This window comes from Stegodyphus dumicola, chromosome 6 (genome assembly GCF_044657685.1).
Source record: "Stegodyphus dumicola isolate Sdum_Otavi_A_Nest chromosome 6, ASM4465768v1".
In the NCBI taxonomy this organism is placed as follows: domain Eukaryota; kingdom Metazoa; phylum Arthropoda; class Arachnida; order Araneae; family Eresidae; genus Stegodyphus; species Stegodyphus dumicola.
This window is the reverse complement of record NC_140773.1, coordinates 152,535,955-152,680,133: the sequence shown is the minus strand read 5'-3', so window position 1 is coordinate 152,680,133 and position 144,179 is coordinate 152,535,955. Positions and strand designations below refer to the sequence as shown.

Genomic DNA, 144,179 nt, shown 5'->3' with positions numbered 1-144,179 from the left:
ACTCCTGTCCTTACGTATTGGGGATTTTACGGTATTAAATGTGTTGATTTGGAAAGCTTTTGTACAAAGTTATATTGAAAAAACCATCTTGTCCTTAATTTTTGCACATCAGTGTATATCAATCATGCTTGTCTTTGACATATGTGTTGCATAGTAAAAATTTATAATTATTTTGCTTTTACTAAAACAAAAGCTTTTCTCTACTGTAACTTCACATTTTCAAAATAGAGCATATATTTTTGCTACATATCACAAGCAAGTTTCCATGCACAAATTTTGAAGTTTAAGACTTTTTTTCATTACTTGAATATCAAGAATGTATGAGTCATCGATCACATATTCTTGATTACTTACAGAATCTTACAACCTAATGAACCATTTGTATTTTCTCCCTCCTTCCAGCATGCCTTTGTGGTGTAACAGTTAGCACAGTCGGTGCATTGAAAAGTCCAGATTCGAGTCCCCGGTGAGAGCAGTGCTTATTTCTCACGTCTCCTGCTTGAAAATATCCTAATGACTCTACATTAAGACTGTACGATGATAGATAGAACTGAAAATTTCTAGATCAATAGTTCCCCCCCCCAAAAAAAAGAGCATATGATTGATAACACTTTTCGCAGGCGTTGTAGAGACATTAGGATTTTGTTTGGAAGCAGGCAAGATGAAAAATGAGCAAACGCCTTAGCCGGGAATCGAACCGCGGACCTCTGGAATACCGGGCCAGCGTGCAGAACCACGAAGGCGGGAGAAATACCTTATATACTCCCCCCCCTTTTAAAGGGCGACTGGGGTTTTTAGCGGACAATCGTCAAATCCTGGGTATGGAGAGTCATCATCCACAACCCTTTTAGTTTGGGCACCACTGTAAAGACAGACATTGGGATTTTTTTTGGAGGCTGGAGAAATGAAAAAGTAGCAACCACCTTCGCCGGGAATCGAACTGCGGACCTCTGGAATACCGGCCCAGCGTGAAGAAACACTACACCACGAAGGCACGCTAGGAAGGCAGAAGAAATACCTTATAGTGTAACTTAATTTTGAGATTCTACATATATGACGTGCTAGGAAGCAAGGACGGCGGGAGAAATACCTTATAGTGTAACTTAATTTTGAGATTCTACATATATGACGTGTAGAACTCTCTAAAAACATTTCTTTGAGAAAAGCAGAGATATGCCTATTTTAGGCAAGAAAATCATCAATGAGTAAACGTTTTTACCTTTTTTATCTTGGAGATAGAAGCTTGAACAATATAAGTCATCCTGTGTTGTGCTGGGAATCATTTGATACAATAAGAAATTCACAGTGAATGAGCTATGAACAGCAGTTGACACCCACCAATGGCTGGATGGATAGGACCACTGAATACCAGTAGTTTGACCTGGTTTGGATGTTTATAATTTTCGTGTTTTCCCATGTCTCACCAGAATCCCTTTTAAAGTCCTCTACAAAGTTAAATCTTTTGGAGAAATAGCCTCTTGTGCTTTGTCTTAATCAATTTGTAGAGACATTAGGTATTTTCTGGAGGCCAGAGAGATGAAAAATTAGCAACCGTCTCCGCCTAGAATCGAACCACGGACCTCTGGAATACCAGCCCAGCGTGCAGAACCACTACACCACGAAGGCACGCTAGGAAAGCGGGAGAAATACCTTATAAATTTAACAATGATAACAGCTGAACAGCACCCTCAGAGCTTGTTGTGAGTCTGGCAATCCCGAAGTATCCTAATCCTTCAGAAGATCACCCTCTTGGTGAAATGGGATTCGTGATCATGGAGCCCTAGTGATCTTTCTTCCTTTCTTTTTCGTCTCTGCTTTTCTGTTCTATTTTCGTTTCTTGCACCTTAGTGGGTTTCCTTTTCGGTTGTTGGGACTGAATGTGTGATTCTGTTACATTACTTTCTTTCCAGTTTCTCATGAACAGGAAACCGCTTACGCGTTTGCCGTGCCTTGTCACCCATAAAGCTGGAAAGGAGGATCCTGGTAGTTGAGGGGTGGGGTACTGTCCCCAACACACTGCTTTGCCCTCTGCTTCAGATTAAAACAGGAGGCTCTTAGCTGTGCCCTGTAGTGTCAGTCGGTTGGTTACTAGTCCTTGGTATCAGTGGTTTCGGGTGTTTCCGCTTTTTGGAAAGCTTACTGTGGGGCTTCAGATTGCGTATAAAGTCAGTTCACCCTGTCGCAGGAATTTGCATCCCTATGTTGGACTCTGTGGTGGGCTGGGCTGCTGCCGGGGCTGAATCTTTTATTTCACTAAATATGGCTTCTAATACACAAACAAATGAACAAAATGAAAATTGTCCTATTTCTATAAAAGTTAAGACAAATGCAAATTCTGACAAGAATAAAAAATAAACTGCAGTTTCTGATAATTAGTAATCCATCAGGAAATCTTCAGAAAGTGACACCGTTTTTAATGTGTGTGTGTGTGTGTGTAAGAAGCCAACAACCTGATAGGCAGATCATCGCCTGCGTACCTGAGACAGACAAGGATAGACACTATGCGAAGGTGGAGGCTATCGACTTCCGATTTTGTTCTGATTCCGTGAGGGCAAGAAGTGACTGTATAAAAAAATGAAAAATTTCCTTGTGTTTATCTAGCGCGAGGAACCGCTAAACAACTTTGATAGAAAAATATTCAGTGCTTGATGTGAATAACCGTGCCCCGAGCAGAATGACGTGATATCCTACCGTGAGATGGTCCAGAAATTCGGCTCATAGAAACTTTTACGATTATGATAACAGAAACACGAACGAGTTAGCTTACAAATAGCTTTTCTATGAACAAGGAACGAACTCTATTTAGTCTGTTAACTTTTATTCGTAATTAAATAAATGCTCTGTGACGTGGAAAACATTCCAATTTTCACTCAAAATTTTTTTAAGGCTAGAAGTTTTCAAGTTAGAATTGGCTCTGTTTTTTTTTTTTTTTTTTTTTTTGTATAACTTTGAACAAGACGAGGTTTGCTCATGGGTGTGTTTTGAGTGTTATCTTAATCACGCTAAAAATAAACCGTATCTTAAAGGAACTTCCTCTTACTGTTTCAGGATAATTGTACATTGACAATCTTCAAGTTACCAAGGGGCAGATATGAGATATGTGGAGAGGCAATTACGGATCACTATTAATAAGATCCAGATATAGTCAAAGAAAAATGGATTTGCGTCTTCAAAACGGAAGGCTGTCACAAGCACTTTTGCAGAAAGGGAAATCTGCATCCTGAGATTTAACTTGAAGGGTCATTAATTCCAACTACGCCCGAAGGGAAATTCCTAGGAGTGATTGTTCAATCGGAAACTTACTTTCCTTCCACGAATGATGTACCTGAGGAAGAAACGTTTCAGAACTTTTACCTTCTCAAAGGTCCTGGCGAACACCTTTTGGGGTGCAGAGGATGGGATCATTGTCCCGCATATATAGGCCATTCATCCGCTCTAGACTGGACTCCCGATAAAACGTGATTAGGTCTTTGTTTGTACCTTACTTCAACCCATATTATTACTCTCAACATATTTTATTATTCTAGTGTTAGCGCATTTATATACTATGCATATAATTTTCAATCCTCATCGCTAGAATACAGTGTCTTAATCTAGATACTAATCTAAGTCCCGCAAAAGCGTTTATCCTTCTATTTCTAGCCAAAGGCCTCAGAGCACAACGCCAACTAGAGGTCAAAACTCCTAGTGGTTGATGCCTCAAGAGCCACCAGCGATGTCTAGACTGGCTCAGAAGTTAATGATTCGGTAGAGACTTCTGTATTATTGAAACTTGATTCGATTCCTCATTGAGCTCTGCGGATTTGCCCTAGAGCCTTTAGAATATCTCCTGTATAAAAACAGTACATTTATTGCTTAGAATCATCGTTTAAATTAAAACGTGAACAATTGACCCTTCATCACTAGTTTCGTATAATGTCGCAACCTAAACATCCTTGTCTGAGTACTCTTGATGACTGCTATAGCTTATTATTTGCAGCACGGCCTCTCTGCATTCCTACGTTCCCTGCAAGAGCTGAGCCTTTGATAGAAAAATATTCAGTGCTTGATGTGAATAACCGTGCCCCGAGCAGAATGACGTGATATCCTACCGTGAGATGGTCCAGAAATTCGGCTCATAGAAACTTTTACGATTATGATAACAGAAACACGAACGAGTTAGCTTACAAATAGCTTTTCTATGAACAAGGAACGAACACTGCAATTACATTCCAATATACATTAATGGCTCAAAAACAGCAGGTCATGTGGAAGCATCATTTGCGTTTCGACGTCACGTAGAGAAAAGAAGGCTGCAATGTGCTTGCTGACTATTTAAAGCTGAAGTAACTTGAATGTATCGGTATTACAATACATTCAAGTTACTTCGTATATTTACTTTGATACTTACGTATCGGTATTACGAACTTAAATAATTCGGTGTATGACGCTGTTAAATATTCATCTAAGCCAAAAAAAGTTTATAAAGTTATTTCTCTGGCCTTTCTATCATTCCTTGGTTTGAGTCCCGGCTAGAGCATTGCTCATTTTTCTTGTCTCTTGCTTCGAAATAACCTAATGTCTGTACAACTTACACCGATTTGTTAAGTGCACAAAAAGCTTTTCAAAGTTTCTCTAGACCCAGAAACCGATGGTGACAGAAGTGTTATTGACTACCTTAAAACTTAATAAGCCGTGAGTACGAGATCCTTTACTGCTGGGTTCTTGGACACATACAGATAACGGGTAACGAACTGGCAGATATCACAGCAAAATCTGCCGTGGGACTGTTTAAATCAGCTTGTTACTTTGAGAAATAATTAAGTGATTATCAAGGGTAAAATCCTGAGTCTATGGCAAGGACCTGCAAGTGAATAATAAAATTAGAAGCATAATGCCTAGAATTAAATATTGGGAATCAGAGTAGGAGGAAGTCATTTGAACCTGTCTGACAAACGGTCACTTCCAAATTACGCACAATTATCTCTTAAAAGCGGATAGTGAACCAGTATATTCCAGTTGTAATATTAATCTGTCCTATATGACTGGCGGGTGGCGATTGGCCTCCCGAGGACAAATGTCCAAAACCGGCTGGAAACCACTGTAGGCGGTGTGAACCGTGCGCTTGAGATCGTCGTAGGCAGTGGCGGAAGGCAGGAGACCTGGCGTTTGATCAATGGGCGGGGACTGTGGGAATGGCTTTAGGCTTGCCTGCTTGCGTCTCCCACAGCTTAGCGTCAGCCTCCTCGTGGTCCCGCTGGAAACTATGCTGTGCCTTGGTCCAAGCCTTTGCTCGTATAGGCTAATGACGCTAAACAACCAATCCCAGGGGATCGACTGGTGGGAATTTCCGGAACCGACCATTTATGGGAGGAGACCCGGGGTTCTCCCAGACCACTGGCTGGACTTGTGTCCTGCCAGCTTCGATTTGTTGGGTAAATAATCAGACTTCACAGGACTAGAACCACAGGTCCATCCTATGGTAGGCGCGGGCTTGGCAGGGACCGTACTGGTACTGTCGTATCCGTTGCCTTTGCTGTGAGGGCGCTCTCATGTAGATTTTGAGTGCTGTGCCGAGGGGGGGGATGGCTCCCCGCGTAGCCCTCATTGTGATGGATTATGGCGATGAACATGAGAAGTCCCTGCGGGCTGTTCGGTGGGTTGGCGCCCCGCCAGCGCAGTCAACTGAGGAAGGCCTCTGTATCATGTTAAGGCGCTCTAGAAGCAGCCAGGTAATGTTGCCCGAATCGGAGTTAATGTTCTGTATGACAGATTTTGTTAGAAATGCTCACGTTTTGATAGACTTCAGGAAATACTATTTCACTTTTTCAGGTACTTCTCTCGACTTTTAATTGGAAAACCAATCGGGTCTCACGAAAATTTCCTGCCACCGCAAATATCGTTTGAGCAAATAGTTCGCGTTGACGTGTTGAATCATATTTTGTCAAACAATTTTTGGCGTTTGAAAGGAAGAGACTTGCTTTAGAACACTATATTGTGAAATTTGTAAAAAAAAAATATCATTATTATTATGTACAAGATGTCTGAAATGGAACTATCACGCTACGAGATTTAAACTATCATTTACTTCCAGTTTTATTGCAAAAAGTCAGCTACAGAATGTCACCAAATCGTGTGTATAGCTTTAGGTGTGTGTGTGACTATGGCAAAGCCTCGAGGGCTATCTGCCTAAGGGGAGGAATGCCTTCGTGGAGGACTTTCTAAGGGAAATTGTCTCGTAAACATGTTACACATGGGGAAAACCACGAAAACACCCATGCAGCCAGCCCATTCACGGGATTCGAACCTCGTATAGCTTTATGTACTACTAATGTTTGACATTGTTAAGGTCAGTGCCGGATTTATGTATAAGGTGAACATAGCTTAGGGCCCTCCGAAATATTGTAGCATATCCCATATAAAAAAAATTGACTGATATCCCTCATAAAGGGCCCCATATTTCAAATAGCTTAGGCTCTCGTCAAATCTAAATCTGGTGCTGGTGAAGGTTTGGTATCGAAATTTCAAAAACAAGCATTACGACATTCAAGAGGCAGAGCATTCGAGTCGGCCTACTGATGTTGACGAGGTCCGCCTGCGAGAAAATGTGGAAGAAGTGCAGTATGCAACCAATTGAGAGCTTGTTAATGAGTTAGTGCCATGTCCATTGGTCGCAGTATGCATCTCATACACTTGACGTTAAAGTTGAATCGCTGGGTGATACATGAGATGATTAAAGCAGATAAGGACGGACGTGTTTGGGCCTGCACTAATCTGCTCGAATATCAACGCAAGGATAAAATTCTGTACCGGATCATCATTTGTCATGAAAAGTGGACTTCAACAACACAGGCCAAAAAGAGGGGTTGGTCTGCACCCGACGAGCCCATCGGCAGCATCGCAAAGGCCAATTTGGCTAACAAAAAGATAATGTTTTGTATCTGATGGGATTGCCGGGGTATTATCTGCAATATGTATCTGGAAAAAGATAAAGAGCGAGATGCTAGTCTGTGTTGACGCTGCTATTAAGGGCAAACGTTGAATTGAGTTCCGGAAGAAAGAGGTAATGTTCCATCAAGATAATACAAGACCACATGTGTTTGCTTTCACTGACTGGACTCTGTAAGGACTCGAATGGAATCTTTTGTCACACCCCCTCCCCATATAGCCCTGACATTGCTGTTTCGGATTTCTACCTTTTTTCACATCTGCAGTTACATCTTGCTGGTGCTATCTTCCATTCGGCACAGGACGTCTGAAATGAGGGTGATGTTTTTTGGATTCTTGGCCAACAAGTTTCTATGCCGAAAAACTACCAAAACTTTGGCAGAAAATCATAGATTTGGGAAGTGATTACTGCCCGCACTAAAGGTACTGGTTTCATGTTTTCTCCCTAACTTTAATGAAAACATTAACCAGATATTAATCCATTTAAGTTTTTAAGGGAAACTGGGTTTTATTCCTTAATCTGAAGTGGTTGTAAAGCGTTTTAACGTACTTTAATAATTAGAGATTTTACTTGGCTTTATATTTTATTTGATCTTGTGAATTTTATGCATCCCTTCACATCACGGTTTTACTACGAGGCGTTTCATTATTTTGTTGCTTTTATGTTGTTTTGCATTTTTCTCATTACATAATGCATTTTCAACATGTGTTAGCTGATTTTTATAATTTCATACCATTTCTAAAGGAGAGAATAGATTATCATGCTTTTGACCCATTATAGTCATGCGCCAAAATATCCACCAACTAACCAACAGTATATAGTCATAAACAGACCTAAAATTGTATAAGCTTGGTTTTTTGAGATGAATCATAATTCTAGATGGAGCGCACCGGAGTCCTAAATAAGAACGCTCCGGCACTTCTATGTAACTGAACAATAATTTCAGTAGAAATATGGTCTCGAAAATTTTATTTTTAGCAATAAAATTATATTAAAAATTGCTTATTAAATTTTAATTCATCTCTGTACATTTCAGTGCTGGTTTAAGCTCATTTCCGGCGCTGTGCGCAGAGGATCTAGGGGGCCCCTTGGCACTGGCAGATCCAAGGAGGAGCGATAACAAATGAAACAAAATTTTAATTTTTATTGTAAAAATATATATAAAAATAAACAGTATTCTTAAAAAAAAAAAAAAATAATTATACCAGCATTTGCTATGACTACACATAAAGCACAAGGACAATCATTCAAAAAAGTGTAGGTATACACTTAGCTGAACCTTTTGTCACATTAAGTAGAGTAAGAAATAGATACAATTTAAAAATCGCATTGCCCGTAGATTCAAAAGAACATATTACAAATGTAGTTTACAAGGAGTTATTGTAACCAGATTAAAAGAAGCAATACTTTTATGAAATATATATACTTAAAAAAAACTTTTAAAGATGAATACTATAAAATCCATTCTCAGAACGGGTAGCTCTGCTAGTACTACTACTAATAATTTACCTTATTCACTACTATCTGCTATCTTGCAAACCAGTACAGTAATCTATCGTTTTGTTTTTCTGGCAGTCCACACTCCATTATTTATTTATAATGTTTGTGTCGTGTTACATATTTGGTAAGGTACTGTCTGTAGTCTAATTCATCTGCCTGCTTCCTGATGTAAGACTCATTATAGTTGTCATCCCACTCTTACCACCCGGAGCCGCAAATTTGATATAGACAAATAATATGGACATGGATGTGCAGGTGAGAGGCGTAGATTATTTCCACAAAACTATTTATAGTTTTTCTATCGAAATTTATAACCAAAAATTCTGGTTGGGTCCAGCTTATCCGGGCTATTTTATATTATTATTATAACTACTTAGGTTTTTAAATTATTAAAGTTTCTCATAGCCATTTTATTTATTTATTTACTTTTGTTCCTCTTTCCTGATGGTCTTGCATAGGGCTTCGGCATTTTAGAAACTAAACCCTGGTCATAAAAGACAAAAAACAAAAACATAGCACCAAAATGTATCAGATTTTGCAGATGAATTAAGGCTGTTTTCCCCAATATTTCAATAAATTATCAGCAGCTATCTAACTATACTACATTACAAATATGAAAATAATTTGGGAAACTTTTCCTCCGGTGCGTATCAGTGCATCCCAATATATAAAGCCTCAGAAGAATGCAGTTTTGTGAAGCCAATAAAAAAATATTCACGATTTTCAACAAATGATGGAAAACTAACAGTTCTTTCAAAAAATAATAGCATAGGAAAATGAGTAGTTAGTTAAGGCATTTTCTGCTCTAAAAACAAGAAAATTAATTAATTTAGGAGGAAAATTATTCAAAGAGAAAGGAAAGAAATAAAAGGAAAAATTATGTAGCATTTGTGAATGAACAAGACAGATTTTAATGCAAATTGATCAAAAGCATGTATTGTGATTTGCTAGATTATACAGAAAGTATGCCAGACATTTTGAGATTTATTAATTCCTACAAATATTTTCCATTAGATGCTATTTCACTACCTTGTTGTAGAACAGCAATTTGCAACTGGAAAGCAGGGAAATGTGATTAGTTGCAGCTTTTCAGCCACATACCAGCAAGCCATCATTGTACCTTTTACATGAATTAGATGACTGGCTATTAATATCATATTGATCACCAATACGACAGTTGCAACAGGATTCACTTTTTCTTCATAACTAGACTCTGACATTGCGACTCTTGTTTAGTACAACAAAAATTATTCCTTACTTAATAATGTCCTGAGCCATTCATTTCATTACACCAAGAATCTTAGCACCTTCACATCAATCCAATCTCTCTTGTCAGAACAGCTGTTACCAAAGGGTTTTCAAAGATCTACAGCAAATCACATCCAAGCAATCTTAAAAAAACTGTCTTCACTTAAAATTGAATATCTGCAATTCCTTGTCAGAATGTCAAAAAAAAAAAAAAAAAAAAAAAAGCATTATGTAATTTTCAAAACATATTATAATTATGAAATAAATCTTACCATTTCTTTTATGTCTTGAAATGCAGTGTTTCCCTTGTGCTACTTTAATTGAAAGTAGTGATTACACATTTCCATTTTTTGTTTTCACCCCATGCAAAAACTAACATATTTTTTTGTCTATCATTTGTTAAAATCAATTCCTTCAAAAATTTCAGTACTGTTCTGTTATCAGGATCAGATTCAGAAATGTATGTGTTCATGTACGCATATATATATATATATGTACACATGAATGTATGTACATTTCTGAATCCAGTCCCGGTAACAAAACAGTACCAAAATTTCGTTATAAAACACAGTTGTTACTAATAAATGCACATGTGTAACTGATGTTTGACAAATATCATTATATTAAAGAAATATTTTTATTTCATATAATAATCAACAGATGATAAAATAACAATCAAGAAAAACTATAATAAAGCAAAACTGAGCATAGGTGAACTTGCTATCCTAAGGAGGGTCCAGACACCAGACATAGAACTAAGATGTCCTAATTTTCACAAAAGGGAAATCTGAAAATATCCTAAAAGCACTCATTTTTTGAAAGCTATCCAAATGTACTACATAGACAATCATAAAAACAAGTGCCATTGGGATTTCATGAAATATGGTCAAAACTATATTGAAATCTACGTAAATTAATTTACATTTATATCTTTAAACAGACACAAAAACATCATGTAAGCTCTTATTTCAATATTAACAATAAAAAAATGTCAGCAGAGATTTTAATGGCTAACAGAGAAAAAGAAATTGATTATAAAAAAAATCCCTCCTGAAACAAAAATTTAAACTAGTTTTAGGAGACTATTTAAAATTATTAACATTAGAAATAGTCCCAACACTGACAGACATCAAGGCCTAAATATGAAATCGAAACAAGATTCATCACAGCAATTTAATTATTAAATTTCAATATATAAAATTTTGAATGTATCAAATTGTATGGTTTTTCTTAATTTGCACAACATATTTATTTTAAGTTTTCCTGTTCTCAACTTCTCAAATTTCCCTTCACATTCTCTCCAGGACATAAATTTAAAATTAAGTGAAGTGCTATTTAAATGTGTGATTATATCAGTTTATTCAGAGCGTGTTTCGCTAGCCTAGCACACGTTTCGTAATTTCGCGGTCACTCGAGTAAGCCTTTTGGCCTCATCCGTTTAGTATCACACCGATTAGAATTCTGCGATTTATAATAACAAAATTATCGAAAAAAAAGCAGATTTAAAGTTGTAATGTAAAGCTTTATTATTGCTGTAAGTTCATCTCAAAATCTAATTGTATTGAATCTCATTCTAATCGTCTAATGGTAATAAATATTATTATTATTATTTCATTAAATTAGTCATTACCATTATTTTGTTAATGAAAATATGTTATTAAAAATCACATTCCAGCCTGCAGACTTACAAAGCTAGTTTGTATTTATTATGTTTTGTTAAATTTTTCTCTTGTTTTCTTATTTCTAATACGAAAATACGCGAATATAAATGAAGAGTGAAAACAAAGTTAAAAAATTCACAAATTATTTACGAGATTGATCAGAAATAGTGAGTGAAATATAAACATTACATACATTTTGTTCTAAATAAATAGTGCACTAGATATGCATCTAGTACTGCATATTTATTCAGAACTTCATTTAAATGAAAGCAAAATAAATATTGAAAAAATCACAAATCTAGCAACTCATCTACTATGGGACAGCGTCTGACAAACATGTAAATTTTACTGTATCCATGGGGGGGGACTAACGACTTTTCTCATTAGGAAATTTCAAAGAGGAGGCAAAACTGTTTTGGATTACGCCGGTCTGAAGGCTATATTATGAGAATTTCGGCCCAGTTTTAGAAGGTGAATAAAGGGTTATTTTGCACGCCTATACTGTGCTGGTATTTATTTCACACCTGTGACAATTTGCCAGGTTCATTGTAGGATCTAAGTCAGTGTATGTAGAAAAGTAGATAGATCTTACAAAATTTAATATTTAGAAATAGCATAGCATAAAAATACACAGGTTTCCATGCCACCCAGGAGGTACTGTGTCAGCTCGTTACCATAATGGTTCCCCAAAACTTGCATTTTTACATTCAGTTCTACATAATTACTATAATTTAGGTTTTAAAAGTAAAGTTTGTAGCTAGCCAAAGTAAAAATGTTTGTTAAAGGCCTATAATAAACTAACTTCATGAGAAATGAAAGTTTCAGAAAAAAAATTAAGCTGTTTAAATTTTTTAAAAAGTGTTTACTTATATGATATAAAATACTAATAAAAAAAATAAGTTTAGGACATATTAATTATTTTGAATATGAAAAACAGGATAAAATACATCACTTACATAAATTTAATACTACAAGAGAATTAAAATTTTTAAAAAACAAATATACTAAATATATCATTCAAAACCAGACTAGTTAAAACTTTAGCTCTCATTATCTCAGACACATCCATTTACTTGAGTTTTCAATCTTTAAATTTTTTTTTTTTATCATTTCCAATGGCTTGGCAAAAAATTACAAAAAATTAAAATTTTATAAACAAAGGTTACAAACAATAGAACTATGTGGTTAAACAGATTCATGGTTTTTTTATACAGACACAGTATTTTTATACAAATAAAGCAAAAATAAATTTTCTTAAAACAAACTTTATTACATGAATATTAAATTGTACTAAAAAAAATCATTAAACATTTTAAATCATGACCTGCAGAAGATTTTGGCAAGCTTCAGAAAGCCACTGTTATTTCAACATAATGAAGGTATTAAAAAATGAAACAGATTAAAACTGTGTAAGATGAAACCATATAACCTGACTAATGTACTTTGGTGTAGGAATAAAAACTCAAAAATCTTGGTCTTCTGTTTCTTATCATTAAAACATGCAAAATTATTTCCTGAACTTACTTTCCTTCATTTATCTTCCCACCTAAACTAGTATAAATAAACTTTCTGAAATCATATGTATTAAAAGGCTGATATCCAAATGTCGGCTAAGTTGATGCACAAAATAGCATATAAATACACCACAACTCATACCATCATTTTGAACAGTGTGACTTGGAAATGAAACACACCAACTATCACTAATGTTTAAAATACTATTTATGACTTTTTGCCACAGCTGAATTAATGAAGATACTGAATTTTGAACCGAGTTAAAACCAAGCGGATCATAAAATTGAAACATTTTATCTTTAATTCTTGCTACTAGTAAAACCCAATGATTATTTTTTACAAGAACTGGAATAAAAAAGAAATCAACAGAAGCTAAATCCTCTTTTTGCCATACAGTTTGATCTTTACTACCTGATTGAAAGAAAGGTGTATGATAACACTTGGCTGCTACTGAAGAAGAACCACAAAGACTAATAAAAAGGAAAGCATCAATAACATTGTCACTGAGCCAACCAGGCTGAAAATTTAAAGATGCAGATTTTAATGTTTGAATTTCCTCACATGGAATGTATGGATCCAGAGATTTTACATCCAAAAATGTTAGCGGTGTTTCTCCAACATATAAAATGCATTTCGAAATATCCTCATCAATAAGCTTGGGAGTAAAAGTACTTTTATTAATTGTGCACGCTAAATTAATGCCTAATAAATCTTCTTTAACGGTTTTTTTATTCTGAATATTCAGGTAAGTTGAAATTTTACGCTTTGCACTTTTTGAAGCAGTTGTATGAAACAAAGTCTGACGGGCTAATTTTAAATTTGGGGGAACACTGACAAATGGCATTTTGTCAGGAAATTCTTTCAGATAGTTCGACTCTATTACACCTTTACAATTAGAAACAATTTCTTTCAAATTTTTTGTTATAGTAGGCAACAATATTTTTTTAACTGTTGGATTAGGCAGCATAACCTGTAATTCAGATATTAAAGTCTTACAATTATCAATTTTATGTTCTAAGTTACATGCTACTGCATTCGAAATAACAGACTTTGTACCTGTTTGTATGGCTGATGAACAGCTTTCGCTTTTATAAGTATCTGTTAAGAAGAAGGATGGATCTCTTTGTCTGACTGAATGTACTTTATGAATGTGTTTACATAATGGACTGAAATCTGGACAATTACAATTATATAAATGACTACACAAATTAAGGCAAGATAAGCTAATACATTTAGAGTAACAGTGATCAGTTTGAGGACATAACTCATATAAGCATTTAACTGTATACTGAATATTAGAAGTCTGTGATTTTACAATCCACAACAAAAAACCAGCCCCTGTTACATCACTATCTAAAATTTTTATTCCCGAATCATGTCGCTTATTATATGTTGGTGGACAAGTACTCTGCTTGTAATTAGTTTTAATTTTATAGCTGTGAGCCATGTATGTATCCTCTTCAATTTTTAAAAGTACTTCAATTAATTTATCTAAACGCCTGTTAAATTTTCGTCTAAAATATGTAGTTTTTAATTTATTATGAAACGATTCACAATACATATTGGTATCTGTAAACGCATGAGGGAAGTTTCTATGGGCCATTGACCAAAGAATAGCACGGTTATAGTAATGTTCTTCAAAATATTGTATAAAAGATGGTGCAATAGTTCGAAACTTCTGAAGGAAATTATCCATCATCACTATGAATCGAGCAGAATTGCTTTCTTCAAGTAATACTACCATATTAAAATAGATTTCATCTTTAAGTTTTTGATTAGAAACCATTCGGCACAAATTATGTTGCCAAGCACGATGCACATGCCATTTACATAACAAATGTGTAATACCAGGACCAAATACTTTATCAAATGCAGGATGGGTAGTCTTATCATCATCTGTCATAAGACAATTGACATAAAGTTCCAGTATTACACATTTGATACTAAGGAATAAATTATACATTGTATCCTGGTCTAACTGATTTGTAATGAAATGCGCTACAGGATAACCACTACCAAACTCATCAGGAACGATTAAATTTAATAAATAAAAATCATATTGATTTGTTTTGTGAGTAGAATCAATACATAAAATCCTGGAGCAACCTTTAATCATCATATCTTTCTGCTGTTTAGTCTGCAATCCTAATGCAAAAGACTCATTTGTAGAAGAAAGTTCATCAAGCCCTTTTGGACCGTACAATGTTGGCTTTCCTTGTGGTTTATAAATAAGTACTGGATCATATGATTCTTGCCTGAGTTTTTCAACTATTGTGGCAACTGAAAGTGAATCATCACCAGGAAAGGAACATACTAACCGCTTTTTGTAAGTGTTTATCACTCTTCGTGTTAAAAATACATCTTTATCATATATGCCCTCCCTATTATCCCGCAGTCCACTTCCATCTCTGATAAATTCTTGAATTTGATCCGTGGATACACCTAACTGTGCATAAGCTTTAATTTTGTTACGGAAACTCTGACTAAGTTGGTGGAACCTGCTATTTTCAAAAGACAATTCATGATTATGATTCGAATAAAATATGGCTGTGACAAGGTGCGATTCTTCACAAACTAAAATTTTTGACGGACACTTAAAGTTGGAAGGTAAAGTATCTTTTAGATTTTTTCTACTGGAAACAGGAACTTTCTTTTTATGCATTACATTAAATTGACAACAGTAATAATGAAAAGTTTTATCATTCCTACATCTACTTCCAGCAGACTTTTTATAAGAACTGAATGTCTGCTTACTATGCGATTCTAACCAGAATTGAAATTCTCCTATTGATGAAAATGTAAGTTCTTGCATAGCCATCTCATAATCATGATATTCAGCCAAATGTTTATTACATTCATTATCAGAACAAAATATTTCCTTACAATCAGGAATAACACATGGCTTAGAATTATTAGATGTAGGATTTTTAATACTACGGATCTTTTTATGATGAAAAAGGTTACTGCGGCTTTTACAATCTCTCTCACACCGGTCACAAATATATGCCTTTGGAATACATTCAGCTGATGATGCTTTGCAACATTTTTTATGATTGGAAAATGATTGTCTAGTGGAGTACGACTTCATGCAAACTTCACACACTCTGGGATATTTCATTTCTACAGTACCTTTACAGTTACGTTTATGATTAGATAAGGACTGTTTAGAAGAAAAAGGTTTCTTACATTTAGGGCAAATCTTTTTCCATTAGAAGCACAATTTTCTTTATCATAATTACTCACGAGTTCAATTTTATTGTTATTTTCAGATTTATTTGGACTCTTAGCACCCCCAAACTTAAAGTTTGAACATTCATTATCATCTTCAAAAAGTGAAATCGATGAAATGGTTGAAAAACAGCCGAGAGATCGAAGATCAACAACTGTAAGATCTGATGAGATGAAAGAAGCCGAGTCTGAAACAGGAGAACTAGAATAGGTGAGAACCTGAAAAGCAGAAGATTCAGAATTGAGCACAGAAGCAACAGAAAACTGAGGAACAGATGCAATGGCATCAACATTATTTGGACCAATGTTAACAGCACTTTCAAGAAATGGAAAATCTGATAAAGCAGATGAAATGGAATTAATTGCAAGCTCAGAAGCAACTGTAACAGGATACAAAGAACCAGAAAGCTGAGAAACAGATACACTTGGATCAGCAGAAAAATGAGAAACAGATGGAGTACTGGAATTCTGAGAAACTGGTGCAGTGATGTCAAGAATACTCGAAGCAGTGTCGGCTATAGGCTCAAGAACTGGAAAATCCGATAACAAGAAACCACTGGGATGATTATCCAAAGACGTGTTGGTAGAACCATATTTTAAAACATCTGAATAAAGAGGTTTAGAAAGAACATCAGGAGAATCCAACAATACTGAAATACTGGGATGGTTATCCAAATCAGTCAAAACACCAGGTAATGCTAAAGCATTAGGGCGACTATCCAATGTAGTACAGACATGCGAAAGTTTCAAAACACTTGAATAAAGTGGTTTCGAAGGAACACTTGAAGGAGCACACAAAACTGAAACACTAGAATCTGATAAGCCTAAAGTATCAGGATGACTATCCAAAGTGCTGCAAACAGAAGAAACCTGTTTCAAAACACTTGAATAAAGAGGTTTAGAGTGAGTACTTGAAGTATCTGAAATGACAGAAGCACGAGGATAATTATCCAAAATCGTGATAGGTACAGAAGGATGTTTTCCTGAAACAGTGGATAAAGCTGGAAACTCAATAGCAGATACAGAGGAAAAAGATGTAGCACTTACCTTTGGAAGGGATTTCACACTCAAAACGCTCTTTATGTCCTTCACAAAAATTCTCCCAAGCTGTGCATTACCCTTACGGTTCAGATGCAATCCGTCTCTTGACAGACAAGTACTCCAATAGTACTCACCAGATCTGCAAAAAGAAAAAGCTTCTCGGCCTTTGAATGCTTCGAAAAGATTAGTGTTTATCCGAGCTAATTTTCTGTTCAGCTTCTTTAAACTGTACGGGTTGAAACCATTCTCGAATAAATTTCGTTCACGCGGGAGGACACCTGAAAAGAGAATGATCTTCGGGTTTAAACGCTCAATAACCTTATACAGACAATCATATTTATGATGAATATCATCCAAAGTGTCACAAGAGTTATTGGTACCAACGTGAACCAAAACTAACTCAAATTGATTGTCTATCAAGGTTATCTTGCGTGTCAACCTTTCAATCGTAGCACCCGGAAAACAATGAAAATGAACTTCATAATCCAGTAAATTCAGCAATAAATATTCTTTTAAATATTTTATCATCGAATCTCCGATTATAAGTATTTTCATTTTTCCTGTTTGCTTAGACAAAGACATAATAAAAATATATAATAAAAAAGGGTCACAACTGAAAAGAAGTCCCGTTTTAGACTAATCAGTTTCCTGACGCCAACCCATTTTTTTGCCTGTTTTGTTTCTCAGCTGAATGATGTTTCTGTGGGAATTTTTCTATATTTTTCTTTTTTTTGAGCTGAATGGAAAACACGCTAAAATGTTTCAAATGACTATTAGAGGAAGAGAATCAAATATCCCACATTATTATTATCTCTATGTATCTCCTGTTTTGTTTCTGAGTTATGTTTTTTGATAGAATTTTTCCATATTACATATTTCAGATCAACAAAAAATCAACTTTTAAAACATTGAGGAAAAGCATGTACTAAAATGTTTCAAAATGAAAATTTGGGATAAATAAATTTATAAATTAGTTTTTTCTAGGAGTGTAGTTCTTATATATAGTATATAAAGAAATTTAGAAACAACTTTTCACAAAGACTAAAAAATTGAAGTTCAAATGATCTTCATAAAATCCTATAAATGTGGAACAAGAATAATTTAAAATGTAAAAATTAACATGTTGACTGCCGCATGCATTTTACGTGATTTGCGCATGACGCCAACTTGAAATTTTTATTATGCGATATATATTATGTTGAAATATTACCTACAAAACATAATGTTATATAATTGTGCTTCATGCTGGGGGTCGCCAGCGACCTCCAAACATCTGTAGACCATTTTTGTGATTTATAATTTAAATTTTTACGATTTATTATTCTTCAAACCATTATAGTAACAATGGTACTATTTAAAAATTTATCAGTATCAATATTTATTTTAATTATGTATTTTACTATTGATCGCGTTGCCAGTGGCACCCACGGCGCTGTAGCCAAGTCGAGTGCAGGTCACCGGTGACCCCCACGGCAGTCAACATGTTAAAATAAACCATCACAAGAAAAACCAAAAAGTAGTATAAAAGAACAAGAAAGGTAAGGAATCCAAACAACTTTAACATAATATCGTCAAGAGGAGGTATGTCGAATTTAATTACATTTCCCCTTCTAAAACAAAATCCTTGCTTTTCTGTATCCAGAATCAGCTGATGAACCATTTCAATATATTTTTTATCTTAATAGTTCACCAAAAAATTTTATTCCTCCTCAAAGCGTAAGAAAATCATTGAAAATATCTTTCGATTTAAAAATATTTTTCTAGTCTAAAAAGAATCGAAAAAGAAAGAAAGAAAGAAAACATGCCCTTAAAAATGTAGAAAAAATTAAAAATCCTGCAGTGGAAAATCTTTGAAAGTTCAAAATAATTTTAACACAAAATTTCACTAGAACCTCTTAACAGCAGTAGCAAAGGAAAATGGGAGGGGGAGTAAAATCATTAAAAATATCTTCCAATTTAAAAAGATTTTACTAGTCTAAACAGGATTTTATCAAGTTAATTTGAATTTCAATTTTTATTCTTTCTGAAAAATTGGTTCTAAATTTTTTTCTTTATATATTTACTGATCAATTTTTAGCAGCATAATGCACAAAAATTTTTGGAAGGATTATAAATTTTCCTTTTAAAGCATTATTTGTATATACATAGTCCAAACACATCTGTATACAGTGGAATACGTTTAACGTGAAAACGCTTAAGGCGAAATATCGGTTAACATGAAATAATGCAACGGTCCCAACAAACTACTATGTATTTTCATGCAATGTCTTTCTCTTAACACGAAACAAAAATCGCTTAACATGAAAAGATATTCTTTCTGGAAATGAACAAAATACAGAAAACACTGGCATCGTTGGCGAGATTTAAGCAGCGTGTGAAATGAAAGAGAGGTGGTTTCACATGTTTCGTAGAAAAGAGGCTAATTTGGCTTTGAAATACCCTCGGAATAGCCTGTGACACGAGCCAGTTTTGTTTATCTACGGTACTTTTGCCTTCCACGTCTACAAACGCCACACAAACATCTCATCTCTCATCAGTTAGCTTTGGAATTCAGTGATGAATACATGGCAGTGTGAGTAAAAATTAGTGAGTTTGGCTCATATGTTGCACTGCATAGAATTCAGCGACTCCAAGGATGAATGAAAATTATTTTCATTACACACAATTCTCAAAAGTATCAGATTCTTCGGCGCCGAAAGAAATGGAGAAGTAGGATATTGAAACTGAGCTGACACTTAATGAAATGTTTGAGAAAGTTTATTAATGAACAGTCTACTGTACTATCGGAAGAATTCTTTGCAGTAGTTCATGATAATGTGTGTACAGCCTCAATTATGGCAGACAAAGTTATTTTGGAGTTTGTTCAAAGCTAAAAAATTATCATTGATGCAGATTCTGATGACGAAAATAAAATGAATAATGCAGTTCCTGTTCCCACCTCATCCGAAATGAGGAACATCATAAAAAGTATGGACAGTTATTCAGACGCACATTCCAATGGTGAAATGAATAACAAAATGTTTGACATTGAACAATTTGATGCTAAAAAAGACAATGCAAAGAAAAATATCAGATTATTTTCCCAAAACTCTATAAATGTTTTGTTTTTCAAAAACTTGAAAATTTTGTATTAAATTCCATTAAGTTCTTGTGGATGTTTTAGTTTCATTGGTTTTTATTAAATACATGCATATATACATATCTATGTAAATAAAATGTACTCTAATAACCTTAATTAAAATATGCCTTTTTTTATTTTATTTTCAATATTCTTTAACACGAAAAAATATTTCAGTCCCCTCAGTTTTATGTTAAATGATTTTCACTGTATATCTGTTGCACATAAATCCCTTTCTTACATAAAATATAAATGTATGTATAGAATAACTAAATAAATTGTAAAGGAAGTTTAATTAGCAACTATGAAATCTTAAGTACATAGTATGAAATTTATAATGGCAAACATTAAAAATAGATGAAAGTAAATAAAATTTAAATTATAGAATGCACTTTATAAAATTAATAATAAGTGGTTAAAAATATATTTTTTAATTACTTCAAACATGGAAGTTATTTGGCAGAGATTGTTGGATATAAAATTACTACTTCAAATTTTCAGATTACTATTATTCATATTTAAAGTCTCAACTTGCAGTCTTAATCCACATAAGAACCATTGTAAAAATCACCCGTTATCATATTCCAAAGATCAGCAGCATACATTCTTTTCAAAATCGTGCATAATATTAAATATTGGCTTTTGATAGTCAAGTTGATACAAATAAGATGAATTGTTTTTATGATTTTAGACTAGTAGTTTATTCTTCCATTCACTTATTACAATATTTCATTTTTTATATGCTCGGCTATCCAAAACTTCAAGAGCTTTCCGGATATTTTTTTTTGGTTGAGTTTTTACTATACATACATTTCAGCATTTACATCGTCACAAATGCACAGACACATACTTGAAGTGAATTTACTTTTACAGCTAAACACAGGAACTGGAAAACAAAAAAGTACTTATTCGGAGATTGTATTTCTTTTTCGTTCATGAAAATCAAAGTTCAGTACACAAACATGCATTCACACTGCACAAGCATGTATGGAAATTCTTAATACATTTAGTAATCCTGATAATTGATTACGCATTTAGTAAATAAATCAGAAAATATTTTAATGTATAACAAATGAATAAAGTAGTTAAGCTTTTATAAAACAGAGCATAATACCACAGTTACGAAGATATTTAATGTTATAAAGTTAGGTAATTTAGTAAATTTCATTTGTTCACCAAAGCAATGAATTATGAAGTTCCTTGTATATCTTTATAAATGAACTTTATTGCTGTTTTAAACAATTAAACAACTGTTCAAGTTATTTTAATAATTTTGAAATATATACACTAAAAGAAACAATAAAATGTATTAATCTATTTGTCAACCTTGATTTTGGCACGAAAGTCTGCAGAATGCTTCATAGTTTTTAAGCACATAGAGGCACTGCAATTCTTTCCTATTCCTTGATCTGAAATTTTCTGCAATTTTTTTTTAGTCCAAAGGGATTTGAATCCCGAAGGACTATTAGTTTCGTTTTGGCATTTTGCGTCGGACTCATAAATGTCGGTTCACTTTTCAAACTGTTGCCACAAAATGTTAGAGTCCTGCATTATATTTGAAGAAATTAAATAATGAAAAATCTGCATAAATGTATGTATATTTCTCGTATTGTGATAAAACAACGGTACATAGAGTCATCGAATTTTGAATAACGTAATCCTCCAACGAATATGAGCATGTGGAAGACCAAATTTGAAATTTGTTTTATGATCGATTTCCTATTTTTTAAAACTTTGACGAATTTTCGATTAACAAACTCAAGGATTTCAAAGCGTAAGTTTAATAATAAGTGGTTAAAAATATATTTTTTAATTACTTCAAACATGGAAGTTATTTGGCAGAGATTGTTGGATATAAAATTACTACTTCAAATTTTCAGATTACTATTATTCATATTTAAAGTCTCAACTTGCAGTCTTAATTCACATAAGAACCATTGTAAAAATCACCCGTTATCATATTCCAAAGATCAGCAGCATACATTCTTTTCAAAATCGTGCATAATATTAAATATTGGCTTTTGATAGTCAAGTTGATACAAATAAGATGAATTGTTTTTATGATTTTAGACTAGTAGTTTATTCTTCCATTCACTTATTACAATATTTCATTTTTTATATGCTCGGCTATCCAAAACTTCAAGAGCTTTCCGGATATTTTTTTTTGTTGAGTTTTTACTATACATACATTTCAGCATTTACATCGTCACAAATGCACAGACACATACTTGAAGTGAATTTACTTTTACAGCTAAACACAGGAACTGGAAAACAAAAAAGTACTTATTCGGAGATTGTATTTCTTTTTCGTTCATGAAAATCAAAGTTCAGTACACAAACATGCATTCACACTGCACAAGCATGTATGGAAATTCTTAATACATTTAGTAATCCTGATAATTGATTACGCATTTAGTAAATAAATCAGAAAATATTTTAATGTATAACAAATGAATAAAGTAGTTAAGCTTTTATAAAACAGAGCATAATACCACAGTTACGAAGATATTTAATGTTATAAAGTTAGGTAATTTAGTAAATTTCATTTGTTCACCAAAGCAATGAATTATGAAGTTCCTTGTATATCTTTATAAATGAACTTTATTGCTGTTTTAAACAATTAAACAACTGTTCAAGTTATTTTAATAATTTTGAAATATATACACTAAAAGAAACAATAAAATGTATTAATCTATTTGTCAACCTTGATTTTGGCACGAAAATCTGCAGAATGCTTCATAGTTTTTAAGCACATAGAGGCACTGCAATTCTTTCCTATTCCTTGATCTGAAATTTTCTGCAATTTTTTTTTAGTCCAAAGGGATTTGAATCCCGAAGGACTATTAGTTTCGTTTTGGCATTTTGCGTCGGACTCATAAATGTCGGTTCACTTTTCAAACTGTTGCCACAAAATGTTAGAGTCCTGCATTATATTTGAAGAAATTAAATAATGAAAAATCTGCATAAATGTATGTATATTTCTCGTATTGTGATAAAACAACGGTACATAGAGTCATCGAATTTTGAATAACGTAATCCTCCAACGAATATGAGCATGTGGAAGACCAAATTTGAAATTTGAAATTTGTTTTATGATCGATTTCCTATTTTTTAAAACTTTGACGAATTTTCGATTAACAAACTCAAGGATTTCGAAGCGAGCAATGGCAACGTTTTGGAGAAAAAACATTTTTATCTCCAGCGCGTGAGTCTCTGTATCGGAAATTCTGAAGATATGCTCGTTTTAAAACTATTTTGCGATATTGCTGTTGCACTGGATCTTATGGTTTAAGTGCGAGGAAGATGATATTTAATAAAGAAAGGTAACACACAAAATGTTAAAAAACGCCCCTTTGGACGTAATTTAAAATCTGAAACATTTCAGTTTTTTTTTTTTTTTTTTTTTTTTTTTTTTTTTTTTTTTTTTTAATTGCTGTATTGGAACACTTACAATTTTGGAACAGCTTTAGTATTGGTCCTTTTGGCAATTTTTTGATTTGGCGACAAACGTCGGTCGCCAAGGTAGACCCGGCTTTGAAGATCGGAAAAAAATGGCGGATTGTCAACAAAACCCAATCTAGACTAAATAACAATCCTAAGAAATAAGCTCTGAATCAGAATAAACAGTCTTTCTCTAATTTTCAACATTTCTAGAACTGCTATGATAAATTCTTGAAACACTACTGTAAATGAATTTATAGCAATTATTATGTTATGAATAATGAAATTTACAAAAAGTTAATATTTTAAATTACAGAATATAATATTAATGTATTAAACATTAATATTTTAAGTAGTTAGTTAATATTTATATTTTATTATATTAGTACTTAGCTAATATTTTAAATTTACAAAAGGTTAATTTTTATGTTTATGAGTAATGAAATTTACAAAAGGTTAATAAATGCATTTCAAACTAATGTTACTTTAGTTTCTTAGATTCTGTTATTAAAAGAAAATAAAAAAAATATTTCAAAATGAAGGAAATCAAATTAAATTATAATGGGCAAGTTTTGTACCAGTGTTAGAAATATTTTTTTTATGATTAAATTTTGTAAATGGTAAAAATATTAAGAAGTGTGCATTTTTTAACCCCTCAATTTATTAGAAGTAATTTATGATTATAATTTAAAAGCTAAAATTAAATTATCATAATGAGTACATTTTGTACCAATGGTAATAATACAACAATCATCATAAATGATGATGATTTCTGTGAAAAATTCGAACAGTCATTGGAATCCACTAGTGGTGGAGTGATAGCCACTGAACAGTGGTAGTTCAGGCTGGCTATGGGAGTTTTTGTAGTTTTCCGTACATGTAATGTGAATCTGAGCCAGTTTCTCTTAAAAAGTACTTTATGAAGGTATCCTTCTTATACTAGCCAGCACATGTAATTATTTTCTATTCATGATCCTCTCTTATTTTCTTATTTCTTAATTCTAAATCTTACTTCTGAAGTGAAGAAGTGTTGCATCTATAGGTCGAAAAATATGGTCAATATGTTTGAAAAAAACCTGTTCAGTTTTGGAAAGCATTTAAATAAAATAAATAATTTGTATATGATGCAAACAAAAATGCATTACACTATTTCATGTAGTGAATAATTAATCAGGGAACAAAGTATATTGTAGCGTTCCTTTATTTTGTAACCAGAGTTATTTTATGCTTGGGATCTTTACTGTCAATTTCCTCCATCCGTTTTCTCACCAGAATCTAAATGAAGTTTTTAGTTTGTAAAACAAACCATGTTTTGCCTTTTGATCTCCTTAGCAAAGGAAACACCAAGAGTTTACCTCATGCTACTGAAAATGTGTTTTTTTTTTCCTTGGGGGGGGTGGAGTTTATAATAATATGCAGAGTTGACATATGAAAAAATGTCAAGACTCATGCGATGTAATATTAAAAGCACCAGTTTTAACTATTAAAATTTTGGCTTTTTAAAAAATATTTTAAATATTCTAACACAAAAGTAAAAGAAAAACATGCAATTTATCCCTCCTGCCATCAAAGCTCCGATACCTACCAAATTCGTTAAATATGCGTGGACAGAAATGGCATGTTTTAAGCTCAGTATTTAGGGTTACCAAGGTTATCATAATTTTTCATTTATCGCTCTAAAATGTCGCCAAACAAATTTCTCGCCAAAAAGGACTAATACTAAAGCTGTGCCATTGTATAGTGGCTTCAGATGTGGATAAGTTTTTCGAACACTTTCGTTTGTTTTACTGGCGTCGCTGAATTTTGCGATGAAATGCAGCACATTTATTGCCGAGTGTCACCTTCCAGATTTTTCATACTGTTAATGTATACATCAGCAGTGAATTATTCTCCTCTTTCCTCAAATACACTACGGCGATAAACAATAACCATTCACTAAAGATTTTGCGTAAATTCCCACTCATAATAATTTAAATTGCAAAAATCTCACAATTAGCACCTAAACACACTATTCAGCAGCACAATTCTTTCGAAAGCGCACCGTAGTAGTCAAAGGTGGGGTAGGCATCTTGCCAGGTGAAACTAGTCGATATTTCCATGACGTCAAAAATTCGAAAAGTGGAGTAGGGTTTGGAAATACGCCGTTACAACGTAGGGGCGCCTTTCGAACGTATCGCCTTTGACATCTTAGGACCTCTGCCACGAACTGCTGATGGCAACAAATACATACTCGTTGTCATTGATTACTTCACCAAGTGGCCTGAAGCGTACCCTGTTCCTGATCAAGAGGCTGTCACAGTAGCTGAGGTAATGATACAGCACTGGATTTCCAGGTTCGGAGTGCCTCTTCAGTTACATTCCGATCAGAGAAGGAATTTTACCTCGGTAGTAATCAAAGAACTATGCAAACTACTCGGCATTGACAAAACTCAAACGACGCCATTGCATCCCCAGTCGGACGGCATGGTAGAGAGGTTCAATCGAACCATCCTTAATAACTTCTCATTAGTGGTTTCCAGAACCAACAGGACTGGGACAAGAAATTACCACTCTTTTTACTGGCTTACCGCAGTGCTGTCCACGAGACTACCGGCTATTCTCCATCACAAATGCTCTTCGGTCGTGATCTTCGTCTGCCTTGTGATCTATTGTTTGGCCGCCCTCCGGATGCTCCTTCATCGTCTGAGGAATATATTCAAGATCTCCAGGCCCGGTTTGAAGTGATGCACAACTTTGCACGAGAACGAGTCAACTTGGCGACGGAGAAGATGAAGACCCGATACGACACAAGAGCTACTGAACATCAATTCCACGAAGGAGACAAGGTGTGGTTGTAGAATCCGACTCGACGGAAAGGACTCTGCCCGAAATTACAGTCACCTTGGGATGGCCCGTACACAGTCCTAAACAGGCTGAATGACGTCGTGGTTCGGATATTCGTAAGTCTTCGAACTCTAAACCTAAAGTCGTTCATTACGACAGATTAGCACATTACTATGGCCATAGTACGTAATGTAAATAATTGTAAATAGTGTAAGACCATGGTCCTTTTTGCTTCTAACTGCTCTTGTTGATTGTAGCGAATTCGCGGATTAGCGTTCTTTAGCTGTTTTGAATTACGTTCTATTGGACATTTGAGTAGTTAGAAGATAACTACTGTGAGATATTGTAATACTGCATGATAATTTGAGAAAATTTAAGCATTTTTGTTGTGATAATAATAAATTTTTGTTCATTTTACATCGGACTTGTGCATTCATTTCATAACGAACCCGTACGCACGCAACAATATAAGTGCAAACAACAAATCAAATTATTACACTGTAACTCTTTACTACTAATTATGCACTTCAAGGTTGTACAGCAATTGTACTGGTCTCTTTAGATTACCTGTTTGAGTTTTAATGAGACAAGAACGAACCTGACCATCTCTGCCAGAATAAGTTTCTATTATCTTACCTAGTGTCCACAAATTCCTAGGTAAACGGTCATCATGTACAAGGACTATGTTTCAGCCACCAGAGCTCTCTGCCTGTCTGTGAGATATTATTTCGCAATGCGCAGATTGTATGCGTAGTTCGCATTTTGTTCTTGCATTCTTAAAACCGCTAATTGTAACTCTGTCGTTTTACTTTGTGCTGTGTTGTGTTCGAAAGTTCAAACCGCGAATAAAGGTTAAATTTACAGTCCACTCGCAGTGATGTATTCTTAGGTTTATTAATTTAAAGTTAAGATACCGCTTCGCTACATTATTTGGTCGTCATACGCCGGAGCTTCGAGAAAAACCTGCGCTTGTGAATAAGAATTCTACGTGTCCGTAATGGAGTTGATAATGCAATTTCGGTTTAGAATTCTCAAGACTTACGGAATGCATACAATGTTCGAGGTGAGTGAAATAGCTAACGCATTTTAATTGCATTTGAGATTTCCTTATTTCTACTATTGTTGTGTTTAAAGTATTAGTAAAATCGAGAATTTAGAATATTTTCAAAATGTCAGATATAGAAAAAAAACGAAAGAAAATTTTGAAAACACAGTTAACTAAATTCATTGAGAGAATAGATTATGATAACTTAGATAATGCTGAAGCTGAATTAATCTTAGAAAAATGTAAAATCTTTAAGGAAGATTTTAAATCTCTATTTAGAGAAATTTATACAAATTGTGATGATGAAAAAATAGACACTTTCGTTGACGAAGAACAGTCGATTTTAGAGAAAATTGAGGAGGTTCACTTAAAAATTATTCGTAAGTTAAAGATTTACAAGGTCGTAAATGCAAATGGCGACAAACCTGTCGTACCTGAATCAATCTCTGAAAGTTTAAAGTTACCAAAATTATCTTTACCCACATTTAGCGGAAATTTAACTGAATGGATAACATTTAAAGATTTATTTAACGCTAGTGTTCGCAACAATTCAAATCTTTCTGGAGCTCAAAAATTACAATATTTAAAGAGTTCTTTGAAAAATGATGCTTATCGCATTATTCAGTCAATTCCCATAGCTGATCAAAATTTCAGTATTGCTTGGAATTTACTAGAAGAGAGATTTTCTAACAAGAGAGAACAGATATTTGCTTTTATTAAAAGAATTCTTAACGTTTCACAATTACAAACGGAATCTGCATCCTCGATATTAAGTTTAGTAGATAACGTAAACGAAATAACTCGCTCATTGGAAATATTAGATCAAAGGATAGATAATTTTAGTGATACTTTGTTGTTGTATATTATTTTGCAAAAACTTGACGTTTCGACAAAGTTGTGGTGGGAGCGTCAATTAAAAAAAGACGAAATACCAAAGTTGAATGACTTGATAGAATTTTTGAAGAATTACGCTAGAACATTACAGAACAGTAAACCTTTAGTTAGTAAAACGCATAAATCAGATAAACCAGTGTATAATAGGGTTACTTCTCTGATTTCTAATTCTACCTGCTTATTTTGTAAAGAAGATCATTTTTTATACAGGTGTTCTAATTTTTTAAATTTACCAGTGCGAAAACGAATAGAGTTTGTTAAGGCTAATAAACTTTGTTTTAATTGCTTGTCTAATGTCCATAAAGTTAAAATGTGTAAGAGTGCAAACACCTGCAAGCATTGTTTTAAGCATCATCATAGCATTTTGCATTTAGAAAATAATTTCAAACCAAAAAATGCATCTAGATTCCCTTCACCGGAAGCACAAGTGTTTGTTCCGAAATCGCAAATTAAACCAGAAAACAACTTGAGTGAGGGTTCTCCAACTGTTTGTGCAAACAACTATGAAAATAAACATTTTGGAGCTCATGCTAATGGTAAACGTAGTCATGTACTTTTGTGTACTGCTTTAATTAAGGTTCAAAACTCAAACCAGGAATTCATAAATTGTAGATGTTTACTAGATTCAGGTAGTGAAAAATCATTCATTCGTCGGAAAACAGCTATCAATTTAGGATTGAGCATAAAGGATTCGAAGATATCAGTGTCATGCTTAGGTACTTTCAATACAACTACTACTGGAGAAGTTGACTTGTTGTTTACACCTCATTTTAATACTAATTACAGAATTTCAACATCCGCTTACATAATAGAGAAATTACAGGAAACATTCCAAGTGTAACTTTACCTTTGAATTTATATGAAAATTTCCAGGATTTAACTTTAGCAGATCCTACATTTCATGAATCGGGAGAAATTGATATTTTACTTGGAGTTAATGTATTCCTTACTTTAATAAATGGCAAGGTAATTAAAAGGGGCAAAAATCTTCCATTTGCATGTTGTTCTAAGTTAGGATGGATAATTGCTGGAACTACACATTTTGAATTCCCAAACCGTAAGCAGGTTTCAGTCAATACGCTAAACGTAAACACGGAGGAATTAGTTAAATCATTTTGGGATTTGGAACAAATTCCCACATCGAAACCTTTAACTAAAGAGGAAAGATTGTGTGAAAATCATTTCGTGGAAAATCACGTGCGTAGTGAAAAGGGTCGTTACTCAGTAAAACTGCCATTCAAGCCTAAAAGAAATGAGTTGGGTAATTCCAGACCATCAGCCTTTCGCAACTTTCTTAGTCTGGAACAAAAATTAATAAAAACTCCTGGAGTATATCAACAGTATAAAGACTTCATGTCCGAATATTTATCACTTGGACACATGGAAGAATTATCCGATGATAGTCCAGATAAAGTAAATTTTCATTATTATATACTTCATCATCACGTGCTAAAAGAATCCAGTCTTACCACAAAATTACGCGTCGTTTTCAATGCTAGTGCCAAAACTACATCAGGGATATCGCTTAATGACACTCTAATGAATGGTCCCAAGGTGCAAGACGACTTATTTACTATTCTTTTGAGGTTTAGATGCTATCCCATAGCCATTACTAGCGACTTATTGAAAATGTATCGACAAGTTCAAATTCATGATGAAGATCGCGATTACCAAAAAATATTTTGGAGAGATGATCCATCGAAGCCGATTAAAACTTACAGGTTGTGCACAGTTACGTACGGCACTACTTCCGCTTCATACCTGGCTACTCGCGTACTCAAACAACTAACAATTGAGGAAGGAACTAAATTCCCAAAGGCAGCTGAAATAATATTACACAATTGTTATATTGATGATGTCCTATTTGGTTCAGACACAGTAGAAGACGCAGTAGAGTTAATTTCACAACTGAGTGAACTTTTACAAAAAGGTGGCTTTCAATTGCATAAATGGTGTACTAATGATCGCTCGATTTTGGAAACTGCTTTGAGTGCTCGGAACTCAAATTCTTCATGTACAGTAGTTGATACTAAATCAATAAAATTATTGGGTTTGGAGTGGTATCCAACGTAAGACGAGTTTACTTGCCACTTTGGAAATCTCGAAAACAGAGAGTGTTCTACTAAAAGAATAATTTTATCTTCTGTTTCGAAAATCTTTGATCCACTTGGTTGGTTAGCACCTTTTATAGTTGCAGCAAAAATCTTGCTTCAAGACATATGGAAATTACAAATCTCGTGGGATGATCCCTTGCCAGATGAAATCAATCAAAGATGGAAAATCTATTGTGAAGATATCGCAAATCTTGAATGCATTCATATTCCTAGGAGAGTATTATTGCCCAAATCTACAAATGTAGAACTTCATTGTTTCTGTGACGCATCAGAGAAAGCTTACGCCGCAGTGATTTATTTAAAGTCTTCAAATCATTCTTCAATTTCGGTGCAGCTACTAACATCAAAAACTCGCGTAGCTTCCCTGAAAGTAATCTCTATTCCTCGTTTAGAACTCTGCTCTGCAGTTCTATTAGTGCATTTGGTTCAAGCTGTGCAGAATTCATTGCAAATTCATGTTGACAGTATTTACGCATGGAGTGATTCAATGATAGTTTTGTCCTGGATACAATCAGAACCAACACGCTGGCAAACATTTGTAGCCAACCGCGTTTCAGAAATTCAATCAGTCTTACCTTCATCGCATTGGAATCACATAAAAGGAAAGGAGAATCCAACTGATTGCGCATCAAGAGGTCTTTTGCCTTCAGAGCTTTCTACTCATGACTTGTTGTGGACAGGTCCTCAGTGGCTTAATTCAAATAATATTCCGTTCTCTATCAACTTACCATTTTCAGAAGAGTCTTTAAGGGAACAACGGAAAAATATTTCTTGTTCAATTGGAACAGTCGCTTCGCAAATTCCAGTCCTTAATGAAGTTTCATCATTTTTGAAACTTAAAAGAATCATCGCATGGTGTTTTCGGTTTGCGAATAATTCAGCTAAATCTACCGCAACAAGACTTAAGGGTTACCTTAAAACCGAAGAATTGCAATACGCTAGAAATGCGTTAGAGTAGTTCAAATAGATGAGTATTTTAATGAATATAATCTTCTGAAAAAGAATCAACCGTTAAACTCAAATACTAAGATCCTTTCTTTGAACCCGTTTATCGATAAGAATGGACTTATACGCGTTGGAGGAAGATTAAGACAATCCAACATCGCGCAGGACAGAAAATATCCTATTATGTTGCCCAAGAAACATCACATAACACAGATTATAGTGAATCATTTTCATGAATCCCATCTTCATGCTAGCCCCCTGCTATTGCTATCAGTAATTAGAAGAGAATATTGGATAATCCACGCTAGGTCAGTTGTAAGACAACAGATTTGGAAATGCGTGAAATGTCATCGTGTACGAGCTAAAACATCTACCCAGATAATGTCTGATTTACCATCGTCTAGAGTCGTTCCGTCAAACGTTTTCTCCAAAGTTGGAATTGACTACGCCGGGCCATTTCAAGTGAAGCCCAGGCAAGGTCGAGGAGTAAAACCAATGAAATGCTACATTTGTGTATTCGTGTGTTTTACTACAAGAGCTATACATATTGAATTAGTAGGTAATCTTACATCAGAATCATTTATTGCCGCTTTAAAGCGCTTTGTGTCTCGAAGAGGAAAACCAGGAACTTTTTCCTAGCTCAGATAATATTGTGCGTATCGTGAAGATCAAAACCGCTAACGGAGTTTTCAAAAGGCCAGTTCACAAACTTAGTGTTTTGCCTATCAATGATTAAGTTTTTTTCCTAAAGCATTATAACTTTGTACTTTGCTTTAGCTATATAAGTTCCTGAATTGTATCAAGGCTTCTGTGCATCTGTTTTGAGAATAATTTAGTTTCATTGCATAATTCCATATTATGTTTTCTTGTGAATATTTTGATGATACATTTTTGCATAATTTAATATTGTTATGATAATTTCATTTTGTAAAAGCTATTTATTTTGAAACGATGTTTCAACGCCGGGCGGAATGTTTCAGCCACCAGAGCTCTCTGCCTGTCTGTGAGATATTATTTCGCAATGCGCAGATTGTATGCGTAGTTCGCATTTTGTTCTTGCATTCTTAAAACCGCTAATTGTAACTCTGTCGTTTTACTTTGTGCTGTGTTGTGTTCGAAAGTTCAAACCGCGAATAAAGGTTAAATTTACAGTCCACTCGCAGTGATGTATTCTTAGGTTTATTAATTTAAAGTTAAGATACCGCTTCGCTACAGACTACATCATTAACATTAAAGTGACCAGACACTTTAGTAGGTGGACATAAATTCACAGATCTTAAAGCAAGTAATCCTTCCTCCACCTATTCCAAAAGTCAAGGTTTGTTGATGTTTATACCTTTTGATCAAGGAATGTCTATACCCAATCAAGTCTTCTCTGCACACTCTTGTAACTGGAAGAGAAAGTAAACGTTTACCAATTAAAAAATGAGCAGGAGTTAGCGATGAGGGTACTGAAGGGTCATTGTACACATACGTTATGGGTCTTGAATTAATTGTGGCTTCGATTTCTACGAAGACTGTTTCTAGCTCATTCAAACAGAGACTAGAACGTCCAACTATTTTCCTTAAACAAGTTTTAATCGTTCTAAAATGCCTTTCCCAGAACCCTCCCCACCATGCTCCTTTTTCCACAATAAACTTCCATGTTATACCGTGGGAAGAAAACAAATTTTGTACAGATGGATGTTGAATACACTTCCAAATTTTTCGCAACTCGAGATCAGCACATTTGAATGTCTTGGCATTGTCCGAATATATCGTTGAGCACAATCCACGACGAGAAATAAACCTGCGAAACGCAAGCATGAAATTCTCCACGCTCATAGAAGGGACAAGTTCTAGATGTAAAGCTCGAGTTGTAGCACATGTAAACAAAAGCAGATAATGTTTATTCTTGCTGTCCTTTGTAAAGAAGGGACCAGCATAATCCAGCCCTGTTACAGAAAATGGAGATGATTGAAGAACACGATCAGGTGGTAAAGGAGCGGTTTCCTGTGTACCGGCACGCACCTTGTATCGTTTACACAAAAAGCACTTACTCAACGTGGACTTGACGAATTGGCGTCCTTTTATGATCCAAAACTTTTCTCTAATATCGGCTAAGGTAGCTTCGATTCCAGCATGAAACAATTTGTTATGAGACTGAAAAATTACTAGTTCACTGTATCTATCTTAATAAGGTAACAGCCATGGGTGTTTTTCTTCGAAAGCAAAGTCTGAGGATTGAAGTCTGCCCTTTAAACGCAGAAGATCATGGGTATCCAATTCTGGGTTAAGTGAATAAATCGATGTCTTTTCTAAGCATTTTCCACTTGATAGATCTAGAATCTCTTTCCCAAAGTATTTTCGCTGTGTAACTTTTACCCAATAGAGCTCAGCTCGCGAAATCTCAACAGAGCTTCATGGACCTTTGACTTTCACTGAATTTCGTTTTATATTGTTGGTAAACCGCATAACATAAGCCGTAATTCGATTCACCTTCAGCCGCCTGCTGAATCGCGTTAACTGTAGTAATGCCGAAGATTCTACGTCTTGAACAGAAACATGAAGAGATGTTTGCATCCTTGCTTCGTTCTGAACGCTCTCCTTGTCGATGTTGGTCTGTTGATTTACTGGCCAAACACTTTCAGGTTGAGACAGCCAGCTAGGTCCCTGTAACCAAAGGGAACTTCTTACAAGGTTAAAGGCATTTTCTCCTCGAGATAAAAGGTCAGCAGGGTTTTCACTCCCACTGCAGTGAAACCAGCATTCAGGATCCGTGAGTGACTGAATATCAGAAACTCTGTTTGATACAAAGGGTTTCCAGTTTCTTGCACATCCCTTTATCCAGTAGATAGTTATTTGGCTATCACTCCAAAGAAACTTTTGATGACACAGTTTGTAAGGATCTTAAGTTTTACTAACGTTTATTTTATTTTAAATCTTTACTATCACTTCTTATTTTCTACTTCCGGCCAGAATTATAAGCGTGAAGGATTTTATGCAAAGTTTGTCTGGCGAACGCCAAGTATTTAAGTGTGGCCTTTTTGCCAAGAGAGAGAGAGGAAGCAGTGAGTTCGAAGCAGGCCGCTTACCTTAGAAGTTACGCAGTTGCTATTTGCCTTCCAGGCCAGAGGTATTAATCCTCTTGATAAATTAAACGTATTGTAGTGTTCACAGTCTCTGTGCTACATACGCTTCCTGTTATTATAAGGCCAATCTTCCACGTGTATTATTCTAAAGTTAAATTAGAGTTTAGTTTTATTTTGATATCTTTTACGTTAGACCCCGAGTGGAGGGTCATTGTATTCCGAAGTACGGAAATCATTGTATATAAAGAAAAATAAAGGGTCTTGTATACCCTTCGTCTGTATCCTGTCTACTTACTACAATTAGTGAACATAGCTTTAGTAAGCTCTCTGTTCCTAGTCAGGTCATTGTATGTTTCCGAAGAAGGTTAGAAGAAACATTGAACCTGATAGTGGCGCCCGACGAAGAATAACCATGGCCGAATTTCAAGAAGAACCTGTGCTGCCTGCAGAAACGGCTCAGAATCCAGAAATGCCAGCTGCCGCTCTGGAAGGATTTGGGTACATCGTCCAGACCATGCGCGCTTCGATGAAACCAGAAGCAACGTTTAATGGAAACTCACAGGTAACCAGTTTTTTGGGAAAATTGGATGACCACTTCATGCTCTACCCCGTGCACGAGTTTCAAAATGTTACCTTAGCTACCAGCGCTTTGAGGGGCCAAGCGCTTAACTGGTTCAAATGTATCGGCAGAAGTCTCTTGGGTCAAGCAGGAAGTCCCACCTATACTTACGAAAATTTCAAGACTGCCCTACTAAAAGCCTTCCCTGTTGTAAGGGATCGTGCGAAATTAGAAACAGAACTTTTCAGTATATATCAACAAAGAATGGAAAACCTCTCGAGCTTTATTTTAAGAAAAATTCACGTTTTCAAGCTCTTGTATGGAAACCGTCCGGATCCTGAAATAATTCAAGTGATTTTGCCGAGGTTACTACCCCAAGTGCAAGACTTTATTGAATTACGAAATCCGACTACACTGGAAAAGTTATTTGAGCTAGCAATGCAGTTTGAAAGTAGAAGAACGGCGGACGTCGAAAGAAGACGCCAATATCAACAGCGAAACCAGTTTGGTACGCCAAGACTACAGCAAACTCAAGCACATGGCTACGGAGAAAAAGCGAATCAGTGGGCAAGGAAACCCGAGCATTCAAAAACAGCCGGCGAACGTCGACAGTTCAATAGCAACCCAGGTGTATTTGGTGTATTTAATTATGGCAAAGCACACTAGGGCTATCTGCCTAAGGGGAGGGATGCCTTTCGTGGAGGACTTTTTAAGGGAAACTGGCTCGTATACACGTTACACATGGGGAAAACCACGAAAACACCCATGCAGCCAGCCCGTTCGCGGGATTCGAACCTCTAATAGCAACCCAGGAAAAAAGTCTCAAGGCCAGTGGAGAAAGAAGGAAAGCACCGAAAGGAAAAATAATTTAAACTAAAACGGATTTCTGCTGACGAGAGGGTGCGGAAATCTGAAGGCCACGAAAACCCCTCTTCCTACAAGTTAAATACAGTAATGGTGAAAAATTTAACTCTTCCGAAGATTGAAGTCTTGGTAAATAATATCCCGGCCACCGCACTCCTGGATACCGGCGCGCAGTGTTCCTGTGTGGCAGAAGTCTTTTTTAGAAAGTATTTTCGCAAATACCGCATATATAATGCGGATAATACAACAGTATTAGCGGCGCAAGGAGAACAATGTAAGTGCGTAGGTAAAGTACCTTTGTACATCCGTATCAAGGACGAACAAGTAAAGGTGATGTTTTTTATAGTAAAGAATTTGCAAGCAAATTTAATCTTAGGAATAGACTTTCTTTCAGACGCACAAGCTACACTGGATTTTAATGAAGCGTCCCTTAAGCTGACAATGAAACCAGTGCGTGTAGAAAAGGTTGAACCGCCAAGGTTAAATCTTGACCACCTGCCTAAGGACGAGCAAGATAGAATCCGACAAGTGGTAAGTGAATTTGCTTCCTTATTTAGTGATATTCCAGGATTTACTCAGGTTACTAAGCATAGTATTGACACCGGAGATGCATTGCCGGTTCGTCAAAAACCATACCGGTATGATAAGAATAAGGAAAAAATTATAGAATGGCATATTACCGATATGCTACGTAAAAAGATCATAACGCCTATCTCAAGTAGTTATGCTAGTCCGGTGGTTTTATGTAAGAAAAATAATGATTATCCTTTGGAGCATCCAAAAAGATGGAGATTCGCTATTGATTACCGTAAATTAAATTCCATAACGAAATATCCGGTATATCCGTTGCCGATCATAGAAGAAATTTTAAGGAACATAAAATCAACCAAATTTATGACGACTTTAGACTTAACGAATGGTTATTTTCAAATAGGGGTCAGGCCTGAGGACGTGCCTAAGACTGCTTTTATAACCAAGTCTGGCACTTATGCATTTTTGCGTATGCCGTTTGGCCTTTCAGGGGCCCCAGCAACATTTCAGCGATGCATGGACATTGTGTTAAGACCTGTTCTTGGAAAGTCCACATTTATCTATTTAGACGATATCATTATTACTAGTGATAATCTAGACCAACATGTACAGGATTTAAGACAGGTGTTTTCTTTATTAAATGAGGCCGGTCTAAAAGTTAATGTCGAAAAGTGCAAATTTGCAGCCCCTGAATTAAAATATTTAGGTTACAAAATATCGCAAAAAGGGATCGAGACAGATGAATCAAAAATAATCGCTGTACAAAAGTATCCGACTCCAAACACGGCAAAGAAGCTCTCTTCTTTTCTAGGACTTTGTTCATATTATAGGTCCTTTATAAAAGATTTTGCGGCTATCGCTGAGCCATTGTTAAAATTAAAAAGGAAAAAGGCAAGATTCTCGTGGACGGCCGAAGCCAATAGTGCTTTCGAAAAATTAAAACAAGCATTAACGCAAGCCCCTGTGTTGAAATTTCCTGAAAAGGATGAAAATTTAGAAATTTCAGCGGATGCTTCGGATTATGCGGTAGGAGCGGTACTTTCGCAAAATCAGCAGCCCGTGGCATTTTTTAGCCGAACTTTAAATCAAACACAAAGAAACTATTCCGCGACCGAGAGAGAGGCACTTGCAGTTCTGTTAGCAGTGCAAAAGTTCCGAGTTTGGAAAGGCGCCGATAACAGTATATTCTGATCATGCGGCGGTAACTAGATTGTACTCAGGGAAAAATTTATCCCCAAGGTTAATAAGATGGGCACTCAAGCTGCAAGAATATAATCTGGTAATCAAGCATACCCCCGGAAAGGAAAATATCGTAGCAGATGCCCTATCACGAATTAAATTAGACGAACAGGGTAATACCGTAAAAGTTGCAATGCTGACAGCGTGTACAATAAATTCCCGAGAAACTGTAATAACCGAACTGGGTAAGGATCCTGAGTTTGGAAGTATTTATGAGTATTTGAAGGATCCTGAAAATTTTAGCCACCAAGATATTGCGGCGATAAGAAATAGGGCGGCCCATTACGAACTAATAGATGGTCTATTATTCTACACAAAAACTACGAATTCCAACAACGAATTTCGACCTGTTATCCCAGCTAGTCTTAGATTAAATATCCTGCAAGAGCTCCATGACAGCCCTTTAGCTTCTCATGCTGGTATTCGAAAAACTATCCAACGCGTACGCGAGGCAGTCTACTTTCCTGAACTGCAAAAGTTAACAAGGGCGTATGTCCAGTCCTGCCCAACATGTCAAGCCGTTAATTATATTAATTTCCGCCCGGCCGGGTTTCTAAATAGTATTAAATCCGAATTTTCAAATGAAATAATCGGCATCGATTTATTGGGCCCTTTCCCAAAAAGTCAGTTAAACAAAAGTCGCTATCTCCTTGTTATGGTTGATCATTTTAGTAAATGGACCGAAATTGTCCCTTAAAACGAGCCTCTGCGAAATTAGTTACTGATTTTATTTTAAATAAATATATTTTAAAATACGGGGCGCCCCTAAAAGTTATATCGGATAATGGTCCTCAATTTGTAAGTAATATATTTGAAGACATGTGCCAAAAACTGGGCATACGTCATTTAAAAATGGTCCCGTATCGGCCGCAATCAAATATAGCGGAACGGGTCAACAGAAATATAGTGAAAATTATCCGTAGTTATGTTAAAAATTTTCATAAAAGCTGTGATAACTATGTCAATGAATTTGCTTTCGCCCTTAGGACCGCAAAACATGATACAACGGGAAAAACTCCTGCTGAGTTATTTCTAGGCAGAAAGATTATAACACCGTTAGATAAATTATTTTATGTGCAACAAAGAGCCCCAGAATTTAAAATGGGTGATATAGAAAAACTAATTAAGGAGGCAGAGAAGAATACTGAAGTAGCACAGAGAAAACAAAAATTGTATTATGACTTGAAACGACGGGGAGTAACTTATAAAGTAGGGGATGAAGTACTAAAAATTAAGCATTCACTTTCTTCAGCACCAGAAGATAAAACTGCCAAATTTTTTCCACGATTTGAAGGACCATATGTTATAGAAAAAATAACTCACGCTGTTGTAGTGTTAAAGGCCAGAAATGGTGAAATCTGTTCCGCAAATATTGATCAAATTAAGCCCTACTTCGATCGTAATAAAATGAAAATCTTTTCAGATCTTTTGCAGGATCCGGTACGGCAGACACCGCAGGTACAAGTTCCAGAGCTGGGAAAACGACAAGTACAAGGGCAAGCCAATGAGAGACAGAAGCAAGTGAAAAGAAAATTGCCCCGCGGAAAAATTGAATGTAACAAGAAAAAGAAGCCGTTCCACCGTCCAGAAAACAGAGTTCACGAACACCCCCAGAATGAAGAAGGGAGAAGGACGACGTATGTGAAGAGGACCAGGAGAAATGACGGCAACTATAACCCGGCTTTAAAACGGAAGATGGACTCATCCGACAGAACTCTCCGCAGCAAAAGTCGCCGAACTGCGGAAGGGCCATCAGCGGCGGAGGAAAAAGTACAAGAAAAATTTGAACGGCCAACAACGAGGTCCAAGCAGGATCACGACAGAAGTTTCCCGGTTCCACCAAGACCAGCTGCCTTCAAACGGCCAAGACCACAAGCAGAGCACAAAAGGAAGGTGTTCAAGGGTGGCCGTACTGGTGAAAAACGGAAGCTTCCAGAGGAAAGCACTGAAGGGCGAGCCCGTACAAGAAGGAGGATCAACCAAGCTACTATCAGCTATACCTTTAAAGACTGGGCCCAGAAAAGGATGTCTGAATATTACAAAGATAAGTAAAATTTTATGTTACTTTACAAACTTAAGTTAATCTTTCATTCTTACTGCAAGTGGCAGATTTCAAGAAGTTTTACCTCATGCGAGGTCTACCTTTATCGCCAAAAGGGCGAGAAATGAGTTGTGACCGATTTTCTTATTATGTTTTTCAATTACTCGCGCGTAAAACTAAAGTTGATGTATAATAGCGTTGTGTAAGACTTAAATATTGTAAAAAGTTATTGTATAAATTTTATTTAAAACATTCTAGCAAGAAAGAAGTTTTAGTCTGAAAGACTTTTTGAAATGTAGTATTATTTCAATGTAGAAAGAATTGGCACTTGCTTTGAAAAGAATAGAAGTTAACAATGTACTACTAATGTATGTTTTCAAATGTGTAAAATTAACGGCATGTTGATATGTTCTTATATACATGTGAACTGTTATTTTAAATGTTAAGAAATACCGTGATATGGTAAAAGTGAAAGTAATGTTAAAAATTTGTTATTCGTGTGACTGTAAAGATTAAATCATGACGAATATATGTTAAAGGTTGAATGATGTAGTTAGGCTCTCTGACGCTACACTTTAGAGTTAGCCACTTTTAGAATAGTACCTCAGGGTTTAGAGTTGAAAAGTAGGGTGTGTTAAGAGGTCTCGTATGTTGAATTTTAACACGTTAGTGTTTTGATTGTAGGAGGAAGTGTGGCACACGTAGACAGAAACACATTCGTGTTTGGTGTTTTTACAACACATGTCAGAGAGCACGGGGAGAGATAATTAAAATAGTCATGAATGAAATAAGAATGTTAAGAGAAGTATATTCTATATGTTATTTGCAATGTCATTCTGTAACATTTCATTAAACTAGTTTTCCTTCCAGATCTCTGGAAGGAACCAGAATTGAATAAAGCTCCTGTTTAGATGCAGTACAGATGAAAAAAAAAAAAAAAAGAGATTGTTGTATATCCCGGGAGCTGCTATTGTAACAAATTTCTTTCTTTTAAATTTTCTAGTTTCTAGCTAAGTTATGATTGTAAAAGGTTGGCCTCGCGTTAGTTTCTAGAGCTAAAAGTTTTCAACAGGGTCGTTTTAGACCTCAGTTTCAAACTAATTAACTCTGGCGGGAAGTATGTAAGGATCTTAAGTTTTACTAACGTTTATTTTATTTTAAATCTTTACTATCACTTCTTATTTTCTACTTCCGGCCAGAATTATAAGCGTGAAGGAGTTTATGCAAAGTTGTCTGGCGAACGCCAAGTATTTAAGTGTGGCCTTTTTGCCAAGAGAGAGAGAGGAAGCAGTGAGTTCGAAGCAGGCCGCTTACCTTAGAAGTTACGCAGTTGCTATTTGCCTTCCAGGCCAGAGGTTTTAATCCTCTTGATAAATTAAACGTATTGTAGTGTTCACAGTCTCTGTGCTACATACGCTTCCTGTTATTATAAGGCCAATCTTATTCTAAAGTTAAATTAGAGTTTAGTTTTATTTTTATACCTTTTACGTTAGACCCCGAGTGGAGGGTCATTGTATTCCGAAGTACGGAAGTCATTGTATATAAAGAAAAATAAAGGGTCTTGTATACCCTTCGTCTGTATCCTGTCTACTTACTACAATTAGTGAACATAGCTTTAGTAAGCTCTCTGTTCCTAGTCAGGTCATTGTATGTTTCCGAAGAAGGTTAGAAGAAACATTGAACCTGATAAGTTCAGGAAACAGCTTTGTCAAATACATAGACAATTTGGTGGCTACTAAAGCAGCCATCAACTCCAAACGAGGTAAAGTCATAGACTTGAGTGGAGCTACGCAACCCTTTGCGGTAATGAAACTGGTGCAAATAATGTTTTCTGAATCAAGGTATCTAAAGTATGCTACTGCGCCGTACGCTTTAGGGCTAGCGTCAGCAAATACATGAAGACTATCATTAGATTTTTCACTACTACCAAAATATTTTCTCGGAAGAGAAAACTCCTCCAACATTTTTAATTCAGCTTGCCAGCGACTCCAGTCCTTAATTATTTCTAATGGAAGGGTGTGTGTTGTCTCTCTTCATGAGTCATAAATTCAAAGATCGTTTCGTTTCAGGAGTCACGGTTGGGAGAGCATTAGAATTTCAAATCAAAATTTCAAGAGTTCACGGAACATAGAAATAACATTTATTAACGATAAACTTATATTATTTCCGCTTATAGCGGCTATGAAACATAATCAAGCATCAAATAAATATGACTTGCGTCATTCTTCATGTTCAAGCGTCAAGTGCAATATTTTTCATCGGCGCGCATCAAGAGCGCCACCTATCTACCAAAAAGACGGAATATACTCCGCCCCGATGAACATTGGTTCATTACAACATTATTATAAAGATCTTCAATTTTAGATTCAAACAAGTTTTCCAAAGTTCAACAGTATATCATATAAAATAAAAATGCATAATGACAAATTTAAATTGAATAACAACATTAAATTTAGCACAAAATTTTACAAATAAAACATACTTACAATCTCTAGAAGGAAAACAAAATAATGAAACTGCTAAATTACCATATTCCACAATTGTGGTCCATTCTCTGAATCTGAAACATAATTGAATTAATAATAATAATAAAGACACAAATTATGAATATACAATTAATGTTTTTTTTAGAGTCTTATTCACTCAATGGTAAGCGGGAAAGTTTATGTATAGGACGCTTCATTTCGCCCAATAAAGTTTTTAGTTTCACAACATGAACTTTTCCATCAGCACCAGGATATAGTTCAATTACTCGTCCAAGTCGCCACATCCCAGAATTGCACAAACTCGGCATTGCGCACCACATTGGCTTTTCCCATGTGCACATCGATCTATTTTCACTTAAAAAAACATCCCAGAGTTGCACAAACTCGGCATTGCGCACCACATTGGATTTGCCCATGTGCACATCGACCTATTTTCACTTAAAAAACATCCCAGAATTGCACAAACTCGGCATTGCGCACCACATTGGCTTTGCCCATGTGCACATCGATCTATTTTCACTTAAAAAAACATCCCAGAGTTGCACAAACTCGGCATAGCGCACCACATTGGCTTTGCCCATGTGCACATCAACCTATTTTCACTTAAAAAAACATCCCAGAATTGCACAAACTCGGCATTGCGCACCACATTTCTGGATCTTTAAAACTCAAGCTATGATTGACTTTCAGGTGCGCATACCCTTCGAACTCGAGACAGTCATACGCTTTCCAACAATCGGATATAATAATCGATCCTGGTAGAACATTCTCTTTAATGATTTCCAGCAATGTTTCGGCACCTCTGTTTTCAACAACTCTAAAGACGCATTTATCTGTTCCTCTCTCAACCAAACCAAAAACCCATTTTCCTTCGACTCTTTTCCCTCTATGATACTTTTGCTTGCCAAACTTGCTTTCGTCGATTTCGACAATGACACCTTCCCCACCCAACTTAACATTCTCCTTCAAACATAACTCCATGCATACTTTTCCAATCTGTCACCAACTACAAACACTTTTCCAATCTGTCACCGTATTTTTAGCAATACGTAATTCCGTTCGTATAAAATCATTCCCGCACTTACCCAACCACATATAGGTAACTCGCAAAACATCACACATGCTCAATTTACTCTTCGCAAACCAGGAGTTCTTTCGAATTGATCTTGAAATTCGATGCCTACATTCGCCTCCAGTAACTCTGCACATCCACTCAAAACCGTCTATACGGTTTTTTCGCTCTACTAGTTTCATATTTGTTCCACAAATCGGGCACTTATACGATATTGCAATCAAACCTTTCTCCATACACCACTCAATAACACATTTTTTATCTCTTCGCTCCAACTGATAAAAGAAATCCAGATTCAAATACTCATCCAGTCTGCAGTAAGCACCGAATTAAACACACTCATGAATAATCAAAACATTCTTTAAGCAAAAGAATTCTTTTCTGTATTTTCAGAAGTTACGGTTATAATTTTTAATTCACGCATTCAATATTTTCAATCGTTTGCTAATGATCGTTTTCAATCGTTTGGTATCTTAATAATACATTTGTGAGAGATAATTCGTTGCGCTAAATGCTAACAATACCACACAACACACAAAAGTAGATTTACAATTTAAAAAATCTCGCACAGAACATTATAAACCTACTATTTCAACTCAGTTAAAATATAATATAAGTTTTCTTTAAATACGAAGCTATAGCATACTTATAACTTGTTTTGAAGAAGAGGCGTAACCTATATTACGTCATAAAAAGGCGTGTCCAAGCATAAGAGAAGTAAACACAGCATCGACTGATGCAGCCTATTCTGCGATTTAGCCGAAACTTTAGTTCCTCTTGGTAAAGATACAGTATGTGTCAAAACAACTATTGGTAGTAAAATCCAAAGAATTTACCTTAAAGATGTTTGGTATGTCCCTGAGATAAACAGAAAAACAGAAATTTATTTTCTTTACTTGCTGCTCAAGATAGAAATCTGAATAGTAAATTTATTTCAACAGTTACAGAATGCTGGTTAAAGGTTAATGGTCAAGTAGTGCTTTTTGGAACTCGCAAAGTATATGGTACTTTATAAGGCAGCTATCGAACCTATTATGCCTGATAAAATTATAGAAGTTCATGCTGCTGAAGCAGACAATTCCTTGTTAGAGTTATATCATCAAAGATGGGGACATCAAGATAAACGTCACATTAAGAACATGCTTGAGAAAGAATTAGGAATTAAAATCCTACTTGAAAGAAAATTGTGTGAACCATGCATTTTTGGCAAAGCACACCGTTTACCATTTGGCATAAGAAAGCCAGCCAGCAAGCCTGGTGAATTAATTTCAGCTGATGTCTGTGGACCTTTTGATGAATCTTTCCAGAAGAAAAGATACTTAGTTGTGTTTAAAGATAGCTACACAAAGTTTTGTTATGGGTATTTTATCAAGGAAAAATCTGCTGTTGTAAATATGTTACAGCACATGTTTGCACACGCTAAAATTTTAGGACATTCAGTCAAAGAATTTCTCAGCGATAATGGAGGCGAGTTTGACAATGACAAAGTGCGTGCTATTTTGCATTCTGAAGGTATAACTCAAAGACTAACAGCACCTTATTCTCCTGAACAAAATGGCTCTAGTGAAAGAGACATACGTACAATAATCGAAATGGCAAGAACATTTAAGTACTCAAATTCTGAAGCTCATTTTCTTGCAGCAATGTGGGCTGAACTAGTCAACACTGCCATATATGTACTAAACAGAACTGGCAAATCATCAGTAGAAGGCATGAGTCCTTATGAGCTATGGTTTAAAAAGAAACCTCGAATTAAGCATCTTCGTATAGTAGGATTTGTGTGTTATGCCCATATTCCTAAACAAAGAGGAAGGAAAATGGATAATAAGGCTACAAAAGCTTATTTAATTGGTTATTATGGAAACGAAAGATACCGATTATGGATCAAAGAAACCAATAGTGTGATCTGTTCACGGGATGTTATATTTAACGAAAAGCTCACAAATTGTGAAGAAAGGGTGCAGTTACCTATTCAAGATCAAGATAGCCTAATTTCTGGCTCTGAACATCAATAAAATTTAGAAAAAGATAAGTCAGAAAAGTTTCTTTGTGAAGAAGATAATTCAGAAAAAGAATACAACAAAGAAATATCTGGAAATATATCAGAAGAACATTTTGAAAGACAAGAATGTGAAGATATTAATTTGCAAAATAATGCACAGTCAAGATACCTAAGAGATAGAGCTGACTTGAGAAAGCCAAAGCGTTTTGAAGATTATATAATGATAAGTGAAGCTTTTATTATTGATTCTGAAGAGCCCGAATCTTATGAACAAGCGATCAACTGTAAGCAAAGTGTTAATTGGAAAGAAGCTATGGATTCAGAGATGAAATCATTGATAGAGAATGAAACATGCAGTTTAGAAAAATTACCAAAAGATGTTAAAGCTATACCATGCAAGTGGGTTTATAAGATCAAAAGGAATCCTGATGGATCTATTGATAAATTCAAGGCTAGACTTGTTGCCAAAGGATCTACTCAACATTTTGGAGTTGATTATGATCAAACGTTTAGTCCAGTAACAAAGTTAGGAACTATTCGTTCAGTTTTGAGCATCGCAGCCAATGAGAAAATGCATCTTTCTCAGTTTGATGTCGGTTCAGCATTCTTATATGGAAAACTTGAATCTATATACATGCAGCAACCAGAAGGATATAGTGACGGTTCGAAGAAAGTCTGTAAGTTGAAACGCAGTTTGTATGGACTTAAACAATCATCACGCTGCTGGAATAAATAATTTGGAGATTTTGTGTCACAGCTGGGCTTCAAGACAAGTGAAGCTGATCCATGCTTATATATAAGAAACAATAACGGCAAGAAGCTAATCGTATGTTTATATGTAGATGATGGTTTAGTAGCATCAACAGATCTACAAGAATCTGAAAAATTTCTCAGAGAATTGAAGTCGAGATTCAGAATCACAACTAAACCAGCAGTATACTTTCATGGACTTGAAATTAAACATCTTGAAGATGGTATTAAAATTAGTCAGCAAGCTTATGCAAGAAAAATTCTTCAAAAATTTGGGATGGAAGATTGCAAGCCAGTGTCAACTCCTATCCTGAAGGAAGGTCTAACTGAAAAAAAAAAAAAAAAAAAAAAAAAAAAAAAAAAAAAAAAAAGGAAGATAAATCAAACAGAGAAATTTTTTCCTTATAGAGAAGCTGTAGGAGCTTTAATGTATCTTATGTTAGGCACAAGACCAGATTTAGCTTACTGTGTTGGCATTCTATCACGTTACCTAGAAAATCCTTCGAAAGATGATTGGAAAAAAGTGAAACGTGTATTCAGATACATAGCAGGTTCTCTAACTAAAGGTGTTACATACAAGAATAAATACAAACCAGGAATTCTAGAATGCTATAGTGATGCAGATTTTGGAGGCTGTCAAGAAACAGGAAAATCAACGAGTGGAGTAGTGATATTATATAGTGGTGGAGCTATATCATGGATTAGCCAAAGGCAATCAGTTGTTGCAACTTCGACGACTGAAGCAGAAGTAATTGCAGCTAGTGAATGTTCTAGAGAAGTAATTTGGTTAAAGCGACTATTTAGTGATGTAACCAAGTTACGTGAAACTCCAGTAATTCAAGTAGACAACGCCGCTGCAGTGAGACTATCACAAAACCCGGAGTTTCATCGACGCACAAAACACATTGATATCAAGCACTTTTTCATACGAGAGAAAGTTCTAGAAAAGGAAATCATTGTGCAGCAGGTACCTAGAGAGGCGCAAGTTGCTGACATAATGACTAAACCTTTATTTAAACCGAGACTGTTAATTCTTTGTGATAAGATGGGACTCAAGAAGATGTGACTTTTTTCTTTAATTTATTATTATTTTTTTTTTTACAAGGGCAAGAATTAAAGTATGTTAATAAAAATAATAATAATATAATATATAGTTTAGATAAGTTCTGGCAACAGTGAGTGTTGTCGTCATCAGGAGATCGTGCTTCGCGATACTGTCGTTCAAAAAAAAGCTATAGTTTGTAATTCCAATAAAAGCATCGTATTTTTGCTCTGCTATTCGTTTTTCTCTTTATTTATAGAAATACCTTTTTAGGTTATATATTTTTAAGAAATAATTTTTCATTAATAACTGACCAAATGAACCTTTCGTAACTCCTTGCGCTTCCAAATTCCGAACTGCAATTTCGATTTCATCATATAACCTACGTAAAGCTTTAATATTATTTGAATTTCTTACTGGTTCTAAATTTAACAGTTTGTTCATGAATTGACTAATTATTATTTCTTTTTTCCCGAATCTATCCTTTAAAGTTTTTATACTCTCATCGTAATTTTTTGCATTTAATTCTAATGAAGATACTACATTACTCGCGGAACTTGTAAGTAATGTTTTTAAGTATGCGAATTTTTCTATCTTACTAAGACTTTCGTTTTTGTCTATAGTGCTTTCGTAACTGTTCCAAAACTCCGTAAATTTTTCAGGATCACCTGAATATTTCTCTAAAACTAGTTTTGGAAGTTTTTCCGTACTTTGTACATTTTGCAGTCTAACCAAGTTTTGTTCACGATCTTTAATACTTATTTTATCCTCTTCCAACATTCGATTAATTCGTTTAATAGCTCGAGAACATTTTTCCTGATATTCCTCAGAACTAACTACATCCGTTTCTAGAGAATCTATCTCAATTACGGAATGAATTGCCTCGTCTAATTCTTTCAAATTACTTTCTTTTCTATTAATAATTCATGCACTTCGCATAATTCATCTGTATCTTTCTTTACTAAGCTATCCTCCACTTTCTTTAGTAGTTTAGATACTACCGTTCTCAATGCGGTTCTCTTTCGTTTTAATCTATCTAGTTCTGCCATTATTTCGCGTTAATACACAAGTGTACCTAAGACTGCAAATTGTCAAAATTCAAATCAAACACGTTCAGAATTTAATAATAATCATGCTCTTACCTAGGGCATGGTCTGGACACATACTTCCTCGTGAAGTTCACTTTAACAAATCCAAACATTTCCGTAAGATGCACCATTGTGACAAACCTGCATTTATCCATGGCGGCCCGTAGAGCTAACACAAAACATCCGGTGGTTCAGTTTTTCTAATGCTATTTATTATTCGTTATATTTACATATTTACAACTGTCCTATTGTTAGGCGGACTACCTTCACAGAAATCATGTTGCCTAATCAAACGATATTTCGTTTCTACTTACATGCATTACGCTACTGCCAAGCAGCGCCCTCTACTTCTCTCTTTAGAACAGACATTTTTCATTTTAATCTGCAATTTGATTTCTCTGGTCGGTCTTACCTTTTACTTTGGCTCTATATTCTGCCCCTGAGACTTTTTTCTTAGACCCGCTCATGATAACTTGAATCCTAAATAATATCCAGTATAACTTGCCTTAATAAGAAAAGCTAAAAATTGACGTAATTACATTTAACAGTATTAGGGCAGAATTGCGGACGCGCGCGCTAACTAAATGGTTGCGTCTCGCTAAATATAGTTAGGAATACTAGAAGCAGGCATATTAAAAGAAAATGAGACAATAAAAAAACCTTCCAAATTAAAAAACTTTAAAAACTGTAAAAATAATAAATCCATTTTTAAAACCTAGGTTGCTGACTGGCTGCAAAACATCAAAATGCCTTACTTCATTTCTGTTGTATATTCTTGACGTACATTAATTTGAATTATTTTATTGGTCCAAGGTTAATTTGTATTGGGTGTTGGGAAAGTTACAATTTACAATGCAATTCTCCATTTATTTTGCAAGAGGCATTGATATAAAAGCAAGACGCCTTTATGCTATCGTTCTGTTTTTCATTTGAATATTTCCGCCAGGAGAGAGGACAACAGTTGAACTCTAGGCAAAGAAGTTGAAGGGAAAGATGTATAGATTCTTTGCTCTGGGCGTCACTTACAGGGACGAAAGACCAAGGTGTTTACGGAGTACCTTTGTAATAAAATTACATGTTGGGTTGGCAGAGGGACAGGGTCCTTTGACTTTTCAGTGACGCCTGGAATCCCTCTATTGTCCTCTCCTTGATCTTATCTTTAGAGTCGTGTTCGGCTGTACTTAGCTTACTTTTAAAACAGTTTGCTCCATTAAAAGGTTTCGAGTAATTAATTATATTCTTAAAAGAGGTTTTAAACCTGGCTTTAAAACTACTAATGTTGCATCAAAATTTGACAACATTCCAAATACAATTCAGCGCCACTCTTGAATTTGCCGCCCGGGGCACATACCCCGTCTTGCCCCCCTCCCTAGATCCGGGACTGGCTTTGATATCTGCCATTCAGGAGCAATATTTCCTAAATTTATTGTCTGATCTGGAAGCAACAATTCATAGTATACAACGCCTTTGTAATTCCACCATACACAAAGCAAAGCATTACTTTCTTGGGATGTAGCCCACTCTTGATGCTACGGTACTTACATAGAAATACACCCATATGCGGTCAGGTCGTAAATTTAGAACCCCTTTTTTCCTGGGGGGGGGCTGAAAAGTAGGATATAATCTTGCTCCTGCTCTTGACAAAATGTGGGGGTCGTTTAAACATCTAACTTCTCTACATTCAGTTTTATACAGAGGAAAATACAAATTGAATTCTTCGAATGAATGCAATTTTGTACAATGAAAATGTATTACTTAATGATAAACTGTAAGATAAATAACATTTTTTTTTTTTTAAAGCCATAGGTGTAGAAAGACAGATATTTGTTACACGAATGAATTTGTAGTAAATATTGAGTTTTTCATTTCGAATGCTATGTTCCATGTATGCGAAGTAGCTGAGTATGTGAGATAATAGTCAAAACCGAATGGCTTTCAACCTTTTCACGGCTAAGGACTGTTTCTCAATTACAATGTGGTCGCTGCTTTTTAGTTAATTTTCTAATGACATAAAGAATAACTGTTTTTATTTGAGACTTATGAATAAAATAACGCAAACTAGACTGCAGAAAATTCTTAAGATTGAAGTTAAATAATACTGAAACATTTTGTGTTTTATATGTAGTAGTATTAACTACTACTATAATCCTTAAATGGAATCCTTAAATTATATATATCTATGTATAGGTATATATAAATGGAATCAAATATAGAACAAGGTATAAAATATTTTTATTATACAATGTTTATTACCATACGTATATTTACGTAATATCAATATAAATAGTTAGTTAGGTTTCGTACATATATAATTTATTTTTATATTTGTATTTTTTGTATTAGATGCAGTATTGTATACGTATCTGACGTTTAATTTGTTCTCTTTTTAGGTTACGACTTTAAGTAAGAAAGAATTGTTAGGATCTTCATAGGGATTACATTATATACAATCAGTTAGGATCCGACTTTTCCTTTCTTTTAATCATTATACATATTGAAATACTACTTAATGAGTATACATAAAATATAGCAGTTTTTAAGCTACTTATTTATATATCTATTGTTTGGTCTGGTTTGTTTGATTATAGCAAAGCATTCGACGGTTATTTGTCTAAGGGTAAAGGTGCCTCGTGGAGAACTTTCTAAGCAAAACTGACTCTTATGCACGTAACACGTGGGGAAAACCTCGAAAATGCCAATACAGCTGATCCGGATTCGAACCCCGTATCGACCTGCCAGAGTTCAACGACTTTAAGCTCAGCCGCTAGTGAGCCCCCCCCCACACACATCCACACATATACATTAAATAGTATTTACATGTCGTTTATAAAGTATAATTGAGTGCAATTTAATCATAAAGAGTTAGAAAATATTCTACGGAATTACTTCACTTCGTAGACGTTTTTTTAAGCTTCACCATATTTCTTAAAGAGAATCTCAATGCTAGTTCCATTTCCAAGCTGTTTATGTACCTTATTTTTCATGCTTTGAATTATATTTAGAAAATTATTTCACTTGGTTATAGCTGAAAATGCAGTTTTTTTATTGAAGAATTTAAGGGTAAGAAGATAATTATGTCCTTTTCTAATTATTCTTGAAGCATTTAAATTAAAAAAAAAAAAAAAAAAGCGCACATTAATACGGATCACTGAACTAAAGTGCTTGATACAGGACAGATTAATTAGCTACTAAATTTTGATTTTCGTTGAGTAAAAATGAATTCATCTGCATTCTATAAGAAAGTAAATATTCAAAAAATGTTTTATTTTCCTATTCTCGCAGTCATAATATTATTCTTAAATATTCAGCTAATTCATATTCAACTATTCCAATCCATTACAATAAGTAATAAATCGATACAGTAAATAAATAATTAAAATCAATTAAATGGAATTTTAATTGCCATTTTCCCTCTGATAAACCCCTCTTTAGAGTTCAATAGCAGTCGATCAGCTTTTGTTAGGGGTTCATTTTTCTTTATGGTATGCTTACGTTATATATGTATGTATTATGCATTGCTCATACTTGTCAATTGCAGCTTTTAATATCTTTTGGAAAAAAATCAATATGAGAATCCAGAAAATGATTCTTAGCGACGCTAAAACTATTATTACTAGGCACTCTCATGCCACAGTGTTTAAAAAAAAATCCCATTGTTTAAAGGTAGATTCTATGCTCATATTTTAGTCTAAAATTAAAAGATGCGAGTCAAAATTAAGGGGTTTGCTCTTAGAAAGCCTCAATTAGAAGTAGTTATATGAAATGTTAATCAATACTTATAATTTTACGGATTAAACACTTATTCCCTAATTGATCACGTGTATGGCAAACAGATATTCGTCATTCATAAAGAAAAGAAAGGTGAATCAAAATGAGTTTTCAAGGCCTTTTGCATACATTAGCAATACTTATTCTCGTAATAACAGATACGTATGTGTTATTCTCTTCGTAATTTTCAGTACATATATTTATATTTATAATTAAGAAATGTTTTGAAAGCAGCGTCAAACAGCTGTCAAAATTATATTTTAAAATTGTTATTTAGAAATGCGCTTATAATGGTTTTTATATTTACGAAAGATACTTCCCGTTTACTCAGGCTCACTGTATTCAAGTCGATAGGACCAATTGAATGGAAAGATCGAATTCTTAATTCATTTCCAAGTTTCAAATCGGATAAATGGAGTCGCGAATAAAATGGCACATTAAAATACGGTCACTGAACTACAGTGAGCTATGAAAATTTTAACAAAGGTTTCGTACTTTATCTTATGAAAACAAAATATCAGAATCTAATTAAATGTTTCACTTATTAGAAAAATAGAAAATATAAATATTTGTGAATAAAAAGAAATTATCTTTAAAAAAATAAAATTTAAATGAAAAAAATAAAAGAATTACAAAATATTGCAGAAATTACATAAAATAGCGAATAAACTTATTCGGCACAAGCTCGCTAAATATAAAACAGATTGTACAGTCAGAAAGCTCGCCTTGTCACAGAAATATACTGTTCATCGGACTGTTATTCAGACTAAACTGCGAAGTTCAGTGAGTAACTTGTATTTTCCTTTGAATGTATAAACTAGCCAAAAAATTGAGCACTTGACAATTAGATGCAAATTTAACAGATGGGAGCACTTGACAATTAGATGCAAATTTAACAGATGGATTGAATGAACCCTACTGCAACGTACCACTTTGTGTAAGCATTTTCGTGGATTTCCTTAAGGTATGTAAATATGAGCCCATTTTCCTTAGAAATTCTCCATGAAATCATACCTAGCCAACCCTCATATGTTTTGCCATATTCAACACAAAATCATTCTTAAGATGATTAATTAATTTTATGTTAGATGATACGAAGCTTTTCAAAAACTAGGATGCTTTCCGTAAACAATTAGTATTAAGGGCTGTTCAACTGGAATTAGGTTGGATTATTTGTTTATAGCAGTGCTTTTCAGCCGACTTACATGTACCTGTATGTATTGCTCAGAGGGGGGTGGAAGGAAATTCCTGAACGAAAACAATGTAATAATGAAATGTTAATAAACAAATAAATATAACTTTTCGTATCTTATGTAATTTGTCTCCATTCTGATACCATGTGCATCATTTATTTCTGATATACTGATACTGAATGAGACCTAAAAACAATTTTTGTTTTAAATATAAATCCCCTTATGATCCCTAACACAGCCGTTTACTTTCCCCTTCCGTAATTAACGTCAGTCTCCTGCTCTTGACCGCATTTGCCATGCCACCCTTACATATTATCGCAACCAGGTTGGCGCGATTTGTAAGTTTGAGTAAAAAAGTATGAATAGAAAGAAAATGTACATTTATTAATTACAGATAATTTTTAATACAGTTTTTACATTATTTTGTTTTAAAATATAAAATAGCAATTAAACCCTTCCGGTTTCGAATTTGAATAAGTTGCAGAATTATTTTTTCCGCGGAAATCTTTTGGCTATTGCTTTTAGCACTGATTGAAAACTGTATTCGCCATAACCATGTACACGTCGACTTATTTTTACTTAAAAAAACATCACAGAATTGCACAAAAATGGCATTGTGTACACTCTTGACTTTATCCATGTACACTGCTATTTTCTCATAAATTAAAAAAATTTGCAGGAAAATTTTGTGAATCTCCCCATGCTCTTTTTACAAAACTACGTATAACACGTAGGGTTGCCAAATTTGGCAATTTATGCGAATTTTGGCCTGGTTGCGTTAATACGTAAGTACCGATGCTACTATAGGAGGTAGTAGGTTTAATCTTTTTAATCCAGTCATCATTGCATAATGTCTTATTCTGAGCCATTTAAAAAAAAAAAAAACATGCACATTCTGCTCAGAGTATGCAGTACCCATGCGTAGCAGCTTACATACCTAATCTTCTTCAAATGATCAAGTACTGTACTTTTTCGAATATTTATTCTCTCTGATAGTTCCTGAATTGTATAAATTGGGATTTTCAGAAAGAGAATTTTATACGTTCTGGACAAGAATCTTCTGTATACTTGTTTACAGAAGATTCTTGTGCAGAACGGGCATTATCTTTCAGGTTAATTTCCATGATTAAACTTCTCAAACCACCTTCGAATCGTGCCATCAGAAACAGCATTTTTTCACATGTAGCACAAATTTTACCAGCAATTTGACTAGCAATTTTTTCCATAATATGACAGAAATGAACTTTTGGGTTCTCCATCGTTAGCACTGCAGTGAAACAAAAACTATGCAATAACACGTTACAGGGGTATATACAGTGGTGGCCAAAATTGTGGACACTTTTGGAAATTTTTATGTTTTTGAACTTTGTATGCTTATAAAAAACGTTACGTTTCACAAAATGCAAACTTGTATATATCATTTTAAAGAGAATTTATTACTGAATTCAATACAAAACACAAAATTCAATTATTTGCAATACAAAAAAAGTTAAACGATAATAGTTATCGATATACGTTAGATAGTGATGATTGCAGTGAGTTATCAGTACTTAGTAGGTTACTGTTTTTTATTGAATTTGTCTCCTGATCTTTTATTTTTGATTACAGCTTCACATCGACGTTTCATTGAGCTGACAAGAGTTTTAAGCGCTTCCTTCGTTATTACATGATGCCAGGAAACAATTATAGCCTCAATTAGTTCCCTTTTATTTGATAGGCGCCTCATTCGGACAAGAGTTTTCAAACGGTGCCACAAATTTTCGATAGGATTGAGGTCAGGACTGTTTCCTGGCCATGACAACAATTTAATGCTCTTTGTACAAAACCACTCTTTCAATATTTCGGCCGTGTGCAAGGAGCAGAATTCTGCTGAAAAATAAACGAAGCATTGTTGGGAAAGTGATGGAAGAAAGAAGTTTTGGTTCTAGAATAGTGTCAATGTATTTTCTGGCATTCAGTGTCCCATCGATGACATGAAGGCGACCAATACCATCTGCTGACATGCATGACCAAATCATAGCACTAACTGGGTTCTTCACGATTGCTTGAATGCAGTAAGGATGTAGCTCTTCTCCTATTCTACGTCTTACATATTTTCGCCCATCACTACCGAATAACGATATCTTAGTTTCATCATTCCATATAATTTGTGACCACTGATCATTTGTCCAATTAATGTGTTCCTTTGCCCACTGTATTATATTATTGATTAAGTATTTTTTTTTCGTTGCTGAAAATTAAGATAAGGCTTTTTTCGTGGAATTCTACCTCTCAGTCCAACATCTGTTAATCTTCTCCTGATTGTTCTTGAACTGACAGAAACACCAGCATCATTCAGATCACTTCTGATGGCCGCTGATGACATTTTTCTATTTTGGAGATATAGTCTTTTTATTCTTCTGTCATCAATAGATGTGGTGCACCTTTTTCTACCTTTTCCTTCTTTGTTTTTTATTGAATTTGTCTCCTGATATCGTAAACAAAACTTTCAGACTCCACATGTAGTCACTGAACCACCCACCTGTCTTGCAATTTCAGCATAGGAAAGACCACTTTCTCGTAACACAATAATATTACATCTCTTTCTAGGTGTCCAATCTACTCTTTTATTTGATGTCATTGCTTCTTGACTAAATATTAAACATTTTTACAAAAATTTCTACTTGTAATTTCAGTGTATAAGAAACAGGTCCTCCTTCTACAGAACAAAGCAAAATAATGAATTGTTTCAAGTGTAAACATGATGTCAGCTTCTACTGGCAATTACTAACATTTGATTGGTTCTCAGAACAAGAACAGTGATTGGCCAGGAAAGCTAGACATTGCAAACCACTTCATAACTGTGTTTTTTATTTATATTAAAGTACACATAACTTTTTTTGTATTGCAAATAATTGAATTTTGTGTTTTGTATTGAATTCAGTAATAAATTCTCTTTAAAATGATATATACAAGTTTGCATTATGCGAAACGTAACATTTTCTATAAGCATACAATGTTCAAAAACAAAAATTTCCAAAAGTGTCCACAATTTTGGCCATCACTGCATGTAGTTCAAGCAGAAAAGACCATATTTAAACATCTGCTTCGATCAAAGTCACTCTGTATCAGCAGTGACAAAATAATTAGGAAAAAAACATGGCTGACTGAATCTTTGTCTCTTTCCTGAGTGGTAAGTTACTGTTCGAAATATTTTTGTTCATTTTATGTTGATTATTCTTATGCACGTTACACTGTTATATGTATTAAGTATTTTAATGTTTAGCCTTTGTTACTAGTACATATCAATGTTCATAATATCAAACCAAAGAATACGTATTCTATAGATGTTTTTCAGTCTAATGAAGCAAAACTTAAAACTTTTAAAGTTACTGTTTGAAAAATTTTTGTTCATTTTATGTGGATTATCCTTATGCCCTTTATACTGTTATATATATATATATATATATATTGATTAAGTATTTTAACATTAAGCCTTTGCTACTAGTAAATATCAATGCCTGTGATATCTAACCAAAGAATATTTATTCTAAAGATGTTCTTTGGTCTAATGAAGCAAAACATTTAAAGTTACTATTTGAAATATTCTTGTTCATTTTATGTAGATTATTCTTATTCACTTTATACTATATATATATCGACTAAGTATTTTAACGTTTAGCCTTTGCTACTAGTAAATATCAATGCTCATGATATCTAACCAAAGAATATGTATTATATAGATGTTCTTTGGTCTGACGTCAGCGGGATTTGGATTAGAATGAGTATATAAAAAGTACAAGCTCTATCAGCACTGAATATAATGAAAAATATTTATTCCAAATATACTTGATCTAACAACAGAAAAAAAAACCTGAAAGCTTTCAGATTTAAAATTACGGAAAAGGGGGCATTTTTTTAACGTTTTGTGGCTTACATTTATTTATTAAATATTGTTCTTCGCACTTAAATTATAAAACTTAGTTTAACAGAAATATTGCAAAATAATTTTTAAATGAATTTATCTTTAAAATTTCCGATACACAGTCTTGCACGCTAGAGATAAAAATCTTTTTTTCCCCGTACTGTGTTGCCATTGCTCGCTTTGAAATCGTTGAGTTTGTTAATCAAAAGTTCATTAAAGTTTTACAAAATATGAACTAGATAATAAAACAAATTCCCGATTTGGGCTTCCAGATGTTGACAAGATGGGCAAGGTTGACTCAGCCTTCCATCTCTTGAGTGGGTCGAGAAAATAAGTACCAAGTTCGCTTGGGAACTAAATACCGGAGGTCCTGCGACATGCTGACCTCTTGCCCAGGACATATGCTGATGCACTCCAGGGCCAGAGTCAACAAAACAGACTTTGGGGCACTGCAGGCTGTGGCGTCACTGAGTTTAGAGTAGAGTAGTAATATTTGGTAGCAACAGTTTGAAAAGTGAACTGACATTTAAAGTTTTCAATGCAAAATGCCAAAACAAAATTAATAGCCCTTCTAGGCTAAAAATCATAGAAGGTTGACTAAATATTTACTTTATTGGATGGTATACGAAACTGTTCTGTACAGTAAAAGCCACACCATCTCGCATTCAACTTATCTGAATATTTTAGAATAGAAGAAAAGAAAAAATTTCCCTGAAATATTTAGTAAAGAGAAGATCAGTAATGCCATTATAGAGCTTTTACTACTATTAACACATACATATTATCAACAAACAGTGTGATTTACTATTGGTAATGGATAAACATGATGCCATAACACAATTCAATTGATTCTTGATAAACCAGTATATTTTTTGTAAAGAAGGATATAAGTTCTATTATTTCCTTACATTTTGAAAGAATGATGGATATTGAAAACTGTATGAAGTACATTTTCAAAATTACAAGATCTGCAGATTAAAAAATGCCATGATATGAGACTTTGAAAATGGATAAACAATGGCGATGAAATGTGAAAAATTATGATAAAAGATTTTAGTGTTTTACATGCTATATCCAATAACCTAACTAAATAAAGAATGATCTTTTTGTTTAAACTTCTGCTGGATTGGTGAAATCTCTGTCAACTTTCATGTTTGGTAGGATTTCAAAATCAGATCAGATGTTTTACTTTGATGTTTAAGGCCTATGAAATACATCAACTTTTAGGAGTGAACTGCATTTATTTTGAAATCTTACATAATTTTAAAAGTATGCTTTTAATATTCAAGTTGGCAACAAAAAAGATGATTTTTTTTTTTTATAATTGTAGCATGAAAAATTTTCCCATTGATTTAGTTTTCCTAACATGAATTCTGTTTTTATAAACTATCTGGACTTTTCACATATTTGGAATTTGGCATTTCCTGAGCTTTCAGGATAGTTGAACGTGCAATTCATTCATATGCTGATTTGATTTTGAAGTTTATTAGCTTTACAGATTTCTGAACCACACAATACTATTTTATTCATAAAGCCTTGGTAAGAAAGCAAGTACTTGTCTACAAATTCCACCACAATCTAGGCACTACATGGATTGCTCCCAACTCAGAACATCTGTGTTGCAGGACTGCTAATTAAAAGGTACTCTTCACAGGTGTAGAATTTCTCGCTTGCTATATCCAGGACCTACATTTTCTGAGAAAATGGACTTTTATGGATGTCTATAATGGCATACCTCCAAAACTGGTTGCCTAGTGTTTCCATTCCTGGGGGCACAGAGACTGCAATGAGAACAGCCTATAAACCTGGAGATTTCACTGGCCATCAGATAGCTTCTACCAGTAACAGAGACCACACTCTGCCAGCCGACAATTAAACAAGATTTATGCCAACCTGTGTTATTGAAGGCACTTATCTCTCACCCACATGCTATCTGGAGCTGCCAGATTCATGTTTTCATACTCCTGGTACCGAGGATGCCAGAATAGAGATATCTATCAGTGTAATAAATGAGTTTGGGGGAGGACCATGATAAACAAAACTGACATTTAATATGTTTTTTCATGTTTAATAACAATAAAACAAAACTAGTCTCATATGCAAATAAATTCTGATAAGTTTGCAATGTACATTATACACTCAAATGTCTATTATTAAATAATGAAAAATCAATATATATAATGTGTATATTTCTTGCATAGTGGAAAAATGGCAGACCTACAACCACTAAATTTTGAACAGACATAGTCCTTCACCCCAATGTGTGTACCTTTAGGATTGAATTTTTAATTTCTTTTATTTATTTCAAATTTTGTGCAAACTGAATGCACTTTTGATTAACACATCGCCTGCCACCAGCTTGCTGGTACCACTTCGTATGGTCTGGGATGTCGGTCGACTAACAAAAGTTATATGCTTGATTTTTAGGATTGCATTGAATATTGAACAAAGAGCATGTTAGTCAAGCACTTTTTTTTCTTTATGTGCATGGTTTTCAAATTTTGTGTTTGAGTTTTTTATGTGTATTTCTAAAAATGGCATATAGTATGGCAGTACCAAAAAAAGAAAAGTAAATAAAAAATTGACCGATGTCAAAATATTAGAAAAGAGTGATCGTTCCGATTATGAGAGCACAGATGATGAAGACTAGAGTTGTGATTCTTTGAACAAATTAGAAGGAGGTAGTGATTTTATGGTGGGCACCATAGAAACATCTAATTCTAATATAGCAGACAACAATTACCTGACACATGGACACAATGTACGTGTGCTGTGACTGCCCAGAGAAACCAACTGTTGTGAAAAAATACTATAAATGATAATGTAGTGATGCATTACTGTTTTCTACATAAATGACATTTCATTTGCAACAAGTTTATAACTTTTGTATTCTTTTCTACTATATTATGTATTATATATAATATTTAATGTTATATAATCTTTAGTGTTCAGCATTTGATGCCTAGGTATATGCATTTTTTTATGATTTTTATTTTGCTTCAACATTTTAAAACACACTGGTTATCATAAATTAAGGAAAAATCACAAAAATAGCGATAACTCCCTCAAAAATAAGTCAAACCGTGTAAAATTTGAATATGTTGCCAAGTAAGAGTAGCTGAGTAAAACTGCAATATGCAAATTAGTGGCGCAGTACTCGGAATACATTATCTGAGATAGCCAATTTGTAACAATGACCTCCAGGCGTCATTTGCCTGCAGAACTATGATAGAAAGCCATTGGGAGATTAGAGGCAGGACAAAGTCAAACAGAAGTGGCAGATGGCTAAATGCGAGTCCTTCTGTGGTTCATAGACTTTGGAGGCAATTTCAAATCACAGATTCGGCACCTAGGAGGTTCAGCCAAGGACGGCCAACTGCTACGCCGAGCGCCGATGACAGATATTTGACATTACGTGCACTCAGGAATAGAACCGCTACTCCGACTCTTCTTAGATCATCCCCTGCTACAGCCACCAGAAAGTTGATGTCAACGTCAACTGTGCGTAGAAGGCTTCACGAAGGTGGTCTGTATGCGAGGTGAACCATTTGCGAGCCGCTCAAGTCCCGCCATAAGAAGGACCATTTGCAGTGGGCACGACAACATGTCCACTGGACGCCTGAGCAATGGAGGGCTATTCTCTTTACGGATGAGTCCAGGTTTAGTCTAGAATGAAATAGTAGGCATTATTTGATATGGAGATAACCTGGAACCCGCTATCATTCGTCAAACATCCGTGAAAGAGATGCATACGGAAAGAGGCAGTGTCTGTGTTTGGGGTGGCATCTCTTTGGGTGGACGCATAGACCTCCGTGTTTTTCCAAGGGGAACCGTAAATGCTCATGTTTATAGAGATGACATCCTTGATGCTTATGTGCACCCATATGCTGGGGCAATAAGTGATGCTTTTCTGTTACAGGACGACAATGCAAGACCACACAGGGCTTGCATCCTATATGATTATCTTCAACAGGAAACAATTATGTGCATCGAGTGGCCAGCTCAATCCCCGGACTTGAATCCTATCGAGCAAGTTTGGGATGCTTTAGGGAGACGTCTAGCTGCTCTCAATCCGCCCCCTTAGACCCTTGCCGCGCTTGCAACTGTTTTGCAAGAGCAATGGCTCTCGCTTCCTATGGAACTGATAAGATCGCATAATTAAAAGCATCACACATCGCTAAATGTGCTGTATTGCTTCTAGAGACGATTATATTCCACATTGAAGATACTTTTACTATAGCAAACTGACATCTTCGATTTGTCCATTTTAATCATGTGGTAATTTCTATATTACCATAATTCTCTGGTAATTTCTTTTTATGTTATTTGATACCTTACTATGTGTTGTATATTGTGGGTAAGTTTCATAAAATTCTACATGTAACTTTTCAGTAATTGTGATTTTTCCTTAATTTATGATAACCAGTGTAGTAGGAATAATTCAACAACGGCAATTCAATCTGTATTTTGTGCTTCTTGTTTGAAAAGATTTTCTTATAGTCCAGTTATATGTTTTATGTCTTTTATAAACTGTGGTTTTATGCAATATGTCAATAATTTTGTTTCAAATTTAATCTAAAAACCCAGCTATTTGAAAGCAATATGTTACCATGGTCAGAAATAAAATACTTTTCTTTTCCTTGCATGAGTGTGTTGTCATTCAGCAAAGTTAAGATACCACATCTAACTTTCAAATTTCTGCTATTAACTATCAAACTAAGTGATTTAAAAGCAATAAATCCAGTTCTAGATTACTTTTTTTTTTTTTTAACTTTATAGTCTTACCAATTTAAATAAAAATGCATTTAAATGTTTTTCTTGCCTAAATGGACTCGTGCATTTAGTCTGTATTGAAATTCATTAGTCTGTATTGAGATTTTTTAGTATTCATCATGTTTATTCCATCTTTTATATCGTGATATAGCTTTAAACTCTTGATTTTTTTTTTTTTTACGTGGTTCTTTGAGAAACATTTACCAAGACTTGTTGTAGAAGTTGAAAACTACATAAATAATATGTATGCTGATTGCTATAGAATGACAGTTATGTTCCGACATCAAATTCTTAAACAAACAAAATAAATAAATAAATAAAATGAAATAACTGATACACTGCTCTACATTGAAAATGCAACACCAAGAAGGAGTAGTCAGAAATTTATGCAAATTTTAGAGTAGACGCACGTCACTGAGTTATGCGAATGATGTGAAATGCGCAGCTCTCCGATGCTCGGGAAGTAAGATATAAGGGAAGGAACGTGTAGAATGGGCAGTATTCGTGTCATTATTTCTGCCAGACGAATTGAATTATTGAAGAAAGTTTGTAATAGGAGAGAATGCCATGCCGCCGTCCACTTCCAGCAGACAGACGATTTTACGAGGGGTATGGTGATCGGACTGAGAAGGGCAGGTTGGTCCTTATGTCAAATCGCAGCTGATATCCACATGGATGCGAGCACGGTGCATCGGTTATGTCGAACATGGTTGGAACAAGGAAATGTGGGAAGAAGGAGGGTTGCAGGTGCAGCCAGAGTGATGTCAGCACTCATGAAGCGATGCATCCACCGACAAGCTGTGGTGGTCCTACAAGTCACTTGTACCGTGATTCTGCAACATGTGCAAGATACCCTGGATGTTCCCGTGTCGACCAGAACCATTTCCCGTCAATTGATTGAATGTGGCCTGCACTCACGGCGTCCGCTAAGAAGACTGCCATTGACCCCACAGCATAGACACCAATGTTTAGAATGGTGCCGGACTGGAGCGATGTGGATGACAGAATGGCGAAACGTCATGTTCTCAGATGAGTCACGCTTCTGTTTATCCAGTGACAGTGGCCCCATTCGTGTGTGGCGTCGACATGGAGACAGATCTAATCCGGCAGTAACTTTGGAATGCCCCACCACGCGACAACGTGGCATAATGGTTTGGGGCACTATTGCCTACGATTCCAGGTCTGCTCTAGTTCGTATTCAGGGCACTATGATGGCCCAACGATACTTGGATAATGTACTGCAGCCGGTGGCAATCCCCTACCTTCAGGAGCTGCCTAATGCAATTTTTCAGCAGGATAACGCCCGACCACACAGTGCTCACATCTGCCAACATGCTCTGCAAGGTATACAGATGCTTTTCTGGCCACCGTACTCTCCTGATATGTCACCTATCGAACACGTGTGGGATGTGATTGGATGCTGTTTGCAGACTCTGCCCCTGCCTCGTTCAGAAGACGAACTGTGGCAAATGGTTGAACGGGAATGGAGAGCCATCCCTCAGTACACCATCCGCACTCTTATTGACTCTATGCCTAGACGTGTTTCTTTGTGCATCGCTGTCCTTGGTGGTCCTACATGCTACTGAGCTGACACCGTTCTCGCTATTTATTCTGACTATCATTTTGAAGTAAAGATCACTTAAAGCTGCTTGCTGTCTCTTTTTTCCAAATTTCATCACTTTCTGACCACTCCTTCTTAGTGTTGCATTTTCAATGTCGAGCAGTGTATTTAAGTTGATATGAATATTTCTAATATACATTGAAAAAATACAATAGCATATCAAAAGTAACAAATATAGTTGAGAAGATCTGAAGAAAAGGAATAAGTTGATCCAGTTTTCTTACTTAATTGTTAAATACTAAGATGCTTTTGTGCACTGAAAAATAAAATGTTTTAAATCACTTTTCTTCATTTCAAGTCTTTTTGGAACGAAATTAAAAATACTGTCATATTAAAGAAATTGTATAATGAACCACAATATTCACTACAACTCTATAATTTCTCTTGCGTCAAAAATCTAAAACCATTGGACTGGACAACTGACTAAATTCACATCACTACAAAAGCAATACTTTTGATTATTATTAAATTATGAAACAGGAATGCATTTTTATGAAACTTTACTAGCTGGATGGTATGAAATTATACTCAACTGGATTCATAATAATCATTATATAATTATTCCTTTTTTTATAATAACTTAAGCAGCTAGCTAATATATTAAAAGAATGAAATTTTTAAAAGTAAAAAGAAAAATTTTTTAACATACTAATTCCTTTCTTTCATTTAAAATAAACAGAATTTTTCATTAAATAGTTATGATACACTTTTGTGAAGCCACATAGTATATCACACTCATCCATACACCTGAATTTATTACCTTAAGATGGAAGTTAGTAATGGTTATAAAATAGTTTTTCCATATAGGAATAAGAAATATCAACACAATAAATGTATCTTTCACAAAAATGAAATTTTGTTTATAAAATAAAAATGGAAAGAATATTAAATTTTCAAAGCAATTTCTTTTAGAAGATTATACAAATAATTTTATGTTTTATTTTAAATACAGGAGACATGTTGAATAAAAGAAACTGTTTAAATTACTGATTCAATTATTCAAATAATTTTTTATTATCTATATTCAGAAGACAACACTCATCTTATTTCATAAATCAAGAAAAAGCAATTCTAGACAATGTCCTTCCTTTGTTGGTATAAAGTTCTTTGCCTATATTTATCAATTTAAAAAAAAAAAAAAAAAAAAAAAAAAACATACATCTATTTCACTGCTGGCTGGCTCTTCAACTTAAGTTCAAAATATGATTTTTCCTTCTGGTATGTAATAAACATTGCTCCTGCAAAATGTAACGCTGCTAATATCGAAAAAGCTCTCGTATTCTTTTTAACTAACCTTAACCAGACATTCAATGTTTCTTTTGGAGCACGGGTAAGAGAAGGAACAGGATATGTCAATAACTTATCAGCCAAAAAAAACCCAATTATTGGTGCTAGTATCATAGGATATACTACACCAAATGCAACATGGCCTAATGAAGCCCTCAAACTTACACATAGTGGACAGCTTTTTTCCATTAAAATATCTTCTGTGACATATATTGATTGCAGTGCATATGTAAAAAAGGAAGCGAGACCCACAACAGGTGTATAACAAGTAAGTCTTCCATACTGTCTGATCTTTAATTGCTTTCGAAAAAAATGTGTAATGTATATGCTACTTCCTATGCTCATAGTTGAAGCTATCTCATCACCATATACAAAAGGCCACCTAGGAAGAAAAATCAGATTTAAATTTTCCAAATTTATCAGTTTTTCTATTTAAAAATATGGAAATAAAGGAAAAAGTCTTTCCTTTATTTCCATATTTTTAAATAGAAATGGAAAAGGAAATAAAGCATGCCAGTGGTTCTCAGTTGACGGCATGAATTACATAAAATGCAGTATTAGGTACACTGTAAAAATACAAAATTAAGTAATAAAGTTGGCAATGCTGTTACTAACTAATTTCTGAGATTAGTTTTTCATCTTTAAAATGTTAAAAAAGACAAAATCAAAAAAATCTGATGTGTATACCACACGACTTCCTTGTATGGAATATTAAATTATGTGCAATTTTCCTTTAATTTAATGCATTTCATTTAAACATATTGAATTAACAGTTAACGAATTTTGAATTAAATCTTCATCGATAGCGCAATCACAATAGAATAAATGCACTCTTTAAAGTGTGCTATATTTATTTACCATAGCGACACTTCGGTGCTAGGATCACTTAATGGCATTACATCTCATTCATTTTATAACTCAGAGTGCACAAAAATTATATCATCTGAAGAATCAAGGCATTCTATTAAAATACTATAATAAATCTAAAATGATGTAAAAAAAGAAATTAAACAAATAAAAAAGAAACAAGTTTTCACAGACAATTCAGCATCGCTTACCTAATGCTTATGCGCTAATAATTAATTTAGTTCTCACTTTGCAGCAAGGCAAAAATACATAAAAATTCAAAATATTTTCATTAAAAATTAAAAGAAATAGAAAAACATAAAGCTCCAAGTACAATTAAAATAATTTAAAAAAATTGTACAATTAAAATTACAGTTTCTATGGTAAAAACAAGCTAATAACTTAAATGATAATTCCAGAAAGAATTAAGCATAATATAATTCACAATAATAAAAGAAGACGTTACTTTGTTGTTGCAAAGCTTAGTTTCTCTAGATTGGAAACAAATTCACTATTCTGTCAAGTTTCAAATGTAAACAAACATGGCTGCCATAGTAATCAAAAATTAGACTTAGCTGCCCTTAAAAAACTTTTAAATTGTTGATAATTCCACAATTATTGCATGCAGGTTAAAATAAATAAATACATAAAGGCATAAAAATCTTAACCAGAACAACATAATTCAATCATTTTTAAAGCAAAAAATGTACAATTTACATACATATAAGAATAAAGAAACTGAGGTCACTGAGCCGAGTAACAGAGTGGATCCACTCTGTTACCTTGGTGCGGCTGATTGCAATCAAAATTGGAAGTGCACATCTACATGTTTTAGCAGTTCCATAAGAAAATTTCAAAGTTCTGAGCTACTTGTTTTTGAGTGAAATACGTTCGTACCTACAGATGCCACGAAAAAATCTCTTCAGAATTCATTTTAAATCAGTTTTATAATATTTTTTGGGGGAAAAGACTCCTTTATTCTGTCCTTACCTACACATGTCACACAAAAACATCATTAAATTGCATTCAATGGTGGTCAAAACGGATATTTTCATTGAAATATGATATCCGAAATTTTTCGCGATTACAATACTTCCTTTTTGCTTCATACAAGGAAGTAAAAACAGATTGAATACTCAAAATGACTTACGAGTTTATTGTAACAAAACAACACAACATGAAGGAAATGTTTCAACTTCATCAAGCATAACACTCACTGCTACCTACTCTCTTCCCTTTTTTTACATTTTATTTAAATTTTTAATGTTTGAACATTTTATTTTAATTCCAATGTTTCATTTTATTTATTTTACAAATGCCGAACATTAGCACTTAAGATATTAGTTCATGGGCTCTCCAGTACGTTTCAACAGAATACTCACACTGAGAAAGTGCAATACAATTATTTAAATGTACAAAAATCAGAGGCTAACTGAAATCACACAAAACACAGTTTGGGGGATTTATCACTCCAATTCTGTACTGATGGTCTCACAAACAGTCACATCCAGTCAGACATCTAAATAGAGCTATCACTATCTTTCTTGGAAAACTAGGAATGAAAGTTCTTCCCAGAATCCTCATCTCTTATACACATTTTGTTTTTAACAAATGTTTGTATAAGATCAAGATTTATATTCAAATTCAAACAGTTTAAAGGACAATGGGGAGGAGGTAAAATTAGATAATCTCGGTTCAATCGCAAAGCATAAGATTCTCTCTGAGTGGCCTGGATAAAGACAATTTGAGTTTTAAGATTTTTAGAGATTTCATGATAGTTCCTCCAAAAAGAGTTGTTGAGGAAATGCACAACCTTCTGGTATAATAGGATTACTTTTCTCCTAATAAAATCATGAACAGGTTTCAAACAAGTTAAAAGCTGCATTGCAAGAATAGGAGTACATCTCACTGTCTCAGTAATTATGCACAATGCTTGGTTCTGGAAGACTTTGAGGATCTGGGCTACATCGTTGGGAGCCATGATGAGGATCTCGCTAAAATAACCAATAACTGGTTGAACATATAATTTGTAAGTAGTCATCCATGTCTCTTTGTCACAGCCCCATCCTGAGCCAGCCAAATGTTTTAAGATGATAACCAATAATTGATTGAACATATAATTTGTAAGTAGTCATCAGTGTCTCTTTGTCACAGCCCCATCCTTAGCCAGCCAAACATTTTAAGATGGAGAGTCTTCTCACGATTTTATTTTTCAAATGTTCTACATGTTTCCTTCAATTTAAGCATGGATCGAAAATGCAACCAAATATTTAATCGAATCATTATATTGAACATTTGTGCCCTTACATGTCAAATTCGGGGTAAAAGGCCAACTGTTTAGAGTGAACTGGCACATGCTTTTATTCTAGTTTACTCTTATACTAATGTTTCATTATAACTATAGTTTTTTATATCCATATAAATGGCATGCCAGTTATACAGTCAAAAGTCGTTAATCCGGACTCGTTGGGACTTCGACGATTCCGGATTATAGATCATCAGTTTAAATCTGGTAAGATGGCATGCAGAAATTACAAAATTAAAAATATGAGACCGTAATTTATGAAATAAAGAACAATTATGATCTAAAGGGTATCAAAATTTACAAAAAGAAAAAGCTTAATATTTATTTGTTTACTTTATTAAACATTTCTTTCAATGTAAGTTGCTTCATTTCATGTGATAATACTTTCTCTTTAATTCTATTAAACAGACATAATTTCTTGTTTAATTACAAAGTTCTCCTGTTCAAGTCCTATAATTGCTGTGTTGAGAATACCGACTAATTTGTCAATCGAAATGTTTTCGTTTTCAATAACCTCTGGATCACTTTCTTCACTATCGGAAGCGAATTATAATGACGAGGAACTTGATTTAAATCATATCAAAGACGGAGTACATCGAGATGAAATACTACACTTAGTAAGGAATTATAAGCCAAATAAAATAAAAACATCTGCCCTGAAGATAAGGATGGTGCTGACAGATAAACTTCCAATCCGCGGCGTGAAATTGATAAACAGATTTCGGATTTCGAAAAAATACTTTCGCTTTGTAGATACAAATTACATATTAGTAAATATATATCGGAAATTCTATTTGACATAATCGAAAGTTCAAGCTTACTTTTATGAAATTGCTCTAACAGTCTACAAAAAATAATAAGCCGGATCCAATTCGAAGATTAAGGAACAACGCAATCTGCAACATTAACTGAATTAGATAATGTTAGCTTAGCTTATACCGTCCGTTACACATTAAACGAGCATGCGCACAAACATATTCGCAGCCGTAAAGGTTTTACGCGCACTCATAAACGCCTGTGCGCATGCGTCAACGCGACGCATGCGCAGAAAGTTTGTAGCTTTGAAGTCCGGATTATGGGTGTCCGAATTAACGACTTTTGACTGTATATACATACGTAAAGGAGGACCAGTTATATTTACCGAAGAGATTATGTGAAATACAAAAAGTTGAGAATCGTATATTAATTAAAAAACTGACATATAAAGTCTAATATATACTTTACATATGTGCATCACATTTTAAACTGTAATGTGTACTTTTCTTATTTGAAACAATATGTGCTATAGATCTGTTTTCAAAATGATATAATAACGTTATTGTAATACTAACTAGATTTTTAATGCAATTTAAAAAAAATAACCAACAATGATTTTATAAATGAATCATTACAATACGGATGGCCAACCCATGGCCTGCATGTGACCCGCAGAGCTGGCAAAATTAAAAAAAGTTTCAGTGTACAATATACATTATACACAAAACAACCATCTTATCCTAGAAGTTAATCCAAGAGTTAACAACACTGTATTCACTACTTGCTAATGAGATTTGTTAGAAGTAGTTACATCAACAGTGGATTGCTTCTTGTTACAGCTGAACAACCTATTAAGCTTTATAACAGATGGTGCTCCAGCAATGTTTGGAAGCATGACGGTTTAGTAAAACTGGTTCAAAGTGAAGCCTGTAAAGTTAGTAATACTTCAGTGTTAAATTTTCATTGCATGATTCATTAAAAAAAAATTATGTTTTAAGTCTCTTAACCCACCGGGTGGCTCGCATTCAAATCTATTTACGTCTCGAAAACTGCAGTAAAAATTAACCATGTTTACAATTTTTCTTTCATTTAGAGTGAACCAAAATTGTCCTGAAAATGGCCCTTGTTAGATTTTCTTCCCCCCTCCTCGTAGGGCGATCAACAAGTCGTTTCACTTAAGTGATGGTTTCCTACTGTCCTTTGATTACTGCCCAGAGGCGATTAAGTAGATGGGCTGGTTTTGCCCTTATGGAGGAAGGAACACATTTAGTGTCCATACTTTGGTTAGACGAAAAAAGATATTTTTTTCTGGAAATCCAAAACAGAAAAGGAAGTTTTGTATTGCCTTGTTACTAATTTTGTGCATATTTCTGATCTTAATTGCTTATCAGAGCCGTGCCAAGATATTTTTTCACCTGAGGCAGAAAGGTAAATGCGCGTCCATATAAATATAAAAATAGCTACATTTGTATTTAGCAAAAGTAATTGTATTAAATCAAAATATCATAATTCTTATAGCATAATTATACAATAATTCTTAAAGTATTTTTTAATTGTAGTTTTATAAATTCAGAAAAATAATGTAACCAATTATTTATAATTTTCAAATGAAAACGTTAAAAAATTCGTTTTTGATAAATAAGAAATAACACTGAAATGCATACTGCATTAATTTCCAGGTTTTCTTGCAATTTTTTTTGCAATTTGTTGCAATTTGGTTTGTTTTATTGATTTAAGTTTGACGAAGCCTATTTCCCCTAATAATTAAAGTAATTTTCAAATTCGTATAGCCAATTTGGCGCCTCTTCTAGTGATTCACATGAGGCAAGTGCCTCACTTGCCTGAAACTTTTCCCGGCTTTGTAGCTTATTAAGTATAAATGTTATTGATTTTTATTGCGTTTTGGTATTTTAATGTACGTTTATAGAATGTTAATTTGTTTTTATATGCATATTTCAGTAATATAATCTTACGACTAGTGAGACAGTGTAGTTTAACTAATTTTCTGCTTTTGATTCATGCTATCGAGCTTTAACGCTAAGAAAAAAATTATAAGAGGCTTAAAATACTAATTCCTGTTAAGAGCTACATGTAATTGATAATTAAATTACTATTAAAATAACAAACACGTGCTCAGTGTCAGTCATTTCGACATAATGTTTGTAATTCATTTTACCACAAATTTATTTCGTTTATCTTGTTTCTTATTTATAAAAGGGGAGTTTACCTTTATCACATTTATTGGTTGATAGAAGTTATGAAATATTGAATATTTTGAAACAAATTTCACTCATAATAACCTTATTAAAAATTTTCTACATATCGACAAGATGTCACAGATACCTCTCAGTTTCCGAACTAAATTATAGGATACTGAAATTCGGTGCATTTTCATATGATAATTTTTGACAGAAAGGGTTACCTTATGTAAATCACAAAAGAACATTGTTTTAATTCTTAATTATATATAGCACTTGTATTAAATTGCTAAAATTCATTGCTAGGAAAATCTCTAAAAAATTAGATACTTTTACTTTCAAAGTGGAATTTTTGTGGTTTTTCCTGTGCATAATGTGGGCGCGAGTAAGTTTTTCTTAGAATGTCCTCCACGGAGGCATTCCTCCCTTTAGGCAGATAGCTTTCACGTGCTTCGAAGAAAAATAAAGCAAACCAAAACAAAAGCTTCAAAATTGGTGTTTAACATTTTTTTTTTTTGGGGGGGGGGTTCAAATACGCAAATTACTTAGAGATCTCAATTCATATTATCAAATGTTATTATTTAAATAAATAAAAGCAAGCTGAGGATTTCCATTTAAATTGTTTGTTTTAAAATAAAAAATAATAACAGTAAGTTTTGAATAAATCTTGTCAACCTTCAGAACATGCCAATGTAAAGTTTAATATTAGGCAAAAAAGAAATGCTTTGACGTAGATTTTGGATAAAACTTAATCAAATTCGCAGGTAGTCAGAGACAGGCATTTCTTCAGTAGAGAGAAAAAAAATGTTTCTGAAGTATTTGTGTATTTATTACATAAATGTTTTAATGCTTCCATAGCACTGCTAATCGATAAAATTTATTTGATGAAAAGTAGAAAGTTTGCTTTTAAAATTCTGATTTTTCAACCGTTTTCAGTGCCATATGTGGCATCGAAAAACACGTGTGGCCAGGAGGCAGATTAATGGCTGAAAAATTCGTAGAATTTAAAGAGCATTTAACAAGAAAATTTAGGGATGGCGAAATTCTAAGAATATGGCACTTGACAACAAAAATTTATTGGACGGCAAAAGTTTTAGAATGTAGAGAGCTACAGAATTTAGGCAGGGCAAAATATTTTAAATTTATAGAACATCGGTCAATAGAATTAAGATCCCACAGCGATTGCACTCAGAAGCAAAAGGTCTAGCATTGACCTGCTTCTCGATATGCAGATGGACGCAGATTAACTTGCGAAAGCCCAGTGAAGCAAGAGCTATACATAATGCAGCTATTTACGATTTCTGCTATAACAAACTGAAATTTAATATAATAATTTAACACTACATATCAGTTTACGAAAACATGATGATACTTTCGAGAAATTTTCTTTAATTCCCCAGTATACTAAAAAAAAAAATTATATAATGATATTACTAACAAAATGATGCCAATGACGCATTTAATTTTTACCTTTTTATTAATCTAAATAAATATGTCATTGAGTTTTCCATAACTTATAGTTTTGCAAATTAAAAATGTTCAATAATATATGTGATTATGGTATTATTGGTATGGTACTATTCAATTAAGGCAAAGCACACGAGGGCTATCTACCTAAAGGGAGGGATGCCTTCGTGGAGGACTTTCTAAGGAAAACTGGCTCGTATACACATTACAGATGGGGAAAACCACAAAAACAACCATGCAGCCAGCCTGTTCGCAGGATTCGAGCCTCGGACCGAACTACCAGTGTTCAGTATCTTTACCGCTCGGCCGCTGGTGGGTAATATGTGATTATGAAAGCTGTGTAAAAGAAGAAAAATTCTTGCACATTCGTCAGGCAGCATACAATGGGTACCTGCTTGAGGAAAAGGATGCGTTTGTAGATGACTTTTTCAGGGAAACTGGTTTGGTGTATTCAACCTAAAATTCACCAAAATACCAAGCAACGAACGCATTCGCCCGGATTTCAAACTTAGGCAAAACTACCAGTGTTCAGTTGCAAAAGAGAGTTGCATCCATAAACAGGCAACATGTCTGAAATTAGTATTTATTGCATCCAACAGTGATATGATTTTCTGATATAATTTAATGGAATATCACTGTAAAAGAATGGGAATCTTTTTTTTTTTTTTCCTTGTGTAAGGAGATTTTTTTTCCGCTTTGTTTTCAACACTTGGTTGAAATGCAAATTAAATAAATATTTTCAAATGCAGAATATTGGATAACTATTGATGATTTCGAGATTCAGTTTCTGAAATCCATTTCATGTGTCATTTCCTTAAAAAAGTGATACTGAAACCAACTTTCGAGGAGTAAAATGATTACTAGAAAACAGTTTTTGATTTCTTTCATTCTTTTATTCCCATTATAAATTTATCCCGTAGTTCTTAGAACATTTTTCTATCCATAAGTGATGATTTGCTTTCCGAGAAAATTTTCTGAAAGGAATAAATTACTTAGTCTTCAAACCATGGGAAAATCTTGCCATCGCCGGTACTTAATTCCCTTCATTTATTGAGATAACCTGCTTTGTTATAAGTATGGTACTTGTTTTCTGATTTTTACTGAATTTGCATGCTCAAAGCTATCTAAATAAAGAATATCAGGGTATGAGTACATATATGAAAGGGTTATATATTTTTCAGAATTCCCCTATGAGCTGTTTATTCTTAGGGCAGAAAGAGGAAAAAGCTTGCATACATCGCCATTCCCGGAAACTAGACAGTACCGAAAACATTACTAGACAGTCCGGTTTACCAAACAATAGAGTTTATCTGATTCCTAGTTGTAAAAGCTGACAGTTATAAATTGTTATGTTCATGGCGACCTTCAGAAGGCATCAAATTACTTCAAAAGTTCCGCTCCCTTTTCAAAACTCTCTTCTATTTGAGATGAATAAAATCATTTTATACGTTTCTAAGTTTCTAAGTTTATTGGATAAAATAGGGACAGCATTTGTATACATAATAAGACAGCATTTGTATACATAATAAGACAGCATTTGTATACATAATAAATTTTGTTTTTACAAGTTTAAAAATTCCCATAGCTGTCTGTTGTGTACTTTGTATGAATTTATGAATAAGAAATAACTAAATCTTTTTGTGCAATACATTTTCAAAAATAACCCTGCAAATATAAAGTTAAACAACTTCCTGAAACAATATTCCTTCATAAAAATAGTGTGTTTAAGCAGATAAATAATAGCTGCAAAAATATCAGCATTTATATGACCATTGAACATATATGTGCAATCTATGTTTTGCGCAATCAGTACATTTCAACAGCATCAGTATTTTTATTTCTATTGCTTTCATTGCATACAAATAGATAGTTAGATTTCAATACCGTATGAAAAAAAGTTTTGTATCAATTGAAAAAAAAAATATGTACACAGATTTAAATGTTCTTATATAAGCTTAAAGAAAGTATTCAATAATTGGGTTATCCTTACCCAAAGCTAATTAATCAAACACAAAATTCTAAGTTTCCGTAAGCAGATTTAAATATTTATGCTAATAATTTTACTATTAAAAAAGAAAGGCCTCCTAGATTCAACTGTTTAGAGTAATATTTTACCTCAGAATACTTTATACATTGACTTATTTGCGATTTCCTAAATTTCTATTTTAATTAAGTGCTGAAACTTCTACTCACACTTTAAATTAAATAGCGATTCTTTTTATACTAGACAATAGAAATAAGGAAAAAATCGATATTACTGTGTTTCTAGCAATTAATTATTCTGTGCAATGTGATATTACGCAGTACACATTATTTACTTTATGAATGGGATTTCTGTAACAGAATGAATTATCTACATAACTGCATCACTTAAACGGAGTGCATAGAAGACCTACATAAGAGGAATTTAAGCTCTTCTTTCTTTCTTTCTTTTTTTTTTTTTAAACTTCTGTGGTAATATTAATTTACCATTCATCCCGAAGGTATTGCTATAGTATTAGCGATTTTATTTATCCATTGTTTATAACAAGATGAAAAAAAAGAGGTAGGATAGTTCACAGTTCAAATAGAGGGGATGAAAAGGTAACTTATGCCAAACTTAGGTTTGTTTTTTGCTAACAGGTCAATTTTGGACTAAGGACCAAGACGTTTAAATTACAATTACATCCACATAACCGAAAATAATTGAACAAGTAATAGAGCAGAATTGCTAAGCCTGTATTCAAAGGAGTCGTTCAGGTACATTTGAAGTAGAGATTTCATCTATCGAAGCGTGCAGCATACAAGGGGTAACCACTAATGGAAGTCTAGAGATAGAGCAGTTTTTCCTACTCTGTCACACATTGTTCTTAACAGCTGTAAGAACAGGCAGGGCATTCGTTGTTTAGGAATGTGTTTTTTGTACTTGTTCTCATGCTTTATCTAGCATTCTTTCTATCCCCATTATTGGTGCTTGAAAAAGCCGGAAACCACCTCCGGTGTTTCTCTGTTTTTCAATGAAACTGTAATTCCAGCCTGAGCTGGGCTGAAATCGGATATTTTACTTTATTATTTAACTTTTTGTAATTTATTTAATTTGCTAATATTTTTATTTATTTCTTAACATTTTATTTAATTTTAATCATTGACGTTTTATTATTTTATGTATGTATTTTTGTCATCATTCCGGAAGGTCTTCTATAGGGTTGTGAAATTTTAGAAATTAGACCCTGTTTAATAGGTAATGTTAAACTACGATATATAGTTTTCCCTCTTCTTAAAATGCGAGGAAGGCACGAATTAGACCTGTGTATTACATCTTTTCATAAATCAAATAAAAATTTAGAAATATAATTATCGCTTTTAAGTAACTCAGTTTACTAAACAATTACAAATTGAATAAATGGAAATGAAAATTAAAGATCTTAGATTCTGCAGAATGCTGCATTTCTCTTCTCAAGACGGCAGGAAGAAATACGCATGTTAGCGGAACGCAGAAGAATGAAATGAATGTAACAGTGAAAATTTTTTAGAAGGACTCTACTGAGGATGTTTCTAACAATAGAAATGCAGAACTAATGCTCGACCTTTTAATGCTATAATTCGTTTCGAGCTGATTTATATGTTAAGTAAGTAGCAATGCAAATTTAATTTTAGGAAGTAGACACTCGATATCATTTTTAATTAAAAGAAAAATAATATTAATAAAAATAACAACTTTATGGCATTTCTAATTTAAAAATTATTTTAAAGATTCTAATTTTAAAAACTTTGATAGTAAAATTTTCATTGAGATATTATGCTATAAATTTTCAGACTGCAATTTTGTTCCTTAAAATTTTTGAAAATAATTATTTTTAAAGTGTTTTTCGGTGCTTATATTAATATTGATACAGATAATATAGAAAGCACCAAACGTAGCTATGATGTATTTCAATTTGTCCTTAGTATTTTCTCACATATAGTATTAACACTTTGTCTACACGTTTCTAATGTTTCACCATAGTAAGGCTTCTCTTTCCGAATGCATTCAGTTTCTTTTCGCTTTCATTTTCTGCTTCTTCTTCTTTTTTTATTTTATTTTATTTATTTATTTAATGTTACCATATCCTGTGTTTTACTCTAGCTATTAGCTAGAGTAGCTACTAGCTAGCATTCATTATAGTACATTCATTATATTCATATAGCTACTAGCTAGCATTCATTACAGTACAAAAACTAATATAGCTTGTCAATATCAACACATTTTTATCTTAAATAAAATCCACTAATTCGATTGATGCTGTAAAAATTACAATTTAATACTTTAGCCAATTATTCTGATTATCGTGATTTAAATTCGATTTTTGGCAACATATGCATTCTTTCAGAAAACACAATACATTAAGCACCGCTGTTACAAGTAAATACTGTACATTAAACTATTTCATAATATGTAAATGTAGCATAACTTCTTTTCGAGTGCTTGCACTGAGAGTCTCCTTCAAGTAAACCTTAATGGAACTTTATTTTATGAAAATTTAGAAGTATTATAAAAGCCTCAGAATTATTTCCATTGCAAACATTTATGAATTATGCAGAAAAATATATAAGAAAAATATCAATGAGAAAATATTATCGAATATACATTTCATGACAGTAGTAAAACATTTTTTTTTCAGTACCGACGGTATTAAAAAGCTCAATATTGTGATAAGCTAAATAAAATTAAATGGTACAGTCAAAAGTCGTTAATCCGGACTCGTCGGGACTTCGGCGATTCCGGATTATCGATTTTTCCAGATTATAGATCATCAGTTTAAATCTGGTAAGATGGCATGCAAAAATTACAAAATTAAAAATATGAAACCGTAATTTATGAAATAAAGAACAATTATGATCTAAAGGGTATCAAAATTTACAAAAAGAAAAAACTTAATATTTATTTGTTTACTTTATTAAACATTTCCTTCAATGTAAGTTACTTCGTTTCATGTGATAATACTTTCTCTTTAATTCTATTAAACAGACATAATTTCTTGTTTAGTTACAAAGTCCCGCTGTTCAAGTCCTATAATTGCTGTGTTGAGAATACCGACTAATTTGTCAATCGAAATGTTTTCGTTTTCAATAACCTCTGGGTCACTTTCTTCACTATCGGAAGCGAATTATAATGACCAGGAACTTGATTTAAATCATATCAAAGACGGAGTACATCCAGATGAAATACTAAACTTAGTACAGAATTATAATCCAAATAAAATAAAAACATCTGCTCTGAAGATAAGGATAGTGTTGACAGATCAACTTCCAATCCGCGGTGTGAAATTGATAAACAGATTTCGGATTTCAAAACATACTTTCGCTTTGTAGATACAAATTACATATTAGTAAATATATATTGTAGATACAAATTACATATTAGTAAACATATAGGAAATTCTACTTGACATAATCTTTCTAATCTATCATAATCTAATAATGACGTTTCTGCCCCCCCCCTGCCGCAGAGGAGCGTGAAATTGATAAACAGATTTCGGATTTCAAAACATACTTTCACTTTGTAGTAAATATATATCGGAAATTCTATTTGACATAATCGAAAGTTCAAGCTTACTTTTATAAAATTGCTCTAACAGTCTGCAAAAAATAATAAGCCGGATCCAAGAAGATTAAGGAACAACGCAATCTGCAACATTAACTGAATTAGATAACTTTAGCTTAGCGTATAACTCCGTTACACATTAAACGTGCATGCGCACAAACATATTCGCAGCCGTAAGGGTCTTACGCGCTCTCGTAAACGCCTGTGCGCATGCGTGAACGCGACGCATGCGCAGAAAGTTTGTAGCTTTGATGTCCGGATTATAGATCATTCCGGATTATGGGTGTCCGAATTAACGACTTTTGACTGTATTAAAAGTTTAATATTGTGATAAGTAAAAGTATACTAATCTATAACACTTATTTGATATTTTTGCCATTAGAACTATAATGTAATTCCAAGTAACATTCTATTTGTATTAACTAGAATTATAATTGTAATTTCAATTAAATTTATGAGTACTCGTTGTTTAATGCACCTTGAGGGAGACGCATTATTTTTTTTTTTCTATTATATAAAATACTGTCCTCGGAAAAAAAAAATGTCTCAAGACATGATTCTGTCTCCAAAATTAATGGATCAGATGAACAGAAATAATCTTGGAACAGCCTTTGGGCAAGTGCTGCGAGTATTTGAAATGTAAGACTGTAATTAAACTTTGACCATCCTGGAGACTACACTTTCTTAGAATATTGCCATTCGACAAATTATAAGACCTTCCATTTATCTTTAAAGTTTAAGCTATCTGTTATTGACTGAGAAAAGCTGGTAATTCATTGTAGTTACTTTGTAGTTAAAACTACAACTAATGCAGTTGTAATTGTAATTGTGCCACCAAATGGTTTAGTGGTTACGGAAGCCTGACTGCGATACCGAAGGGCCTGGGTTCGAATCCCGGAGAAGGCATGGTTATACCTGTTCGTCCTTTCATAAGAGGCGATGGTGGCCCACATATTAGGTGCCTCCATAATAAAGAGACCACCCCATCTGGCTTTGTATAGACTAATGGACTGTGTTACACTGTAACTGTTCACAATCTGCCATTGCGGAAAAAAATAATTGTAATACAATGATTGTTCGAATTACAATATAACTTCAAAAGCAATTAGATTTTTCGCTCAGCAGAGTAATAAGTTGGCTTTTGAATACTACTAGTTCAAATCGGATACCAAATTTGGCAAACAATCTAAATGTTTAGATAGCTCCGTGGATTTCCTTATGTGTAACATGAATACAAATCATTTTATTTTAGAAAGTTCTCTATGAGTACATCATTCTTCTTAATCGTTTCGTTGCATTCAATTAAATACAGATCTTTTCCTGCTTTTATTAACGGGTGATGTGAACATTAGAAAGTCCTCCACAGAAGCATCTTTGCAGTCAACAATCACAGGTGCATAAGAAAATTATACTTTTATTTGTTCTTACGTGAAACAATGATGAAAAATAGTTCATGCAAGTACTTTCCTTTGTAACTGAATAATGCATTTTAACTATTTATGGAAAATGTGTGTTATTTTGAATAAAAGACCAATTCGTAATTTTTTTTTTCCAATGGCAGGTAGTAGCCGTTTATAGACATTGATCACTACTAAGGCCGGTCATGTTATTAAGGAGGGAACTAATACGTGAGCCACCATTGCAACCTATGAAGAGGACGAACAAATTACATTCATGCCCTATCCGGGATTCGAACCCAGGCTCTTCGGTACTGCAACCAGAGTCACGAACCACTTTACTGTCTGGGCGGTAATTCATAATAAATGGATTTAGTAAAATGTCTAGTACACACAGCAATTAAGCATACTGATTGCTGATCAGAATCCTTTTTTACCAGCTAAAGCAATAGGTTGGATAAAATTATGAGACTTAGTTTAGTCCTTGATGATCCCCTTTCTGAAAAGAAAAGGATAAATTTAAATTTTATGATTTATTTCTTGTGTAATGTAAACAAGACAAGCTTCCCGTAACAAATCCTTTGCGAAAACATCCCTTTGCACTGGCACAAACTCTTTGCTTGCTTTTCCTTAATCTTGTAATTTAAGTTCACATGTATATCGAAGATCATAAACATACATATTTGCTTATTAACGTTATGTGCATTTCAGTCTATATAAAATATTTCCTTTAAATAAACTCCAATTTATGCTGGTACCACAAGCTACAATATATGTAAGATGATTCAGAATATTAATATTTTTCTTATATGTGATTATCCCATTGTATTATTTAAAAACTCATTATCCAAAATGCAGAAACATTTCGAATATAATATTATTGACTGCAATTTTCAAATATTATCCCGATTTCCTTAGCCTATGTCACTGAAATTATAAGGGGCAGTTGTTTTTCTGATTAAATAGTTACAATCATCTGCTGCACAATTTTAATTAAGAGGTCATTACAATTGTAATTTTTATTAGATTATATAATTACAGTTATACTGTTTATTCAATTAGATTTCACAATTAAAATGCAATTATAATTAAAATGCATTTGCATAAATTGTATATGTAATTAAAAATTGTTGCATTGTAATTACAAAATATTATTACAATTACTATGTGTTTTCAATTGCATTCTACAATTACATTTGCAATTAAGATCATGATTTTTCTGGGCTACGTAACTGCTTTTATCAGAAACAATTGCTATCCTAATTACATTATTATAATTACTTACTGGAGTTACAATGACAGTGTAATTGCAATTAGATTATATGATTGCAGTTGCATTGAATATGAAATTGGATTTCACACATATAGAGTAATCGTAATTTAAATGAAATTATGTAAATTGTAATTGTAATTAAAAAAACAGCTACTTTTTAACTATAACTACTTAGTAATTGCATAATTTTATTACAATTGCATACTACACTTAGAATTACAATTATGATAATGATTTCACTAGGTAATTCTTATTATCAGAGACAATTACTTTCCTAATTACGTAGTTATAATTACCTACTGCAATTGCAGTTAAAATTACGTTGCAATTAACTAATATTACCGTAGTTGTGATTAGATGCAATAATAATTAGATTATATAATTATAATGTTTGTGATTATCATTGCATTGTAATTGTAAGACTTAAGAATTAAAATGCAATTACATACATTATTGTTGCATTTAAAAAGTACTTACTTTCTAATTGTAATTGCAAAGTAATTGCGAAGCTAATTACAATTGCAATATAATTGAAATCACATATTTCAAAATATTGTTGCAGTTTCTTGCAATTTTAATTTTAATTCCAATTACATTTTGCCAAACTGCATCTAAAATTTGGAGAATAATTAGGCTGGAAAATGAAAATTCTCTTTACGAACATAAACATTTAAGTTTACTATAGCTGGTATAAGCACAGAACAGTTGGAAGTTTTGAACGAGCTATTTATTCAGAGTTGTTATTGAAAACCTAACGATAAAACCCATTTGCCCCTAGCGAATAGATAGTTTTCTCTCCTCAATTACCTCCCGCAGAGAAAAATTATCACCTGTCAGTTTACATTAAGAGCAGAGAGGGGAGGGCACTCTGAGACAGGCCGTATATATGCTGCTTTGCCGTTTCGTGCCAAAATTTAAGTTTACGTATCTGTGCTGCCTTGCCGCTATGAGGACCAAAATATTTGGATGCATATATGCTGCCTTGCCGTTATGAGAGCCATTATTTTCAAACGCATATATACGGCCTGGAGTGTTAAAATGGATCATGTCATGAAGATGGTCAACAAAACAGTGAAACTTTACGAAGTTGAAGGGGCTGAATCATCTGTTTCAACAATTTCTCAAATCTTTGGTTTCAGAGTATAATGGAATCATATTCTATGTAGAAGTAAGATAGTTAAACCATGCCAAACTATTAAAAAGCCTGTTTGATTTGAAGCAAGTTAAAAATTATCTCAGAATTTGAAGATGAGGTGTCGGTTTGTGACTTTCCAATTCTGGTTGATATAATAAGCTACCTAAATGATATTAATACTGGTCTACAAAGGAAATAAATTATTATCATGTTTGATATAGTTTCAGCATTTTGGGCCTAAGATTTGGGGAATAACAGATAAAGACAAAAGTTTTCACTCACTTTCCTATATTGTTATAGCAGCTAGACGTCACACAACTGGCTGCAGATAAATAGGCTTTGGTGATACCCAACTTGAACCTTGAATTCGAAAACTGATTTAGAGATTTTAAAAAGCATCATGTACATGCTGATTGGTGTTGCAAGTTTTATCATCTACAAAACTTGTCAAACCACATTTGCATGTCATGTTTTGTAGCTGTGGTTCTATTTTTTCTTTTCTTTTTTGGTAACTGAGTGTATTTTGATGGACATATCTAGATCTGTTGACTAACAGATAAGCATTAATTACTCAAATTCATTAGAAATCGGACTAAAAAGACATGGTAGTATGACGTTTTATGTGTAACAGTTTTTGTATTTTTAATCTTAAATGCCAAAGCCTATGAGATAGTATTGTTGTGTGCTACATGTTCGTGGATTTGGAGCAACTGATGACAACACTTGATGAAGAATCAAACACACAGTTTATTTGTCAGAATTACACAGGAGAGTTCCAAAGACACGTTTACTGCCGTTAAAAAGCTAAGATAAACACGCTGAAACAATCAGCAACACAGCTTTCAGGCTGTCACGGTAAAGAGAGCTTCACAGCAAAGGACTACTATTATTAGCTTCAGTGTGATCTCCCGACTCAGTCGATCGCACTCGAGCTAATCTCTCAAGCTCATATCTTATTGTACTCGAGCTAATCTCTGAAGTCAAAGCACTACTACTAAACGCAACATACTCAATACACTCTTCACAATAAACTGCTACTCCACGTACAAGCAGAGTACTTATAGCTTTGATGCTACTTTGGTAGACGGTTGCACGGATTTTTGGAGATTTACGTTGGCACGGTTTTTACAATCGTCAGCCATCTTGAAAAATGCTGTTTTTACATATTTTACGCATAGTAAAGTATTCGAAACTTTAAAAAAATTAATATAGTTAAAAATAATGGATTAATTTTTTGTTGAAAATGTCGTTTTTTACGATGGATGGCAAATGTAAATAAATACATTTACTATGAGTATAAAATACTAAAGTTAAATTATTACTCTCATATAGCAAAGAAATAGAATAAAAACACTGCTATAAAAACATTGCGCTAATGTTTAATTTGATTAAAATATTATTTAAATTGAATATCAAATTAAAAACATCATACCAACATTTAAAAGAATTATTTCACTTGATTTTAAAGCCTTTCAAATAAGTTTTATAGGATGTAATTATTTAACATTAAAACATATGTCGCACTAAATATCTCGGCAATTTTTGAAAACAGTGTATTAATTTTTTAAATAAAAATTAAAGTATACAATTATAAAGTAAAAGAAAAATATGTACTTAAATTTTTTGAGTATTTAACTTGTTGTATATTGATAAGCACCACAAAAAAATCAGAATCATAATTCAGATATCAATGAAAAAAATTTGAAAAATGTAATCTAAGGAATTTGAAGAGATGAATAATAAAATTTTAAAATGGTACGGTAATGCACAAATATTCTGTAACCAATCACAAATAGAATTAAAATTATTTAAATAAACATATATAATAAAATCATTTAAAAAATTCAAAATTAAATTGTATTTTAATATTTAAGAGCCATAAATAATGTTTAAAACTTTAGATTAAATTTATAGATATTAAAACCAATTACTTTTAAAGTAATGCGACGTCATTCATTACATCATCCACAACATAAAATTACATAAACAATAAAATTTTTATTTCAAGTAAAAATGCAAAATTAAATTGATTTTTAATATTTAGAAGCCATAAATAATATTTAAAACACGAAATTTATGCATAATAAAACGCATTATTTTTAAAATAAAATGACAACAAAGTATTGGTTACTATAAATAACTTGTCTAGCAATGAGTTTAACATTAGTCGTATCGCTCGGGGGGAAAAAAAAAAAAAAAAAAATTGCCAAAATCCATGCAACCGTCTACCAAAGTAGCACCATAACTTTTGGCCTGTCTTCGAGAACATTCTCAGGAAAACCAATAAGAATTCATTCTAGAATGTTCTCGCTCCGTCTATGCCATATCGCCAAACGAGCGATTTTGCATCAAATATGGCAACTCTAAATGCACTTTAAGGGGAAGCTATCTTACCACAGCTGGGCATTTTGCAACAGTATGCACAGCATTATGCTACCCAATCAGTACTGATAATTTGAAAGCCAAATGCTTTGAGAAAATAGGGAAGAATGAACTTGATTGGTTAGACCCTATTCCTGATCTCAATTTTAAACATCTTTGTAATGGTTTATGGTGCAAGTTGAAAGCCAGACCAAACTGCCCAGAACTATTCATCATATTCCAAGAGCGATGGAAGAAAAACTTTGAGACATCCACTGAAATTTGCTGAAGCGTTTTCTATGAAAGATAATGGCTGTGCTAGATGCAAAGGTAAAAATATATTTACAGGTATCCCTTGTCGAAAATTGGCAGTACATGGATACTGAGTTTGTGCAATTCTTTGACTTGTTATTTTGGCTTGTATAGAGGCAATTTTTGGGCCAAAAATCACCACCACACAAAGCCGAAATAACAAGACAAGGAATTGCACAAACTCGGTATCCATGCACACATCGACCTATTTTCACTTAAAAAAAAAATCGGAGAACTGCACGAACCTGGCTTTGCATACTCCCTTGACTTTATCCATGTACATATTGACTTATTTTCACTTAAAAAAACATCAGGGAATTGCACAAATTAGGCATTGCACACTCCCTTTATCGACGTACACATCAAACTATATTCACTTAAAAAGTCAAAGGAGCAGCCAAGAAAAAAATATATAATCTTAATAAACTACATTTTAAATCAAACAATGAAATAACATAAAAAAAGGAAATTCACCTTTGCACTACACAAAGGAAATATCTACTTACCATATTTATGAAGTAACATGTCCTCAGTCAAATTTAACAGCATCCAAAAACTTCCTAAAATTATCTGAACTAGAATATGTATATTGGTGTTGCCACATAAATTCACAAAATAAGAGTAAAAAATATCTTCTGTAGCGCCGTTATTGTCCAGCTATATGCATTTCCTTCCTACAAACAGGATACTTAATAAAGGCTACTAAGTAAACACCGGTCAAGTAATACTCTTTTCCCCCTTCTTAATCATACGGAAACTTCAAATTAATCTTACCACATTCAGCCATTTTACTGTCTAAACCACAAAACAAGCAATATACTTCCTAACCAACATACACACACAAGCTCTTACGAATTTACCGCAATCATGCAACCGATTACGTCATAATAGGGTTTCCATAACATTCAACTACTCAGGCTACCATAAATGAAACAACTTCACGATAATACAAGGGATACCTTTCTCTCTACTCTAACTGATGCAAATGACAGACTTATATCATGCTGATACCACAGTAGTTATAGTTAAGTAATTTACTATGGGTATCCAATCATTAATGGCAACACCGAATAGTTTTCCTATTAACAATTAGCAACAAAATAAGATTTAGAAAATATTTCATTGTAATCAATTTAACACTAAGAAATTATAGATAAAGGAAAATTTCAGTTGATTAATTAATTCTAATGCATATAATTTTCAACTTCAATTTTTTTATAAAAACAAACTTACACTTCATATTGTGGTTTCCAATATCTCACATATCTATGAAATTTTGCTACATCACGGGTATTCTTTTCCATTTTTCACTATTTAGACTACTGTTTTGCTCTACTACAGGAAAAAGGAAATATTAAATTATATTTATGCTATATATTATCAACTGAACAATTATAAAATTAACAATATTGCAATACATAAAATAATAATTACAATATTTATGTTAAAAAAGAATAGCAATTATTATAATAAAATTTTTATTTCAAACTATTTTTTAAAATTTTAAAATAAAATACAAAATAAAGATAGTACCTCTTAAATCTGATAACCTTGGGATCATGTTATTGCAAAATGGCAGAAAACAGAAATCAGTACCTTAAAGGAACAATGTCTATGCATTAGTAAGCATATACAGTCAAAAGTCGTTAATTCGGACCTCAAAGCTACAAACTTTCTGCTCATGCGCCGCGTTGACGCATGCACGTAAGACTTTTACGTCTGCGAATATGCGTGTGCGCATGCGCGTAATACGTTTACGCTTGCGTGTTTAATGTATAACGGACGGTATAAGCTAAGCTAAAATTATCTAATTCAGTTAATGTTGCAGATTGCGTTGTTCCTTAATCTTCGATTTGGATCCGGCTTATTACTTTTTGCAGACTGTTAGAGTAATTTTATAAAAGTAAGTTTGAACTTTCGATTATGTCAAAGCGAAAGTATGTTTAGAAGTCCATTAAACAAAAAGTGGAATTCCTGCAAAAAATGGATAAAGGCATATCCTTCATTTCTCAAACCATACCGAAATCTGTTTATCAATTTCACGCTGCTCTGCAGCCCGGGGGGGGGGGGAAGAAACGCTGCCACGCAATGAATTGGAAGTTAATCTGTCAGCACTATCCTTATCTTCAGGGCAGATGTTTTTATTTTATTTGGCTTATAATTCCTTACTGAATGTAGTATTTCTTCTCGATGTACTTCGTCTTTGATATGATTTAAATCAAATCCTCATCATTATAATTCGCTTCCGATAGTGAAGAGGTTATTGAAAACGAAAAAATTTCGATTGACAAATTAGTAGGTATTCTCGACACAACAATTGGACTTGAACAGCGGAACTTTGAAACTGAAGAAGAAATAATGTCTGTTTATAGAATTAAAGAAAAAGTATTATCACATAAAACAAAGCAACTTAAACAACTTATATTGAAAGAAATGCTTAATAAAGTAAACAAATAAATATTAAGCTTTTTTTTTGTAAATTTTGATACCCTTTAGATCATAATTGTTCTTTATTTTGTAAATTACGGTTTCATATTTTTAATTTTATAATTTCTGCATGCCATCTTACCAGATTTAAACTGATGATCTATAATCCGGAAAAATCGATTATCCGGAATCGCCGAAGTCCTGACGAGTTCGGATTAACGACTTTTGACTGTACTAGTACTTGACTTCTAGACTTGCTAGTTTATCTGCAAAATGATGGTAAAAACTTCAAACTTTCCTTTTAGTCATACTGTAAGAATTCAATTTTACAGCATTCAAACTCTTTATAGTGTTGTCCCAGTATTTAACTTTTTCAAGAGCTTTTACATTTTTAAGAATAATTAATGTTTCATACCTGCATTTATGAGCACTAATATTTTTTGCCTTTTATTTGAAATTCTAACGCACTTTGCTGAATGAGAGAACTTAGCAAGACTACACTATGTTAAAATGTTTAATTAGGATGTGAAAGGATTCTGAGTGCTGTTATTTTTATAGTTGATCAATAAACTGGTGGCAGCAAAATTAAATGCTCTAGATCAGTGGTTCTTAACCGGGGGTGCGGGAATGTATTTTTGGGGGTGCGGGAGAAGCTCCTACCTGATCATAAAAATTATTAAATATCATTTATTAAATTTCTTATAATAAAATATTTGAAATCTGCAATAGTGTCCCTAATATTAAAGCTCATAAAATTGGTAGCACCTAGCTCACTTATCGGCAAAAGACTCAGGAAAGAGCCGGTGCCGATGGGCATATACACTATGCTACGAAAAGGCATGAAACGCTACATACGAACGCGAACAGGCAGCTAAGTGACAGAGAAAAGAAAAAAAACTTTGTGGGAATACAAGCGGAGAATGTTATCCCAGCTTGCGCATGCGCTGAGTTCAATATGTGCTACTCCAATGGAAACTACGGATTCACAGATTTGTATCTGCATCTACTGCGCCTGTGTTAGGTTGAGTCGAGTCAACTATTGTGTATTCTGACTTGTCCAGAAACCTCTGGCGACTAATACATTCTTAATTGCCCGTTCAAGCCGAATAGGATTCAGTGATATTACAAACGTAAGAACATTATTATATTACATTATTTCTAAATAATTAAATCGATTATAGTGAACCCCACTATGTAAAAAAAAAAAAAAAAAAAAAAAAAAAAAAGAGACAATGTAAGTATGCCGGTTATGGATTTACCTACACAACCGAAAAAGATGGCACGCAACGACCGCAATGAATCTTGTGTACCAAGATATTTTCAAATAGCAATCTCTAACCATCAAAGTTATTAGAGCATTTCGACAATCTGCATAGTGGCGAAAAAGCGCATAGCATGGACAGCTTGAAGTCAAAGAAGGCTCGGTTTGATACCAGTGGAACTATCCTAAAATTGTGCGGACCAGCAATTCAAAAGCCTTTATTAGAAGCGTCATATCAAGTGGCATGTTTATGTGCAAAAAAAAAAAAGAAACCTCACACGATCCCTGAAGAGTTGATTAAACCTTCTGCTTTAATTATTGCTAAAACAGTTTTAGATTAGAAGCACATAAAAAAATCCAACAGATTCCATTATCGAATGATATTATATGATCGCGAATACAAGATCTCAGTGAAGATATTTTAATGCAAGTAATTGAAGACATACAAATCAGTCCACTAAAAATACGCATGCAACTGTACGAGTCATCTGATGTTGATAATCATAGCCAACTTTTGGTATTTGTCAGGTATGTGAAGGAAAAAGAGGTGATAGAAGAATTTCTATTTTGTGAGCCACTGGAGGTGAATACAAAAGGAATTGATGTTTTCAATCGCATCAAAGATTTTTTTACTAAATATCAACTACCAATGAATGTGATTAGTTCAATATGCACTAATGAAGCCCGAGCAATGTTTGGCAAAAATTCAGGATTTTTTCACACATGCACATGAAAAGAGAATTACCGGAAGTTATAATAACGCATTGCATGTTGCATCATCATGCACTGGTGTCGAAAGTATTGCCAGAAAGTTTAAAACAACATCTAACTACAGCAGTAAATGTAGTAAAATACATCCGAGGGCGAGCGCTTAATCATCGCATTTTTCGTGCATTTTGCGAAGAAATCGGTGCTGATCATACCGTGCTCCTATATCACACCGAAATACGATGGTTATCTACGGGTGGCATGCTTAACAGAGTTTTTGAATTGCGTGAGGAAATTATTCAATTACTGACTAGTCAAAACTGTTATTTAGTAAAAGATTTTGAGAGTAATGATGCAATGCTGAGGCTGGCCTACTTAGCAGACATATTTAGCCATTTAAATGAATTGAATCTATCAATGCAAGGATTTGGTATAAATATAATAATATGTAGTGAAAAATTATCTTCATTTATCGCAAAATTAGAAATTTTGATACGTCGAGTAGAAAAGGGGAATTTTGCAGACTTTCCCCTGCTTGATTCTCTTATTGCGAAAAATGAAAAGAATACAATTATACCCGACATTGTAATACATTTGAGACGATTGAGCGAATCATTCAATGGATATTTTTCTACCGGAAGTGTTACCAAAACTCCGAGATGGATACTGGAACCATTTCTATTTGACTTAAATTTGATGGATGAGAGTGATCTGAAAAAAGATCAACTTGTCGAAATGCGAGCAAGTGGACATGTTCAAATGGATTTCGAACAATTAGAATTGCAACAATTCTGGTGTTCACAGTTACAACGTTATCCAGAGTTGGTGAACGGAGCACTGCAGTTACTCTTACCCTTTGCTACCACCTACTTGTGCGAAATGGGATTTTCATCGCTTTTGCATATAAAAACTAAAGCGTGAAATCGCTTAAATGCAAGTGATGACTTACGCGTATGTCTTTCAAAAAAGGAACCTCACTTCACCAGTATAATAATGCACAAACAACAACAGACTAATCACTAATAAAAATAATATTGTTTTGTATTTATATAAAATGTACAATGTTTTTCAATAAACAACAAGTTTCGCAAAAAATGTATTTTTCTAGACTAAAAAAATTAAAACACATTTTTCAATGGGTTGCGGAGATATATTTTCAGATTCAATGGGGTGCGACTCGCTAGAAAGGTTAAGAAACACTGCTCTAGATCATAACTGCAGGATTGCGGAACACTTCAGTAAATACGGGCAGCTTGTATTGTCATTAAAAAGTTACCTTTTATTGAATATTAAAATTTTAAGTGCATGAACAATTGACAGTATGATTATTAGATTGCAGTGGAAATTCTAGCATCTCATTAAAAATGTCAAATTAAATATATCAGCTTTCAGTTAGCAATCCATTCTTAATCTAGTATTCATGCATTATGCAACCAAAGAGTCACTACATTATGCCTAATATACATTGAGTAATCTATTACTTATATTAAATAATTCAGAAACTTGTAATAATCTAGTTTACAATCCACTAAAACAGTTAATGCTTTCTTCGGTACTTTTCCGTTTCGCAAATCTCGCCAAGCAGACTGTTGGCGACAACATACAGTATACACATAAAAAATTTTAGTTCTAAGAATTTTTTATTTTGAAGGCATAAACATATTAATATGATTTAAAATTTTGTAAAAAGACATTAAGAATTTACTATGCTTTCATGGTTCAACATCCTAATTCGCCGGTTCGTGTCACGTGACCCAAAGTGATCCCATCTCAAGTAACTGCACTACAAAAATAGAATTCTCTCAGTAATTATCTACATTAATTTCAAGTTAAATCTTAATTTGGAATACAAGTTTAAGTGCAAGAATCATTTCAGTTTGTACGAATAGCTTACTCAGAAATTATGTAAAACCGCAGTGCTTTACTTTGCTAGTGCATTCTAATTAGAAATGATCAATTTAACCTTTGACGTTACCTTTTCTGTGTTTCTGCTTTCGGGTGAGCGATAGGACTGCATCCTAATAGACTTTATTACTGCGAATGGTCTTAGGACATAAAATTGAACTATCTGGTAAAAATTCTATGTAATTGTATACCAGTATTGAAAGAAACAATCAATCTGATAAGAAATGGCTGTGACTTGTTTTGAAAATGAAGCGTAAAAGGTTACCAGCGAAGATATTCAGTTTGGCATTAGTTATACCATTATTGGCAACTTTATCCTTTGCGCCGGCAACACGGAAAAGTACCCTTTCTTGTAACATAAGCTGGAGTTGGTTTCTGAAGTAAATAAACCTACTTTAGCATATGTTTCTACAAAACATCTCATAATCACTCTGTACACACTTTATCTTATTTCCAATACATTTTGTTCTCATATACTAATGTATCACATATTAATGAATGATATGTTCTGAATGATTTCAGTGAAAATCTCAAAAGTTACTTTATTCAGATTCTAATTCAGTGATCTAAATTTAGTAATCAGGGCTCTCAAAATATATATGAAATTAAGGGAAGAACGAATACTGGATGAGTAAACAGACTCATTAATTTAATATCACATGACAGTTCACGATATCCCACATATTTTAGTACTTTATAATTATTTGCATGTTCACAAAAAAGTATTTATGAGGCAGACATGGTATACATATAGCATCCTCCCAGACAACTTTATACTTCTCTATTTATACTTTTTTCCACCAATATAACAGTAGATTATTATCCTTCCTATGCAAATTTAGTGCTTTAGCTAGGTGGTAGACTGCATACTGAAATTTTTGTTCCCTTTAGCAAAATCTCGGACTTGGCACAAATAACAACGGCGCTCACTTAAAGGCACATCACATGCCTCTTTTCACCATCTCATTATAGAATTTAAGGGCCAAGTTTGTGCACAATGCAAAATTTGTGCAGTTCTCTCTCTTTTTTTTAAACAAAAACAAATTGCTGTATACATGTGAAGAACAACAGTACAAAATCCGAAGAAACGTGCATGTCTTGTTTGGGGGGGGGGGAATTAATGGTTCTGGAATGCATGATTGAAATAGACAAACATTTTACTCCAAAGTCGTCTGCAACAAGTTCAAGACTTTTTGGTGAATGTGCAGATAATAAAAAAATACCATTCTTTATGTTCTACTGAATGTTCCAAATGCATCTAAAAATATCACTCTTTATGATCTATTGAATGTTCCAAATGCATCTCTCTAATAAAGGTAAAGTATGCAATATTTCATTAAAAAAGGAAAAGAAAAAAAACAAGCATTTTTACTTTAAGCATTACTTACTTGCAGAACTGCTACTTCATAAGTTTAAAAAACAAAAAGGGAGAACAAGCAGCAAGACTAATTGCTACATCAGATATTCTAGGCACACTCTTCTGTCAACTGACTGAATTATTTTCAGAATGAATAAAAAAAAAAAAAAAAAAAAAAAAAAAAAAGGGGGGGAGAATATTTAATTGCTATGCCAGATATTCTATGCAAGTTCTGTAAAATGACTTCAATTAAAATGATAAAATGCATTATTGCAGCCATCAGAATTTAAAAAAATTTAAGGTACAGGGATAGGGCACATATTACAAAGTATTAGGTCAAGTAAGGAGATCTGAGAAGTTGAGAAGAAAAACAAGATGACAAGGGGCATACTTTTGTATTAGAAAAATAACAATTTGAAAAGCAAGTAACATCTGCTCCATCAATTTGAAACAGCCTACATATGAAATGATAAAATTCAAAACTGATATGCATTCAACTGAAAGATATATTCACGGATAGGAAGAATGTTTAATTGCTATATCAGATATTCTGTACATTAACTTGAATTAAACTGATAAAGTACAGTTTAAAGTATTTACAGAATGCATTATTGCAGCTATCAGAATTTTAGAAATTTAATATACAGGGATAGCCCAACTATAACATTTACTGTTTATAACTTCCCAAACCAAAATTAATAAGTTAGGAGATCTGAGAAAGGCTAATCTTTGGAATATGGTACCATAGTTTGGCGACATTTTGGTAAGGCGATAAAGGTTACTAGCTAGGACTTTAGCAGTGTACATGGATAAAGTCAAGAGTGTCTGCAATGCCATTTTTGTGCAATTCTGGGATGTTTTTTTAAGTGAAAATAGGTCAACGTTTACATGGATACCGTGTACGTGCAATTCTTAAATACACGGCAAGCAGTGGGCGATTCTGCACTTTCTTTCAATTTCGCACCTAATCTTCGTCATGATTAAGCACTTTTGTTCCATAAAAGTTCTAGCATAAGCGTAATTCAGCTAGCAGATTGTTGGGAAAAAATGCCTTCTTTACTTCGAGAAAACAAAATGGCGTAAAAAAAAACACTTACTACCAATAAGTATTTGGACACCTAATGCAAATGACGATATCTGCGGTCCTATGGTACGCCACGGACTCCGCCGGTATATATCGTGTAGGAAACAGCATTGGCTTTAGTCGCATGCAAGATGCCTTGCAGTTCGGAGCTCTCTGATTTCGAGAAAGGTATAATTATCAGGTATCACAAATGTGGCCGATTCTTAAGGGATACATCTAGCGATCTGGAGTACCCAAAATCGACAGTGGCCTATGTGATTAAGAAATGAAAGGTGAGCAGTGATTGTCGGAATGTGCTCCGAGTCGGCAGACCAAGAAAACTGGGAGATAGACCGACGAGTGCTGTCCAGAGAAATTCGGAAGAATTGCACCCAACCGATGGCCCTCATCCGCGAGGAGTTTCAACAGGCATCCGGGAGTATTGTTTCATTGAATACCATCCGTAAGGAAGCACATCTGCTAGGTTTTCATGGTCATGCTGCTGCCCATAAGCCTTTGATGAAAAAGTCCAACCGCACTGCTAGGTTAATGTGGTGCAAAGCACATCGAAATTGGACCGTAAATCAGTGGAAACGGGTTCTTTGGAGTGATGAATCAAGCTTCACCCTTTACCGTTCGGATGGCAGGATCTGGGTCTGGCGTCTACCTGGAGAATGTCTCCTGCCAGAATGCATTGTGCCAACAGTCAAGTTCGGCGAAGGTGGAATTATAGTCTGGGCGTTTTTCTCCTGGTATGGGTTGGGACCCTTGGTCCCCATTCATGGTAAGCTCAACTCCGATGCCTACTGCACTATTTTGAATGACAATGTGCTTCCTATGTTGTGGGAGTTTTACGGGTTGGACCCCGTAAAAGACGACAATGCCAGTTGTCATGTTTCGACGTTAACCAAGGCGTGGTATGGTGCCAATGGAGTTCATCGAATGGACTAGTCTGCCCAGAGTTCAGACCTGAACCCTATCGAGAACCTCTGGGACGAGTTGCATCGCTGAATTCAGGGGTGCACTACCCGTGCAAAATCTGTGAAGGAACTTCTATGTCTTCTCTAAGCCGAGTGGAAGAAAATATCACTAACTGTCATACAAAGACTAGTGGAAAGTATGCCCCGGAGGATCCATGCTGTAATTACCTCTCGTGGAGGCTCTAACAACTATTGATTTTGAATAAAGTTAGTTTTTCTTTTCTATCACAGGTGTCCAAATACTTATTGGTAGTCAGTGTAGCAGGTTGCTGTAGCAGGGTTGGTCGCCAAATTTTCGCGAAGTTACCATAATTCGAAGATTAACCCTGAGAAATTAACAGGAAAAACATATAAGGCTTTCGTAAATGATGCTTTTAAGTTCCAATGCCAGAGCTGGAATTGCAGCAGTAGGCAGAGATGCTGTGATTGCTAATCAGTACATTGATACCATGAGCTCTATTTTTTTCTGCCAAGGCCTGGGCCCTCTGGAAGCTTTTGGATAAACTAAATGCAAGCGATAAATTCATTATCCTCACAAATAGCATGTCAGTAGCTAAAGCTATTGACTGTGTTCATAAGAAGTCAAATTCTCTCATCCTTAAGTTGTATGGTTTGATGAAAGCTTTTCACTCTCTTGATATCGTTTGGGTCCCAGGCCATAGAGGTGTAGTACTGAACGAATATGCTGATAAGCTGGAAAGAGGGGAAAATGTCTAAAAGGTAAGCGATCTCTCTGCAGAAGATGCAAGTAGCTTCCTCACTAGGGCCATCAAAGATGAGAATGTCAATAGCTGGCTTACCTCCTGTATAGTGCACAGGTTCAGCTACTGTAATATTTATAGAGTGGAACAAAAGACGAAACATTAGTAGAGCAATGAAAGTCACAATTAGTAAAGCAACACTGCAGATGCTAGATACAAAAGAGCTCATACAGATATCGAAGATCCAACTCTCCTTATTATGATAAGTGTTTACTGATCGACAGCACGGAACATGTATTTGTTCATTGCAAGAAATACGAGAAAGCCAGAGGCAAAATGTTAAGGAAAATGAAATTGGGAGATATAAACCTAATGGCCAATTTGATTGCCCACTGCAATAAGAATCCCTGGCGTTATCGAATTTTAGGGAACTTTATTACTAAATGCATTCAGAATTCTTAAATACTTTTACAGGACTGACGTTCTCTCTGGAGTGAAGGAAATGCGTCCGTAAATAACTAAATAAAAAAAAAGTTCATTGTGCATGCATAGGAGCACAAGGTGCCGAAGGGAAGCCAAGCTTTACAAAATAGAACATGTAATCATTTTGCATACTTTGTTCAATTCATCACTAAGGAATTGTTTATTGATAAAATATTGAACTTGTAAATGAACATTATTGTATAGCTTCCTTTTTATCCTTCATCAGATGACATGAGATACTTCTTTATATAAAAAAAATAACAATTTGAAAAGCAAGAATTATATGCTCCATTTATTTGAAACAGCCTACACACGAAATGCTGAAATTCAAAATTGACATACAATTAGCAACTCAAAAATTGCTAACTATTCAAATGAAAAAAAGCATTTTTTTATCTTTCTAGTAAAATATTGTAATAAATGAAGTAGATTCTGTAATTATTAAGAAACTAGAATAATACTGTATACAGCTTACTAGATATTTATCAAGAAGCTGCAAATGTAGAAGCCATTTACATAAATTATTAGAGGTGGGAAGTATCTTAAACATGAAATTTACGTCACTGAAGCTTCATATAAAGACAAAAAACACTTTTATCATAATTTAAAGTTTCTTGTCAAGAGAAAAATTGAAATCTGCACTTCATGAAAGTATATTTATGATTATTTTTAAAAATATACCTATATTTAAAAAAAAAAATCAGATTTAGTAAAAGAAGTGCATGATTAAAACTCTTAAATCTTGAAGTTCATGTTCCCAATATAATTTGACAAAATATATTTGAGTAAGAATTTAAATGTTTTACATTTTTTAAAAACAATGATAAATATGGAAGAACTATTTCAAGAATTAATACAAATTAACATAATTTGTGGAATACAAATTCTCTCCAGAAAATTAGAAGTTTGGCATTTGGAACCACCAAGAGATTATACTGGCGATTCATGTCAACCGAAATTGCAAAAATTGTGTTCTTTATTTAAATGACCATTTCTGCTAGTTGTCACTAAAACTAATCTATCCAAAGATTTCAGTACACACACTTAATGGATTTTTTGATTAGGATTTAAAATAATCATATGATTAAAAAGCATGACGATTTGAATTTTCGAACCTTAAATTTTTTAAAAAATATATATGGGATCTGAATATTTTATTCCAGCTGTTCAAACTGAAAAACAGGTTCATTACGCTTAATAAAAAAACAGCACACTAAATTGTCATGGTCGAATAGGAAAAGCACAGCCTTAAAATAGTAGGCAATTTACTAAGGATAATATTTTGATAATTAACATATTACTTATCCAAGTTCATTCTTATTAGAATTTCTGCTTCCCAGTTTCATTCTGTTTATAATTTTATTATTATATCAAATATACCTACTTACACTATAAAATACACTACCTAATACACTCTATAAAAAACTTGCAGATCCACAAATTAAGTCTGAACTTTTCCAAGCACAAAATTTCATACATTTATGCTTCTTGAACCAAAAATTATAAATAGAATTCTTTACCGTACCACACTTAACATTTGCCTAAGGGGTTAATTTTTCCAAATGTTTTTCCCAAGATTATGAAATTCCCCCTTTTTTTTTTAACAGTATACTTGAAGAAGTGAAAAAAAAAAAAAACAGCGTAAATTTTATCTAAATAACAATCTTATTACATTCTTTTGTAATAAAGGTTATTCTTTTCAAGATTACTACTTTTTGCTCTGTCGCTTCAGCTGTTCATCCCTAAAAAGTTTCATAACTTCCGGAGATTGTAGTAATGCTGCTTTTTTTTCATTTAGAACTTCCTCCAAAATAGAATTTTTCATGTAATCTGAAGAACAGTCTGCAGTTAATTCTCGTCCTGAACTTAAGTTCACAGAGCTTTCATAACAAGATCCTTCAAGTTTGGATGTTTTACTTGCGGAAAACTCAGCAGAACGAGTATAAGCAAAGCTGGATGATTCGTTGTCCGTGGTAATACGAGAATCTGATTCTGTTTTGATACCGCACGATTTTGATTTAAGCTGATAATTTGTTACGCATTTCTTTTTTGAATGTTTAACTTTGGACATTCTCAAGGGCACTAAAAAAATTAATGATTATTAAATTTAATTTACCTATTCAAAAGCATTAGCCGTTTACTTTAAATATGTTAAAAAAGACGGTAAACTACACTGGAACTCAAAAGTTTACATTTCAGTTTCAAAATACTAAACTGCAAACATAATTTCAAAATTTCCATTTAATTTCGAAGCATCAGACTGAAAACTCAGGTATGGATATTGCATTAAACACGCAGAGTTGAGCATGAAAACTCCTGAAAAGCGCACATATGAAAATGAAGCGGAAATGAGGCGGATTCAAATAAAAATATTTTTGTTTATATTAAAAAATATTGTTTAAGTCTGCGTAATATTTTTTTTTGCTATAAGAAAAATATTAGAAATATAAGAAAATATAAAGAATAATATGAATCTGACTACATATCATAAGATTTTTCACATGACAAGAAGCAGAGCTTTAGAAGTGAAACCTATTTTGATTGGCCAAAAAAGTTTCGGGAGTCTAATTTGGCTCATTTATCGCCTTTTTGTTGATATTTATGAAGTCCCATATTTGATTTATGAATCAGCAGAATTTGTACTATAAATTAATTTAATTTCCAAGAAAGGTAAAATAATCGTACGCCTTAAAATTCGAAAAACTTTAAAATGACAAAAATATTTTCATACGTCATTTTCAGTGCAAATGACTAAAATTCTTGTATTATATCAAAATGCATTCGACTTTATTTAAGTACTGATATAAATTTAGGAAGTGGGCAAGTATTTCATACATGGGTACATTTTGTTAAAAACTCTGCAAATGAATTCCAAGACTTTTCTCATTTAGGCTTAATCCTAGTATACGGTGCACATGACAGTTGGCGATGAAGAGGAGTGTTGCAAGCTTTAAACACGGGTTAATCTCTCAACTTCGTTTAGTAATAGTTCCCCCGAAAATTTGCGTTTACCTCTGTTTTAAAGTGAAAAAAACGTGTTTGTGAAGTTAAGATATCACAACCTTTGGTGAGTAATTTCAAATTATGTGAGAGTTTCATTTAATTTCAACCATATCTTTTCTAAAAAATTCAGGGCTTGGCGTGCGTATGATGATGTGTGTTGTCAAAGGTTCGGTTCATAATTTTCTCATTTTTTAGCGAGAGTTTATTTTTCAGAAATAAAGATATAGACTCTTAACCCGGCGGAAGGCGCACCAAGAAAAGTTACTAGAACGGGCGCGTGAGGTATCACATACCCCAATATTTAAAATACAATAAAAATAGTATTATTTAGTTTTAAAACTTTTTTTTTGTTTTGTTCTCGTGTATTATAAACAAGTGAATAATAATTGGGTTTCAAAAAATTAATTTCCGAAATAATCTTAGAGTTAAAATTAAAATAGATGAAAATAATAAACATCATGCCTCTAAGTTTCATTGCATCTCTAATACACCATGCTTTTTTTTATTTCTTCACACTTTGAACGAAATACATTCATGTGTTCTTGGCACAGAATGTTTTCACATTTTAAACATTGCATTCACATTCTTCTGTCCTTGGCGGGAGGGCAAAGAATTTAACACATCTTTCATACTTAGTTGTTTCTAATTTCATGTATTCGTTTTAATTCTTCATCGAAACTTCTGCTTTTCTTTTGCATGCAGTACCTCAATTTCTTGGAAAAGTATTAATCTCTGATCTTTGTTCAATACTTTTTTTCATTAATTGTAATGGTAAGTCCTTCAAAAACAGACTTCTGTTTCTTGTTGGTGGATTAGCAGTTGAATGTAATATAATTCAAACATTTATTACAGCAACATTCAGTGCAGGAAAGAAAATTGCCATTGGCCACCTTCTCCTTATTCTGGCAATTGAATAATTGGCTGACATTTCATCTCCCATATCCACTGCTCCTTTAGTCATATTATTAAAACATATAATTCCCGAAGTTTTATTTTCTCCAATAGTATCATCTATAGCATGATCGTTATATAATGTTGAAAGCATAAGAATAGTTTTTAATTTTTTAGGAACATCAGGAATTAATGTTTTTTCTTTTTCGAAACCAAAACATTGTAGAAAATATTCTTAGTTTCATCTTCAGTTTCCGAAAAGCAATCTTCATCGCTTTCAAATATTTCTAATAAATCTCAAATGCGTTGCATCTCCAGTTCATAGGGACTCATTCTTTTTGCCATAATGCAGATAGAAATTTTTAATAATTTAATGTCAAGTACTTTAAAATTACTTAGTAGAAATATTTACTGTTACACTCTAGAAATAAACTTCTGACCTAAATATTCAGTCAGAAAAACACTTACACGGACAGGCACGTGGGGTGTGTCATACCCCAGTTCCAACAAAATACCGATAAATCTTTTTCTGAAACACACAGGCAAAGAAAAAGTGGTTCTGAAAGTCAACCATAACTAGAAACTCAGCTACTGAAAGTAGCACAGAATTTCAGTTTCACAAGTTAGGAATATTCCACTTTTATGTAGGGTTGGGGTATGATACACCCCACGCTCCTTCCCGAGGGTTAAAAATGTTGTTTTTTTCTGTCCAGCTATCATTAACATAAAAGTTATGGAATAGATTTAGAATAATTCGTTAAAAAGTAGATAAAACAATCTCATATTTCGTATTTAAAATATATATACAGAAATGTGGTTGTATTCTAAAAGATAAAACTCGGTGAAAGATGCAGAATGCTGGACAAAATATGAATTCATGTTGGGACTGGGGAAGGGGGGAAAAACTTAATTTTTCAAGGTTTATAATTTACAGTTCCGTAACTTCCTATCTTATCATTTAAAGTTATCACTATTTTTTGTGTTAGTGTGTCATAGTGTATAAATATGTGAATAATTATAACTGAAGAATTAGCATATATTATCAAAAATAATTCTTTGATATCTATGTAAATAAAATATTACTAAAGATTGATTTCATTAAAAAAAAAAAAAAAAAAAAAAAAAAAAGAATTTTTTGCTTTATTTCTGTCAGAATAAGTATCTGTTTTGTAATTTAACTAAAAGACAAAGAAAAAAGTACAAAATTCTAAAGTTTAAATTGCTATCGGTAAATTCTTGAATGAAAATCATGCAGAACCTTAAAATTTTTAATACTTAAATTATTCCACCAAAGATAAAATATAAAAGGGAAAAATGAAATTATATTTTCATTATCTGCATCTACTTCCAGTATTAAGTAGAAATGCTGGTTCAGGTGTGGCATATAACAATCGCATATCGTAATTTTTTATGTTGCATTGCCATTGGTTTTGTTTTCAGATAATGCCACATTTCGTTCCCGTTTAAAGACATTTTTCTTGATGCCAGGATCTTGTAACTGAAAATACACCATGTTGTCTGGAGGCATATCCTATTCAAAGTATGATTCTTGGAACAATACGATGAATACAATGATGGGATGGAGGTGTGTCTTCTGAAAGAGAACCATGTAATTCTATTCATATTTTAGAAGTTATTAGCTGGATTTTGAGAGTCCTGTACATGGCTGTTTTATGGGCTGAATTATAAAAAAAATTCGGTGACTTTGACTGCTGGATAGTCAAGTTTTTACTCTGCCATTAGTGAAATTTAATTTTGTATTTGTACCTTATTATGCAGTGTTCAATATCATTTCGGCTAATCTTTGGAATATGGTAACAGGTAGTTTGGCGACATTTTGGTAAGGCGATAAAGGTTACTAGCTAGGACTATGATGTGTATTTGGACAAAGTCTAGGGAGTGTGCAATCCAAGGTTACTAGCTAGGACTATGATGTGTATTTGGACAAAGTCAAGGGAGTGTGCAATCCAAGTTTGTGCTGTAAAAGTATATTTTAGGGTACTCCTTGGCGAAACTTGGCAATTTTTGGCAGTACATGGATGCCGAATTTGTGCAATTCTTTGACTTATTATTTTGGCTTGCATAACAATGATTTTTGCGCCAAAAATCGCCACTACACAAAGACAAAGAATTGCACAAATTCGGTATCCATGTGCATATCAACCTATTTTCACTTAAAAAAATTCCCCGAATTGCACAAAAATGGCATTGCACACTCCCCTTGATTTTATCCATGTACACATCAACCTATTTTCACTTTAAAAAAAAATCCAAGAATTGCACAAACTTGCATTGCGCACTCCCTTCACTTTGTCCATGTACACATCGATATATATTTTCACTTAAAAAGTCGAATGAGCACCCAATCCTACAATACAGGCAAACAAAAAATTACTACATTTCAAACCAAACAGTAAAATAACTTAAAAAAGGAAAAACATGTTATACATTTAAGCACTACAAAAAGCAAATATCCACTTGCTCTATTTAGAAGTTCCTTTGTCTTTAATCTGTGGCACACAAATTCCTTAACAGCATCAAAAAACTTCCTAAAATTATCTGAACTCGAATTCGTATATTGGCGTCGCCACATCTGAACTTTTCTTCCTACAAACCCATTCAAATCCATCTACACGGTTTTTACGTTCGACTAGATGCATATCTTTCCTACATATAGGACACTTATAATGGCTACTAAGTAAACATTCATTTGCACACCAGTCAGTTAATGCTCTTTTCCCCCCTTTCGTTCCAAATCATACAGAAACTTCAAATTAATCTTACTACATTCAGCCATTCTACCGTCTAAACAATAAAACCAGCACACACCACAAAAAGCACTTACAAAACATCCCATGATTCAAAATTTTTCAGAATCGTGCACCCGATTACGTCACAATAGGGTTTTCATAACATTCAGGCTACCATAAATGTAGCAACTTATCGATAAACGAAACAACAACCATAATACAAGAGGTACCTTAAAGTCTACTAAAACCGTTTGTGCAATTCTTTGATGTTTTTTGAAGTGAAAATAGGTTGATGTGTACATGGATGCTGAGTTTGTGCAATTCTTTGACTTGTTATTTTCAAATTGGCAATTTTGAGAAACGTGCGAAGCAGTGGATGATTCTGCACTTTCCCCACTTTAACTCCTTAACTAACCTTTTTTTTTTCTGTTTCCTTGCAAAAATTATCCATTTTTTTACTATACTTTTAATTAGCAGAACAAGAGATTTTACAAATATTTTTCCGAAATTTCTGTATTTTTTAATATTCTAATGAATTCAAAATAACTGGTAAATAATTGTTGTAAGTTAATTTGTTAGTATGTTTTTTGTGCCGAATGAACAAAGAAATATTTTTGAAATAATTTTGGATTTTCTAATCATAAATTGAATATATATTTGTGTAGGAGAAATGTGAAGGATGTTATTTAAAATAAGAAAAATACACACAAAAAATAATTGCTTCAAATTAGAAAGTGTGATAGACCTTGAAACATGGCATCACGTAAAAAGGCATGTTACAATCTGGGCGAAAATAGTTTGTTTCTACAAGATTTTTAGTGAAGTCCTAAAAGAACGAATTTACAAATTATTTATGTGTTATCCTGCCAAACTGTGAAACAGGCTGAATGACTAACTTAATGCATTTGGCAGAGATGAAAATACCCGCACATGCTTTTGGACAGGTACCTAGATGCTGAGTTGAATGAGGTGTAGTATAAAACTTGTGTTTTCTCATAGCAAAAGACTGTGAAGGTCACCAGCATAGCCACAAAAAACACTGCGAGTTTATTCAGAATAGATAAAAAAAATGTGTGTCCTGAATCGGGATAATTATTTTTAATGACTGATTTAATTCAAAATAAGTAGGCAAGCAATTATATTTTTGAAAACATATAAAATTTTAAATTAAATTTTGCATAAAATCTCTGTTAATTTAGGGCTTTTCTCTTTAATCCTGTGTTTTACATGGTTTTTTTTTTTTTTTTTTTTTTTTTTTTTTAAGTCTATTTTGCATGGGATGTTTTCTTTTTCTGTAAATTGATTTGTCTCCATGAATGGAAAATCTAATAGAACTCTGATCCCGAAAAGAAGCAAAGCTGAAATAAAACCAATTGATGCTATGAATGAGGTTCCAATTTTGACTCTTTAAACTTTGTTGACCTAAAATTAGAAGGAAAAAAGATGAAGAATATTTCATAATTTTTTTGCAGAAAGTTTCTGTTAGCATTTTCCACTTTGAGACCCTATAACGGCTAAAGTGCAGAATCGGCCACTTATTTGATTGATGTTTGTTTAGTGCTTTTTTACAAGAGTAAGAAGAATTGGATTTTTGTCAATTTTCTTTGACTTTTTAAGTGAAAATAGGTCGATGTGTACATGGATAAAGGGAGAGCACAATGCCATTTTTGTGCAATTCTGGAATGTTTTTTTGAGTGAAAATAGGTTGATGTGTACATGAATACCAAGTATTTGCAATTCTTAAAAACGCGCCAAGCAGTGGGCGATTCTGCACTTCCCCCCTATAACTATGTGCTAATATTTAATCCAGCCGGGAAAAAATGATTGTCAATCAGAAACTCTTGAATTATTTATCATATTTTTTGGAGTACTATAAATCATGGGGAGTTGGCAGAGGTAAATTTTTTTTTTTTTTTTCATCTGAAGTCTATTTACGGTACTGCTTATAGATCAGGCGAGTTATTTATTCACAGTGGTTAGAGAAGATCTAAGGGTGCCCTTTCTATTATCGCAAAATTGTTGTTACATTTATCACCAAGTTATTTCGTTTATGGTAACCTGAGTAGTTGAATGTTATGGAATCTTTATTATGACATAATTGGTTGCGTGACTGCTGTGAATTTTGAATGATAAGAAAAAAATTTGTAAGGCCTTGTGCTGTGTGTTGGATGGAATTTCGTTGCTTGTTTTGTGGTTTAGACGGTAAAAGGGCTGAATGTGGTAAGATTAATTTGAAATTTTTTTACGATTTGGAACGAAAGGGGAAAAGAGCATTAATTGATTGGTGTGTAAATAAAGGTTTACTTAGTTGCCATTATAAGTGTCCTGTTTGTAGGAAGGAAATGCGTATGGTCGAACATCAGAGGATACTGGCACTATGGAGGATATTTTTTATTTTTATCTTGATGAATTAATGTGGTGATGTCAGTATACAGATTCTAGTTCAGATAATATTAGGAAGTTTTTGGACGCTGTTAAGGAACTTTGTTTGACTGAAGACAGGCAGATTTCTAAGTTAGATAAGTGGATATTGCCTTTGTGTAGTGCTACAATGAATTTCCTTTTTTATGTTATTTGATTGTTTGAATTAAAATGTAGTCTATTGAGAGTACATATTTTTTGTTGGCTGATGCTTTTTAAGTGAAAATAGATCGATATATTCATGGAAAAATTCAAGGCAGTGTGCAATGCCAAGTTTGTGCAATTCTCTGATGTGGCTTTGTGTAGCGGTGATTTTTGGCAAAAATCGCCACTACACAAAGACCAAATAACAAATCAAAAGAATTGCACAAACTCGGTGTCCAAGTGTCGCCAAAAATCGCCACTTTTCACCAAGGTGCACCAGTTAATATATTTTTACCATTCACAGCATTCAGGATACATAAAGTGGTAGGCTTCATCAATGCAATACATTATGTTTGTAAGTCTTTGCAGTTTGAATGCTGACAGAATGAAAAAGGTACTTCTTAAATATACGTATCATATTCAGCAGTACATAAGATTGCCAAGCAGTGTCCAGATATAATGACATTGTGGTAGATCTAGATTAATGAAGGAATGCTTAAAATTGTGATCATTTCAATAATATAAAAGATCTGAAATAGTTTAGTCTTTCAAAATTAGAAGCGGTAACAAATGCCAGAAGTTTTTTTTAGGAAACATTAAAATTGGAAGCACATTAGTTTTTGAAAAAAGAATAGTGGAAAACATTGTGACATGCAAAAGGTTGGCATAAACGAGGCATTGTGCAACTGTTTAGTGGAGCACAACATGCTTTAATTGAGGCCTAGCCGACATAATGTTAGTTTTCTTTTTTCTTTTTTAGAATATGTGAAGTTTTATTTCATAAATTTTTCATAATTTAAATAATATATAAGTTATTAAAAGATTTTTTAAATTTCATATGAAAGTTCATATCCACCAAATTCCTCAATTTTATCCACCAGCATGTGGATTTATATCTAACAAAAAATCTGAGCTCTAGCAATCATAGAATATGTATTGACGTTCTTTGACACTCAGTGACATCACAATCTCTCACTGAAATGACAGAACCAGTTTTGGCTGACTGCATTATTAAGGATTCAATCCCATTACTCTAATGAAATATAAATTGGTTTCATATATTGAAAGTCTCAAAAGCAGGAGAAGATTTGAAATTTTCATATTTGGCATGAATATAAATTGCATTTTTTAAAATCTATTAGAGTTTTACTAATAAAGTTAGATGGATTTGATATTGTAATATATAGATTGCTTTGCTACTTAATGATGCTTGTTTGCCACTTATATGTGCATTAGTTTCTCCCAGTTAGCATGTATCTGTAATGTTATTTATGTTTTAGCAAAATGACAACTTTTTCTGTTGATAAAATGCATCATCATGCTGGTTATCTTGTTATCAATGAAGATGGAGGCATAATAGCAGTATGTATTTATTTGTTTTAGTTCCTAATTTTGTTAAAAACTCTTGTAAATTTGAAAAATTTCAGAATTATAATTTTTGGATCTTTCCTCCCAAAAAAAAATTCGGGAGAAGGTTTTAAATTCTGTCATGAAATTACAGAGCTATCATATTTTTATTTTGGGAAGAATATCATAATTTAAAATGCTTAAGAAGTGATGAATTATGCTTGCATATAACATATAACAGTGATGTAAAAGTTTTATGCTGATCATCAATATTCTTCTAATATTTCTTTATGTACAAGAATTTAACAAGTAAGCTTTATATTGATCTAAAAAATTAACTTACTAGGATTAAGTTATAAAAAACTATCAGTATATTAAAACATATTTAAGCAGTTTAAAATACAAATTTTAATGTTATGAAATAAATAAGCATTGGAAAATAAAATACAGGAAAATAAAATGCTTACTTTTCAAGAAATCTTTCCAGTTTTCACATTGAAGTAATTAAGTAATTTTGCAATGGTTAATCCAAAGTATAATTGATTGAAGTAAAAAATTCAGTTTGTAGAAATTAAAAATTTTTCCAGTTTTGTCAATAGTTGCTTTCTGCATTTCTCCCACTTTTGCAATATTAGTTAAAGTTATGGTTTCCTGAATTAATGCATAATTTTGACAGTTAACCAGAACACTTAATTGTTGTGTGCTCAAAAGCATTGATATATATGCAAGAAAAGCAACCACTTTAAGCAAGATAATATTGTGCATTCACTAAAGAACATCATTAAATTTACTCTGTGGTACCCATCGGCGAATTGAATCTTTTTTTACCCCGAGATCGGCACCAGTTTCAAGATGGTGTTGATCCTTCTGCCCGCTACACAAAACCTAAACAAGAAGTCAAAGACTTACATAAACTCGGTGTCCATGTACACATCGAGCTATTTTAACCTAAAAAAAAATCAGAGACTTGCATAAACGAGGCATTGTGCAATGCCTTAACTTGGTCCATCTACACATTGATCTATTTTCACTTAAATAAAATCAGGAAGCTAAAAGAAGGTTAAAACTATCAATGTTAACCAGAAAAAAAATTCGCCGCTGTCTTAACAGAGATGAACAAATAACCAAACGTACACAAACAGGCAGTAATAAATAACCAAAAATACACACAGTGACAAATAAATATATGAAATGTCAATTTTTTAACATATCTTTTTTCACAAGCATACATTCACACTTCCCACCACCATCTCCCCCATCCTCTATGTAAGCAATTCAATTAAATTTTTGGTCGTTTCGGCTCATCCGCTGTTAATGGCAGATAAGTACGTCCAGATTCACGATTTCATCAGAATCGAAACCATCAACATTCATCTTCTTACTTACCTCAGACATACTCAAATGCTGTGACCCACATTTAAGTGCAACACGAATGCACGTGTTGATAAGCAACACAGCAGTTGATAAGGATAGTAAGAAAAAAAAAAAAAAAAAAAAACCTGGTCGATAATGAAAAGGTTGCTATTACAAAAAATAGCCAAAATTTCTATTTATCACAACACATTTGGCGATATTCTCAGAAATGACCACTTTTTAATGAAAAAACTAAAACAAACCACAGTTTTCCACACGGCTAGTTTCGGCAACATTAGGTTTACCGAAAAACCCATTTCAGGCAGAGGGCTTTCAGATTTCATGAACAATCAATACCACTTGGCGATTTTTTTCAGACACAAACCAAGCGGTACCTGCAGTACAGTAAAAATCAGCTAAACATCCTTATTAATAAAAACTTTCATCTGTCATTCTTACAAAAAAAGAATTATGGTGTAATTTTATGGAAAATAGCATACAGAAATTTTATTACAAATGATAGCGATAAAAACAAAATAGAGGAATATAAGCATAGTTAGTTTAAAATAATAATCTCGTTTCCTATGTGAAACATAAAAGGGTCTGACGAATTATCATGTACTGGTTTGATAGATTATAGCAAAGCACACTAGGTCTATCTGCCAAGATTCATATGGTCCTTAACAGTCCTTAAAAGTCCTTAGGTTTTTTTGGAATCGATTTTTGGTCTTTAATTTTGGCCAAAATCTGTAGAAGGTCTTAATTTTAAATATCTGAAATTTCTGTCTTTTTTTTATGACTGCCATTTTGAGTGAATTAGCATTTTGGAGAAATAATTTTGGCGATTCACTGACATATATGGTTATCCTTTGAATGAGTTATAATTTGTTCCTATTTCTAATATAAATGGTGGGATACTCGAGTTTATAAGCAAGAAGTGAAACAAAAGTATTTCAAAATTCATTTTTGCTAATGAAGAGCTCTTAAACAACTTTTCACTTTTGAGGATGTGAATTCCCATATTAAAAGGCTGTAAATTTGGCGACTTATCAACATTTTGGCGATTTTAAGATCAGTTTCTATAGAAAATTTTTAATTCCGAGATCTGGGAATTTTTCGCCGATTTTTTTTAAAACATTGCAACACTGATAAATTTCATTAAAATAATGGTAATATATTGAAATTATATTTAAAAAATAACATTAAAATAAAACGTTTTTATTTTTCATTGTCATATTAAAGTTCCATTTTGGCAACTTATACAATATTTTGAATCTGAAAAATAAGGTATAACTCTATAAAGCACAACTTTGGAAACGGTTCTTAGCAAAAGCAAATTAGCTATGTAATTAATTAAGAATGTTTTCTTTTTAATTTTTTCATAGTAAGCGTTTTTCCCATATATAATTGTATCAGACTATTATGAATTCTCAAATTATGTATAAGTTTACTCTATAAAATTAATTTTACACTTCCTCCTTCTTTTTTTTCAAAATATTTCTGCCTTTTTGCTGCTACAAAGTTGGTAGGGATAATGTTTCTTTAGGATGTTAGATATTGCAGCTTGAAAAGTTTAGAAAGATTCGAAGGCAAGATTTATAGATCTACGATTCTAGAAGATTCCAGAAATATGTGACAAAATGAAAAATGTCTCCTCAGTGTTAACATGTACTGGATGTATTTTGCAGAAAGTTTGCAATGAATGTCGTGCTTTTAAGAGAACACATCTGGAAGAAAAATAAAAGCAAAATATTTTGAATTAAAAATATGATATTTGAATGTTCTACTTCTGATACTAGAATCTTTTTCTTAACATGTTTAGCCCACCAGCAGCCGAGCAGTAAAGTCGCTGAACACTGGTAGTTCGGTCCGAGGTTCGAATCCCGCGAACGGGCTGTCTGCATGGGCGTTTTCGTGGTTTTCCCCATGTGTAACGTGTATATGAGCCAGCTTCCCTTAGAAAGTCCTCCACGAAAGCATCCCTCCCTTTAGGCAGATAGCCCTCGAGGCTTTGCCATAATTTTGCCATAATCACACACACACACACACTTAACATGTTTATCTTCCATTTGTTTTCTGTACTTTTGTCTAGATACAAGCATGAAAAATATCAGAAATGCTTCTAATCTTATCACATGGACAGGCATTATAAAAAGGAATTTTTTTAAAGCATCATACACAGAGCTGGCACTAGGCATTCTACTTGATGCAATCTCTGTGGATCCTAAATTCTGCTGCCTAGTGTCTTTCTAAATTCAGCTTCCAATGCCTGCTCTAAATTCTGAACGTTTTGCCATTTCTAGATTTTGTAGTTCGGTGTGTCACTAAATCCAAAAAATTCTGCCACACCAGCTCTGTAACTGATCCTTACCATATGTATTTCATATTTCTTCTGAATTTTCATATTATTAAAGAAATAAAATTAGCATCTTTTTCTATAGGTTCCAAAATGGATTTAGGTGTTTTTTTTTTTTTTTTTTTTTTTAAAAAAACATTATTTAAATCCAAAAATTCTAAAATGAAATGGAAACATGTTGAAGAAAGAAACTTAATACACAAAGAAAATTATTCTTCAAAGATATGTACAGTTATTATTATGTAAAGTTATTATTATGTAAATTACTCAGTTGTTTATGATTTCAGCCTTTCCTATAATTTCCCATTTCTGTTTCCTCATATGATAGAGTTACTGAGCCAGCTTAAATTAAAATTAAATTGTATAGTCTTTGACCACTTAGTCGACATTTCTAATTTGACTGTTCTTGTTTAATTACATCACCACGAGCTGTAACTGATTTTGTTAGCATCAGAACATGCCTTTATGTTCTAAGTTCTTTTTAAATAAGAGGCTTATTTAAACCTTCGTCTGATATTGTAGTTAACTTTCAGACATAGTTATGTTTTGCTTCACATCTGTCGGGAAGGGGGGTGGACTATTTAACTTTTACCAGATCAAGTAAACTCTGTGGAGAGGTTAACAAGTTAGGAGATAAAACATGCAGAAACTGGGAAGAAAATTGGTTTGCGTTTTCAAAGAAAATATCTAACTGTTAGAAAATATGTTTAAAAAGAAGGAAATCGATATATAAATTAGCCAAAATGTCTGGGTATGGATTCAAATTAAAAAAGATTCATAAATATTTTATTAAGTGTTGTTGCTACAAAACGTAAATGTTTTGTAGCTTTTAATGTGTAATTATCCTTATATCATTTAAGAATCGATGTCATAAATTGCATGTACAGTCGAATCCGGTTAATCGTACTGTCGGATAATCGGACCAGCTGCTTTTTCGCACCGAATCCTAAAGAGCCGAAACAAATCCTATGTGCGTAAACCTAATATTATTCGCTTTTTTTGACCAAAATTCCGTTTAATCGGACCAAAAAACGTGAGAGCGGATAAGAAACAGAAGACACAAGTTGGCAGCTTACAGCGGATGTACAAGTGGTCTGCGACATATGGGAGGATCTGTAGCTGCGCTCTCCAGGAGAGTGCTTTAGCAAAGGTCAGGAATTCTTTAAAGTGCATGACAAGACCAAAACCAGTGGAAGGTGAACATGCGAACCATTTTCTTTCACCTTTCTTAAAACAGAGCCACCCGTAGCCGCCAGCGAGAATATTGGTTCCACTGCGTCTTCGCTTTTCGAGGAAATGAACAATAGTGTCTGGCTCCACCTGAAAGGAATTCCCACCTGTCAATCATGATTTACACAAGAAAGCTATCATTTCACCACTCTTTTGGGATGATTTGAATGGCGAGCATTTTATCTTTGTCTTGACTTCAACATCTTGACCCTGAAACACCAAGGTTTCTTCAGACCACTTTAGCCTGTGAACTGTGCGCGTGTCTTGTCTCCCCTGCCAAAATGCCACGCCGGGACTTGACGTTAGCTGAAAAAATTGGTTTCCTGGATAAGATCAAGCAACAGCCACGAAACACTAGTCAGTGTCGCAAAGTTGCCACGCTACCTGGAAAACCGAAAAAAGTCTGGGAATTCAAAAATTGACCAAAATATCCAGGGAAAAGTCAGGGAGTTTAAATATTTTAGTCAAAATCTGGAAACGTCAGGGAATTTCATATGGCGATCCCCCCCCCAAACAAGGGTGTTTTGCGCCGACGTTGGAAGCGATCACTTTCTTGGCGATTTAATGTATCGCGTGAGCGTCATTCGGGCAGCTGGCATAGAGCCAATTTTCACAGTTCCAATTAGATTGTCTTTTAGAAAGGCAAAGCAAGTTTCCAGTAACCCCGAGAATCACATGTGCATGTGCAGTGCATGTTGAACTAAAAAAACACTTATTCTCATATAAAACAAAATCTGTTTAATCCTAGTATACGGTACTATGGAAGTTAGAATCAAATGATATGTTTGTTAAGAAGGAAAACTTCTCTGCAACAGGAGTGGCTCTGTTCCAGTGTAGAGGGAAACAGCTGCGCATGCACGAAATATCTGTCGTCAAAGCTCGAAGCCGGTGTTGAAGTTCAAAGGTCACATTATCAAGAGTTCATAAAATGAATATTGTTTAAAATTTCTTTAAACTTTAATGCAAAAGAAAATATTTTTTTGCACAAGTAAATTAATTAATAGATTAGTTATTTTGAGTGGGAAAAAAAAAAAAAAAAAAAAAAAAAACTACGAAAATCCATGTTTAAATTATTGTGAAAAATCAAAGAAGAAATGTTTTGTCAAAGAAGGCTTCTTCTTCACATGTATTCCTCAATTTCTTGCACACATCGCAGAGAGGATAATTCTGGCCACCAGGGTCCGTCGCCAAATCCCTTGGTGAATTTTCCCTCCGCTTTCTAGTGGCATAATAGCATTATGTCTATGGAACCTTTCTATCTTATATATACGTTCTTTGGTTAGAACACGTATCATTATACTACATGGGTTAGAATAACCTCCGTATCCTATTCTAACATCCATGTATGATATACACAGATTTGGCGACATGATGATGAGCAGTAAACTGGTCATTTTGGTGTTGGCGACAATTTTCAAAATCGTGCCAAAACCTTAGCGTATATTAGGGTTTTATTGCAAAATCTTTTAAAACTTCTTTATAATGTATGGTACACACGGGATTTGGCAACATGATGAGCAGTAAACGGGTCATTTCGGCTTTGATGACAATTTTCAAAATCATGGCAAGGCCTGACCATATATTAGCATTTTATCACAAAATCTTTTAAATCCTTTTTTTTTTTTTTTTTTTGGCCCTTTTTAATAAATGTCTTATTTGTCATTTTGCAGTAAAATAAAAAAATAGTAATCAGTCATCTAGGCTAACCATTAAATATAACTATCTTTGCTAAAATATCGTTGATTATTCTAATTCAATTTTAAAGTAATTATCTTTATTTTTATGTTATTCGTATCATTTAATGTTGCTTCTTCCCTCTAAATTTATTTATTATTAGTAAGTAATACTTTTAAATTTCAAGAAATTTTCTCTGGTATAATCCTGAAATTAATTCTAGCAGTATGATGACATACCATCACGAATTTTAATGCACATATTTTTTGCTTATGTATGCTGCTGAATAAATATAAAATACCTACCGTAATTTCCGGAAGAAAGGCCGCATCAGCGTAAACACCGCACTCGAGAAAAATGGTGGGGAAAAAATTAAAATTGCACAGAAACGCCGCAATAGATTAAATTGCACGTGACATCGTTGTAGGCCGTATAGATGCAAAATCTCAACCTAAGTCCTGATATATGACATATCAGTTAAGAAAAATGCATGAAATGAAACTGTAAATACGCATATACATTCTTTGTCTCTAAAACTCAATTCAAATCAAAATATAAAGAAATCTCACTTACCTGTCAGACGCATTCTTGCCTTTTATCTTTTTCTCCATATTTTATTGACAATACAATTAAATACATTTACAACAAAGAGAAGCTCATATAAACTCGGATTAATGTTCCGCGTTGGTGTTACATCTTTCGCAATCATCAAGCTTCTGCACTAGTCCGAAGAATTCAAGCGCACACAGCGCCATCTGGTGCAATACAGTTTCTACAGAAATCATAACTAAAAAATAAAGGTAAGAAATGTTGAAAATATATTTATGTTCACATATATATTTATATTTACCCACTAAAGAAGTCCATATTTGTAATACTCAGACTATATTATAAAAAAGGTTGCAACAATGAAATATTAAATTTGGATGACAAAAGGAAATTTTAAATTTTACTTACAAAAGGAATTACAGCAAACTATACATCATATGAAGCTATCAAAATGTGATTCTTCACTATCTGAATTAAAAAGATTTAGTAATTCCTGATCTAAGTCCAAGTCTTCCAGATCATCACATTCATCCTCTTGGTTTACAGTCTCTTTATTTAAGGATATAATCTCAGCTTCTTTGAACCCTGCTATTATTGACAATGTTTTAACCGATTTCCACGCACTTCCTACCCACTTTGCAACTTCTTCATAAGATGCTCCACGCATTTTACCGCTTTTGGTATACATATGCAATCCTTCACTCATCCAACACTCCCACCACTTTCGGACTTCAGCTTTGAAGGATTTATTACCTGACAAATCTAATGGTTGTAAGATTTTTGTCAAATCACCAGGAATTATTGCTACAGTCGTAGACAATTTTTGACATCTGGTTTTCACTGACTCAAGTAAATGAGCACGCATGGAATCCATTCTTAATAACCCTTTTGGTTGGAAAAAAGATCCCTTACAACACTGCCAAACTTTCTGTAGTCACTCATTCATGATTGTTTCGTACATCCTGCTGTTCTCGTTTGCACAAATAATTATGTCATCAGAAAAATCTCCTTTTGGAATAGTCTTTCATTTAAAATTGATCATCAGCTTTAGCTTGTCACCGTTTGCGGCACAAGCTAACACACATGTGAATGACGTTCTTTCATGCCCCGTCGTAAGCACAGGTACAGTTTTTGCACCAGTTTCATCAACAGTTCTGTTTGCAGGAGAGTCGAAAGCTAACGGTGTTTCATCCATATTTATTATTTGTGACCGAAGAAGTTTTTTTTTCAATAATATCTGTCACATATTTTAGAAAAGATGCCTTTTTATCCTGCCCGTCCATTGATAATTGTTGCCCGACTGTTGTTCTAGTACGCACAGAAATATTTTTTCTTTTCATAAATCTACTGCACCAGCAAGGCCCTCCTTTATGTTCATTTGTTTTGCTATAAATTTTGCTTGTAAGCGAATTTTTACAGTCGAAATTGCCATTCCCTTTCCTCGTTGCTCCTTTATCCAGTTTGCAAAGTCATCCTCTGGATTCGGCCACCTTACAGTACCACTTCTTTTGGCTCGTATCTGTTGTGTCATATTTTTAAGTTCTTTTTCAATTCTCCAACGTGGAATACATGTCTCGTCCACTTCAAACTCTAGAGCTGCTACTCTATTTCCAATTTGTTCAGCACGTGAAATTACATTAAGCTAAAAACCAGCAGTATAGCTTCTGTGACGTTTAGGTGCCATTTTCAAAAATTTTCTGCTTCTTTCTTACTTAAAAACTATCCAACAAGTACTTGTACTCAAACTGATGGGATCTGTATCTGGCAGAATGCCAAGAAAAATCGATTCATGCTGAAGGGGAAATAAGTCAGAGTTCATTATTACGAGGCAGGTGGAGTCGTGTCCGCCTTTGAAAAAAATTGCAGAAAAGGCAGGGGTGGGGACAGGATGAGTCCTGGAAGATTCATCGAATGGCAAAGGAGAGAGACTATTCAAACCGATGAGAATGTTGATTTGAAAGGGGGAAGAATGTTATTGTTCTGAGATCCCGTATAGAGTGAATAAGGCATGTAGGTCCGTTCAAGGGGAGAATGTAAACAAAATAACGTTCGCAAAAAGCAACTGAGTGGTCTTTTGTGTGGGAAGAGCACCAGTCTATGTACAATGACCAGGCCATCCAAACTATGTACAATGACCATCATAGGAAATATTTTATTTTTAGTACACCCAAATGCCGCATGGGTAGAAACGCCGCACCCGCTTAAAATTTAAGTTTTAAACACGTAAATGTTGCGACGTTTCATCCGGAAATTACAGTGAATTTATTTAAAAATATCATTAAATATATTTCTTTTGTTTAGCTGCAAAATGTTTGCAAAAAAAGGCATTTTTAATCCAGATTGCGCAGATTCTAATCTCAATCTTCAGTGGGGATTCTTCAATGGAGAATCTTCAGTGGCGTCAATTCCTTAATAGGAATTGTTTCCTTCACTGAAGATTGAGTTAAAATAGTAATGCTTTGGGGGATTATATTTATATATATATATATGTAAGTCATATGTAATTGGCAAATGTTGTGTCCTTAGGTAATACCATAATTAATTTACCTCTTAGCACAGCCAACGCACATTACGTGGATAGACTGGAATTTCCTTAAAACACACCTGGAAAACCTGGAAAAGTCTGGGAATTTCATTCCCCTGTTTAAGTGGCAACCCTAATGTTAACTGCTGGAAATTACCGGATTGACAAAGACAACAATTTCGCGCTTGATAAAACAAGAGAATGAGCTGTGAGAAGAATGGGCACTATGGGAAGAACGAGGAAGAGCTTCCAAAAAACCAAAGCTTGAAAGCAAGGATCCAGACGTCAATGAAGCCCTTAATGAATGGTTTGCCATTGTTACTGGACGAGCTGTGCGAGTAAGCGGCTCAATGTTAAAATGCAAAGCAGAGGAACTCGTTAAAAAACTGAGCCACAATGAATTTAGCTACGGTCGGTTTTCTCGATGGAAATCTAGACATGACATAAAATTCAAGAAAGCACATAGTGAGAAAGAAAGTGCTGATAGTGCAGATGCTGAAGAATGGAAGTCAACAAAACTGCCCGAGCTTCTTGAAAATTTTTCAGCAGATGACATCTACAATGTTGATGAAACTGGGCTATGTTATTGTGCTGCACCGGAAGGCTTGTTAAGTTACAAATACGGTCAAAAGTCGTTAATTCGGACACCCATAATCCGGCCCTCATAGCTAAAAACTTTCTGCACATGCGCCACTTTGACGCATGTGCATAGGCGTTTACGCATGCGCGTAAGACCTTAACAACCGCTCATATGCGTGTGCGCAAGCGCAGAATACATTTTTGCATGTGCGTTTAATGTATAACGGACGGTATAAGTTAAAATTATCTATTTCAGTTAACCCTTTGATGGTTATGAACGAGTTCAGCTCGCAATCGAATCGTGCTTCATAATGCGCGCAAACGAGTTCCGCTCAGGAGCAAGACTTTGACCGAAATGGTTAGTAACAAGCACTACTCGCGTAGTGAAATTTTTCCCCAATGTGCGCTGACGAGCTGACTTCGTTCGCCATTATTATTCTGCACTGATTGTGTTTCAAACGAATGCTACTCGCGAAATTTAGTTAGTTTTACTGTCTACAGATGGCAGTACGAGTTCCATGAATTTCTTTGCATAATGAAGGTTTTTTTTTTACCTTGTTCATTTTATACGTATTTTGGCGCGGATTTTAGTGTGTTTGTACAGTAAAATGGCTCAAAAGCGAAAGTTAGATAGGTATGATGATGATTATGATTGTGATACAGAAAGCTTATCAAGTTTTGAATCTGATGAAGACTTTGTTCACAGTATTTCAAGCTCAGAAGACGATGCAAGCGATGAGGAAGATTTTTCGAGTGTTCGACAGTGGTGTATAATTGATTCAAGTTCTCACGCTCCTAGCCGATTTAGTTTTACTTGTGATGTAGGCATGAAGGCTTGCGTGACAAATATTTCTGAAATTCTCTATTAGAAAGAACCTACTAGACGATGTGTGGTATGTTGCAGCAAAAATGATGCTAATGGAAAAAGAATTCGCCGTGAAACATGTACGTATCGCAAAGACTGTAATGCCCCATTATGTGCAATTCCATGTTTTAAAGTATATCACACACAAAAAGATTTTTAGGTAATTACTGTATTTATACTGTGCTTCATAAAGTTTTACGTTAGTTGTATTTATTTAGTCCTTTCAATTTAATATTTGTCTTATATTTATAATTATTTATTATTATTTATATAATTGGTTATAATCATTTATAATTTACTGTTTAATAATTATTTTAAAGTACGTAAAAACTGTTATTTATGTACTACAAATACTTTAAGAAATTTTTTAAATGCGCGAGGCGAGCTATCTACGGCATCGTCAGAGAAAGGTGACATTTTCGGAAGAACGGCGGGGGAAAACAGCTGCCACTTTCGAATACTGTTTACTCCTAATGCTGCGCGAATTAAGTAAACGGAAACTGCTCATTTCCATAACCGTCAAAGGGTTAATGTTGATGATTGCGTTGTTCTTAATCTTCAAATTGGATCCGGCTTATTATTTTTTGCAGACTGTAAGAGCAATTTTATAAAAGTAAGCTTGAACTTTCGATTATGTCAAATAGAATTTCCGATGCTGAGCTCCCAAAGGTACAGTATGTTTCCAGTTGTACCACACAAGACTGAATTACTGAACTACTAATAGATATTCACTTTTATTTATTTATTTTTCAGAAAAAAAATTAATTTTTTTCATTTTTAGAAAATAATGCTCCACTAGAAGCGAACTTTACAACTGCCATGTTGAGTGGCAGCCGCCTCAAGCAAATATGCAGTGGCTACAAAACTTTAAAAATTAAATTTTGAAGTACATGGGTAAAAAACTTTACCCATGTACTTCAAAATATCAATTTTTTAACTACTTAAGTATATTTTATTTTTTACTAAACATTTGATTTTTCCAATAAAAAAATTTGACAATTTGTGTACCCAAATCATCAAAATAACTTGACAGTTAAAGGGTTCAGCGCTTATTAATACTAATTGTTTATGGAAAGCATCCTAGTTTTTGAAAAGCTTCGTATCATCTAACATAAAATTAATTAATTAATCATCTTAAGAATGATTTTGTGTTGAATATGGCAAAACATATGAGGGTTGGCTAGGCATGATTTCATGGAGAATTTTCTAAGGAAAATGGGCTCATATTTACATACCTTAAGATTATAAGTATTGACTAACATTTCCTATAACTACTTCTAATTGATGCTTTCTAAGAGCAACCCCCTTAATTTTGACTCACAGCTTTTAATTTTAGACTAAAATATGAGCATAGAATCTACATTTAAACAATGGGATTTGTTTTTAAACACTGTGGCATGAGAGTGCCTAGTAATAATAGTTTTAGCGTCACTAAGAATCATTTTCTGGATTCTCATATTGATTTTTTCCAAAAGATATTAAAAGCTGCAATTGACAAGTATGAGCAATGCATAATACATACATATATAACTTAAGCATACCATAAAGAAAAATGAACCCCCAACAAAAGCTGATCGACTGCTATTGAACTCTAAAGAGGGGTTTATCAGAGGGAAAAGGGCAATTAAAATTCCATTTAATTGATTTTAATTATTTATTTACTGTATCGATTTATTACTTATTGTAATGGATTGGAATATTTGAATATGAATTAGCTGAATATTTAAGAAAAATATTATGACTGCGAGAATAGGAAAAAAAAACATTTTTTGAATATTTACTTTCTTATAGAATGCAGATGAATTCATTTTTACTCAACGAAAATCAAAATTTAGTAGCTAATTAATCTGTCCTGTATCGACCACTTTAGTTCAGTGATTCGTATTAATGTGCGCTTTTTGAAAAAAAATTTAAATGCTTCAAGAATAATTAATTAGAAAAAGGCATAATTCTCTTCTTACCCTTAAATTCTTCAATAAAAAAACTGCATTTTCAGCTATAACCAAGTGAAATAATTTTCTAAATATAATTCAAAGCAGGAAAAATAAGGTACATAAACAGCTTGGAAATGGAACTAGCATTGAGATTCTCTTTAAGAAATATGGTGAAGCTAAACAAAAAGTCTACGAAGTGAAGTAATTCCGTAGAATATTTTCTAACTCTTTATGATTAAATTGCACTCAATTATACTTTATAAACGACATGTAAATACTATTTAATGTATATGTGTGTGTGGCTCACTAGCGGCTGAGCTGTAAAGTCGTTGAACTCTGGCAGGTCGATCCGGGGTTCGAATCCGGATCGACGGGGATTTCTGTATTGGCATTTTCGAGGTTTTCCCCACGTGTTACGTGCATAAGAGTCAGTTTTGCTTAGAAAGTTCTCCACGAGGCACCTTTACCCTTAGGCAAATAACCGTCGAATGCTTTGCTATAATCAAACAAACCAGACCAAACAATAGATATATAAATAAGTAGCTTAAAAACTGCTATATTTTATGTATACTCATTTAGTATTTCAATATGTATAATGATTAAAAGAAAGGAAAAGTCGGATCCTAACTGATTGTATATAATGTAATCCCTATGAAGGCCCTAACAATTCTTTCTCACTTAAAGTCGTAACCCAAAAGGAGAACAAATTAAACTTCAGATACGTATACAATACTGAATCTAATACAAAAAATACAAAATATAAAAATAAATTATATATGTACGAAACCTAACTAACTATTTATATTGATATTACGTAAATATATGTATGGTAATGAACATTGTATGATAAAGATATTTTATACCTTATTCTATATTTGGTTCCATTTATATATATACCTATACATAGATATATATAATTTAAGGATTATGGAAGTAGTTAATACTACTACATATAAAACACAAAAGTACATCAATAATGTATTTTTCAGTATTATTTAACTTCATTCTTAGGAATTTTTTGCAGTCTAGTTTGCGTTATTTTATTCATAAGTCTCAGATAAAAACAATTATTGTTTATATGTCATTAGAAAATTAACCAAAATGCAGCGACCACAATGTAATTGAGAAACAGTCCTTAGCCGTGAAAAGGTTGAAAGCCATTCGGTTATGACTATTATCTCACATACTCAGCTACTTCGCATACATGGAACATGGAACATAGCATTCAAAATGAAAAACTCAATATTTACTACAAATTCATTCGTGTAACAAATATCTGTCTTTCTACACCTATGGCTTTAAAAAAAAGATGTTATTTATCTTACAGTTTATCGTTAAGTAATACATTTTCATTGTACAAAATTGCATTCATTCGAAGAATTCAATTTGTATTTTCCTGTGTATAAAACTGAAAGTAGAGAAGTTAGATGTTTAAACAACCCCCGCATTTTCTCAAGATCCCTAGCGAGATTGTCCGCACCTTGTCAGCTCTCCCCCTGAAAAAAGGGATTGTAAATTTATGACCTGACCGCAAATGAAGGTATTTCGTGTACACGTCCAAGTGTTTTCTCTTTAAACACCTAAATTCTTTGAAGTATCCGGAAAGTATATTCAAAAGCGTCCAACTTTTTTAAACATCTTGGTATGTCTGGCAGCCAAATTTCCTTGCAAATTTTTGCTTACTTTTCTCCCTAATTTTCTTCTTTCCTTCTACAGTTATTTTCAGTACTCACACGAGAAAATTAAGATTTTTCGATTGCTAGACTTCCATAAATTTTGCATTCTTGTCAATTTTTTAAAATATAAATTACATGAACTGCGTTTCAGCTGAAGACAGCTTTTCATTTTAACTATAAATAAAGTTTAAAGTTATTTTAACTATAAATAAAGTTTAAAGAAGTCCAAAGGATAAATATTTTAATTAAAAGATTTTTGCTAAATGACAAAGAAATAAAACAGTCCAGCAGGGTTTAATCTGTACCACCGAGTGACCCTATTCTTATATTGGCTGAAACAATCTAAATCATATTAAAGATCATGTTTTTTTATACAATCTCTAACGTGAGAGAAAAATTAGCTTTCACACACATTACACAATGTAAATGTGTAAATGAGTTAGTGCTAATTTACATACTTTGTCATGTTATTAATTTAATCAGACATAAAACAAAACTGATAGCCATCCTATTTTTCATTGGAGAGTTTTGACATCACATTTCAATAAGGAAAACATCGCAGATATATGAAAAAATATTCCCTACTATTGTTAGTTTAGGTTGACCCCCACAGATACTGTATCATCTGAATGGCATCATAGTAGGATCAACAAAATTCTTTTGATAATATACCATCATGTAAGTGTACCGTGGGATTCATACTCATAACTCAGCGCTAATACGGGACATCTCACCTGTTACAACAATACTGATTTTTAATGCAGTTGCATATAAATTGGTATTGGTGTTAATTCACTCATTCTTTAAATGAATTTTAAAAAGCTTTAAAACACATTTCCACTTAAGAAAAGCAGCAGACACTTTAAGAAAATGGATTTGTACTTCCAAATGAGTTTTTTTTTTAAGTTTTACTTTGTTTTGATTGCTTGTTTGAGTTTTCGCTTGCAAAACTGAAAATTATTGGCTGAACAGTTTTGTAAGTATCTGCATCATTAGCATTATATGATAGACATACAAAAAAGGATTGATTTTCCAATGATGCAGTTATGATCACTTTTTACTAGTTTCAGGATGATAAAAGGAAATAACTAAATTAAAATGGAGAGTTAAGGGACTCATCCTAATTAAAGTTAGACTCTTAGTTTATATATATGTATATATATATATATATATATATATATAATGTAAGAATATATGAATTGCATATATCTTGAATGTATAAATATGTATGATAAAAAACATGGAAAACATATTTATAATTTCAATTATAAATTTAAATCCAGTTTTTCTTTATTTTAATTTGGGTACTTCTCCTTTCTGTCCTAAAAACAGTAACTGTTTATAACATATGAGGCTAAATTGCATTATTTAAAAATTAATACTCATCGCAAGATATTACATAATCGGTAATACCAATAAGAGTGTAATCTAGAAATTAAGTTCCATTTAGTGGCATAAAAAATGGAAACAATCATTTGGAACTTAACTCTTATTATACTACTCTTATTACTCTTACTACAGTGGCCAGATTATTTTTCAACATAGTACCACTATTTAGGCATTTATCATAGTGAGGCACAAGTGTTTGGATATCCTTGTCAAAGAATGCAGATGCCTGCAGTTGCAGCCATTGGGTAACAATGGATCTGACCTCTTAGTCCTGAAACTGCTTGCCAACAAGAAATTACTTCAGATGCTTGAAAACCTGAAAGTAACTTAGTGTGAGATCTGGGCTGTAGGAGGGGTCAAAAACTTCCCATCCTTATTCCATAAGGCATTGTTACATCTCGTGTGTAGTTTGTAGTCGTGCATTGTTATGAATGAGCAAAATTCCATCTTGAACCATACTATGATGCTTATTCTGTGTTGTTCACAGAAGTTTTCTAAGCATCTCGCTCTAGCATACTGTATTGATTATTTGTCTGTGTGCCATGAAATCCACCAGCAAAATGCTGTGTTGATCCTAAAACACTGTACACATCAATTTGAGACACCCAGCTCTCGTTATCAGTCACAGTCCAGCTTAAGAAAGCATCACCCTCTTCGTTTCAACATGTCAGGAGGTCTAGAGCACTGCCATGACATTTCAATCTTTGCTACTGTATCGCATGAGGTACCCATGGAGCACACAGTTTCCGGAATTCACGTTTTCATACACAGTCTTATGCAGATGTGACTTGGAAATTGGAGGAAATTCCCTGGAATGTGTCATTATGGTAAAACATCTGTTCTCCATAATCTTTGCATTAACTGCTGCATTCAAAATGTCATTAATCAGAGATGGGTGCCCACTTTGTTCGTGATCATGAACATTTTCACATCTTTCATTGAATTGCTGCACCCACCACTGCACCTTACTATGGAATTGCTCATCACGTTTGGTCTGTATACTTCACGTGTGTGAATTTCACAAGATTTTGAGTTCCTTGCATTGAGAATTCAGATGACCGACTATATCTCCCATGCAGCAAGATGTTCAATTGTTTAAAACATTTTTAAAATCTTACCAAGCAAGTGCTGCATAAGTCAGCAATTTGAAAATGCCTTTCGTCGCTCACTAGTGACTCAACAGAAAGAACATAGGTATGTGCTTGAACTAAACGAGTGCAGCTGTACTGCAAGAAAAATGGGAAACAGAACTTACTTTCTGGATTACCTACAAATCTTTTATCCAGTCGTGGATCAAGATTTCTATAAAAGAATCAAAACTTTTAACTCTTTCCCAAGCTTCTGCTGAATGTGTAATCGTACTTTGTTTTGCTTGCTGCATGTTAGAATGCTGTTATTTATGTCTCTGTCATCCATTGTGTATCTTAAGACAGAGTGTGTTAAAGGATCAGGTATAGATTCTACTCATGATGATGTGTGAATCTCTTTATGCATAAGAATTGTTATCCAGTAATAAAATTATGTCAAATATACAGCTACTTGGATCGTACAGAAATATTTGACACGACAGCTCTCGCATCAAAATTATTACACTATGCGAATGGAAAACAAGTGAAATAGACACTGAGCTACTCAGAATGCATAGATGGAGCTGGCCACACGTGAACAGTATAAGTCAGTGCCCATTCCTTTCACCGTCGTCATTGAGAGCATGGACAGCAATTATAGAAGGTGATTATCATGGTAATCGTTGGACATCAGGGCTCCTATGGAAGGAGGGGATACAGGGTATGAGATCCATCATTGCATGGTGTCGATGTGTGGGAACAGAGCACCCTCAAGGCGTACTGTATCCCGTTGGTTGACCAAGTTCAGCACTGGAGTGGAAACCACAGCCAAAGATGTCGGCACAGGATGACCAGCAACATCGCGTACAGTTGCAAATGTGGTAGTCGTGTTGGATTTGATCATAGTGAACAGGCGCATAACGTTCAACAAGATGTAGGAAGGAAGAGACAGAACCTGTGCAAGGAACATTGCAGGCAATTGTGTAATTTGGAGATGACAAATGTGTATGCAAAGTGGCTGGACTTCGGACTACACCTTGCTTGACAACATGAAGGACACAATCAGGAGCCAATTGAATCTTCTGCTGAATTGCATGCAATTGTCCATAGATGGTGCACCAACACCTCCACAGACTGGTTTACCAAAGCCCTTATGGACCTCCCAGATAGTAGAAGTGTATTGACATGGGCGGGGATTATTTCTAACTGATGTACTATCAGTTTTTTGTTAATAAATTGTATTCCGCTCTGTGGCAGAATTTGTGTCATTCATTTCTGTACAACTTAAATACATGTATTTGCAAGTGTCATCGTGTTGTCTATGTAATAAACCATCTCTAGTCCATTACAGCTACCTCTGTATTTGATCTATTACATATATATATTGTTAAAAATTTTGTATCCATAAGTAATTTTTGTGAAGTTATATGTAAATTGTAGTATTTCTTGCATACTCTAATGTAAAAGGCCTAAAGAATGATGAGATTCGGGGGGGGGGGAATAGGTTATGGTCCATTGAACATTCAGAAGAATGGCTATCTTGCCAACCTGGCAATGTTTTCAGCGACTAGTTTTCGTCGCTAATTTTAGCAGGAAATTGCCAGAAGTCACCACCTTTGGTGACAATCTTCATTTTAATTCACTTAAACAGTGCTCAGATATTTTTAAACATGACTAGAAAATTTTCCCTGTTGTTGGCAGATTTCCATCATGATTCAGCAAGGTGTGATGGGGCATCATCAATGAGTATTAGCACCATAGTAGGATCAACACAATACTTCTGAGGATTTTCATTCTTAAGAATGAAAAGATTTTTATTAACATTGAATTTTCAGCTTGACAATTTATAGGACTGCAAAAGTTAATCTTTATAATAGAGCAAAAAATTAGACCCATCTGTAAAATTAAAGTATTTGCACATACACAAAAAAGAGCTTAAACAATGTACATTGAATGAAATGCTTAATAAAACAAATAAATGTTGTGCTTTTTTGTAAATTTTTGATGTCCTAAATCATAAATACTTCATTATTTCTTAAACTACTATTTCAGATTTTTAAATGTCATTTTACTAGATTTAGATCATGATCTAAAATTCAAAAATTTCCGGAGTCGCCGAAGTCCTTACAATTCCAGATCTTTGACTTTGTACTGCATTAGTTTCCAGGCTGAAATAGCATCATTATTTTTATATTTTGGGCATCATTACAACAAATGAGATTTTTTTAGCATAACCATTGCTCAGTGACTTTTCTGCATAGCTCCGGTATAAAATTTTACTGAAATTGTCAGAAATGAGCATGTAGGTCTGGGTTTGTAGGTAGTGTTTGAACATAGCAATTCACTGTATCTTATACCATTGTCACATGCCAAGTATGCCAGAACTTCAGTCATTTTCTTTTTTGTTCCACTGCTGTAAGCTGTGGATCACTGAACCAGTGGATGCAGGGACGTCACTGTATTATTATAAGTTATATCATTGTAGCGTCCTCTATGTTTTCTCTTCATCTTATCTTTAATTTCTGTATGTTTTAATTTTTGTAAGATGACCACAAGAAAGACCTTTCGAAAGATAAACATTCATTGGAATTTCATTTTTAAAAAAGACTATTGATCATTTGTTTCAATCCTTTTTTTTTTTTTTTTTTTTTTGTTAATAAAATTGTTTAAAGAAATTTGTTCTTTATAATATATTAACCCACCGGGCGGCTCGTATTCAAATCTATTTACGTCTCGAAAACTGCAGTAAAAATTAACCATGTTTACAATTTTTTTTTCATTTAGAGTGAACCAAAATTGTCCTGAAAACGGCCTTTGTTAGATTTTCTTCCCCCCTCCTTGTAGGGCGATCAACAAGTCGTTTCACTTAAGTGATGGTTTCCTACTGTCCTTTGATTACTGCCTAGAGGCGATTAAGCAGATGGGCTGCTTTTGCCCTTACTGAGGAAGGAACACGTTTTGTGTCCATGCTTTGGTTAGACGAAAAAATATTTTTTTCTGGAAATCCAAAACAGAAAAGGAAGTTTTGTATTGCCTTGTTACTAATTTTGTGCATATTTCTGATCTTAATTGCTTATCAGAGCCATGCCAAGATATTTTTTCACCTGAGGCAGAAAGGTCAATGCGCGTCCATATAAATATAAAAATAGTTACACTTGTATTAAGCAAAAGTAATTGTATTAAATCAAAATGTCATAACTCTTATAGCATAATTATACCATAATTCTTAAAGTATTTTTTAATCGTAGTTTTATAAATTCAGAGAAATGATGTAGCCAATTATTTATAATTTTCAAATGAAAACGTTAAAAAATTCGTTTTTGATAAATAAGAAATAACACTGAAATGCATATTGCATTAATTTCCAGGTTTTCTTGCAATTTTTTTGGTCTGTTTTATTGATTTAAGTTTGACGAAGCCTATTTCCCCTAATAATTAAAGTAATTTGCGTATTCCGTATAGCCAATTTCGCGCCTCTTCTAATGATTCACATGAGCCCGGCTTTGTTGCTTTTTAAGTATAAATGTTATTGATTTTTATTGTGTTTCGGTATTTTAATGTACGTTTATAGAATGTTAATTTGTTTTTATATGCATATTTCAGTAATATAATCTTACGACTAGTGAGACAGTGTAGTTTAACTAATTTTCTGCTTTTGATTCATGTTATCTTTAATTTCTGTATGTTTTAATTTTTGTATGACCACAAGAAAGACCTTTTGAAAGATAAACATTCATTGGAATTTCATCGAGCTTTAACGCTAAGAAAAAATTTATAAGAGGCTTAAAATACCTAATTCCTATTGAAAGCTACATGTAATTGATAATTAAATTACTATTAAAAAAACAAACACATGCTCAGTGTCAGTCATTACGACATAATGTTTGTAATTCATTTTACCACAAATTTATTTCATTTATCTTGTTTCATATTTATAAAAGGGGAGTTTACCTTTATCGCATTTATTGGTTGATGGAAGTTATGAAATATTGAATATTTTGAAACAAATTTCAGTCATAATAACCTTATTAAAAATTTTCTACATATAGACAAGATGTCACAGATACCTCTCAGTTTCAGAACTAAATTACATAGTACTGAAATTTGGTGCATTTTCATATGATTATTTTTTACAGAAAGAGTTACCTTACGTAAATCACAAAAGAACATTGTTTTAATTCTTAATTAAATATAGCACTTATATTAAATTGCTAAAATTCATTGTTAGGAAAATCTTGCTCTAAAAAATTAGACTTTTACCTTTCAAAGTGGAATTTTTGTGGTTTTCTCTGTGCATAATGTGGGCGCGAGTAAGTTTTTCTTAGAATGTCCTCCACGGAGACATTCCTCCCTTTAGGCAGATAGCTCTCGCGTGCTTTGAAGGAAATATAAAGCAAACCAAAACAAAAGCTTCAAAATTGGTGTTCAAAACATTTTTTGGGGGGTTCAAATATGCAAATTACTTAGAGATCTCAATTCACATTATCAAATGTTATTATTTAAATAAATAAAAGCAAGCTGAGGATTTCCATTTAAATTGTTTGTTTTAAAATAAAAAATAAGAACAGTAAGTTTTGAATAAATCTTGTCAACATCAAGCAGGGACAGGAACATGCCAATGTAAAATTTAATATTAGGCCGAAAAGAAACGCTTTGACGTAGATTTTGGATAAAACTTAATCAAATTCGCAGGTAGTCAGAGACAGGCCTTTCTTCAGTAGAGAGAAAAAAATGTTTCTGAAGTATTTGTATATTTATCACATAAATGTTTTAATGCTTCCATAGCACTGCTAATCGATAAAATTTATTTGATGAAAAGTAGGAAGTTTGCTTTTAAAATTCCGATTTTTCAACCTTTTTCAGTGACATATGTGGCATCGAAAAACACGTCTGGCCAGGAGGCAGATTAATGGCTGAAAAATTCTTAGAATTTAAAGAGGCATTGAACAAGAAAATTTAGAGATGGCGAAATTCTAAGAATTTGGCACTTGACAACGGCAAATGCGAAATTCTAAGAATTTGGCACTTGACAACGGCAAATGTTTTAGAATATAGAGAGCTACAGAATTTAGGCAGGGCAAAATATTTTAAATTTATAGAACATTGGTCAGTAGAATTAAGATCCCACAGCGATTGCACTGAGAAACAAATCGACCTGCTTCTCGATTATGCGGATGGACGCAGATTAACTTCCGAAAGCTCAGTGAAGCAAGAGCTATACATAATGCAGCTATTTACGATTTCTGCTATAATAAACTGAAATTTAATATAATAATTTAACACTATATATCAGTTTACGAAAACATGATGATACTTTTGAGAAATTTTCTTTAATTACACTAAAAAAAAAATAAAGTACAATAAATTATATAATGATATTACTAACAAAATGATGCCGATGACGCATTTAATTTTTATCTTTTTATTAATCTAAATAAATATGTCATTGAGTTTTCCATAACTTATAGTTTTGCAAATTAAAAATGTTCAATAATACAATATGTGATTATAGTATTATTGATATGGTATTATTGACTGTAAAAGAATGGGAATATTTTTTTTTTTTTTTTTTCCCTTTTGTAAGGAGATTTTTTTTCCGCTTTGTTTTCAACATTTGGTTGAAATGCAAATTAAATAAATATTTACAAATGCAGAATATTGGATAGTTATTGATGATTTCGAGATTCAGTTTCTGAAATCTATTTCATGTGTCATTTCCTTAAAAATGTGATACTGAAACCAACTTTCGAGGAGTAAAATGATTACTAGAAAAGAGTTTCCGATTTCTTTCATTCTTTTATTCCCATTATAAATTTATCCCGTAGTTCTTAGAACATTCTTCTATCCGTAAGTGATGATTTGCTTTCCGAGAAAATTTTCTGAAAGGAATAAATTACTTAGTCTTCAAACCATGGGAAAAATCTTGCCATCGCCGGTACTTAATTCCCTTCATTTACTGAGATAACCGGCTTTGTTATAAGTACTTGTTTTCTGATTTTTACTGAATTTGCATGCTCAAAGCTATCTAAATAAAGAAACGCTATTGTGAATACCAGGGTATGAGTACATATATGAAAGGGTTATATATTTTTCAGAATTCCCCTATGAGCTGTTTATTCTTAGGGCAGAAAGAGGAAAAAGCTTGCATACATCGCCATTCCCGGAAACTAGACAGTACCGAAAACATTACTAGACAGTCCGGTTTACCAAACAATAGAGTTTATCTGATTCCTAGTTGTAAAAGCTGACAGTTATAAATTGTTATATTCATGGCCACCTTCAGAAGGCATCAAATTACTTCAAAAGTTCCGCTGCTATAAATTTTCAGACTGCAATTTTGTTCTTTTAAATTTTCGAAAATACCTATTTTTTAAGTATTTTTCGATACTTATATTAATATTGATACAAATAATATAGAAAGCACCAAACGTAGCTATGATGTATTTCAATTTGTCTTTAGTATTTTCTCACATATAGTATTAACACTTTGTCTACACGTTTCTAATGTTTCACCATAGTAAGCCTTCTCTTTCCAAATGTATTCAGTTCCTTTTCGCTTTCGTTTCTGCTTCTTCTTTTTTTTAAATTTTATTTATTTATTTATTTAATGTTACCATATCCTGAGTTTTACTCTAGCTATTAGCTAGAGTAGCTACTAGGTAGCATTCATTATAGTACATTCATTATATTCATATAGCTACTAGCTAGCATTCATTATAGTACAAAAACTAATATAGCTTGTCAATATCAACATATTTTTATCTTCAATAAAATCCACTAATTCGATTGATGCTGTAAAGATTACAATTTAATACTTTAGCCAATTATTCTGATTATAGTGATTTAAATTCGATTTTAGGCAACACATGCATTCTTTCAGAAAACGCGATATATTGAGCACCGCTGTTACAAGTAAATACTGTATATTCAACCATTTTATAATATGTAAATGTAGCATAACTTCTTTTCGCGTGCTTGCACTGAGAGTCTCCTTCAAGTAAACCTTAATGAAAGAATTATTTCCATTGCAAACATTTATGAATTATGCAGAAAAATATATAAGAAAAACATCAATGAGAAACTATTATCGAATATACATGTCATGACAGTAGTAAAACATTTTTTCAGTACCGACGGTATTAAAAAGCTCAATATTGTGATAAGCTAAATAAAATAAAACGGTATAAAAAGTTTAATTATTGTGATAAGTAAAAGTATACTAATCTATAACACTCATTTGATATTTTTGCCATTAGAACTATAATGTAATTCTAACCATTAAAGTAACATTATATTTGTATTAAGTAGAATTATAATTGTAATTTCAATTAAATTTATCAGTACTCGTTGTTTCCTGCACCTTGAGGGAGACGCATTATTTTTTTTTTTTTTCCCCTATTATATAAAATACTGTCCTCAGAAAAAGAAAAAAAAAAAAAAAAAGTCTTTAGACATGATTCTGTCTCCAAAATTAATGGATGAGGTGAACAGAAATAATCTTGGAACAGCCTTTGGGCAAGTGCTGCGGGTATGCGAAATGTAAGACTGTAATTAAACTTCGACCATCCTGGAGACTACACTTTCCTAGAATATTGCCATTCGACAAATTATAAGACCTTCCATTTATTTTTAAAGTTTAAGCTATCTGTTATTGACTGAGAAAAGCTGGTAATTTATTGTAGTTACCTTGTAGTTAAAACTACAACTAATGCAATTATAATTGTAATTGTGCCGCCCAGATGGTATAGTGGTTAGGGAAGCCTGACTGCGATACCGAAGGGCCTGGGTTTGAATCCCGGAGAAGGCATGGCTTTTTTAACTGTTCGTCCTTTCATAGGAGGTGATAGTGGCCCACATATTAGATGCCTCCATAATAAAGTGACTGCAACTTCTGGCCTTGTATAGACTAATGGACTGTGTTGCACTGTAACTATTCCCAATCTGCCATTGGGGAAAAAATAAAAAATAATAATAATAATAATTGTAATACAAGGATTGTACGAATTACAATATAACTTCAAAAGCAATTAGATTTTTCGCTCAGCAGAGTAATAAGTCTTCTTTTGAATACTACTAAATCAAATCGGATGCCCATTTTGGCAAACAATCTAAATGTTTAGATAGCTCCGTGGATTTCCTTATGTGTAACATGAATACAAATCATTTTATTTTAGAAAGTTCTCTATGAGTACATCATTCTTCTTAACTTTTCGTTGCATTCAATTAAATAAAGATCTTTCCTGCTTTTTTTAACGGGTGATGTGAACATGAGCCAGTTTCCCTTAGAAAGTCCTCCACAGAAGCATCTTTGCAGTCTTTACCGTAATCCAAATAATATGACAATCACAGGTGCATAAGAAAATTGTACTTTTATTTTTTCTTACGTAAAACAATGATGGAAAATAGTTCAAGTACTTTCACTTGTAACTGAATAATGCATTTTAAATATTTATGGAAAATGTGTGTTATGTTGAATAAAAGACCAATTCGTAATTTTTTTTTCCAATGGCAGGTAGTAGCCGTTTATAGACATTGATCACTACTAAGGCCAGTCATGTTATTAAGGAGGGAACTAATACGTGGACCACCGTTGCCACCTATGAAGAGGACAAACAAATTACATTCATGCCCTATCCGGGATTCGAACCCAGGCTCTTCGGTACGGCAACCAGAGTCACAAACCGCTTTACTGTCTGGGCGGTAATTCATAATAAATGGATTTAGTAAAATGTCTAATACACACAGAAATTAAGCATACTGATTGCTGATCAGAATCCTTTTTTACCAGCTAAAGCAATAGGTTGGATAAAATTATGAGACTTAGTTTAGTCCTTGATGATCTCCTTTCTGAAAAGAAAAGGAAAAATGTAATTTTTATGATTTATTTCTTGTATATGTAAACAAGACAAGCGTCCCGTAACAAATCCTTTGCGAAAACATCCCTTTGCACTGGCATAAACTCTTTGCTTGCTTTCCCTTAAACTTGTAATTTAAGTTCACATGTATATCGAAGATCATAAACATACATATTTGCTTACTAACGTTATGTGCATTTCGGTCTATATAAAATATTTCCTTTAAATAAACTCCTATTTATGCTGGTACCACAAACTACAATATATGTAAGATGATTCAGAAGACATGACAGAAAATATTAATATTTTTCTTATAGGTGATTATCCCGTTGTATTATTTAAAAACTCATTATCCAAAATGCAGAAACATTTTGAATATAATATTATTGACTGCAATTTTCAAATATTATCCCGATTTCCTTAGCCTATGTCACTGAAATTATAAGGGGCAGTTATTTTTCTGATTAAATAGTTACAATCATCTGCTGCGCAATTTTAATTAAGAGGTCATTACCATTGCATTGTAATTTTTATTATATTATATAATTACAGTTATACTGTTTATTCAATTAGATTTCACAATTAAAATGCATTCGAGTAAATTGTATATGTAATTAAAAATTGTTACATTGTAATTACAAGATAATTGCATAATATTATTCCAGTTGCTATATGTTTTCAATTGCATTCTGCAATTACATTTGCAATTAAGATCATGATTTTCCTGGGCTACGTAACTGCTTTTATCAGAAACAATTGCTATCCTAATTACATTATTATAATTACTTACTGCAGTTACAATGACAGTGTAATTGTAATTAGATTATATGATTGCAGTTGCATTGAATATGAAATTGGATTTCACAAATATAGAGTAATTGTAATTTAAATGAAATTACGTAAATTTTAATTGTAATTAAAAAACAGCTACTTTTTAACTATAACTACTTAGTAATTGCATAATTTTATTACAATTGCATACTACACTTAGAATTACAATTATGATCATAATTTCACTATGTTAAGTTATTCTAATTATCAGAGACAATTACTTTCCTAATTACGTAATTATAATTACCTACTGCAATTGCAGTTAAAATTACATTGTAATTAGCTAATATTACCGTAGTTGTGATTAGATGCAGTAAAATTTGTAATTGTAATTAGATTATATAATTATAATGTTTGTGATTATCATTGCATTGTAATTGTAAGACTTAAGAATTAAAATGCAATTACATACATTATTGTTGCATTTAAAAAGTACTTACTTTCTAATTGTAATTGCGAAGCTAATTACAATTGCAATATAATTGAAATCACATATTTCAAAATATTGTTGCAGTTTCTTGCAATTTTAATTTTAATTCCAATTACATTTTGCCAAACTGCATCTAAAATTTGGAGAATAATTAGGCTGGAAAATGAAAATTCTCTTTACGAACATAAACATTTAAGTTTACTATAGCTGGTATAAGCACAGAACAGTTGGAAGTTTTGAATGAGCTATTTATTCAGAGTTGTTATTGAAAACCTAACGATAAAACCCATTTGCCCCTAGCGAATAGATAGTTTCCTCTCCTCAATTACCTCCCGCAGAGAAAAATTATCACCTGTCAGTTTACATTAGGAGCAGAGAGGGGAGCGCACTCTGAGACAGGCCGTATATATGCTGCTTTGCCGTTTCGTGCCAAAATTTAAGTTTACGTATCTATGCTGCCTTGCCGCCATGAGGACCAAAATATTTGGACGCATATATGCTGCCTTGCCGTTATGAGAGCCATTATTTTCGAACGCATATATACGCCCTTGCCGCCTGGAGGGTTAATAATACTTTAAATTTTATTCAACAAACTTCATTCGTGACTACTGGACGTGTTACTCAAGAATCGAAAAGGGAAAATGAAAACAAGAGTTAAGTAAGTTAAATAAGTGTTAAATATTTTGAACTTGTAACTGAAATAGAGATGTGAAAAATTAAGCAAAATCTGTGAAAATTTTCAAAGTTGACTAATTATTTCAAAGTTAGATAATGAACTTCTTTTGACGTTTAAAGAACAAAAAGAATTTTAAGCATAGAGAGATATGATAGTGTTACAGCTGCTTTTCTTGTGTTAAAGTAAAAGCACTCAGAATGTGGCAAAAAAGAAAAAAAGGAAAACGAAGGCAAAAATAAAAGCGATACTTCGACATCGATTGCTAGAGTTAGCATAAAAGCCCCAGCGTTTTGGAAGCTGGACCCAAAGATATGGTTTCTCCAACTGGAGGCTCAATTTCGAAATATTGCAATTATGACAGATCAAATGAAATACAATTATGTCATGAGTTCCACTGACACTGAAATGTTATCACAAGTGTTGGACATTCTGATCAGTCCTCCAAGGGACGACAAGTATGTGGCTATTAAAGACAGACTAATTTCCATCTTCACTGAAAAGCTAAAAACCCAAAAATTATTAACTGAGGTGGAATTGGGTGATAGAAAACCTTCACAGTTGATATGTGAAATGAAGAATTTAGCTTCAGATAAGGTAGATGAAGCTTTTCTTAAAACTTTCTGGCTTCAAAGTTTACCCACAGCAATCCCAAGCATTTTCTCTATGAGCAGTGATAATTTAGCCAAATTGGCAACAATGGCCGTTAAAATGTGGGAAATACTATCTGTGTCACATTAGAATGCCACTGTAGCTAGCTTTAGAGATGGCAATGTTTTAGTTAAACTACAAGAGCAGATTTCAGAGTTATCCCTACAAGTTAGCGAGCTGAATAAAAGACATGATTCTAGACGTCAACAGTTCAGATCCCACTCTAGAAGTAATTATATTAATAGGCATAGTAGCAGAAATGAAAGTTCACCCACCGGAAAACTAAATCCCCGACTCTAGCAGATGACAGAGGGCCAAGGGGTAGAATTGTGTCGTCTTTTTATTCATGACAAAAAGAGCACCACCCAATTTTTAATTGATACTGGCGCCGAAACTTCCATGATTCCACCATTATCGAAAGAAAAAAAGAGCTGTTGCAAAGCTGGAACTCTTCACTGCAAATGGAACCAAAATTAAGACTTATGGACAAGAATTGCTAAAATTGGATTTGGGACTGAGAAGAGCATTTGATTGGCCTTTTGTGATACCTGACATTAATAAACCAATAATAGGTGTTGACTTTTTTTCCTCACTTTCACATTTTGGTTGACAGCAAAAATGGTAAATTAGTTGATGTCATCACTTCATCGTTTTCTATTGGTGACCCCTCATATGGTGTCATTTGGTAACCCTCATATGGTAACTCCATTTGGGCTGTTTGAATTCCCATTCATGACATTTGATTTAGGCAGTGTAGCTCAGACAATTCAGCGATTCATGAATATGGTACTATTAGGATTAGACTTTACATTCTGCTATTTAGACAACATACTAATTGCTTCTGCAAACGAAGAGCCATGCCATAAGCACTTATACACAGTTTTTCAAAGGTTAAATGACTGGTTTATGCATCAATGTTTCAAAATGTATTTTTGGCACTTCTAAACTTAATTATTTGGTGTATGAAATCACAACTGAATGAAGGAGTAAGACTTTCTTCCGACGAAAGTTGATGCCATACTAAACGTACACGAACCTACATCATCCACCGGCTTGCGTAGGTTCTTAGTGATGATCAATTTTTATCACCATTTCATCCCAAAATGTGCCAAGCTTCAACAACCTCTAACCTCACTACTTAGTGGAAGATGTTAAAATAGTAAAACGCTGCTAACATGGACCAAAGATATTGAATATGATATGACACAAGGATAGTAGAACTGAGCAAAATAAGTAGAAGTATGACAGTATAAGGTCAGATGTATATGGTGACCAACCAAGGCTGTGGAATCAGTTTTTATACTTAAAGACTCTGACTCCCTCTATGTAAATATATTCACATGTGTTACAGCTTATTTTTTTTTTTAATATAAAAGAAATAATAGATGCTACAGAAAAAAAAATCAATCACATAGCAAATTATTTATATTAATTAATTTGAGTTGGAGGAACAGCTCTTAAGGGCTACTTTTAACTTTTCAGGATAGATTTTTATAAGTTCTAAAAGAAGTGTCCAGCAAGAACAATCATATTTCTCTATTTCTTCAAAGGTAAAAATCTTGTTTGTCTTTTTTCATTTTTGTACCTAAAGGCTCTTGGTTCTTTATTTTCATTCGCTTTGCCTTTTCAATATTATCCAAAAATATTTCTCAAAATTTAATTCATCACTGGAAGAGCATGATAGAGACTCAGTTGCAATGTCTGCAGTTTGGCTGTCCTGATTTGAATACTCCAATTGTTCTGAAAATAATTTAATTTTTAATGTAAGCTCATAGATGGCTTTCTTTGCCTTTTTAATTTGTCATCCTACAAAATTCGGTGTTTTGAATCTACATATATTGAGCACAGCAAGATCTCATTGTCTAGCAAACTAGTTTCTCTTTTCTTCATTGAAGAAATGATTCCTTCTGCAATAAGCCCTCCATTTCAGAAAGAAGAAACATCACATTCTTCCAGTCTCATTTCATGTTAATTCTTCAGATTGTAGCATTTTTGTGGCTATATATGGCGTAGAAAGAAGAGTTTCTAATTCTGCAAGATCATTCCACTGACTTTCTGTTAGTGAAACATTAAGGTTATCTACATCTTGAAAAGTTCTTAATTCTAACAACCTCTTTATCTAAGACGCAATAACACCCCGAATAAATACTAATTCAGAAGTCAAACAACAAAAATCAGTGCAAAATTTTTTGAAAATATAACGCTGATTTTTGTTGTTTGACTTCTGAATTAGAACCTCTTTATCATCAAATATGTACTCCCCAATCGTGTTGCTTGATCAATAATTGCTTCTTTTCCTGCTCACTTCCTAAGAATGGCATCAATTTGGGGTGTTCTTGCTGCTATTGCAGCTTACTTAAATTTACCAATGAGATTTATAACTAAATAATAATAATGGCAAATAATATCACATCCATCCACCTCCTTTATATTTATACAGTCAAAAGTCATTAATTCGGACACCCATAATCCGGAATGATCTATAATCCGGACCTCAAAGCTTCAAACTTTCTGTGCATGCGTCCCGTTGACGCATGCGCGTAAGGCCTTTTATGGCTGAGAATATGCTTGTGCGCGTGCGCAAAATACGTTTACAAGTGCGCGTTTAATGTATAACAGACGGTATAAGCTAAGCTAAAATTATTTAATTATCTATTTCAGTTAATGTTGCAGATTGCGTTGTTCCTTAATCTTCGAATTGGATCCAGCTTATTATTTTTTGCAGACTGTTAGAGTAATTTTATAAAAGTAAGCTTGAACTTTCGATTATGTCAAATAGAATTTCTGATATATATATATGTAAATGATCTACAAAGCGAAAGTATGTTTCGAAGTTCATTAAACAAAAAGTAGAATTGCTACAAAAAAATGGATAAAGGCATATCCTTTGTTTATCTAAACTTTGTTTATCTTTAACGCCGCGGCGCCGCGCAATGAATTGGAAGTTGATCTGTCAGCACTATCCTTATCTTCAGGGCAGCTGTTTTTATTTTATTTGGCTTATAATTCCTTATTAAATGTAGTATTTCATCTCGATGTACTCCATCTTTGATATGATTTAAATCAAATTCCTCGTCATTATAATTCACTTCCGATAGTGAAGAAAGTAACAGAGGTTATTGAAAACGAAACAATTTCAGTTGACAAATTAGTCGGTATTCTCGACACAGCAATTATAGGACTTGAACAGTGGAACTTTGTAACTGAACAAAAAATTATGTCTGTTTAAAGAATTAAAGAGAATGTATTGTCACATAAAAAACGAAGCCACTTAAACAACTTACATTGAAAGAAATGTTTAATAAAATAAACAAATAAATATTAAGTTTTTTTTTTTTTGTGTGTGTAAATTTTGATACTCTTTAGATCATAATTGTTATTTCATAAATTACGGTTTCATATTTTTAATTTTATAATTTCTGCATGCCATCTTACCAGATTTAAACTGATGATCGATAATCCGGAATCGCCGAAGTCCCGACGAGTCCGGATTAACAACTTTTGACTGTAGTATGTCAATAAAATAGAAAACTATTTATTAATGTATATAGTTCATAAATAAAAATAACTCAGTTTTTCATTAAATTTTTTTTTAATTCACTTTAATTTCATTTCAAATTTAAACTGTCGAACAAAAATTGGTGTAGAAGTTGACATGTTTTTTGTGATTCCAGCTCAGACTCCTTTTACCCCCAAATCTGCCTAACTTCGATTCTGACTCCATGACATATTTCACAGCCCTGGTGGCAACACATCCCATCCAAGCTCCAAAAGTCTTTGATAGGTGATCAAACTTGTGTGAGGTTTCGCATTGTTGTGATGGAACCCTCTTATGATTAACAAGCTCTGGCCATTTTTGGTCATGGCTTCATTCAAATTGGTCAGTTGGTGGCAGTACACTTAGGAGTTCATTGTTATGTTCCTAGGCAGAAACTCAAAAAGAACGTCTTAAAAACCCTACCACACTGAGAACATAATCTTTCTAAGAATGTCTGCTTTCAATGTTGTTTGAGGCAGATCATCCCTTGGTGACCACAAATGTTTGTGCACCACATTGTTGTATATGATCCAATTTTCATCCCCAGTTATCAATTAATTCAAAAAAGGGTAGTTTTTCTCACATTTAATAAGCATGTTGCTTATTTTTATCTGTGCCATCATGCCATCAGAAGAACTTCTGTGAGTTTATCAGGAACCTACACATTGAGTTTGTTATGTATCCCAGTTTCTTCAGAAGATTGTGAACAGTTGAATGATGGATGTTTAGTGTTTCTGCAATCTGTCATTTCATGTAACGATTGTTTAACTCAGTTGATGCTTTTAATTAGTATTCATCAACTTTGGTTGCCCTTCCTGATTGAGAGGCATCATTGAGGTCAAAATCATGAGAATGGAATTTTGTGAATCAGCATTAGCATTCATGTTACATTCATGTCTTTACAGTCATGTTAAGCATTGTCACTGTGAACTTTACGCAACTTTTCATAGGCTTGCCCCATGTTCTTCCTTTTCCTGAAGCAAAACAATAAAATTTGGTAGAAATGCAGTTTTGGGTCTTCCATGTGTTGTCAAACATGTTTAAAAAAAAAAAAAAATACTGAACAAAGGTCAGTATTAATACAGATGACACTCAGCCACTCAGCTATTCATGACTTGATTGCAGGGATGCAAATAATTCCACAAAGTGAACACTTGCTATCTTTACTAAATATGTTTTGACTTATTTGACAACTGAATATAAAATTATATTGAGTCATTTTAAGTCTAATTGTTACTTATATATTGTACATTCTTTTTTTTTTAAAAAAATTCTTACTTTTGTGCTTTTATTTGTTAAAAATTTTCTGCCTTTTATTTTAGTCTGGTGGAGATTTAGAATGTAATGAAAAAATGGCTGAACTATTTTATCAGATGGTTAAAGGTGTTCATGCTGGAATTCTTTCTCTTTCTGAGAATGGTACTGGTTTTAGAAAATTATCAAGTGAGTTTATTATTATTATAATTCCTAGTTAAAATCCTTCCTCTTTATTTTGTATATTTTTTTTTAATATGTGAATGTGTGTAAAAGGGAAGATACATAGTTTATTATGTACACTCTCATTACAAAATATGGATTTTCTGGTTTTTATTTTAAAAAAAGTTTTGGAACTTTTCCGTTTCGCCGGTGCAAATCTCGCCAAGCAGACGTTCTTGGCGACAACATACAATATCCACACAAAAAATGTTAACAAATGTTAGTTCTAAGAATTTTTTATTTTGAAGGCATAAACATTTTAATATCAAGTAAAATTTTGTAAAAAGCCAATAAATAAAGACAATAAATTTGTAAAAAGACATTAATTAAAAAATTTACTATGCTTTCACGGTTCAACATCCTGATTCGCCTGTTCATATCACGTGTCCCCAAGTGATCTCATCTCACGTAAACTACGCTACAAAAATCTGATTCTCTCAATAATTATCTACATTAATTTCAATTTAAATCTTAATTTGAAATATAAGTTTAAATGCAAGAATTATTTGAATTCGTACGAATAGCTTACTCAGAAATTATGCAAGACCACAGTGCTTTACTTCCCTAGTGCATTCACATTAGAATTGATTAATTTAAACCTTGACTTTGTCTTTTATATATTTTGCCGTTTGGGTGAGCAGTGTGATTGCATTCTAACTGAATTAATTACCGCAGATGGCCTGAAGGTATAAAATTTGAACTATCTGGTAAACATTTTATGTAATTATATGCCAGTATTGAAAGAAACAAATCAATCTGATAAGAAATGGGTGACTTGTTTTGAAAATTAGGCGTAAAAGGTTACCAGTGAGGATATTCTGTTTGGCAAGTTTTTATTCATTTCATCCGCTAAATAATTTTTTTCATCTGTATCATAATCAAAACATTTGTGCAAAATATGCAAGATGAGATTGTATTCCTAAATTTTTAAGGAATGTAAATGAGATAAATATAGTTTAAATTTTATGTACTGAAAATTAAGTATAAAAATTATCACATGGGGTGTAGTTAATGTGTAGCTTTAATAAATAAACTAAGGTTCTTTAGATATAGTTTTGTAGTGTTTAGTGTTGGAATTGTAAGATTTTTCATATACACTGGTGTACTTGGAATGATGTACAGTATTGTAACACATAAGAGTATACCAAAGAGCTAAATATATATGGCTCAAATAACATAAGAAATATGATATCTTTTAAATCCTGTATGTATACTACAGTATTATTGTATGCTGTTAGTGAATGGTTAATTAGAATTTAGTGGAGTAAATTCTGTTCCTCAAAAATTTTGCCATGTGATAGCTCTTCTGAAGGTGTTTCACATATTCTGTGTAGCATTCAGATTGGAAGATTTAATTAATCATTTGCTTATTGTCTTTGGTTGCAAGAAATTTTTTACCAGCTTTCTTCAGTGGAGGCACAGTTTAATTCCAAAGGGAGGAGTATCTGGAGAAATAGATAGATCCAGGGGATCAGGAGAATCACTGGCCACAGGAACCGCAGATATTTGAAGCTTCAAAGAACGCAGGCTTCAGTTGGTCTATTCCCAGAACAGTTTCCTTGTCGCACACGAGAACAGTGAAGTGTTTATTGTTACCTGCACAGACTTTGAAGGGTGCATCGTATGGAGGCGTGAGTGGCGATTTTACCCCATCGTTTCGCACAAACATGTGAGAGTAAGTGCTAAGTGCAAGGTGTACGAAAGAGGCTGATTTGTTGTGGCAAACAGGTACATATCTTTCTTGGTCAGGAGCAAAGAAACCTGCAAGACTGGATTTCTTTGCTCCTGATGACGAAGGACCGACCTGTGCCTGTTTATTTTCAAAATCTATTATCTGACTAAATCTACGCCAAACTGACAAGGTTGTTGCGTTACTGATTTTAAATATTTATATTAATTGTGATTTGAATTTTGGTGTAACATGTTTAAATATATACGTAGATTTCCCCCCCCCCTCATTGATCTTAAACAGTTGCTTGATTTCAGTTTCCGTATTGATCTGTAAGTAAAATCAACAATAATCTTAAGATGGGGGTGTAGTATCTGTCAACTGTCTGGTAATCAACAAGGCGGGCTTGGTGCGTTTTTCTTCTTTTCCCAAGAGGTTGCTAGATTTAAAGGAGTTGAATTATTTCTGCAGAGGAGCGAGGTGCTTGCTTTTTTTTTTTTATGCTGTTAGAGCAGTGTTCAGCTGTGAGTTAAATTATTTACTTTAGTTTTTTTTAATAAATATTCTGTTCCATTTTGTTAAATGGTGCCTTTTTAACCACAAAGCCATTACAGCTTGTATTTGACTTAAGATGACTAACTACAAGCCAGACTTGACCAAATTGACGTCACAAGCTTAACGTTAAAGTAACCATTGATGGCGAAGAGAAAAATAAAGTTCATTCAGTTATGTTTTTTTTTTATAATAATTAGAATTAGGCCCGGTGGCGCAGTGCTAACGTGTTGCACAGCAGCACCACAGGTCCAGGGTTCGATCCCTAAGCTTGGCAAGGTTAACTCAGCTTTTCATCTATTGAGTGGGTCGAAAAATGAGTACCAAGTTTGCTTGGGAACTAAACACTGGGAGTCCTGTGACAAGCTGACCACTTGTCCAGGGCATATGCTCATGCACCCCATGGCCAATGGTCAGGAAAAGCAGATATTGGGGCATTACAGGCCTTAACCCACTAGAGCTGTTGCACCACTGAGTTTAGTTTACAATTAGTATTTTAATTTTTATGTTTAAAACCTATTGTAATTATGTTTTCAGTAAAATTTATCTCATTATTCACTGCAAAAGACTGTTTTAAAATGAAAATACTACTGACCCGAAATCCCTTTTTAATACTAAAATTTTGGTTGATTCTGACTGCAGCCAAGAGAGGTTACTGATACTACAGACAACAACAGAAAATAACAAATATCGTTATAAATTTTTCGGGTGCATGTACATAAGAGTAAAATGTCAAGGGAAGTTGTTGATCAATATTTATTATTATATGTACTGAAAATCCATACCAGATTTGTACTATAAATCTTAACTATTATATTTGCATTAAAAATGAATGAACATCAATAATTTCATCCTAATTACTAGTGGTGATATGAGCTACTTGCTTGCCATTTTCTTAGCTTTCCAGTGTGTAATATAATGACCATCAACTTTTTTTAATATGTTGCACGGAAGCCTTTTTATCAGGTAGACAACCAATGTACACTTTATTGATCTAATTATTTGCTTATCTACTATATTGTAAGATGAAGGGGAACTGATGTACTTTTTATAAGCTTATTAAGTTTTGATGAAAAGATAAAAAAGTTACTTTTAATTGATTTCATACTGTTATAAAATTAATGCTCAATGTAATTGATTTATTATAAATTTCTATGACCTTAATTATGTATATATATAACATCTTCTGATTTATCCATATATCAGAATTTATATATATATATTGTTTGTGAATGCGTATATATGCAATTCTTTTCCCCTCCAGTAAACTATGATGACCACTTCTATGTTATAGCAGTTTCAAACAAGAAAATACATGTTGTGAAAAGATCTTACAATGAAACAGAGCTTATATGAAATTTTTATTTCAATTATGTATATATTTGCTTCTTTGAATATCATCTACTATGTAATTCAGGAAAATGTAAATAAAATTGTCAATAAAAAATTGTATTTATATATGTGTTTTCTATATCTGATTCTCTTTACTGTGTTAAATGTTAAAATAAAGATTTTGTAGAATCATATCCCCCCCTGCTTATAAGATTATTGGATTCTCAATTAAAACATTTTTATGTAATTTAACATTCTGTTGTTAAATATGATTTATTTAAAGCAAATGTTTTTCCAAACCAGTGAATAATTTGTAAATATTAAAAAATAAATAAAATAATATTTCTATCCAGTGATTTTTCAACACTAGTTCAAATACTCTAAGCATATGTTTGCATAAGTTACATAACTTTTGCATCAGCAAAATTTATAACTTAGCAAATTTGAACAATGAAAAAAAATCTCTGAGCTTACCCTTGGATTTACGAAATCTATGACACTTTTAACGCCAAAAAAAATTCGATGACCGAAAATACGCGATGATTTATTTAATCTGGTTTTAAAATGGGTCATTTTAAGTTTGGCTATATCAACAACTTATATTACTCAGTATTGTTGGATAGTGAATTTGTAATTCTTTTTCATTCTTGAAATATATACACATGACAGAATTGGAATAAAAATTTTAGGTTTTTCAGATGAACTCATAGATTGAACTAATTTGTTGAATTTTATCAAGTAGTTCTTAAAAATACAACCAACGATTAATTAAAACCAACTGCAATTCAAATGGATACTCTTTGTCAAAAAGGAGCAGTAGAACTTATTTTAAACATTCAGCAATAAATAGTTTTCTGAATATATTTTTTAGCGTAACGGCAGTTTCAAACATAATAAAGAGAACAACATTCATTCTAATGAGGATAATTTTGAAAATAATTCACATTAAAATATATCTCAAAGATATTTTTAAATGAAAAGATGACACAAAAGAATTATTCTAAAAAAATACATGTTATCTCAGATATAGAAGAAATTTGGCATTGAGCTGAGTATTGAAATTAATATATGCAACTGATGTATCATTACTTAAATTTCCATGATTTGATATTGAATGTTATAACTATTAA

At 33.4% G+C, this 144,179-nt stretch overlaps 2 protein-coding genes across 8 annotated transcripts; one reads left to right on the top strand and one right to left on the bottom strand.

The window, feature by feature from the left end:
* Positions 1-64,495: 64,495 nt before the first annotated feature.
* Positions 64,496-97,589, bottom strand: LOC118189023 (transmembrane protein 126). Of its 5 annotated transcripts, none has more exons than XM_035359557.2 (3): positions 97,407-97,589; positions 85,639-85,737; positions 64,496-65,174 (listed from the first exon to the last, which is right to left on the bottom strand). In XM_035359557.2, exons 2-3 carry the CDS (start codon positions 85,707-85,709, stop codon positions 64,667-64,669), a joined length of 579 nt encoding a protein of 192 aa, XP_035215448.2. In that variant the 5' UTR covers positions 85,710-85,737; positions 97,407-97,589; the 3' UTR covers positions 64,496-64,666. The 5 variants fall into 5 exon arrangements, with proteins under 5 accessions (XP_035215448.2, XP_035215445.2, XP_035215447.2 ...); XM_035359554.2 differs by having other exon boundaries at positions 85,639-85,740; positions 97,407-97,588; XM_035359556.2 differs by lacking the exon at positions 97,407-97,589 and adding an exon at positions 96,963-97,381 and having other exon boundaries at positions 85,639-85,740.
* Positions 97,590-97,898: 309 nt separating this feature from the next.
* Lamtor4 (Late endosomal/lysosomal adaptor, MAPK and MTOR activator 4) lies at positions 97,899-143,175 on the top strand. 3 transcript variants are annotated; one of them, XM_035359559.2, is made up of 4 exons: positions 97,899-97,960; positions 105,780-105,861; positions 139,343-139,463; positions 142,982-143,175. In XM_035359559.2, the coding sequence occupies exons 2-4, from the start codon at positions 105,784-105,786 to the stop codon at positions 143,071-143,073; spliced, it is 291 nt and encodes a 96-aa protein (XP_035215450.1). In that variant the 5' UTR covers positions 97,899-97,960; positions 105,780-105,783; the 3' UTR covers positions 143,074-143,175. The 3 variants fall into 3 exon arrangements, with proteins under 3 accessions (XP_035215450.1, XP_035215449.1, XP_085675183.1); XM_035359558.2 differs by lacking the exon at positions 97,899-97,960 and adding an exon at positions 98,168-98,357; XM_085819057.1 differs by lacking the exon at positions 97,899-97,960 and adding an exon at positions 100,728-100,793.
* Positions 143,176-144,179: the final 1,004 nt, after the last annotated feature.

Bases quoted from the DNA above. Each gene is read 5' to 3' on its own strand.
- Lamtor4 (XM_035359559.2), top strand. From the start codon at position 105,784: ATGACAACTTTTTCTGTTGATAAAATGCATCATCATGCTGGTTATCTT. The intron at 105,862-139,342 runs GTATGTATTTAT...CTTTTATTTTAG, and splicing joins AAGATGGAGGCATAATAGCA to TCTGGTGGAGATTTAGAATG. The intron at 139,464-142,981 runs GTGAGTTTATTA...TTTCCCCTCCAG, and splicing joins TGGTTTTAGAAAATTATCAA to TAAACTATGATGACCACTTC.
- LOC118189023 (XM_035359557.2), bottom strand. From the start codon at position 85,709: ATGGAAAAGAATACCCGTGATGTAGCAAAATTTCATAGATATGTGAGA. The intron at 65,175-85,638 runs GTAAGTTTGTTT...TTTTCTTCCTAG, and splicing joins TGGAAACCACAATATGAAGT to GTGGCCTTTTGTATATGGTG.